The sequence below is a fragment of the Amblyomma maculatum genome, chromosome 6, assembly GCF_055883805.1.
Source record: "Amblyomma maculatum isolate TAMU_Amacu chromosome 6, ASM5588380v1, whole genome shotgun sequence".
NCBI classification, from domain to species: domain Eukaryota; kingdom Metazoa; phylum Arthropoda; class Arachnida; order Ixodida; family Ixodidae; genus Amblyomma; species Amblyomma maculatum.
This window is the reverse complement of record NC_139349.1, coordinates 10303003-10447181: the sequence shown is the minus strand read 5'-3', so window position 1 is coordinate 10447181 and position 144179 is coordinate 10303003. Positions and strand designations below refer to the sequence as shown.

The window sequence follows — 144179 nt, the reverse complement described above, 5'->3', positions numbered from 1 at the left end:
ATGTTACCTTTAGATTGCGTTCAGAGACACCTCTTGATAACAACCACCGTTTAACCCGCTCAGAGGCAACCAGAGTGGAGAAAGAAGTTGCGGGACCCTACCGTTGAGGAGACGGAATTACGCCGTTTGGTCGCCAGATTTTTGTTTTCAATGAATGACGACAAGAAAAACACTACAGCGTTAGATATAGCAAACACTTGATGTATGAAGGAACGTTAAAACAATCTTGATAAGCTCAAAAATAGGCTATAGAATGAGCCAGGGAGCCCTCAGTGCTGCTGATGTAACCAATGTTTATTTTCTACTGTAGCGAATTAACAAAATGAATACGACTGAAGACGGGCTAGATCAAAAGAGGATAAATCTACATAAATAGAATGTACCTGAAACGGAGGGTTAGAGAGTCCTTAAAATTCCTACTCATCCAACGTGTGGCTCCAGCGCATCCAGCGCACGAACCGGCAGTTCTGCTCCTTTCATCCTTACACTGACTGCCAGTTTTTATCCCCATTCTTTTTTTCTTCTCTTTTATATTCAGCATCTTCTTTTTAATTTTTTTTAGTTAGCTTCAGCCAGTTTTCTTGGCTTCTTTTTTTCTCTAGTTTTTGTTTCTCCCCACCGCTCTTCCTTTTAATGTCTCTTTAGGCTTGACATGGCTTCTACTTTATCGCTTATTCTTCTATCCTATTGTGTCTGTTCTCTTGCTCCTGGACATAGCCTTCTTTATACTCTGTGCCTGTCAACGCACCGCGCGAACACTAGAGCGGCGCCGTCGAGTAAAGTTGCGCGGTTCCCTCGCTGAGGGCGCCGCTGACGTAGGGGTCGAGGCACGTCGAGGCGCACGGGTCGCACGGGTACGAATGTCGGCGCGGGGCGGGAGCGCTGTTATTCGCCAGTGGGATAACTGTTCCTAAACATGAGTCGTGCATATTCAGCATATTTACTTATAAGGCCGACATCCACTAAGCATAACAAGTGATCATGATACTTGTTAGGCAATAACACCAACGCTATATGACATTTTATGTCAGGCAGTTTCAAGAAATTGCGCATGGCTCGAAAAACTGCATGACTGCTCCGCTAGCACCAATGGTAACAGAAAAATTACAATGCTAGTCTACACTGCAATAAAACAAAATTTAAGAAGAAAGGCACCAGCATTTATTTACACATTTCACAACAGCAATTGTGCTTCAAAAGTACCATGTAGAAGTGGTGTGATGAATAGCTGCCACAAGTAGGGAAAAAAGTTCACGGGGACTGCTGTCACTGATAGCACTTCAGAAGACAGCTTGATTTACAGATGATTGGAACAACTGCATCGCAGTATGCCATTGAGATCTGTAAGGAGAACAATTTTGGTATCAGCTGTTACTTTCAATGATTCAGCGCGTCGTACAAACGTTTTTTTTTTTTTAGCTAGAAAAACAAGGAAAGAGAAATATACGCGTTGCATCTTTTTGTTTCGATCACTCCAAAATAATCGTCACAATAGGCAAAGCTCGTGTTTTTATTTTTTCACAGAATTGCGTAGTTAGCGAAACAAAAAATACTGCGCTGGAGCAGATGTAACATACCACACAGACGAGCTAACCAGGGAGGAAGTTCGCATCGCAGTCCAGAAAATACACATGCACATTTAATATTATTATTACCTTACTGACGCGTAATAACACTCACTTCTGGTGTTGTCATTATTTCTCACATGCCTTAATGCGGTTGAGTGCGAGAAGGGAACCTAATATAGGCTTTGCAAGATTTGGTTTAACTCACTTTAAAGTAGTCATCTTCACAATAGGTAAATCTTGTGTTCTTATTTTATCACAAATTTTCGTAATTAGCGTATACTGCAGAAAAAAAAAAAGCTTCGCAGGAGCACACTAACACACTACGCAGACGAGCTAGGCAGGGAAGCAATTAGCATTGCAGTTCAGAAAGCACAGGTGCGCATCTAACATTACTATTGCAGCATTGACGCTTAAAAAACACATTGGTGCTGTCACTATTTTTTACAAGCCTCAAATCAGCTGAATACTACGCAGCGATCGCCGGAAGGACAAAGCAAAACTGGCACTTACCAGTTGGTGCAATGCTGTATTCCTGCAACACCCGAAGACAGAGAAAAGTAGAAGCATGACCTTGCACACAGCAGAACAGTCCACGAAACAGCGAGACAGCGGCAGCACGTGGCTATCCGGACCGCTTTGCAACACGGCGCACCCGGAACACTCACGGCGCACCCGACACTCGCCTGGCGAAGGTGACCCTACGTCGTTGTCGCCATCTCTCGCCAGCCAGCGGCGTAACTTGTCAACGGAGGAGGAGCGGCGGCGACGGCCGCGGAGCGCGGAGTTGACAGGCACAGAGTGTATAAATGAGGCTATGTCCTGGATTGCCATGACCTCTCGTTATCTCTCTTTTTTCTCGGTTGGCTTGGCTCTCAGTTAGGCTAACCAGGCTAAGCTGGGTCTTTTTCTTTCTTCTCTCTTTTTCTGTTGCGTCGGCTGTACGATTTCTGCAGCTACACCTGTTTTAAATATGTGGATACTTCATGCAGGCTCTTATGAAAAACCTTCGCCAAAGAACGAGAAAGAAGTGCTGCTCTGAATACTCCTTCATGGTGATATCATCACAATATTACACACCCCAGCTATCCTAGGTGGTATAAAACCTGCGCTGCTTTTCTTTCTCCCGCAAGGCGACAAGTGGCCTGTGTGCAAGGCTTAACAGCTGTGGACAAGGGAAAAAACCTAGGGACACGAGCCGCCGGCGAAACGAAGTCAGAGGGGGGTTAGATGGAGATGGTATGAAAGCGTTTCTGCTGCCAGAGAGCTATTTACCAATCGATGTGGATAGAGAAAGAGGGGGAGGGGAGAGAGCTCGCTTGACTGCATGTGCCGTAACACAGACGTAAAGCCGCGATGCCGTTGGGAGCCCCGAAGAGACGCGACGCATGAGTTGGTAAAGAATTTGCCATCCAGACAGCATTTGTTGCCGCTGCTGTCGGGAACGGTGACGAGATCGGAGGAAAAGTCAATTCTCAGCGAAGGGAAACAGAAGAGGATAGATATGAAGGGAGGAGGACTATGGAGCAGACTCTGATCGGCTTGTAAAGAAGCGAACAGGGAGTGATGACGCACTTATTGGACCAGCCCTGGGTTTGCTACGTTTGTAAAAGTATCACTTGGGAGTGCTTACTTCGAGTCTTCCTGCCTAGCTGCGAGCTCGAAGAGATCGGAGCGGGTGCTTGCCAGAACATCTCGGAGCGTACCCAGAAGTAAGGTTTCGCTTCGGCGCGGCCCGTTTCACCGATGCATGACGTTCTTGTGAGGATGTTGGAAGCGCCTGAATTACAGTCCAATAACTTTTAGCGAATGTTTCGTGAGCAAGAGGCGATATGCTTAGTAAAACTTTATAAACTTCGCTGTTGTTAAGGTAGTGCCGTACTTATTGGCTTCCACGCCATTTGCTGAAGATTGCTGCTCCCAAGAGGGGCTTCGCTTTTTCCGACTCTATTCTAAGAGGACTTCATAACCAAGCTCCAGTGCTTTTTATGTGCTTTCTGACGAGGGCAGTAAATGATATTACAGTCGGCTTGGTAATCTTAATACAGTCAGCTTGCTTCATTTTTGTTGAGTGTGTGCACCAGTCAGTTTTATCTTCTTTTCTTTATTTATTTCAGAAGTCATAATGGTAGCGAAAAACATGCTGATTAGCACTAATATGAAAGGAGAAGAAGAAGGGAGAAGTATGACGGTTTTATTGCTTTCCTAGCGCTTTACCATAATTTTTGCGCTTTCTTAGCGCTTTACCATAGTTTGTTCGGCCTTCCTCACAAGCATGCTTCTTCCAGGTGTTATTTGAGTGGTGGATCGGCAGGGCACTTATTGGTCGGCAGTTAGTACAATGTCACAATTCCACATGCCGCTGTCGATTTTTTCGGAACTGCCAACCTGTGGAAGCACTTTGGAGATGGGAATGAAACTCACCAGGACCTTAGATACCGAGTCAGGCCATGTACTTGTAGGTAAATCAGGCTTGTTTATACGGGTTATGTAAAGCAGGGTTATATATATATATATATATATATATATATATATATATATATATATATATATATATATATGTGGGGTTGTTTTTCTCATAATATTGCAGGTTACGACCGTGCAGTAATCAGTATATACGGCCCCAGGGGCCGGCTGAATACTAAAGTGATAACATATTGAATTTGAAATTAGCCTTACAACGCTAATTGTACAATAAATTAATAGTGCTATTCTTAGGCACTGATTTTTGGCTTGAGCGGCGTTGCCAGAAATAGGGTAGCTCAGGGGGCCTCCCTGTCACACCTCACACTATGCAAGGGGAGGCGCAAGATTCTGCTCTGCGTTCCAGAACCCGTCAGGGTCATCCAGAACACAGACATCTCGGACAGCGTGGCAAATGTCAGTATTTGGGTCCTCATAGATCCATTGAAGCTACCGCGTCAGAAACTTAAAGGGCGAATATTAAGTCTGCGCGGGACAGGGAGTGTGCCCTGAGTGACTACATTATTGCAATTGCCATAGGCCACCTGTGGTACAAGAATTTGCTCGCCTTAGCACGTTACAGGTGTGTACCGACAGGGCCGCTTTATCATAGTGGCACTGGCTTACCTTGGACCGAGTACTCTGCCCTGTCTGCCGCTGACCGACAACATTGTTCGGAACATAGACGTCTCGGAAAGAGTGAAAAATGGCAGCGTTGGCATCCTGAGGGACCTCTTATCGCTACCACGTTCTACACCTAAATCGACTCTTAAGTGTTTGCAAGAGAAGGAGGGCACCCTGGGTGGCCACCGTATTGAAAGTTCCTGCTCGGCCTCCGGCAACGTTCCATAGCCGTACGAAACATCAATGCCTCTGAAAATTTGCTGAACGGCAGCATGGCGATCTCGACGGCCCGTTAACGTCATGGACTGCCAGTACTAGTGTGGCACTAGACGTCGCGCAGAAATTCCCGCGTCGGCGCTGTCAGCTTGTAAATGGCAGCTGACATGGCCGATCGCTGTTCTTCTATGGTTTGTGCGACTTAAAGAGAACACATTATATCAAAGCTTTGAGGAGCTGGAAATCGGGGTTGCTTATTTAAGGTGGCAAGGCGGAATAATAGTCACCCTTCTTGTGCTCTTGGATCCTGAGTCAGGCACGATACTCCTAGGTCAACCAGGCACGTTCGTACGGCTTGTTTAAAGCAAGACTTTATATGTCGGTTGGCAGCCTGCGACCTATAGAATATGGTACCTTATAGTAACCTAACACTATCGCGTCATACCTCTTAATTCTGAGTTTAAGTGTCCCCTGTAATTTTTCTCGAGGCCATCCTATACGACGTCCCTGATAGCCTATGTTGGTTGGAAAGTCAGCCTTTGAAAACAAGTCGAATGAAACTAAACATAGAAGCAACCGCGCTGGTACAACGGAGTGGTTAGGGCGCTCGACTACTCTTCCCAAGGATGCGGGATCGAAACGCAACCGCGCCGGCAACTTTTCGATGGAGGCGAAACGCTCTGCGCCCGTGTGCCGTGCGATGCCAGCGCACGTTAAAGAATCCCAGGTGGTGAAATGTCCGGACCCTTCCAGTACAGTGTAGGTCATAGCCTGAGCCGCTCTGGGACGTTGACCCCACAAACCACATCAGCCAAACTTTGATGGAAAATGAAGCTCCTTAAACCCTAGAACAAAATATACATATGTTGCGATGGACAGCCCACTGCAGACTACTGAAACAGAAAATTATAGCTCTGCAGCCCTTAAGTGCGTGGATTCGTTCATTTTTTGCTCTGACTACAGGCGGGAAATGGCTACGGACAAACGCACTGATAGTACACATGTATTGTCTCAGTGGGTTGAAATATATTGCCTCGTTGGGGATCGTAGTAAAAGAACTATTCATTCCATTTCCAGCGTGTTCAGAAGTGCAGCAGTCCCCTACGAGTCCGACAAGAATGGAAGAAATCAGATCGAAACTGTAAAATATGCGGAGTCGATAACACAGTCTGATGCGGTCGTTAAGCTTTGTCAGATTTCTTTTATGTTTGAAGTTGGAAGTTTGCAGAAGTTTTCTTCTGCTTCCAAAGCTTCCAATGCCACAAACAATGATTTGAGAATAACAATATTCAGTAAACGTAGCCTTAGCACCGGTCGTAGAGACCAAAACAAACTTTAGAAGTGGGAGGGCTCCCGAGAACACATTTCAGCAATCATAAGCATTGATTTATATTTTCATTGCATTAGTACTCATATCAGGACTTCTAGCAGTGTCCCTGATGTGTATGAGTCTTTACGCTGGTGACCACGAAAGTCGACGCTGCCGTAGGACGGAACGCGCATGCAGTGATAAATCAAGATCGCAATCTATTTCCGTTTGTACTACTAAGAAAGGATGGTAAAACACAGACGAAAAAAACAGTACGAAAAAAAGGGGTCCCAAGATACACCGGGATAAAAAACATTTCAGTCTGATTGTTATAGCTGTGTAGTAGCAGCAGTATTGCAAAGCTAAACACGGGCTATGCCAAGCTTACCGGCCGCATGTGAGCTTCAAAACTTTCACCGACCTTGACCAACATGTAAAACATGTATGGTTGTTAACTTCTAGCAAAAAAAAAAAACGGTGCATGAAGGTACCACAATTGCATGTTTCAGAATTTTCATAGTAAATATCCGCTTAAAAATTTACCACTGGCTCTTTCATTCATTCTGAAAGTTTCAGTTATAGCCCATAAATTTTGCCGACATTTTCTAGTGCGTATGTATTAGCAGAGTTTGAGTAACATTCATTATCAAGCGTGTCGACTAAAGTTCCCGATGCAATATTTGGGAGGATTAAGGCCTAACAAAGGACCCGCTCAAGGACCATATCATAAACAATATTTTACCGCGTACAAAATTGAGACGATTCTCAAATATAGCTGACGCCAGTAATATTCGAGCTCAGACTCTGGCACACCCAATAAGAAAGCCGCTACATCGGGAATAAATTGGCATGAAAAAAAAAAGGCAAAAGCACGCAAACAAACGCTAGAAGCGCATCTAGGAAGTTGTTGTGCTGACTCGTCGAGTCACCCGAAATCACGCGAGCTGGAAAGGCTCTGCATATTGGTTCCACGCGAACGCCGGATTGCTTTGTCAATCGATCGCAAACACGCGCCTAGCTTCCAATGTAACACAACAACCAAATAACAAATACGTCACATCGAGGAGAAGACAGGGAGGACTAAAGAAGGCAAAAGGAGTGCAAACATGCACACATGTTTGCTTTTCATACGACATGCTGTCCCGTCACAGGCCGTTTTTCTGTGGCCAAGAAAGACACACGTCAATATGGAGACCCAATGTGTATGCTGCGGTATTTTGAGCGCTTATCGTGTCATGTGGACGAAGTGTACGATTGCAAGCCCGAAAAACTGTTTTGCTTTCTCAGAGTTTGTCACCCCTCAAAAAGTATAAATAATTCGGCTTGCAGTGACAGCGCCCAAGTTCAGGGTCTCGTAAGCAAAACCTTCCCCTAAGCTTTGTCCCCTCTCCACTGTAGAGAAAGCAAGTGCCGGTTTGGGCGCAGTGCTTGTTGTGTTAAATTATGTCGCTTTCCATCCTGTCCGTCTTCTCCAGTGAGCGCTTGCTTTGTGAAGTACGTTGAGATCAGTGGAATGCGAATAGAAGGGACCTTATTTAAAAGCAGCGCTTTCCATAAGAGTCTTCAACTAATTCTTTTTAATTGTTGCAAAGAGATCATGCGGTTGAGAATCCAATCAAAATTTACCGGTTACTTGTAGCGAAATAGCAATAGCCATGGGCGTAAATTTCTTCGAGGTAAATTTTATCATTGTATTGTATAGCAATACAACAATTGTATAACAAGGCGATTTCAGTCGTAAGCAGATATATGTCAAATTGTACATTGTGGCACGTTATCTAGATTTATATATACTGCTGTGCGGGCTCAGTTGAAATTTTGGCGGAGGGTACACTGTATATTTCATTGTCGCTGCTCTACATCCCCAAACAGTAAAATAATTAAAAAAGGCAATGCAGAAATTAAAGTGTTCTTTGCACCTCCCTACAATAATTTGTTTTTCATTGTACGTTCTACCAGCACAAGAACTCTAGTAATACTTAAGCCTGGTAACAAAGAATGTCCACCTACTAAAACCGTACCGATCGAGGGAGCAGAGCGGGAGCAATGTTGCTAAACTCAAGTCCGTAAGGCAGTACTATATCAGTGTTCAGATGACTAGCCGAGCTTCCGTAAACCATTAATACAGAACACAATGTTTTCTTGGGATCATGACTCGAACGATAATATATACCAGCCTTACGGTTGTGATGAAATCCAAGAGAGGAGGTAATTAATAGTGATGCCAAGTTCGGCTTTTTACCACACTGTGGTTTCACGGTGGTGAGTGAACTTGATGCAAAAAAAAAAAAAATATAGAGAGAGAGCAGGGAAACAACAAGTACTCACAAGACCTCTGTTCTTATCGGAGCAGGAAGAGTTCAGAGTGGTCAACAATGCAATTGCTGTGGTAGAACCAAATCGAAGTTTGTTGTCTGCTAACTAATGCAGCCCGGTGAAGTCGCAGCACGAACTTTTTTTTCCATATTTTTGGAGGGAAAGCAATAAGGTGTGCGTTATTGTTTATTCAAAAAGCTTCAAACGACCAAGAATTGTTAGGGCAACTACATATGGCAAACAATAGTTATCATATAACATGTTTAAGAATATCGGCATAAATTAGCCTGAGCTACTAGTGATTATGGGTATGAGATTTCAGCTTTCATTAACAAACCTCTCACACGATATGACATTGCCATCGACAAATTCGTACATTGGTTTTATTTAAGGCGTCTACCCAGGTCCACGCGGCAAAAAAAAAAAAAAAAATATGAGATTGGGAACAGAGATGTAAGCCGTGATACAGCAAGCTACAAAGAAAACAAAAACTCCTTCAGCAAAGGAGACTTACCCGAATACTCAATTTCACAACATGCTTCACAATGCTTAGTGGGATTTTGGAAGATGCAGCGTGCGATGAGACCAATCTGTCCTGCTCACATCCAGGCCCGTCAGCGAATGTGCACATTAAATATTCCGCAGGTGTCGAGGAATATAAATTAGCATACCGCATTAAGAGCTGAGCCGCTTACTCCCCTGATCAAGAACAAAAACATATCGCCCGTTTTTTTCTACAGAAAACTTGACTTTTAAAAATAAAGGACCTTCGCACAGCTTAATTACCGCGCTTGACAAGGCAGCGCAGTGAAAACACGCTCGACCTTATCCATAAATTTAAGCTGAAACTAGACTGCTAAAACGTCGTTCCTCATATTCAGTAAAAATAGAGAGTCTGAAATAAATAAAAAGTGTCCCTTCTTGTTGGCAGATTATCATGGCGTACTACAGCCCCCTCGACTTGCATAATGAGTACGAGACAAGAAGATAGCAACACCTAACTTCTTTGACTTGCAAATGTCCTCTGCGGCACGTGTCTTAACATCTCCTCTGTTCCTTTCAAAGTTCTCTATATTGCTAATTTACATAATTTCCTCGACCACAAGTGTACCGACATTTCACCACTGTTACGCCGGATAGACGAAACGTCTCAGGAAGTGACATGAAACACTCATTTTCTTCAGCGTGAACATCACTTCAGAGTGACAATGAAGAGTAAAATTAAAATTTCTAGCGAAGTTCTTATAAGTCAAAAAAGAGCTAAAACAGAACTGCATGTATACACGACACAATCTTCCTCGTAAGTAAAAGCTCCATGATCCGTAAAGGATACCCCAATGTGAAAAATGCACATTGGGTTACCTGTGTGACCCGGTTAAGGAAGTTTCGAAACTGTGCGCGCATTTTTATCATGCAAAAGAAGACGCGAAAAGACAGCCCAAATGTGTGAAGGCGAAAAAATCCTGTCCTCGTGGAGCCACAGGCGGCCAGTTTTGTTTTATCACAGTCGAATGCCTTTATAGCGATGCGCTTGGGACCTGTAAAATCCTTCGTTATACACATCATTTCATTGCAAAAGTCGCGGACCGTTTAGCGCTCAATAGAGCTATAGCGACTACTCTTGCGCCATTCATCAAATATTTAGAAAACTCTGCCTTAAGCGCACTTTTCTTTTTATTTTTTTTTGCGTCGGTCTGCGGTTAACATGACTACTGCGGAATTTGAAATTTCCGGAGCGCTCTTTGCACTCCGTAACTCACTGGTGGCTGCGGAGGGCAATAACAGCGCCGCTACACACGCTCGTTGTAGAGGAGCGAATCAGCCATCCGGGGTGCCAAAATTCCTTCGTTGTATAGGCGAATTCGTTGTACTGGTCTTCGTTGTAGAGGCATGCACAAAACATATTAAAGAAAGACATGCCGCCGGAATCTACAATATCATTCGTTATACAGGTCATTTCACTGTAGATGCGTTCGTGGTAAAGGCGGTCGACTGTATATGCTTTTGTTTCTGCACTGCGCAAATTGAAGCTATGCGTTTTGCATGCCGACGTGGTGCTGTTCATGTGCCAGTTTGCAAGGGCGGTGCAGCCGGGAGAGTCCAAGCTCTTCGCGGAATACGTTCATGCCTTCTCAAGCTGTGTCGAATTTAAATATTTAATATGACTTTTATATATCATTGGGTAATGTGTTTATTATGCAGGTTAAACCTGAATGCAGTCGTTTGAAGTTGTCCTACAGTACCACGGACAGGCAGTATTATTTTCCAGGTCTTGTTGCTTGGTGAGAAGAGGAAAGCGTGTAAAAAAGCAGGTTGTATACTCTAAAAGGACATGGGGACCCATAAGATATTCCGCAAATATTAATTTTGGGTAATAAATAAGTCATAAAGCAAACAAAAACGTAAATCCTCCAGGATCTCAACATGAGATCTTCAGAGTTCTATACTGCTCTCTTAACCAGTGCGCCTGTCGAAAGCTGGAACAGTTTGCATTATTATAACTTATGGACGGTAAGTGCTTTATTTTAGAAAGTTTTCTCAATTTCGATTGGAATTGTCATTGGCGTTAACGATTGCCCTAAGCGCTCTGAATCGTTTCGTTAATTATTGGATAGTGACAAAGATGTCCGGCTTCTTTAGTAAGCGTACGATGTTGCTGAAACATTTTTTGAAAATTTTAATTTATAAATTGCTGTTTTGTCGTCGTCTTCATATGCACACAATTCTTGCTACGCACAAAGCTATCTGGCGGATCATTCTGCGGCATAACGCGTACTTCACCTTCACATGTGCCCTGCGCTGGGATGCTGACAATTTAGGAATATGTCACCTAAGGTGTAAGCACCCAATGAGCGGTCGAAAGAAGGGCAGCTGCGTTGCTTCATATTAAGAAATACAACAAAAAAGGAAACGGAGGAACTTTCGCAATACAGGCACTGTGCTCTATTTTTTTCTCTTCCGCCACAATGAATGCTTAACATCTAGCTAATTTTAAAAATTCCCGTGCATAGTAGCCTTTACTCGTAAGTCGGGACGGGGGCGCAGCGATATCTGCAGCTTCACTCATATATAGCTTTGCTTCCTGCAGACACTGCCACCTCGTCGGCTCTTGGACATTATTGATAGCCTACTAATTGAGCCGCCTCATCTTTAAAAAGCGAGGGCGGTGGTCACTGAGTGCAGACCGACGTTTGCCGTGAGGAGTTTTGTAATCGAGCACGGGAACAGGATTTATGGCAAGTGCAAACGAAGTGATGGATCCGGCCAGCGCCGCGCACCAGTAATTGCAGAGTCCGCGTTTACGCTATAATTTCTGTCATTTTCCCCTACTTCGTCCCGGAGGACAATTTGGTTTCAATCACAGTGATAGTGGGAGAAGCTGCAATTTGAAATCGAAATATAGCAGCAATACTAAAAAGAAAGCCTAAAATTACTGCGTCGCCCATAATCGAGAATAGATGGGTATGAAATAGCTACGAGCATAGCACGTGGTCGACGGGGGCGAGCAGTCTTCTGCTGTGGCATAAAACTCGCAAGGTTATCGCTTTCGTCAAGATGCTCTCTACCTCTTCTTTCACGAGGCTCCGTTGTTCGCCTTAAGCAGCAGTGACGGTGACGACATTGAAGTCTATCACGATTCAGAAGTGTACGCAGTCACTACGCTTGGCTGACAAAAATGTAAGAGAATCAGTGCATATGAGAGCTCATCGAGTTTCATTCAACAATCTGCTAACGAGGAAAATCCTTGGGCGGACTCCGCAACGCAGTAACGGTTTTAATTCCAATGGCCCGATTGCTCTTTGAACGGCTGCCGCATCGACCGCCGACGTCGGGGGGTGTTCTACACGTGAATTTGTAGCCCCGTCGCACCATCATTGGGAACGGAGGGGAAGCCGTAGAGAGCGGAGAACTCGTCTCTTTAAATCTCGTTCTTTGCCAGGACGCAGACATTCGGTGCAAGTTCACCTCCATCGAAACGCAGCCACCGGCGATCGCGACCGCCGGCTGCTCGGCTGCTGTGACTTGACGGCGCAACGAGCCTTGGTCGAGGAACCTCAGGCCTTGACCGACTTCAATAGGCTCCTTTAAGAGGGAGCCCACCTAATAATTGTAAGAGGCGGCCTCTTAAGAACCGATCCCGTACCCTCCCATCATGCCTGTATATATAAAAAAAAGAAATGTGTTTTATCATCATCGTTGCAGGCGAAACGAAGAGGAGTCCGTGTACTGTGAGATGTCAGTGCACGTTAAAGATCCTCAGGTGGTCGTAATTACTCCGTGGTCTTCCACTGCGGCTCCTCTTTCTCTCTTTCCACTTTCATTTCAACTTTCCTCCCTCCCTCTACGGCACGGCTCAAGTGTGCACAGAACAAGTGTTACAGATACTGGGCCTTTCGTTTCCTGTGAACCAATTAATATTATATTATGATGACGAAGAATCGTTGGCCGGATATTCATTAAGGGTGTTCGCTCGGCGTCATCTCAAGGTCGCCAACAACGAAAGCCAAAAGCCTTTCATAGCCTGAGTCGCTTTGGGACGTTAAACCCCACAAACCAAACCAATCATGCTTAAACATTTGCCCTATATAAAACATGAGTTGAATATAAACGGCCACGCGTCCATCGACGTAGTTAACTTTGCAATGCCTATAGCTGGTATGCACTGGCGCCAACATGGCACCCAACCACGCCACCGGCGTCATTTGTAGCGAAATCTACACTATAGGGAGAAGACGCGAATTTCGTCATGCCTATCATAGACCACAACTACGCATGCTCGGTAGTCATGGCAACCAGCTGCGCCATTCCACAGGTGTTCCGCCGCTGCGTCGACTCGTGCCGCGACGTGCTGCGTTATGCAGCCACGCTTTTCATGCGCGAGCTATTCACCGGTCCCTTCCGCTGCCCCGAGTGTCTTTTTCCCCGTCTGACTCCGTATGAAAACGTGACTAACTGCGCAGCTGAACATATAAACCTGAGCGTGTGCGCTTGCCAGTCAGATGCGTCATAGATGAAGCGGACGGCGAGCGCGCTTACAGTGCGTGGCATCTTCGGAGAAGCTGCTTACGACGACCCGGAAATCATTGGTTGGCGTGAAGACAGTGTACAAATGCAACATGACACGCATGCGAGACGCCGGAAGAGTAGGAAGAAAGTCTCGCCAACAAAGCACAGCGACTTACAAAGCGAAGGTCGGCAGCATGCCAAGCAACGAGAAATAGCTTGAAGAACCGGGGAGAAGCCAGAAGCTACACTCCCAACCCTCCTAATTTCTTAATTGCTCAAGCAAATAGAGACCGAGAGCCATCCCTTGAATAAAAAAAAAGGCTTTATTGATTGATTAATTTACTGCGCGCATGCATTGTATAGCTGTGTAGGTCAGTTTCGTGTGGGCATGACTTTGTCGGCGCTGTAAAAGAGAAAGTAACTGGTATATCGGAAAAAGGATGGTACCATAGGATAGAGCGCCAAGGAAAGGTGAGGAAGGGACAAAATGGTTGATGTGGTTTAGTTAGGCATTTAAGCATATTATTAGATCTAATAACAATATTATCGGTGCACAGAAAGGGAAATGGGCAATGTCTGTCACACCTCGCGCCGTAAAAGAAGGGAGGAAGAGGGGAGTGAAAGCAGAAATAGTGAAAGGGGTGCCGTAGCGGAAGGCTCCGGAGTAATTTCGACCACCTGGGGATCTTTAACGTGCACTCATATCGCAAAGCACACGTACGCCTCTTCGTATGGCCTCAATCGAAAATGAATTGATTAGAGCCTTTACATAAAGAGTGCCTATCTGTCACTCGCGGAAGAGGAACTAGTTGGTTTATCGAAAAAAATTTGCCGGTGATTACGTTACTTTCTAATGCGAAATTTGAGCGCAGCTCATCAACTGTTTCACCTTTTCGATTGATTGAGGCAAAGATTTCGAGCAAGACATATATGTACAATTACAGACAACGTTTTTAATTTTTCACACATATTGTAAGGCTACATAATATAAGACTACTTCTACTTTCGGAAAAAAGGGTAGTGCTATGTATTTAATTAGTACAACAATCCTTTCAAATGTAGTTAGCACTACGCAAGTATTTGACTGACAACATGCAGTGCTCCTGCAGCCTTCATGTCCGAGAAAGTTGAACGTTTCAAAGTGCTGTGAACCATATGTGAAACAGAGCATAGAAATAACCAACTGACTCCCTTGAGTTGTATATGATAAAAATAAAGAAAAATAGCATCGCAAACTGCGAAGTCAGCAGTGATGCACATCATAATAGGGCTGGCTCGTTGCTGCCGAATGTTGCCCGTTCAAAATGCCGGTTAAAGCGAATGCTTCGTTTTCATTGTTCACTTCTGATGATGAATGGCTTTTCGATCCTTATAACTTAACTTTGACGTTTGAAGGGGAAGGTATCTTCACGACCTCGAAGCTACCCTCAGAAAGAAAGCTAAGTGATTCCCTGTATATCGTACTATCCTCACCAATCAAACACCTTATTTGCCACTTCTGTTTTTCTTGTGCGTGGATCCACTTCTATCGACAATGGACCGCCAAAAGCAGAAGGGGACTACGAATAAGTAGGAGGAACAGCTTCCCGGTGAAACGGCGGCTTCTTTCTCGAAAACACTTGATCCTTTTGCGCGCCACAGAATATCTTTCGAGCCTCGCGTAAAGATAAAGTAGAGGTGAATCAGTTGTGCTGAAGCTGTAAAATAATAGTAGTGGGCCCTGAAAACACACACGTAAAAGATGGATCAGAAACCAGAATTCCGACAACAAGGCATTGATAAATGACCGGGTTAAAGCACGGAGACATCCTCTACTGAATCTCGCTGCCTTCCTAGACTTGCGCTCTTTCACAAAGGCAAAGCAAGTAAACAAACGGACAAAAAAATCCCAGCGAAGGTCAGTGCTGAGGAGTTCCATTACGAAATGTGTTTTGTCTCCCTGCGGATTGGAAAGCCATCCAAGTGTGCAGGTCTCGATAGCACGATTCTTCGTTGTGCTAAGAGGCTGGCGCTTCTGTTCCCTCGCGTCAGCCTGAGCTCGAAAACCTCCCTTGGGTGTTCTCTCAGGTAATTTTTTTTTCTCTGCGTTCCTCCACTTGGTTTTATTTTAGTTTTGGCAATTTCCAAACTTCTGAGCGCGTTTTGTTTTCGTTGATAATCTTCAGTTCTTTGTTTTGCCGTGGCCTTTATCGGTTGTCCAAAGCTGAGTAGGAGTGCTCGGCATCAGATAGCCGTCTAACTATGGTGCCTGCTTGCTATCCTTTTCTAGTTACTCTAGCTGCCGTAATTCGGTTCATTATCCCACTGAACGGCAAGACAGGATTTTTTGTTTGCTACTTTCAAAGCCGAATTTGGTCATTTAATTTACTTTCACAACCAGTTATACATTTTAGTTAACGCCGAAGCGTGAAATTACCAGCTACAGTTAAGCAGTAAAGCGGTGTCCCCGAGAGATCCCTACATCAGCTGTGTTAGTGCAGGTTTGGTTAGTAAAGTTCTGCATTACGCTCTACTGTTTAGGTGCATATATATATATATATATATATATATATATATATATATATATATATATATATATATACCCCGCCGGGGTATATATATATATATATATATATATATACCCCGCCGGGGTGGCGCAGTGGTTACGGCGCTCGACTACTGTTCCCAAGGACGCGGGATCGAATCCCGGCCTCGGCGGCCACTTTTCGATGGAGGCGAAAAGCAAGGCGCCCGTGTGCTGTGCGATGTCAGTGCACGTTAAAGAACCCCAGGTGGTCGAAATTTCCGGAGTCCTCCACTACGGCGTCTCTCATAGCCTGAGTTGCTTTGGGACGTTAAACCCCACAAACCAACCAACCAACCATATATATATATATATATATATATATATATATATATATATATATATATATATATATATATATATATATATATAGCATGAAAACATGTATTGACATATATTGAAAATATTGAAATAAACACTGAAGACGTACAGTCGCGTTTGTCGTAATGTTTTACTTTCCTGAGCAAACTGACCCATTGAATCCTCTACTGAATATACCGGGTGTCCCAGCTAAATTAACATAGTTAGCGAATTAAGCATTTTTGAGACAAAAAGATTGGTGGTGGCTTAGCTTGGTTAAGCTTGGATATCAGAAGCGAAAAGCTTCGGCGATGCCATGGCCTAGCTTGTGGTTCCTTGGCGTAGTTGTGGCTTACCTTGGGGTTCACGGTTGCACCTTATAGATATTCCATGGCTAACATCACTGTGAAATATTGATTACAGCAGCACATTACATAGGATTAAACTTTATTCCGATTCCACATTATCATCATCGTTACACTTCAGTATAGACATAAACACAGCCCGGTAAAAGCGTGCGTCACCGGCTAAAAATCAACCGGCGAAGTCGCAGCGGCGGTTGCGGTGGCAGCGGTGGCTCCGATCACCTGAGCCTCTCCTGTGACGTCACGTGGTTTGCGCATGTGCAGCTGTGGCTTTTATTGTGAAAGCATTGCTACGCCAAGTCTAACCGCTCGTCGCTGTGTGCCGTGCCCATGACCGTGGTCCCGTGGCAGGAGCTGCCAACTTGGGTTTCTCGTTTCACATGGAACGGTTATGTCAGGCTCAGCCTACCAGGACCGTTGCATTTACGTTACCCCTATAGGCCACTAAGGCACGTTCATACGTTTTGGTTAAAGCGGGGCTTTATATGTGTTTATAACGAGGGAGCACACGCGAGACTCGGAGTTGACTAGCCTAGTGAAGCTTTTCGCTTCAAAATCGCCTGCAGTACGCAAGGCCGGTAGACGTTGTATGCAACTGGTTTCCCTGACATGCCTTAAATACATTATTTTTTAACCCTTGGTTCAAGTTAGCTGGGACATCCTAGGATAAGCAAGCAGAAAACTAAAAGGAGATGAGGGGCTCGTTAAGGTACACCCATAAACAAGCCACAGTCGGTGCGGCCAAGGAAGTGTAGGAAATTTCTCTAATTTTTTATTTTTGCCTCTGACTTGAGTTAGTACAGTACTCAAGTGAAAGTCAAAGATAATTAAATCTAAAGCAGAAGGACAAACAACACGCCGATAGTGGGAATCGAACACATGACCTCCAACTATCGCGTCCGGTGCTCTTACCAACTGAGCTACATCGACGGCTGTTCAACCTTCCACTTCTTGTGTATTTAGGTTGCCCATTAGTGAACCCCGATTGTTCTCCGGCGCCACCTTCATCCATAGCGGCGGTCGTGGAACGTCCTGTGTACCCCAAGTGTCACGTGGAACGTGATCCACAGGAGAGCGCGGAAGCTGTGCGGGAACCCTATTACGCTATACCCATGTTTTCAAGACTGACAGAACCAAAACCATCGCCAGCTAATAAGCAGAAAAATGGAAGGGGAAATGAGGATCTCGTTATGATATTACCATGAAAGAAGCTAACAGTCGGCGTGGACAAGAATAGCGTGGAAGATTTTTTTACTGCTTTATTTTTGCTTTTGAGCTGAATTATTAGAGTAATGAATTTAGTGTGAAAGATAATTAAATCTAAAGTAAAAGGAAAAACAGCGCGGCCAATGACGGGAACCGAACACACGACGTCCGAATATCGCATCCAGTGCACTTAGCATCTGAGCTACGTGTGCGGCTGTCCAACACCCTCTGTATATGTATAAACCGGGTGTTTATATACACATTAATTGTGTTGCACTCAACTGGAACCCAGGATTTAAAACAGCTAGCAAACTGCAGCCGGTTGTAAGCAACAGCATATTTTTGGCTTTCATGCCGAGTTCCTAGAAGTATTTTTTAATTTCTTTTATTTTGATGCGTGATTACGTCATTCATGCAAAAATATTCGTATTTGTTTTAGGCTCAAATTCATTTCTTACGTTGTAGAGGCTGTTCAATAGAAACCGATTCAGTTTTTTGTACAGTAACGTGCTTGCTTCGCGAGGCTTTTATTCGGCGTTTAAGAAAAGCCTGCGAAATATATAAAAAAGTATGACACTGCGATAATGCGCGGTAGTATTTCAGTGCTCTATATAAACCGCGATCCCAGCGAACGAAGTGTCCACGCGGACTGCGGTGAAGTTACCGGCCGCCGATGCTCCGAGCATACGCTTGACAGTTCGTCAGTTTGTACGGCGGCGTGTCTGTCTATCTCTCCATTCAGCCGCGCAGTCCATTTCTATTACCGAGAATCACAATTGCTGTCTCGCCGAAGTTTCAAGACGCACGACATACACTTGTCGAGTCATATCATATCTCGTGTTGCTAATACGTTTTTCCGCGTTGCAGTCTTTAAGGATTTAACGCAAAAAAATAAAGAGCAAAATAGGAGCATAACCAGCTAGCAATGATTCAAAAAACAAGCGGCGCAGATGTGCTTCGCGGTGCTGGGCAAGTGGAGTGTCACGGTCTCGTCATTGCGCTGATTGCTTCGGCTGTCGATAATCGGAGAGCAAGATTGGCACATTCCGACACGCTAAAAATGCGCCTCGTTAAGACCACAAAAAAGACACTGGCGTAGCTCTGCTTGTCTGACGCATTGGAAAGGGGGATGGGTAGCGGTCGGGCCCCTAGATTATGAAAAGAGCGGTTTCTGAACTCACTCAGCTGAATGTGCGCATGTGCAAGAAGCTTAGCCTCTCCAACAAACGCAGCATTTATTAGGTGTATATTTGCGTTTCTTTCCACTGGTGCCATGAGCCAAGGGAGCTGAGCTGAATTCCGTGCCATCCTCTTCCAAATCATCACAACATAGATGCATCTGAAGCCGGTAAGTTCCCGTCACTTGTTTCACTCGCCACGAACCGGTCATGCACCTTACACGAATAAGAGCGTCCTTTTGTTTTCAAGAAGAGGGCTTTGTCAGGCTTGTTGGTTCATGGTTTATTGCGAAACAGGGAGCAATATATAGCAGAAAGCCAAAGCGCATAAGAAAAATCAATTGCGACACAATCATGGTCCTGATATCATACAGCAACTATCATAGCCGTCCCCGATTGAGATATGTAAGCTCTTGTGGGAATAGAGCAACGGACGGTTCGCTGACACACGTGTCACCAAGTTCGTGAATGGGAAAAGCCTCAGATATGAGGCTTGAGGCCAGATCTTTATATTTGGCGATGATTGGGGTCTGGTTTAAAAACGCCTCAAAGTCCTTGCAAGCGGTGGAATGAATGACTATGTTATTTCCGCATGACTGGTTTTCTATGTCTTTGGCGTGTTCGCATAGCCTATCATTAACGCACCGTCCAGTTTCCCCGATGTAAAATCGGCCGCATGAGAGTGGAATCTTCTAAGCACCACAACAACAGTTCACAAAGAGTGGAATCTTGTAAACACCACAACAACAGTTCACAAATTTCTTTAGGTGTTTCTTTTCACATGCCTTCTTTCTAATTTCTTGATTGACTTTCTTGCACAACCCTCCTAACATATTCCTGGAGGAAAAAAGAAACTTCACGCCGTCTTTGTTGTTTACAAGATTCCACTCTCATGCGGCCGATTTTACATCGAACGCGTTAATGGTTTGGAAGGGATCGTGCTTTTTCATTCCTCTCTTTCGATTAGAGATTATAATGATGAGGCGCATCTCTCATCGGAAGATTTGTAAAACACTAATAAGAAGAAGATGAAGAAGAGAAGATGAGATGAAGACGGGAAGAGATATGAAAGAGAGAAGGAGGGAGAAGTCGGTCAAATGGAGCAGGAAGGTTCGAAAAGAATACGCGCCGATATGCCGATCACACCATACTATTTGCGGCTAGGGTATAAGCGACGAGAACGTTCGAGCGGACTTTGTGAAAAATCTGTTTGGTAGCTAGTTGCTGATAATGTTTTGTTTGGACTCCTTCGTATCACGCGATTGCTTTATGACACCACTGTGATTAACTATCACTATCTTATTAATAATATATCAGTAATTATCTCTCTAATCGGATGGGGCCATATAATTATCATTAAAATGACTTCCATTCCCACTGGGTTACCTTATCGGTCTTAGCTAACTATTTTATCACATTCTCATGGCGGTGTCGTATAATCTCTACATTGCATTGCTATGAGTTATCACATTATAATTTATTATATGCTCTTAAATATCTAGTTACCATTAGTTATCCTTCTCTTTGAGTGTACATGTTACGTGGTAACACATTCTGTCCGCACAATTCGTTCACGCCACCTATGAGCCAAGAAATCGATTCGCATTAAAATAATTTTTACTCCCGCCTTGTGCCGTTAACCTTTAATGGATCTGCACTGCTGCAAGGGAACCCACAGAACCAGCAGATCTACTTACTTATTTTAAATCTCGATATTTTAAGCCTTGCTTTTTGGTGAGCTGAAAGATTTCGAAAAATAGAGCGTTGTTGCCATCTTTGAAAGTAACGGTGGCATCGGCGTGGTGTGCGCGAAATGCCAAAGGCAGTAGGTAAATCGTAATCATTCCAGAGCAGCCTACAATGGCACCTCTTTCTATGTTTTTTTTTCTCTCAGGCCCAACTTCCTTACCTCAGGGTGCGATTCACGTGTCCAGTTAAATGGCAAACAGTTTCCGCGTGTGTCACCTACTGAAAAAACAGTTAAAGAACGCTCACAATGTCCTCTCGTTGTAGTTTCTACGAGCAGCAGCAAGCCACCATAGCGCCAGAGATGCAGCTACCCAGTGGTTTTGAATGTCTACGTTCTTGTGTCATTTTCGTTTTTTTTTATTATTATACGCCCTTTTATCAACTCCAAAATAAAAAAAAAATTATAGAAGGTCTCTTAATAGTGTCCCTTAAGAGGAGAACTGCGAAAGCCTACTCTTTCTCTCCTGTCATTTGTCTCTCGTTGTATCCAGTCGCTGACGCGTCTGACACGTGATGACGTCCCGTTGTCTGATCTGCCGAGCTGCAGGAGGCATTCACCGAGCTGCGCCAACGACTGCAGCCCCCCTCCCCCCCCCCCCCCCCCTTTCCGTTCTTGGACACTGCGATGAGGATACCGCCACGGAAATTTACATCGCCATCAACGTCGGACTAGAAATTCACATCGCCAGCAACGTCGGTCTAGGTGCTGTTCTTGTCCAGCACCAGCAAGGCGAGAAAAGAGTGCTCGCTTATGCCAGCCACACCCTTTCTCGGGCAGAAGCAAACTATTAAACGTCCGAAAAGGAATGTCTCGCCGTCGTTTGGGCAACAGTAAAATATCGACCTTACCTTTACGGCCGTGAATTTAAAGTTGTGACAGACCATCATGCTTTCTTTTGGCTGGCTAGTCTCGAGACCCATCAGGACGTCTTGCACTGTGGAGTCTCCGTATGCTGTAATTCAAACTTCATTGTTTATAAATCTGGACATAAACATGAAGATGCTTACACACTGTCTCGAGCACCCGTGTGGTTGGCCCATGACAGCACGAAGACGCCCGTTTTCTTCGCACCATCAGTTCCTCCGATTTAAAGGCCCGGGCTGATGAAGACCTCAAAACTGTGTTCGATCACCTGGAGGGTCTCAATTCTACAGCACCCCGACTGTTCGCCGAGAAATTGTCATCCTTCTTTACGCGCGACTGAATCGGCTACAAGAGAAGCGGACGAAAATCACTCTCTCAGGCGCCACCTGAAACCACCAGGTGGCATTATTATTAATCTAGTATTTACTTTTTCTTTATTCTCTCCCTCTCTCACACGTAGTCAAAAAGACAGCGATAACATACCGTGGTGCTGAGAACGCATTACGGTTCCTACTCTTCGAGCTCTCTTAATCTCATGCTTTAAGGCCCTACCATTATGCCATTTTTATTAAACGTTACGCTTTGCGGTTTTGGACCTCTCCCATAGGTTCTACATTTGGGGTCAGCGAAATGGTTTCATAGACTAAGTAATGGAGAGAAAGCAAGACTCCTGAAAAATTATTTGTCTCTGATCTCCTGAATACAGCGTGATAAATATGCTACTCTTTCATGGAAGGAATCGTTAATATAAAGCGTGGCCTCGATACCGTGCCATAAAGCAAAGCGAAAACTTCCGCCTGCTCTCCGAAGAAAAGGGGGGATTGGTTGTATGCAAAATACGCGACTGCTGTAGATTGCACTTGTGGACCCAGTAACTGGCGAGCATCATCCATTTTTGTTTTTTGCGCTGGCAGTGATGGATAACCTTTCGTATCACCCAGTAGGGCAGCCTGAGCTTCATATGCGGATGTTTTTGGCTGTGGGAGTAAACACGATCCATTTGGGCGAGGGAAGAAAAAAACAATATCAGTATAAAAGGCGAAGGCTGTCTCGGAGAGTATCATCAGATTCTAGTCGGGTGCGCCACTTCAACAATAAAATGTGATGAGTTAACGAGTCTCCAGAGCCGTCCAACATTTCATTTGTGTTCTCTTCTGTGTTCACTTTGTATTTCACTACGCTACCTTCAGTTAAGGTCGCCTCTCCATCTAACCGCTTTCTGCTGTATCGCCAGTGTCTGCCAACGTTTACCGCGACTGCGTTAAATGCCCCGTTCACCGAAAATGCGGCGTCGACGGCCTTCCGCCGGCGTTGCCAGTGTGAGCGAAAAGTCACAAGCATGGTGCTGGCACTTGACATAGCCGAGTACCGATTGGACATAGGGTTACCTAATATTACGTTTGACAGGAGCTGCCAACTCGGGTCTCTGCTTCCACATGTGAAGGTGATATTAGGATAAACCTGCCACAACCATTGCATTTAGGTTAGGCCGCTCAGGCTCAATCACAAGGCTCGATTAAAGCGGGGCATTTTTATATGTGGGCGGGTTGCATACAGCGGGTTGCATAAGGCAAATTGTTTTCTTTTGAAAATAGGTTGGTGAATGTGGTTGTTGCCTGCACTAAATGACGATATTTCATGTTGGACATTTAAAATCGTTGTACGTTATGAGTTTAATGTATGTTGGAACAAAGAAAACCTTTAATTTGCTGAGCATGCCACACAGGCTTGACAAATTGGCAACGAATAAATCTGTGTGTATGTTCTAGATCGTATGTTTTTCAAAGAGTATGCCAATACATATAACTTGAAAGACAATTTAAATTTGTGACGTGTAACATTTCAATTGTAAACAGTTGTCTATTCTGTGATTTTTGTACGGAACAGAACGGTCTTTATTTCATTGGCATTACATGCAAAGAATTTGCAGTGTCCCATATTGAAAGTCTTGCTCACAAGATTGGCATTATTAACCTCGTCAGCAGGATCTTGCCCCATGAAAAGCAGTGTGGTGTCATCCGCTCAAATTATGAACTTAATGGAAGTATCTATGTTAACTACGTTTTATATAAAGACAGAAGAGTAGCGGCCCTAGTATGCTTCCTTATCACACACCTGCTTTTATGTTTTAACGAGTCCTGAGTCACTGATAAATAGCCGAAAAAAGTTAGTTTACGTTTCGGAAACCATAAGTGCCCCTTAATCACAATCCGCGACCTCAACTAATTGTTTGTGACTATTTATCAGTTACCAAAGACTCGTTCTACCATGCTAAGTCTTGATCAAACGGCGTTCCGTCAAAGCTTCGATTACTGCAGTTATGTTGCTGAAATGTGAAGCGTGATTATTAATGCGTACTCGCTGCTTACGGTGTAAAAGGCACGATTTTAATCATTTATGAAATACTCCTCTAAAATGCTAAAGAACCATTTCTTTAGTCGAGGTAATGGAATTAACTTGGGTAAATGTTTTTGAATGGTTGATAAACACAACAAGAGTGCACAAGTCATGATAAAATATACTCCAGTATTCTCACTTTCTGTAACAAAAATGCATATTTAGAAAACGTTCTCACAAATTCAAACTGCGCGCTTGTGATTATATGGCACTTACTACTAAAGGAAGTCATGCGTGTATGCATTATTTTTTCTAACCCATTTGAAAATACAGGAAGCGTGGATATTGGTTGATCATTGGAGAACACGTATTTGTCCCCACCTTTGTGTATTGCAGTCACTTTAGCCCGCTGCATTTCTTTCAGAAAACGTCTGCCAATGAAGGGAAAGTTAAAAACCAATGTTAACACAGGAGACATTACGTCGATAACTTGTTTGATTGCTTTAATTCGCAATCAATCGACATCACTGTAGCCAGCATTCTTTACGGTTCTAAATACATTTAATGTCTCATGTCTCCTCTTCAGTGGTTGGGAGCTTGGAACTCACTTTCACGCATTTGAGCACTAAGGAAAAGAATATAATCTGGATATGGCTGCTGGTGCCATAAAGAGATATAAAGTAATCATTAAAAGAGGTCGCTAAATTTGTACCTGTAGTAACTGAGTCTTCTAATGTGATGTTATCAATACCTGTCTTCTCACTGCATATACCTCCTAAGAGGAAATTTGATCGTATTCATGCAAGAAGTGTAAGTTTCATTACGTTAATATCAAAAGTTTTATTTAAATTCGCCTTTTTTATACCGTAACCGTAATAATTAATTCACCCTATTTCTTAGAACTTAGCACTCTCCTAGAGTTTGGTCATTTTCATAAACATTAAGTGCAATTTATTTTTAAAGCTATTTCTTCGAGGCAACTCTTGGTAATTCACGATTTCTTTGCTTTACACGGACGCTTTTTCTCCTGTATGGTAGTATTTATCATGCGCAATGCTAATTTTGCTTAGGAATTCCTCATACGCTATTTTGCCGGTGTTGGCATCCCAAACATCTTAACAAATGGTTTGCAGCAGTTCAGCTCGAAATGTCGTCACGATAAAGCTGCTCATGTGTCTTCCAGTTTTTCAGCCCTGTGGTGTGCTGCGTGTCCTTGAAGTGTGCAGAGTGGAGGTAAGAAATATATGCTGGTGGCCACTCACAGGTGCGCAGAATACTCCAGATATCAAATATGGATCGTCAACGTTAGTGATAAACATAATACGCAATGCTGAGTGTATATTTTGAAAGCGCGTTAGACGCGTGATCACATTAGAAAAACCACTGCACTTTATGAAACTGCGCAGTTCATGCCGTTCCGGAGATATTTTGAAAGCATCTATATTAAAATCTTCCTCCCGAACCAATTTACCATGGCTATCTTTAACAAAGCTTAGGTAATCTACAAGAAAGGACAAGAAATTGGGCACAATCCTTATTAAAAGACAATTAAAAGACAATCGTTGAGCCTACAGTCAGTACTTCATAGTCAGACGTAATAACAGTACGATAATCAACAAAATGACCAGGTAAAGCATGTTTTACATTAACATAAAGCCTCCCCTATTTTTAGTCAGGCGATTTATAAAGAAGGTTTTGGGGTTTTGTAGACAGGTGGTTTAAATGCACATGTTTCAATTCTGTACCAGAGCCGCCTCTGGAATTTGCCAAGTCATCATTACCTCTTTCTCCATTCCGTCGGCGCACATCTCAAATCAAGATTACCTCTTGGGCTTCCGCGTGATGCAGAAACAATTTATCGTCGTCTCTGTCTTAATGCTGCCGTTATAAGCTGTCGAAAATACCGTTTCAAGCAAGCATACAATCCGTATTGTGACAGCTGTGGCTTAATTGAGACTGTACCTCATATTCTCCTCAGATGTCCAGCGTACTTCAATGAACGTGCATACTATGAACAATGCATGCAGCTTGTCAATCATGTGCCAGTCACAGTTGACTCTTTATTAGGTCTTTTAGGCTGCTACAGACAGCAGCGCCGTCCACTGATATTTTAATTTGTCTATTTACATGCTATTGGTGCTTTAGACAAGCTCCAAATTAGTCATTCACTTTATCACACCGCTGTACATTCAGAGTACTAGACTTCTGTCTCATCCAAAAAGCTAACCATCCTTTTTAATGGTCACACTCTTTTATAACCCTTCTTCCATATTTAATCCCCAATTCCCCCCCCCTCCCCCCCCCCCTCCGCTGAGTAGCATGTCAAGTATTCACGCCAGCTAAAATATGTGTATTCCATTAAAAGCGCTCTCTTTCTCACTAACTCTCTCTCTCTCTCTCCTTCATGAATAGTATTTTTTTTTTAGTGCTACGAACAGTCCTTCCTGAATAAAAAATCAGTTGCTAGTCAGCGCCCTTGTAGTCTCACTTCTGATTTGCCTGTCCGTGCTATTCGTTGTTAAACCATGTCTCATTTGCTGCACACGTTCCCCTTGTCGGGTTGCTACATTTAACCGTACATGCTTTCGAGAGCTTTTTTGACGCAGATGATCAAAGCAAGGTAAATCAAGCAGAGTATAGGCAACCACTTTTATTTTCAATTTAACGATTTGCCCTCGACTATTGCTCGTTCAACATTTTGGTACATTTGTTAACGTTGCGCGAAACGAAATAGTGTCGACGCTTGGCGTTAGAGCGGTGGGTCTTCAGACCACATGCCTTTCACACATCTTGTTTCGAACAAGTCTGCGCTGTCTCGATTCACGGAGTTCAAAAGTTGCAACTAGCTGTTCACGTGGAAATCCGTTAATAGTAAAGGACTGTAGTGTATCACATTTTATGTTTTTTTTTTTTCAACAGGTTTGACTCTTCGTCACCCACGGAGCTGATTATTTTCATTTCGTTTTGATACGGAAGAGTTAGTAAGCTCATGTTGCCGAAAATTCGGCGCTGTTGGCGTTAGACGTGCAGCGGAAAATGTTGCCAGTGAACCATCTCTCTTGGTTCACTGGCAACACTGAAATTTCAAATAACCCAAACGCTCGCGCGAAACGTGACGTCATGCCTGGAATGAAAGTGATGCTGCAATAAATAAAATCGAGATAGGAAATCGAGATGTGGCAGCCACTTATAAGAAGAAATGGCGGGTATGTTTCCTTGCACTTATGAAGGGAATGTGGTCGCACGTATGTAATTGTGGAGATCGCTCCCCTCTCTAGCCATGCGTAGAAAAAGAGTATATCTTACGTGTAGTGCATCCGGAAAGGCGTCGTCGTATTTCAGTGCTTCCGTCGCTGTCAGAATGAAATATTTGGTATGCAGCGTTTTTATTCTTTCTGTCTCAACCATCATTTCTCACGCTGACTGTCTTTAAACAGTGCTGGTACTTTTCTATACATGTGACGTTGTTCCAAAAAGGTAATCTTACATTTGCGCAATATAGGTTACTACTATCAATGTCACACGTACGCAGCTGTCTACATTGCTCCTGCACAACATGCTTCGAAGCTCATGTATTCTGCAGGTCTAGTCACGCACCTGGCTCGTGACTAGACAGCAGATAGGAGGGCGAAACCGCCGTCACTGCGCCTATTGGATGGTGGCACTCACACCTCATCTCCAAAAGTTGCGGTGTGCGTGTCCGGTACGCAAGTCACGCGTCGGCTCGTCGCGATCACTGACGAGCACGGCATTGGACACAGCACTGGAGACTGCCGATGAAAGTGGCTTTCTTCTACCACTCCTTTCTAGAATTCTGCTGTGCTGCATTCTGGCGTGGCAGATTCAAGAGACAGATGACATATGCCTCCAATTCTTGTCGAACGCTGGAATGAAGGGATATAAGCCCCTTGACTGCGTACTCGCCTGTGAAAACAATCGCAAAAATATGGAACTGCATGACCTTTTGAGGTGTTTCTGGGGAGGATTCTTGTTTCCTCTTCAAATAATAGATCAATAGTCAATGCAAAGGAAAAGTGAAACCAACATGCACGCAGTTGGCATATATCAAAGCAAAGAAAACCTGATTTCATTAAGCGCGTGAAGAAAGGAATGCAGTGATGCAACCTTGTTAGGATAGTTGCGTTTTCATACCACATAACATCGCAATGCCAGGCAGGACAAAAACAACCACGCCGCAACAACACATTAAGAATTTGTATTGAAATCGAATTCTTCCTGATCGCCGGGATTCTCGATCTTATGAGGCAGCAAGGGGCGAATGCATAATCAACTGCCAAGTATTCGGATTATTTCCTGCCAACACGCGGATCAAATGCCCTCAGACTGGGTGCACATTGAGTAGTTATCAAACGTATAGAAGAAAATGGCCTTGGGTGAATGCTCCGGCACGAGGCGAGCGTGCGAGCTTTCTGAATCCGGACCTGCAAGTTGCTTCTTTTCCAATCATTCTCAGTCTAGCTTCCTTACCATAACCTGGCTACATATGTTTTGGACGTGTGGCGTACCGATCTCTGTACCTGGTCCTATTTCTTACCGCAAATAATGCTTGTTTCCTGTATACTATGAAATTATCTCATGAATAAGCTCACGACCGCACATTTATACATGACTTGTGCAGTTTCTTTGGCCATTTTATCGGCTTATTGTTCTTTATCGCTTTTTTTGTAATCCACTGAATTAAGCTGTTTGCCACTGGATGTGTTTGGCTAAACCGAAAGCGCGACATGTGAATAAAAATCAAATAGAGGGCACACGATTTGGAAGGAAAACTGAATGGGCATTGTTATTGGCAACACTGAAGGGATGAACGTTGAGCCAATGAAGAAACATCGTTAAGCTGTCGGTATAAGACAAGTACAATTTACGCAGCAGTTTATAAAACAGGTTTTCAAATGAGAATAGAGAAACACTTGGCTTATTTCTGGTAAGTGGTGGTAATCAAACCTTGCGATCTCAATGTGACGCACTTCGCTTCATACGCTCAGAGTGCCTAATGTTATTTGCTTTACAAGACCATTAATAAAGACGCTCTATTTGTACACAAATTTGTTCAAATATTCTCCTGCTTAAAATAATAAAATTATGGATCACATCGTCACACCACCTTTGGACTGACGTCATCGTGAGTCCGAAGGATGTAGCATCAAATAAGACAACGCGTTCTCCGATTTGCTCAAGTATGCGACTCTGCGCAAAGCGGAGGGATCGGAGAGCATATTTAGCACTTTCAAAGGCTAACATTCTGCTTCAGAAACCGCATGACCAACGCCGACAAGAATGTAGATTTAGTTCCGGCTCTTACGGCATTCTTAATGTATTCTGCGGCCAACGTTACTGCTTCTCGAAAGGAAAAAGGAAACCACAGCTGCGGTTAGGGCAAAAACAACGGAAGCATTTTCGCCTGTGTAGCTGGTTTTTAGAATTATAACCCACTGTTTTGAATACCAACGAAGTGCGCAGTGCTTTGTGGTGACTAGATGCGCGAGGGAGTTTTATGTGGCCATTATCTGTGCTCTTTACTTTTTTCCAAATGTGCACGCTAGACATGCTGCGGAAAGAGTACACTGGCCCTGAGGCAACATAATTGGGCTGTTAATTTTTGAGCGTCCGCCGATTATCTCCCATACACAAAAAAAGAGATTTTGTGCTCTTGCAAATTCGTTAGAGACTGCATGAAAAACTGACTCTCAATGCTGTCTAACGTGCAGTGCCGAAACTACTGCTACAAGATACACTTTCAAGAGCAGCTTCTGCTTCATAACTTCTCACGACGCTAGGTAATAGGTAAAGCACATCCTTAAGTCAAAGGTAAGTTTCCGCAAAGGTCATTGTTGATTAGGAAAAAGGAATTGAGGGGTCGGTTTGCTTCGCCAACCAAAGTAGCATCGTCCGAAGGCTCATTCGAGAGCTAAGTTAAGGCTGGCATATAGGGTCTTCACGGCGCCAGGCGGCACCTTAAGAGGGCAGTGTAATAGCGCTGCGTTTGTATCCATCGGACACTAATGCAGAATAAAACAGACAACTGTATGGAATGCACAGCTCGCTTGAGTGGGGACGACTGATTCAAAAACGTCCTTTCGCTATGTCATCGTGCGTAATGACGTGATTATATAGGGCTTAGAACTGTCAGTAGAAAAGTCGGTTCGAACCCTTATCGGTAACTAGCCTTGCAGAAGCCTACAAATGGGGCATCGAAATAGAACGCACCCCCCTGCACGAAGAACTGTTGAGCCACAAATTACAAACATTGAGGCCCGTCGGCGATGCCTTAATAGCGAATGTAGCGCCAAGGGATGCGAGAGAGCGACAAGGGATGCGAGAGAGGCGAGGAGCGAGACGCGACGGCGATATCCGATCTCTCTTAGTTCTCGTTACGACATGCTAATCCCCCATCCACTTTATGCATAATTAGCACAATTATTTAAGTATTGGGGGTTTGTCTTTGGTTTCAATTTGGCCTGCCGTGAGAGTGAATCGTACAAACGAGGCGAAGGTCTGAGTTGTACCCCAAGCAGTACAGCTCTCAACAAATCGATTTCTACAAAGCCGTTTATTAAAAGGTTGTTTTTCCCGCAAAGAACGCTCAGGTCAGAATGTAATGTTTTAAACAAGCAAGCCAGACAGGGCTTCGAGCCAAATTCTTATTCGTTTAAAAGCATGATGCCGGTCCATTCGCTATACTTCGTGGCGGAAATATGTAGTTGTAACTCAGCTCTTACCCCTTAATTATAAGAAATATTCTCTATATGCCCATATGTTTAGTAGAATTAGTAGAATTGAGAGGGAGGCGATTGACATTTGGCTGTTTTCGCATTATTGACTAGGCGTTGTTGAATTGAATTACCTGAAATGCACACGTGCAAGAAAATAAAAGAAACGGAAGACGGTAATGACATAAACAAAAAAAGATCCTAAAGAATAGTTCCAGGTGGTTACAACAACTGTGGTTTATAACTTGCAAAAACCAATGCACAGAATAAAATCACATGGAATTGCTTAGCGCTGCGTGTATCCTGTCAATGATCTTTAGGAAACACACGTTTCACTGCATATGTCAGCATTCAGCCTCAGCGAATCGATTTTGGTTGGAGAGACGGCAGGATAGTATTAAACTCAAAATCTCTATAATCGTGAAGTAGAAAGGGGTTCTTAGTAGATTTGAGAAACAGATTATGGCAATGTTTTTACAACGCATACTGCATGTGATGCGCTGAGAAAGAATAACACAAGTGTATCGGCATTGCTTTTATATGGGGTTGTATTAGTTATGTTTCCAATGTTGTATGGTATAGTAGAGGTAATTTGTGTACCTTCCTTCCATTGGGCTCGATAATGGTGCTTAATGCCTAGAGAGAGAGCTTCGCGTTCCGCCTGAAGTGAAGCAATGCAGCGCCGCGTCTTCAGGGCTTCTAAATGAAAGCTGAAAATCTTTTTAGGGAATTTCACGAGATGCACGCAGTTGAATATATGAAACTTGTAGTTTATGCGCATGAAATTGTTCTGCGCTGCTATTTAAAGATATCAATTAATCAATTATGCAAATCGCAACAATCTTCAGACTTCTTCTCAAAGCAGAGAAGTAATGCGGAGGAACTTGACCATGACGTCATTAACGGTGTCGTTTCAGATTACAACTGCTTTCGCCCAATTGGTTTCGTGAGCCGCCCTATGGCTCCAAACAACGCCTCGCGGCGTTTACTTTCTTTGGAATTGATGTCCTTCCTCATATACTTTGTAAATGCACCTCCTCGGCCGATGGTGTCATCATGTGTCTACCCCGCACCATGTGCTGCAGAAAAGACTGAACGACGAAATAGTTTTATCGATTACGGCGTCAATTTGAACGCTAGCTCAAAAATACTTCGCCTGATTTACTGCAGCCTTTATAAATTCGACTCATTTAATTCAGTTGAATTTCAAAAATTCACAAACACGTCTAGCAGCACGCTGAAATCAACATCATAGCTGTAGTGCAAAACGGGAGGAAACACACTACAAGACCATTTGGCCTGTACCTAGACTACACGTATCCTGCGCCAGAAAACTCAGAGAATATTCTGTGCCTCGTATTTACTTCAGTGTTTACTCATAGCTAATAAATACTTTCTCTGCGATAATCTTGAAAGAGCATACTCTGTTGGCATAAACATTTCTGAGCTAATTGCCTGTGCAATCGCTTGGCGTCCTATAATCCACACTAGTACCTTTTCCATTGACCAGCGAAATTCCTCGGGACTACGGGGGAACGTAGCCGTTGAGTCGAGGGACGTAGTTTGGCGACGTACGTAGTCGTAGAACGTTGAGTTTTAGTTCGCATTGCTAGTGAGGAGAGTTTGTTTTCTGGTTTCGCGATGGGTTTATTGAGAAGGTCTTCTCTATGTTCAGCTGCCAGAAAGAGATAATATACTGAGCTCCTCTTAACACTTCGAATACCTTCAGCTTTTAAAGCTTGGTGCATGTGCTTCGCCGCTGAAACTACAAGCAGAGGTCACGGAAGAGAGTGTTTACAGGTGGCTTGGCGAGATAGCACTAGAGCCACGCCCATGTGGATGTGAGCGAGCAAGGAGACATCCGCTACGACCGAAACACATGTGTTCGTCCTTCTCCTCTTCGTTCTTCCTTTCTTTGGCCGTGTGCAGTTGCGCTGAGAACTACGAGCTTAAGCTCCTCTGCTCCGTAGGACAACAACTGCATCGAGAAGAAAGTTGCAGCCCGCCAGGCGGACCGACCCCGAGTGCAAATCTGCAGCGCTGTCAGCACTGCGTCCCTCTGCGGGATCTCTTTGAGGTGCGCCGGCACTCATGGCAGGGCCCGCGCCGGAGGGGACTACACTGCCGCAATTCTTGCATGGAGCAGGGATTCAAGAAAGAGAGGCAGCCGCCCCACTCAAACCTCGACAATGATTAAGCTTCAGCTGAGCGACGGGTGTGTTGTTGAGTTTGCAACCCACATGCCAAACCGACGATTTCTCGCCTCCTGTGGGAGTGCGTCTATCTGCAGCGGATCGCGATAAGCGCCTCAACCGGCATGTTAGTAGCCTAAACGACTGGACCAAGCCGCTTTAGGACTCAGCTTAAGCCATGAATATGTTTTTACTCTTGAGGGCATTCTCTCACGCACTAGGTGTACGCCACCGTATGCGAACTATCATTTCCAACTCCTCACTCAACAAATAGGCCACAGATACATTATGAATAATATTAATAAATAAAAATAAATAAACCAATTAAATCTTCATTTTTTCCAGTTTTCAGCTTCGTAAAGTAGAAAGACCACAATTTCGGCCATAGTGGGTTCACTTGAAAGCCAACGAAGTGTTTAGCTTGTTACTCTTTTTTCATTTCTTATTCGCCAATCTCGCTCTTTTCCTCGCCGGCTCAATTGTAAATTACAAAATGCTCTTAAAGCTGAAGCTCCTATTGTGTAATAATAAATTCGCACAACCCTTTCTAAGGATCTCCCAAGCCACAACTTCATTCATTTAAAAATGCGGGCAACTTTTTTTTCGGACATCAGAGTACTTGTGTTCGAAAGACGATGGTGTTGATTTGATGGATGACTGCTCTCACAAAGAAAGCGTGCCCTCGCTTTTCCACCTCTCCTCGAGGAAAGACGTGAGTGGGCAATCGTCTCTCTACCTCGGATTAAATTACGCCTCTTGGAAAAATTCGACTGCATCCTCAGAGTGAAGCACAGGGCGAGCGGCGCTTGATACTTTACCACTGCCTTTTGAAATACGGAAAGAGATCTGAATAAATTATGAGCTTTTGCGGGAACAAACCAACGAGAAAGCAAGCGTTGCAAATGCATGTCATGCGAAATTGGATGGCGCCATTGAGTTCTCGCAACGGACGAAATGGAAGCGAACCGAAAGCTATATAGCGACGAGTTTGGTGCATGCTACTGGCTCCCTGATTCGGGGTCATCCTGGCTTGCCGCATAATAAGCGTGCAGAGAAGCCGGCCATCGAGGCGGCGGCCTCGCTACGTGAGAGCGACGCCCGTCATCCACTTCTCACTTGGTTTTTTCATGGGATCATTTTATGGAATTTTCTTGTGCCTAGAGAAACGCTCTGACCTTCTTGTCGCATGAATCTCTCTCGCTGGATTTATGTGCGCCCCCCGACAGCAGTGACCCATGTCAGCGAGTTGATAAAACTTAGCTTTGACCGCAGGAGTTGGTTAAATGGAACGGAGCCGTTTACCTTGCTAGGCACGTTCTCTTTTGCGAAATAAAATCTCCGAATGACATATTTTCGTGCTTTGGCGTACATTGCTTGAAGCTATAGGTGTAGCGTTCAAGATCGCCCCAGAGTACGTGATTTCGAAGCAAGCGATTACGATGTTCGTTTCTTCACTTATACGGTGACAGGCCGGGGTTATGCTGTCAGCACCAATTGTTTTACATTATGCAGGAAGACAAGAGTGTGATAATTTTCGTGTCAAGAGAAAAAATCACGCATTCGACGGGAGCTTTCATATGGTAAATAACTCAGTTACTCTAAAGCAAACCACTTTAATAAAGTGGTCGTACCGTAAATTACCATGAATCAAAGTAAACGTGAAAATAGTATAAGCTCGCTCACTGACATACGTTACATTAATGAATAAAACATGCTCACAACATTGTAAAAGCCATTCATTGCAATAGCATACACGCGTTCAATTATACCAGTCTAGTTTATTCGCTGTGGTTCTTTGTATGTTTACATTTGACGGCTCATAATTTAAGCCCTTATCTTCAATCTTACACATTCATGTATTTCCGTTTAAGCTCACCCTGGACTATGGGAGAAAATGTTCAAAGTAGGTCTAGCTTTCTTCTTTTGAAATTCGTAAAGGAGAGAAAGAGGCTTGATTTTTATCAGAGTGACCTCTCTCTCGACTTTCAATAGAGTACAGCGCGCGTGTTTAAAATTATCAGCTCTTAGGATCGAGCTAAATATAGACAAAATTTTGGCTAGGCTCGGTTAAAAGGAAACTCCGGAGAGACGAACACAGCGTTAGAGTGTAGATAGTGTGACTGTATTTCGGACATGCACAGATTGTAAAAATTCAGTTTAGCCGTCGGATAGTATAGATCCGCTACATTTAATCGCCCGTGTTTCTGGAGACTTATGTTTTTGTGATCCTTGAAATATCTGGTGGCGTTTTCTAGCTGGTATTCTTTGGGGGAGTAAAATGGACAGGTTATTTTGCTCCTGCTGAACGCCCGCCTTAACGACAAAAACAGTCTCTTCTGTAGTGATGTCGGTAAAGATTTTTTCCCCAGTACGTATACTTTTTCTGTTTCGCAGCAATTGGTGAAAAGGTTTGGGGAATTCCTCAAGAGTCGCTCATTTGTAAAAGAGGGGTAATTACGCGCCAGTGGCCTCTGACGACACAACATTCTCAGAAACTACACAGGTGAAGAAAAAGCCGCCGTCGTCCTAAGTTCGAACTCGCTGGGACCGGAACCATAATCAGCGATGTCCAGCCCAAAGATAACGAAAGAAGTAAATTTATATCTTGTACATAATGACTGCTCTGCCTGCTCTTTTAATAACAGTCCCGGTAGGCGGCCTTGAGTTTGGACGGACTAGTTGCAAAGTGTTCTTTTAGTGATAGAGGTTGCTGGTGACCACACAAATGCGATACTCTCTGGCCTTCCGTTTCGCTAGAATAGTAATGCTACCTCACGTCTTTTTTTTTTTAATTTCTATTTATTCGTTCTAAGAAACTGTGCACAAACCGTTGGTTTGTGTACGAGACTGTGGTCTGGTTTCGGGGAAATGGCTTGTGCACCGCGAGCACGAGCTTTCTCCACGTCCCTAATTTTTGTTTTGTTAAAGGAATCAATGCTCATAAACAGGCTACAATACCTTAAATGCAAATTAGTCATCCAAAAAGTAAAATCAAACCTTTTTTTATCGCGCAGAGTAGAATCATTTACCACTGTGCAAAAAACAAAAAATCCTGAATAACTAGCACTAACTTCGCGCACCGGCGAGCTGTATACCTTCGGAAGATGCAGTGGTTCATGTCTTGCGGGGTGCAGACCGTGGCTGTTTGCAAAATCACTATGAGCACGTAGAGCTTTACGCTTCGCAGCCGCATGGGTAGCGAGTCGAGGCTCTGGTTCGACTTGTCCTGGTACACGAATCCGACGCCGCTCAAGAATATGAACAGGGAGCACGGAAAGTGGATCCGGCGCTGGACCTTCTTTAGCACCACTGCATCAAATCCAAGCAAGGTGACCGCAGCAGTTCATGGATGCTGGCTTTATGAGCTAAGGCGTATGTTAGCGCGATAGAGTTAAAGGAACCCCTCCTGCGGAAGACTGAGCGTCAGCTTTTTGCGAGAAGCATGGGCACGTTGCCAGCAGGTTATAGCTGGCAAGCGACATGGCCATGTATTTATTGGTGAGCGGTTTATCAGACGTAAATAGCTCCTATGAGACTCGAGAGTGAGATGAAAATTGAATCTTTCAAAAACTTTAGATCCCGAGTCAGGCAGCTGCTCCGAGGCTACGCAAGCGCGTCCGCATGACTTGGATGGTTAAAGTGGGGCCCTACAGATATGTCAGGCGCATGTAGCTTCTCCAGTTCGTACCATACAACTCAACGCTAACGAGTCTGTGTGATAAAATTAAGGCAGAGATAGGAGGGTTATTCTTTAAATGAGTAGAAATATGGATGTGTGCGAAATGAGATCTGCAAGGGGGCGCCGCAGACTGGACCCATTGACACTGTGGCGTAATGCCTTAAAGATCGAGTTTGAGTCCTTGAACTTTTTACCGCCGTAGTGAGGAAGGATTAGCGTTGTGAGCGAAAAGTCAAGGGCATGGCTCTTGGACGGGCATGTACTGGTCTTAAGTTTATGGGACATCATGCAGCTGCTTAGGATGACCCATTTAAAAGGCTGTCTGTTCTGGCACTTCAATTCTTGTTGGAGGGTGAGGGTTGTCAAACCCCCGAAACTCGAGTTCCGAGTCAGATATAGAATTCTTAACCACGCTAGGTTGAGCAGAGATTTATACCTGGGTCGGGTGGTCTATTACAAATTATGCTTACTTAAGTTTGTATGTTAGAGTGCGTGCGAGGTAATAAAGGTAACAATCAAGAAATAAGTGATTAAGCAAATGACAAAGTGCATCTATGTGAATGAGGATCTACAAGGGAAGCTACTGACAGATGTCGCTAGGGCAGTTATGACATACCGTTCAAGGCAGAACTCGAGTCCCCTTTGAAGGTTCAAAAGGTTCCCTTGAATATACCCCCTAATTTTTCTTCATAGATCCGTACAAATAGCACCCACTTGCCGTGACCAAGAAGGCACAGATTAATCGGTTAAGGAAATTGGTCTCTCTGAAAATAAGAATTTATTGAGATATGGACGCCTGAAGCATTGCAAAAGAGTATTCTCTCTTCGTCACGAAGGAGGGTCGAGAAGAGTTGAGGTGTTTATTTACAACAGGATCCTGTAGATGCAAGGCAAAACGAGTCAACAAAAGAGGCGTTACACAGTCGTAAGACTTCACGTACTTCAGGACTGACTAGCCACTGAGCTTTACTTGACCAAACAAGCACATATATAGGTAAATTAGGGAAAAGGAAAACACTAGGTGTGGTATCCAATGACGGGTAATTAGATGCAATCACGCCACAAGAAAAAAGTCGGAAAAAGTTGTCACGCCACAAGGTAAACATGGTAAAACACGAGGGTGTAAAAGGCCACTTTTTGCCCTGTGGCGCGACTTTTTGAGATTTCATCCTCGTGACGTGGCTACACATGACTGGCCATCATTGCATACTACACCTTCTTCCAGTATCCGTTCCCTTCAGTTACCAATCTATGTGCCTGTATTGCTCAAATAAAGCTCAGTAGTTAGTCAGTAACGTCTACATGATGTCTTCCGCGCTATGTAGCGTCTCTGTTGTGGCCTGATTTCACGTTACATCATGAACCAACTAGCTCAAAAACAAATCCTTCTCCTGCATATAACCCAGTGTAGCTCGACGTTCGCACCGATAGACTACCTCTCGGGCGACTGGCTGGTACTGAAACCAAACGGGAGAAAAAAGAAGCTATTGAATATTGCCGAATTCTGTGAGGACGTCTTGCCCCAGGTTTGCGCAAAGGCAGTGGTGCAAAACTGCTCAAGGGAGCTGGGCGCTACAAGAAAAGGTTCACTTGCCCCATAGATTCCATTCAAACGCTGTGCAATGCCAGTGACGGCGAAGGGCACCTAGCCGCTCTTTCCTGCGTAGACGGAGCAGTCTTGTATTGAAAGATGGACGGTCCCCTTACCTGCTGGCACTCATGACTTCCGGAGCTGGGCTCCAGAACAGTAGCAGGCGCCTTCAAAGTAATAGTCTTGAAGCGGGGCCTCATCCTTTCGCCACTTCTCTTCTTCTACTTCGATTTTATACCGTAGGTTACTGTTTTGTATTAGATTAGAGTGCATAGCGTGGTTTTGAGACTTTCCACTTTGTTCTCACTAGGGATGATGATTATGCGCCTTAGGTAACACACATATTAATCTCGTAAGCTAATCGAAGTTTTCTCTAGGATAAAAGCCTATCTTATTTAGCCCGAGTCGTCGATCTCATCAGCGGCCGTTCTCTCCTCGCTAAGACTCCAAGCTCTCGGCAGCCTGTACGCCCTCCTTTCTTATGTACCGTCTTTCCCAAAAGTAACCAGGCTACATGGCTTGCTTCTCACTGGCATTATCACATTATGAAGTCAAAAAGAATTTCCAGAACATCACGATGCTTTAAAAAGTGAGGACAGGGGCTAGCCTTTACTTCACTGATATTTACTGCTTCAGCAGTGATATGAATTCTCAACTAGATGATTGAGAAGCAGACTATGCAGCCTGGCTACTTTTGGCAAAGACGGCACGTACTCTGCCACTGACAGGTGCGATGACTGTTTATCTATTTGCTACAATAACAGTCGCTGCTGAGTCTTGATATTTCACCGCCTTTGTTTCATCTGTAACAGAATGCCACTGATGCAGGTTTGATTATTACGTCGGGTTCATTTCTTTCGGTCGGTGGACAGCAGTCACAAATTTAATACCAGGTAACACATTCCTTTGCAGGGCAAAGCTCTGGTTACACTAACAGAATACATATAATTCACGGTGGCGATAGTATAAAACGGTCTACTAAGGTTTCAATAAAATCTAGACGCCAATTGCATGAGGGATAGCTGCACCGCACAAGCAGCTTGCTGCTGTTTATACCCTCTGTATTTATTTAGGACACTCCACATATTTGTTTCTATCAATTTCGCTGGGTTCGCTCCAGCTTTAGGAGTGTGATATGTGTGCGCACGCACTGCACTCTGCCTGAATTGCCAGCACTCATTATGGGTACATACACATCCCCAAGCTGTTAGCTTCATCGTCGAAAGACCTAGCTTTATAGAAAGGATGCAGCTGTACAACTGCATTTTAGCACTGTTAAGCTGAAGTTATCATTTTCTCCACCTCACCTCCTGCATACAGGTGTAGTGTTAAGCGAATTAATGCAAATGCCTAAAAAGACCTGGCAAGACCTGCACACCGTGTTGATCGCATGAAGACGTAAAGATGACACTGTGAAGTATGTGTTACTCACCGTAAGAAAACTGTCTTGGTGCGTGTATAATTGTCATTTATGCACTGGAATTTTAAAAGAGAAAAGACACTGGGTACAGTAAAGCATCTTCTATTTATCGTGCTGTAGTGTAATATAGCGCAGCGGGATTACGTGTTCCTACGTCAGTTTTGCTTGCCAGGTGATTTAAATTCGTTTTATGGCATGAAGGCTTATCGTAGAACAAGGACCGTAGGTCTTAATTTATTATCGAAGAAAATTCCTTGGACAGCTCTACTTACTAACAGTATCGATTGCTTAACTCTTAAGATAGACAATAGGATTGCAATAATTGTTTTGTTGGTTTGTACATGTTTTATTAGTCTACAAATCAGAAAAGAAAGTTGAAAGTGATTTCCAAAGGGTTTCAAAAAATATAGAACGTTGATCATTTTGTTGACCCGTCAAGATAGCACGAAGCTGGCAAGCTGGCGTCAACTTTGCTGCATTTGAATCCGGACACACCTTTGCATATCTTTATGGTAAAGAGCACAACGACCCTGGCGTGTTGTGCTGACTGCGACTTGGAGTGGTGCTCACTAATCGCTGTTGGCTAGTGACTCACATTGTCTAGCCTACAGACATGTGTCAGTAGGGCCGTTGAAATCTGACCGCCGTCGAAATTTGTAGGCCGCGCAAAGGGGGTCTTCTAACAAAACTAGGGCTCATCGGTTGCAGATTTTATCTCAGAGCATATCTCACCGACACGCGGAAAGGCTTCAACGACATCAGTTTTTCTCCCAATGCCGCACAGTGAAGTTTGTATATCAGTCAGTAATTTCCCATTTAAACTTCAATTTTATATCCAAAAAGTGGAAGGTACCATCTATAGGATTTGGCCAGAGTCTTGTGGAGGTGAATCAGCGTGTCAAAAAGGTTGATGCCTCCTATGTGCTAATTATATGCCTTCACTACTACTGGGCAGTGTCTCCTGCTCACTACTGTAGCTTTGGACTACTCCAATTGGCTAAACACCATGGTCATTGCTGAGAAACGTCACACATCTGTTGTGCGATTTCACAGCTACTATTCGGTGTAATGAGCAAAAGTGTACTGACACACGTTTCTTCACTAACAGTTCCTTGTCACTTTTGAGAACTTTGCCTTTCATGCTCTGTTCCCGCAAACTCTGCTGACGCAGTGAATTTGTAGCCTGCTCCTCACTTGCTGTATTTCATAGCGAAAATGTTGCAAAAATTGACAGTAGCTAAACTATGATATACAAAACGAAATCAGTAGTAGACGTGAATAAAACCGAATAATTTCTATGTTGTTCTTGTCGCACCTTCTCTGCCGTCTTGTGTGGTCGCTTTGCAAATCTCTCTTCTCGCTCTTCGGGAGTTTCCATTGATTGTTTAGCTCTCTCAGCTTCGTTTTGTAGCGAGAGCTACACTGGGCTACTAGTCGAGCATTTCGCGTTGGCCGGGAGAGGCCAGTTGTGGCAATGAGCCTGTTACTATGACAACCGCAGGCAAGTAGCAGGTGCGGCGTTCGGAACCGCGTGTCGCAAGCGCAGCATTGAGTTTAGAAGGTGGAGATGAAGTAGGCGGCTGTATCACAACGTTTGATATGTATGCAGAGAAGGAGAATCCACCTGATGCTAAACGGCGGAATATAGACAAGAGAAGATTAACTCTTCCGATACTGATATTGTTATCTCACTTGGCCACACAATGGGGAACTACTGTAAATCTTGTATACCAGAGAGATTCTACCTACTCAAAATACTGTATACACAAATTTGAGACCTCTGCATGCTACTTCACAGAGCAAAATGCAAAATGAATAAAGGATGTGTATACCCAATGTCTCTCATTACTAAACAGTGACCACATAAAGCTCAGCAAGGGAAACGTACGTCTGGCTATGTATATTCTGGCATAGTCGAGCTAAGTCACTGCCAAATTGTTTCTTACGTGCCACTTCTCGACGAGCGATGTAGGCAGGATGAGTAGATTCGGCTTTCAGGCGAGCGTAACTAGCACTCGCACTAAACTTTTGCCTGATCCATGGAAAATCACTATAGATGCTGCCATTCTCAGCCTGTATTTTTTTAATCAATATTAATTGCCTCAGGGCATCAGTAGACTTTTTCCCAAGCGAGCGGCGGCTCCAAGGATTTTATCCCCGCTGCGGCGCAGCAGCTGAAGAGCACCGCGCATACACAGTGAGGCGCATAGCTAAGTGATGACGTCACTCATGGCGCTCCGCGAAGGAGGAGGAAGAGGATGAAATAACTTTTATTGTTCGACAAAAGTGGCACCTCCATCAACCCACCTCGGCACTAGGCCGGGGAAGCAGAGGCACCGCTTTGGACGCTGTCCGGGAGATCTTGTATATGGGCGGCCTCAATAGCCAGTCCGACAAGCGGAGCTGGAGCTCATGCAGGGTCCGAACTATGCAGCAGCGTCTCCCAGTATTCTTCAGAATTGATATTCAGCGCACTCTCAGAAGAATTTGGGCAATCCCAGATTATATCTGCAAGTCTTGTTGCTCTGCCATTACTGGGCCTCGGGCATCTCTCAAGCTATCGTAGCTTTTCGCCCGGGGCCCATTTCCTGTATATTACCGGAAATATTTTTTCAATTCAATTCATTATGGTCAAGGGACCCTCTCAAATTGCAGTGTTTACGCTCGGCTAATCTTACATCCGGGAACATATGGTTCAGCAAGATCAGGTGTCGGTACGTGTATGTTTTTATCTATCTCTAAGCGGAGATCGGCGATATGTACCGGTACGAATGAAGTTTGCTAGCAGAAGTAGCGAAGCAGCAGCAGGAGAAGACAGTAACGCCCGCTTCGTGCACCACACGTGCGAAGAAGTAGGCGACGAGCAGGCTGTGCTCCTATAGTCAAGCGGCTGAAGGTCGATTGAGGGTCAAACTGCGGCGTACGCGAGACACGCCACTACTAGACCAGTGAAGCTTTCGCTTCCAAACAAAACTTTCGTGCGAGTCTCTTCAATGGTATTGGAGAGCGTTACCACGACGTTTACACCCAGCAGCAGTTCATCCGTGCGGTCCTCCGGGACTCTATGAAACGTGCTTAATCTTTGATATATAATCTGCTTATTCAACTTGACTGACAAAACAGCTTAAAACCCCGCTTATCTGGGTTGTTCGCAACATACTGCTGCCGGTTTCTGGCAAAGGTTAACTTCTAAGCGATCATGACTTCGTATGAGATTTGCTTGTTATTTCCCTACATTTTAAAGAAGTGCTCTGTATGTTTTTTTCTGCCAAGAATGATGGTGCCTCTGATGGTCCAGTTACCATAAAGAATATAGCAGATATCTGCGAAACAAAGATAGCGCCTGAGCGCTTGGAATCTTCACCAGCCGTCTTCAAGAAACGAAAATTTGTTTACTCCCGTGTGCACAACAATGCCGAAGCAGCACCCAATTTCTGCAGTTTTTGTATCGAGTCTCCTTTCTTTCTGTTCAGCGGAATACAGATTGGTTTAATAAGTTATGTGCGCAACAAGCTCATCCGCAAAGAGAGACTTGAAACATGCATACGGAGTGCACACATTCTTCGGTGCGACATGAACTTTTTCTGGAACCTTTGGGTTGGTAGTATCTTTCTACCATGTTCTTCCCTTCTCACGGACGCTTTCTCTGCTAACCTGTGTCTCGTCTGGTTCATCGCGTAATGAAGGAAGGCTTTCTTTGAAGGAAGGTTGGAGCGGGTAAGAGTGGCGCCTTCGCTGTGAGCGCACTACAACTTTGAGCGCTCTCAGATACAGGTAGGTGTTCATGAGAATTGTCATTAATGAAGTCTAGCTCCGAGTGACTAGGACGAAGTAGGACAAAAGCGACGCCGATATCCCTCCGTTTCTCCATAAAAAAGGCAGTCTCCATGGCTACACAAAACCAGCACGTTGCGTGTCAGTAAATAAGAACAAAGATATTAAATTACTTAAAGCAACATTTCGGTGAGAAGTACTCAAGTTTCCAATGAACACAAGCGCTCGAACTTCTGCCGAAATTCTACTAAAAGAACCGATTAATACTGAATTGCAGTCCTTAAATGCAAGTCGCTTCAGGCTTTTGGTGTCACGTGCAAACCTATTAGGCATATACGGACGAACAGCCGAATGTAATTGATCGACTAATTTTGTACGTCATTCTGGCAACCCAACAATTTGGTAGGCTGTATTTATCCTGTGAGTATGTATACAAACAAAAATGTCGAAATCGTTACCTGGTACAATTAACTTGCCCCCTTTTGAAGCAGGAAGTTAACGCGGCGCACGATGAAAACCAGTGGCCTCATTTCGACGCACATCACGGTCACTCTGCGCAAATCTATTACAAACCAATGCGACTTGAGCCTACTTCCTAAAAACTATATTTAAATGAACAAGTTTGACATTTCGGCGGCTCGCGTTTTATGGTTGCCTATATCGGGTCAACAATGTTCTTTATCAGCCAGTTGAAGGGTTAACAAATTTATTTATTTATTAGTACCTCACAGGCCCCGAAGAGCATTGGGTGAGGGGGGCAAATCGGTACAAGAATATCGTACAAGAACGCGGTACAAGTCAAATACAAGAAAGGAACACGAAATTTATACAAAACCGAGTTAAAATAACATCAGACACGAGACACGAAAAACAACGTTAAGAACAAATGAAACTGTTGTACATTTCGAACATCACTATGGCAATAGATGTATACATAGATGTTTTTTAAACTCACCAGGATCAATGAAAGAGATTATGTTGTCAGGAAGATCATTCCAGAGTTTTATTGCTCTAGGTAATGCAGAGGAATTAAACGACAGGGTCTTCCCATATATCCGGTTGAAGCTGAGTTGATTGTGTAAGCGTTGTGAAGAGCGGAAAGGTGATGCCAGAGGTAACAACGAAGGACGGGTGTGAACATATTTATGGAATAAACACAGAAGTGAAATGGAGCGACGAATTTCAAGTATCTGTATGTCATTAAGGTTTTTAAGCTGGGATACACTTGCGAGGGGACTATAATTGCTAAAAATGTACCGGGCAGCTCTGCTTTGAATGGACTCGAGCATATCTATGAGATATTTCTGATGGGGAGACCATATAGGTGAGATAAATTCCAGCTGTGGGCGAACAAATGTAAAATATGCAAGTTTTCGAACGGAGCTAGGTGAGTTTCGAAGGTCCCGGCGTATGAAACCCAATGTCCTCGACGCTTTATTGCAGACTGCAGAAATATGAGAAGACCATGAAAGATTTGGTGTGAACTGAATTCCAAGGTATTTGTACGACGTAACCCTTGATAGAGAGGTATTATTTATAGAGTATATGAAGTTAGAAACAACATGCTTGTGGCTAAAAGTCATTGATTTACATTTATTAGGGTTAAGAATCATTTGCCAGTTTTGACACAATCAACAATAGTGTCAAGGTCATTTTGAAGGGTCAGGTGATCAGTCTCAGAAGCGATCTTACGGTAAACAACACAGTCGTCTGCGAAAAGGCGTAAACGGGAGGAAATGTTAGTGGGAAGGTCGTTAATGTAGATTAGAAAAAGTAAGGGTCCAAGTACGCTTCCCTGTGGTACGCCTGAGGTTACGTCACATAGGGATGAGGAAGAGCCGTTGACAACTGTGAATTGCTGACGTAATGAGAGAAAGTTTCGAAGCCAAGATAATGTGAGGGAATCAAGGGAAAGGGTAGATAATTTTGTAAAAAGCCGGCCATGTGCAACTCTGTCAAATGCCTTTGAGAAATCTAAAAAAATGCAATCTGTTTGCTGGTTATCATCCATGTTGAAATGCAGGTCAGTAGTAAATTCAAATATCTGGGTATCACATGAGTAGCCTTTCCTAAAACCATGCTGATTTGAAAAGAAGAAGTCATTTCGTTCCAGATGGTTGTAAATGTGAGAAGCGATAATATGCCCAAGTAATTACAGCATATGCATGTTAACGAAATAGGCCGATAGTTATCAGGAGAGGTTTTGTTACCCGTTTTGAAGACAGGGATGACTTTGGCTTTTTTCCAGTCAGTGGGCAGTTCTCCGGAGGATAGTGACTGCTGAAATATATGACACAAAATCTGGCTGGAAATTGAAATGGTGTTTTTAAGTATCTTCGAGTTAATGTTGTCCACTCCGGCAGATGATGATAACTTTAGATTTTTAATTAGTGATGCGATGAAATGAGAAGTTCATCAACTATACTATACAGAGGAATGTAATGTAGGCAGCATTTGTTATTTGTTTTAAAATATGCATTGTTCAAACATGTCTCATTATTAGAGACTAGCTGTTGGAGTAGCGACGAACTTGGGCTAGGTTTTCAAGTCCTATAAAGGAAATGAAAAAGAGAACAACACAGGATATACCAAAGCTCTTTATCATAGTGAATGCTAGCATCTTCTTATGGAAGGCAAATTAAACAGACCCACGTTCGCATCGATTGCCCTTCACTGACGCAGAAGTGCGATGAAAGAGTTTCTCAAAGCCGAGGTCATGAGCAAGATCATGAAGCTGCATTGTCTTGCAGTCACTGTTATCAACATCCATTGTAAAACACGCGCAGGGTCTCGAAAGCTATTTGTTGAAGCGACAACACGCGCATCGATGATGCCTCTATGAGGACGCGAACAAAAATCGTTCTATTTGCAGAAACGGAGATGTTTAGTCATAGAGTACTGCACACGTTTTTCAGTGGTAGGTGGAAGACCCGATGCAAGCTCGGTTCCAGCTCACTTCGTTTTAAACCAGTTGCGAACATTCAAGCGCACAAAGAGCGCCCCGGTCGCAGGCTGTGTCACGGGCACTCCTTGTCGGCGTCCTCCGTTTTGGGTGGGTGATTACAAATACTTGCAGCTGAAGTTGTCGTAACGGCGTTGCACATGAAGTCAAAGTCGCCGAAACATTGCTCGGCGTATATTCATAAAACAAGGCATGCGGGAAATTATTCGCACAAGCTATAAATTTAAAAAGAACGAAAAAGAAATAATATTAGGGATATGAAGTGAACGGGGACAGTTTCTAGAAGTCCAGATCGGTGTTCCGACGCTTTCCTGAGTACCTGTACTCTCTTCCAATGTCACCCTGCGTGAAGGTAAGGCACAAAGTTAGGCAACACGAAGCTGCAACCTCGCTTCTCCGCGATTCCAACCTATGTCACCAGCTAGTGTCAACTACACATTCCTCGAACGCTCGCTGTAAGCCGCTATTACGAACCAGTAGTATATAGCCGCTAGAAAGAAAAAAAAGCAAAAAAGCAGCCGTGCGTGAAGCGGCTAAACCGTGAAACAGAGTAAACATTGATAGCAGTTGACACAGCTGGAGCTGCCCTTGAATCTAAAGGGTGGGAGCAGTGACTACATTGATGTCAGTAAAGAGCCAGAGGGCATTTAGTCATTTATTTTGCTGCGTTTACTGACTACCGAAGCCAGAAGGACAATTTCTCTTATATAATTATTTTGAAACAGAGGCTTTGGGGCTCAACTGTCCAGTAGCCCTAAGGCATAGTAAAGAAAAAGCACGATTTATCCGTCTCATCACCGAGCGCCTTTTCTGCTGGTATTCAGTTGTGTAATAATGGCGGTGACCGTGCCGTCTACCTAACTATAACCGGCGCTAGCTAGCGGCTGGCTTCTGGGGCTTTACGGAACTGATGTGGTACAAGTAGGGTATTTGACGTTTTACGTTGAAGTAAGCTACATTGAACCCTTACTCAATTTTTCTTCGTTTCCCGCAGTGCCTCATCTTTGCTCGATGGAACAGTGTTTCAACGCCGAGCTCTTCATGAAACTTATCAGGCTGGATTATTTCTCACATATTAACAAACATGGACCTAAATATACCAAGATGAACGAGGACGCTATCATCCACCAGATGCTTCTCTATTCATTAGCAAATGTCTAACTTGTGCATAATACACCTGAGGGACACATCGAACGAACGGAAACGAACGTCACCATGAACAAGATAGCGCCCGGCTGCCCTTGCAGCTCCTCAGTTTCGTAGTATGCCACTGCTGAAAGATTGAGCCTAAATGAAAATGTACAAACAAGTGAGGTTAAATGGATTCATTCAGTAGCCTAGGGTCTCCTTTGCAATTCGCTTAGCAGACAGGCTCTGTTCTTGTTTGAAATTTTTATTTACTCGCACTAGACAAGGCCTCCCTTTGAGCAAGTGGAATGAATTGGTCTAAGCCCCAGTGTTAGCAGGCCTGACCCTTGTCTTCTATCTTTATTAGCCAAATTTTCTTTTTGCTCCAAATAATTTACTTTTCTAAATGGAATAATGATGTTTAAGTAAATAATTTTCCTTTCTAAATGTTATATTGATGTATAAGTAACCTTGTACACATAATGTTTCTGAAAACAATTAAAAAGTATATCTATTAAGTGTAACACCGTGGCCCTTTTGACTATTCCCGATATTATTCTCATAAAGCCGAAAACTACGCCGGCCTTTCTGTTGAGATATAACCTTAATCACATTGCATTAGTAAAATCCTCAGCATAACTTAACTAAATAGACTTCCTTGCAGGTACCAGTGCGCCCAAGATAGAGGGATTTAGCTCAATTTTTAAGAGTGCAGTGCTATCCGGATAATCAATGCTGTGTCATGGTGAGTGCGAAAAGTGTGTACCTTGTCATATGCACATGATTTTAAAGAGCTATATTCATTTTAGAGAACGAGAACATTAATTTGAAGAGGACAAGCTGCTATCGTTTTCCTTTTTTTTTTTTTTTTGTGCAGCGTCTGGCCGGACGGGGACAAAGCACGGAAGAACAAGTAGCACACACAAACGCTAAACTGCAACTTTATTTTGGTCATCCCTTAGCCACATCATTACGCACAAAAGCGCCCACAAGGGAACAAAAATCTAAGACGAGAAAATAAAGGTCTTTAAGGACTGAAAATAATATTGATTCTTTCATGCACTATTTTCCACTGGCTGTTAATATAAGGACTTACGTCATGTTGCTTCCATTTCATGTTGCTTTTTCTATTAATAGTAGGTTAGGCTTACTGATTTATCGATATGCAAACATATTGAGGTTTGTTTCACTAGACGCCTTGCTTTATATGCGCCGGCGTTTTTCGACACGGGTTTAAATTTTTTTCCCTCGTAGGCGTTTTTTCTGCATGTATATGCGATGTGTTGGCACACTACCAAAATAAAGTTGTATTTCAGAGCTTGAGTTTACTTCTTGTTCCTAGGTGCTTCGCCCTCGTCCAGCTACGCAATGCGATAAATGAAAGAACATTATTGCAACACGTGGTTGTACCCACACATTCTTCACTGAATATCTTGCCGCCAAAATGCTGTCCAGCATGAATTCCAGGCCTCTCTGTTCGGCTCTGCCACAAGCTTAGTGATCCGACCGTTATAGCCCCTAATCTTGGGATTGCTAAAACATTCCGTAAGAGCTCATTTCAGTGTTATAACGACCAAAATCCATTTAGGACATTTCTTAAATTGACAAATGAGCATGAGACAAGCACGCGTACATTTGTTTTAGCGTGCCACATGCGGTGGGGCCTTCCGCATTTTGTGGACCGTGAACGTCATCGATTACTGCTGCACACACGTTATGCCATTTAACCTGGCAGCGTGCTGCCCGGCAGACGCCATCCGGTCTTCACGTGCAGGCATGTACTTCGATATGTACAGGCTGTTCTATCAGAAGAAAATTGGTATGCTATCACCAAAAATGAATCTCCGTAATGTGTCAAAAGCAATCCACAACGACAGGAGCATTACAAAACACTCTGCAGAATGTGTTCAGCTGCCTTTTTCTCTGCTCAAACTGCTAGTGTTAATGCAACGAACCAGAAGTGAGCTTTCATAAAAGCTTCAGTAACGACCACAGAAGACCGAGGACGTTTATGATGGGAGACGAGTCTATAGCCATTTCAAATTGTCTCATCAATTCGAACTCCCTTAATCAAGTTTTGTTCAATTAAACTGGTATTTTAACTTTGTGAATTTAAAACAACCCCTTTAAGCAGCCCCCTCCCCCCTCTCCCTCCACCGCATCTATTAAAGCATAGCTCTATACATACTGATATCGCCAATCACATGCACTGCTGCGTATCGCTTTGGTACTGTCGATAGCACACACAGGCTGCAGTTGCAAGACCGTTGGTACGCGCGCAGGCAGGGAGCGTGAACCTTTCGATTTTTTCCACGCGGGGCGTCTCGGCAAATGGCCGTGGCGTTATCACTCACCCTGCGACTAGCCTCCATTTCTGCCAGTCGCTCTTCCTCGGTAGGCACCCGGCGAAGCCAGTCAAACTCCAGGGGCAGCTTGTATTGTTTGTTCGCGACGATTGCAATAACCGGCCGCGGACGTGTGGAAAAGTCACCCTAAAAGATGCAGCAGAACAAAATCCATCACATGATTCGTGCGGAATGAATACTTTATTTTTTGTAAAGACAAATGTTCATGTAATGGAAATCGTCCGCGCATTGAAGACCTAAATAGGACGAAATGTAGCGCAGATTTATTCTGAAGCAAGTTTATGGAAGTGTCGCCGATTGAGCTCAAATATTGCATACCAGCGCCATGTTCTGTACTCGCACACGAAAGAAAACTACAGCGTCGACCGTGGTTAGTGGGAACAACATATTGATACTCATCTAGCGCCAGACGTAATCAAGCGCCAGCATAAAGTGCAATAGGGTGTAGGCACTGCCTGTAACAGTGGAGTACATACGTGATTCTCTCGCGTCTAGTGCTGGTAGAGCAGCAGAAACGCGTGCTGAAACGTATCCTCTTACTGGAATGCACACTGTAAATAAAATGACAGTTTTTCCCCGGATTTATGTCCTTGCGTACCACGAGCATTATGTTGAATGAACTTAAAGATTCGGGTGAACGTTTAACCCAGTTACATTACAGCATCTTCTTCCAGCAAATCTGTAATGCATTTATGCACTTAGTCATGCTCGCTGCTGACACTACCCGCTTAAAGGCGAACAAAATGCATTTGAGTGTGTTGCCTTCTGGCTCCCACCTGCACAGGTTAAACCTTCAGACTGCGTTAGTCCTGATGAATTACTAATAGGTTTTTATGTATTTTCGAAGGCCCGCATTTAGTTTTTACTCGTTTCCATCACATGACGGAACAGAAACATGGTGCTAGAGACGGAGAAAAAAGCCACGAGCCAGTGCAGAGTCGAAAGGATGGCTGTAGCGCAGGAATTATTACTAAACAAGAATGTCAACTCCGTGTAGCTAGCTCTATTAGTCAACAAATAAAATTTAAAAAAAAATGAATAAACGTAACAAAACACAAGACCAAGTTATTGATGCGTGTCAGTGGTAATTCATGACTGGCTCCTACTGCTTTTGAGCACTGGCGACGAGTTGTTCACCATGTACGTGCTTGCAGGATCATTCAGCTTTTCAAGGTCCGCTCGTCAGTTGCCTTACGAATTCTTTTGTCTATAAAATAATATGCAGGAGTAAATGATATCAGTCGTGTAAAGTTTAGTGCTAAAGAAGCTTTCCTACGAGGGATACACAAACTCCTGCACGAAGTGTCACAATGGCAGGAAATTGACGCTGAAACACTAGTATTTTAGGAATAGGTACTCAGAATACCGGAGGCTCACACATGTTTTATTGCGAAAGCAATACTACTCTAGGTTTCAAGCCTTCAGCGTAGCGTGGCGGTAGCCACGTCTTACCCACGTGACGCTGTGACGTTACACCCCACGTGACACAAAAGCGAGAGATGGGCAAGCGGTTGGCGTGGTGCGGGCGGAACCGCGGCTTCGACCGCGGCTCCGACCGCGCCTAAGTTGGCAGGAGCGGCCAACTTGGGTCTCGTTTCACATGCGACGGTTATGTCAGAATCAGCCTGCTAGGACCCTGGCATTCATGTTACCCCTATAGGCCACTAAGGCAGGTTCATACGGCTTGGTTAAAGCGGGGCTTTATATGTGGGTTGAGAAAGCAGAAAAAGAGAAGAAGAACGCTCAGTCACCCGCACCTAATGCGTTCGCTTATTATTTGGTTCAGCAGTGTTGAACTCTTGTAATGTTTTTCAGACATGCACGTGTTGATAGACATGAAACAAGAATATTTACGGCTCACATAGCCTGCTAGTCCAAGTATGAGGAAGAACGTTGCACCAGTTCACTGTTTTGAGAAATATCTACTATGTCCCGTGAGAACTCGAAAGAACGCAATCACAATTTGTGGAGTTCTGTAGACATAACGTACAATGGGCTGTAACAAAAGCGAATGAAAAATTTGTATTCGTAGTGTACACAATTTTCTCAGGGGGCGATGACAGAGAGCAAATATCGTCGCATTTGGACGAACAGCTGTTGCGGTTGGTTTTGCCATCTTCTGTAGAAGTCCATAAGCTACACACTCAGTGTGGATTAATTTTTTATATGATATATAGGTTTCAAGTAAACATTATATGCGAATTGAAGTGCGAAAGAAAACTTTTAGCAAAAGTAGCAAACTCGAGCATCAATCAGTACCGTGACAAAATTGCTCAAATATGTTAGATAAAAGCAACAGTCAATCTCAAGGTACAAATATATATATATATTAAATCAAAAGGATTCTATGCTCGGCTGCCTGTGCCTATGCAGTGAATGTAGAGCCGAAACGCCGTCAGCTTACTCTGGAGCAAAATATAGTTCCTTCATAAATTTCGTTCATCTCGGTTTCGATCGTATAGCATTAAGGCATTATAAACGTTATCAATAGATCAAGATTATACCAAACAAGAATGTCAACTCAGTGTAGCTTGCTATGTTAGTCAGCACATAATATAAAAAAAAAAAAGGTTAGACGTAACAAAATACAAGCCCCAGTTATTGACGAGTGTGAGAGGCATTCCATGACTGGCGCCTACTGCGTATGTCCACTCGCAACGGGTTTTCAATCATGTTAACGTCAACGAAGGAGTAATCGATTAGTATTATGCTCAGCGATGTAGCATTTCTCATGTAGAAAGACCCGTCGCTGAGGCTTAGTGGTTGTGGCACTCGACTGCTGATCCCATGGACATGGCTTTGATCCCGGACGCATTTCGATGGAAGCGGAAAGCAGGGTGCTTGATTAGAGTGCGATATAATACGCTGACCACAAGTTGATGGTTGCGTCGCTTGTTGGGAAGCGCGCGAAGCGTAGGCAGGCAGCGTCTGCAACGTGTTCGCGATGGTTTTTGTATGTGTTCGAAATAGCGCATGTTTTCACAACATACAGTACGGTTCATTGTTAAAAGCAACGTGCTGTGGCGTGTCCTGGCGAGAACCTGCGGCCCCATGTGCATGCGCGGAAAGAGCAAGCGATGCTACTTATTTATTTATTTGATCATACCGCAGACCCAGTGAAGAGTCCTGGCAGGAGGAGCAACAATTACAAAAGAAAACACAAAAGCATAAAGTGCAAAAACATGAACATAAAATTTACACAAGTACAAGCAAGATGTAGAAAAACAGCAAATCAATGCACGGCCTGTTCTAAAGAATCAAGTCCTGAAGTGATGATAATGACAGGTTATTCCATTCGGTTATGGTGCGCGGGAAAAAAGAAAATTTGAAGAAGTTAGTTTTGGCAAAGTAAGGTGTTAGTGATTCGGTGTGCATATTTCTTTTTGTCCTAGACGATGCCGGTTTAAGATACAAATCAGAAGCCATTGATAATTTATTATTTTTAGTAGGAAGAGGAGCTTTAGCCTTTGTATTCTGCGCCGATATTCAAGGGACTGTATGTTATGTTTAAGCATCAGGATAGATGGTGAGTAAGTGCTGCGATATCTAGAAAATATAAACCGAACAGCCTTGCGTTGAATTCTTTCGAGAACATTAATGTTAGTTTTTGTGTGTGGATACCAAACAGTGCACGCGTACTCAAGTTGAGGTCTAATCATGGTGTTATATGCTAGCTGCCTGACGTCGGAAGGAGCTTGTTTTAACTTACGTCTAAGAAAACAAATGTTACGGAAGGAAGACGAGCATACAGTGTCAATATGTTTGTTCTAGCTAAGATTATTCGTTAGTGTTATACCGAGGTATCTGTAATCTTTCACTTCTGAAAGGTTCCGGGTGGGAAGACTATGAAAAAGAATGGCGTTTTTTTTTTTTGTTCGTAATCCGCATAAATACTGTCTTGTCAGCATTTTTTTCCATTCCCCATTTATTACACCATTCGCTAATACTATATAAGTTATAATTAAGTAAAATCTGGTCGCCTCGAACATTTATTCCACTATACAGAACACAATCATCGGCAAACAATCTAATTTGAACAGGGAGAATAATGACGTCGGTAACATCATTAATATAGATAAGAAAGAGTAGTGGCCCAAGGAGACTGCCCTGCGGGACACCGGAGGTTACTGGAAGTTGGCTGGAACAGTGACCATCGATAGTGACATATTGAAATCGGTCGAACAAATAAGCTGAAACCCTACGCACGCGCCTTGAGATAGCACTTGCCACACACTGTCGCGGCACCGCTTCGGAAAGCGCGACAGACATACGTTCGCATGTTCTTTTTAACGGTGCACCGTACTATATATCATGTGGACTATTGATTAGCCGCAAAGTTACGTACGCATAGACCATCAATTGTTTGAAAGAGCGCATTTTTTTTTCATATCTGGCTGCTCAAAAACTAATAAAACAGCGCCAATACAGAATTGCAACCAAAACAGTGATTAATGCAAGACATATGTGAACAACTCGGCCTAGTAATACCGAAAGGAAAACTCCGCTCTCGTAGCCTTGGCTCAACACCCACAAAAATATGTCCCACATAACGCGCTGCTTTCGTTATCTGTTCATCTGAGGGCGTTCAGATCATAAGCATATTTTATGAAAAGCTGCAAAGCACCGGATACAAAGCGGGACGCAGCATGTCTTGCATGCCAAGTTTGTCCGTTCATCCTTCTGATTAATAAAGCATCAGCGACGCCATTTTCTACACGAGTTACGCTACGGGTGGTGGTCAGTTCCTAGATAGCTCAACATTTTCGTTCTTCGTGTGCACGCCTAACGTTTCGAGGCTTGAATGTGCACCATTCATTAGCGGGGCAGCAATCGAAACGACATTCGTCACTCGTGTGGTGCAGTGCATCGATTCACATGGACGCCTAGTAGGTAAGTACCAGGGAAAAAAGAAGCTCATTTAGTGGGCTCCATGTCAAAAATGGTAGACGAAAGAATTTGATCAGGCACGTTTTAGAAAACGCAGAGCTGACAGGGATTAGGCAAACCCTCGCACGTACCAGACTTAGTGCTAATTCAAACTGCTCTTGATCCTTCTCCCACCATAGGATAATTTAAGAACAATGCTGCTTTGATGCATGAACCGACAAGATCTTAAAACTGGTTCAAAATGTACCTTGTCCTCATCTGCAGCACTTAAAAGACCACACAAAAAGGCGGGTAATTAAAACTCTTCTCGAAAGAAATGTTAACTATACTGGTTTATGGATTTGTCTTGAGCTCCGTCTTCGTGTTCTGACTCACTGGGGTGTGGGGTGGTTGAAGGCATGGTCGGTAGGTGTGCTGCCTACGGATTGCCAATTTTAAATGATGTTGCGAAGGTCTCTGTTCTTTTTTTTTAGTTCTGTTGTATTCCTTTCGCTTTATCAAGCTGTCGTTCTCTGCAGAATGTTTTACAAGTCGGGTTTGCACATGGAGAATCCCGTTAATGAACGAGTAATCGATTAGGGTTATGCTCGGCGATGTAGCATTTCTCATGTCGAGCGACCCGCCGCTGAGGCTCGAGTGATTGTGGCGCTCGACTGCCGATCCAGTGGACGTGGCTTCGATCCCAGACGAATTTCGATGGAAGCGGAAAGCAGGGTGCTTGATTAGAGCGCGATGTTATCGCGCGTTGGAAAACTCCGAAGGAATAAAATTTCTCCACCCTTCCAGTATGGCTTCCCTCATATGATGTGTCACTTTGTTACGGAAAGAAAGAGCACTGAACAAGAGTTGAGGGGTAGCCTCAGTTAGCAAGCCGAGCCAACGTTTCGACAAGGGGACTATACTTCGAGAAGTCACCTTGTCGAAACATTGCCTCGGCTCGCCTTGCGAACTTAGGCTCCTCTGAACCCCTGTTCAATTCTTTTTCATAGTATGTAGACATCTTTTTCTCGTCCTACCTTTTGTGATGGTAAACTCGATACAAAAAAAAAAAGGCGAAATCTTGTAGAATGACCTTTTTACGTTCAGATAGATACGAGCATTATTATTACAGCGAGGACCGAGGAGCCGCGAGCTTTTGGGCTAGCGTTTCGGCGAATAGATGGTGCGTAAACATTGCTTCAGTATCTAATTGCCTCTTTTGTATATAAGTAATTTATTATCATTACTCCAATATATACTTTAGGTAATATATAATATTTTGTACTTTATTATTTTGTTGACAATAAAAACTTGAAATCGCAGCATGGCAATGACAGCCTGCCGTAGTTAAACATAGAAACCAAGCAAATCATTCTAGCAATTGTGCGGAGGCAAGAACAGTAGGACCAGATGAGGACGTTAACACTTACGGGAAATATGAACCTCTTTACGAAGCGCGGAATGTAGTAGGGCGCCGCGTACACGTCGCCCGTGTTATAGTCGACAAGGGTGCCCTGGATAAGGAGGATGTCCTCGATGTCCGGGCTCACCAAGAAGTCGTGCGCGCTTGCCAGGTCGGGCAGCAGGAAGGAGCTCAGGCGTAACTTTATCTTTTCCATGGGCCAAGTCTTGAGACAATAAGTGAGTAGGAGAGGGGAGAGCATGAGAAGGGAGAGGAAAGGGAGGACATCACGTCTCAGTATATAGCTATATGCTTTACCTTAGTCGCCACGGTGGCTCAGCCTCTAGCGTAGGATTACCTTGTCGCGGTGGCGCAGTGGTTAGGACATTTAACCGCTGTACTCAAGAATGCCGCATCGAATCCCTGCCCGGTGACTGATTTTTGATGGAGGCGAAACGTAAGATGCCAATGTGCTGTGCCATGTCAGTAAATGTTTAGTAGCCCCAGGCGGCAAAATTTCCAGAGCCCTCAACTTCAGAACTTCTCATATAGTTCGAGTCGCTTTGGGCGTTAAACCCCATAAACCAAGCTAAACCAAATCAAGTGTAGAATCGAATCCTGGGTCCATATTCCAAGTTTGCGTCGTTATTGAATGCGTCGCTATCTCCCCGACCTCGAATCATCTGGTTGGTGGAAACGCCTGAAACGGGAGTGGTGGTGACATCCGCAATAACGACGCAAACTCGGAATACGGACCCTGATTGCGGCTGCCTCCTTTTTACGGCAAGAAGGCCGGAATATTAATCCCGAGTCCTCCACTGCAGAGTACACGTGAGGCTTTGTTACGTTAAATACCTCACATTGCTGTCAGTACCGTACAGCAGCACATAATAAGAAAACCAATACCAAGAAATAACGCATGGTATACCATAATACAAATCCAATATTACCATTGTATGCATCACACCAGCTATACACTCGTACTACGGACACTTGCCGTGTAATGACACCAACCAAGAGCATTCGAAACGTACGGGCATATAAGGCTTGATATCTCAGCGCGATCGTCTAATGAACGTGCGTTTACTCTATGCAGTGTTGACCAAAAACTAAAACATGAAAACATTTCCCCTTCTGACCTTCGGAACAGACACTCGGCTCTTGCATCTTCCAAACAACATGCTCGTACTAAAGGACATGATTCTGAGCAGGAAATAACTGCTATTTATTCTTGATAGCCATGTAATAAGAACAGCTGTGTTTAAAAGCCTTCCAGTAATTGCTTTCCAAGAGTCGCGTATAGTAATCAACCGAGCTAATTCGGTCTAGAGCTAAATACATCATAGAACAAAACGTTTTTTTTTTTCTTAACGATCGACTTACCTGGTACTTGGGTTCAGATTGTAAAATTAGGACGCCGAAAATGTTGGCAATGTAGTACCATATCTGGTATAGGAAGCTCGGTGGCCTGGTGAATATATGTATCGCCTCCACCACGCGGCTCCGAGGGATTACGTATGCCTGCAAAAGAGGGCAGAGCCCCACATGACTGGTTACTGCTTTAAATCGAATACCTAGACCGTACCTACTCGGTATATCCGAGATATATTCAACTTGATGTGCTGTGCAGGCGGCTACGGGGAAGTCTGAGTGCAATGGCGCTTCTCTTCTCAGATTACTAACAAAATGAGTCGCAAAAAAACGCACTACGGCTATGATTAAATTTTGACCAGCCTCTTTCAGAACACTACTTTAGGTGAGCAAACCTTTCCCATCGAATACATGTACGATATGCCGAATAAATAGTCATAAAACTGAACGCATTCAAAGTGCGAACCATAGTTAGATGTTGTCTTGAGTAGGCTTCTTTATTCTTTCATATTGATACTATATAAAAGTGTGACTGAATCTGCAGGAACGAATTATCAGTTAATTTGTGAATAAAGATGCAAAGCGTATAATAAGGGAGAGTTGTTCTTACAGCACTAATCATGGCGCTCTGCTGCCTGATAATGGCATTAAACGGGAAGAAGCTTGAGTAGACGAACTTGCTGACGCCGGCCGTCGCACTGCTTCAAAGAAGTGGTTGGTTGTGCAATCGCATCGCTTCAAGCAGAGATGGAAGGTTCACTTTGGCAATAATTTAAAAAAATATGTCGGTATTCTACCTTACAGGAACTTCCTAATCATACTGGCTCTTTCAAAGGGTACTATAGAAGAGAAACGCGCTGCTCTGTTGTCATTTTTCTCGAGTAAACCGGGATACTCGGCGCAAGTATATTGTTATGGTGAAATAAGAAAGGGGTGCTTATTTAAAGTGGCGTGGAAGCACGACAAGCTAAGGCCTACTAGCTCCAAAACACCAACGCCCCTTCCTTCTCTTCTGCCACCCAAAACATCGTCGTGAATAGCGTGACATTTCCCCCCTACTAAGCCAAAGCCCTCTGAGGGGTGCTTATTTAAAGTGGCGTGGAAGCACGACAAGCTAAGGCCTACTAGCTCCAAAACACCAACGCCCCTTCCTTCTCTTCTGCCACCCAAAACATCGTCGTGAATAGCGTGACATTTCCCCCCTACTAAGCCAAAGCCCTCTGGGCGTGTTCATGAGTCGTGCGAGGCTGACACAGCTTCAAACGGACAATGTGACAAAGTTTCGTTTTGGCAGACCGACGACCCTATGTGATCAAGCGGGCTATTTAATGTTAAATCACTGATCCGTTTGACCACCACATATGGGCCGTCATAGCAACCCTAGAGTTTTGATGTAGGCCGCGGCGCCGAATTGGACACCACAGATAGAATATTTTCTCTTTAGAGTATGGGACACGCCGGTGACTGTCATCATATTGCACTTTGGAGCGTTCCTGCGAAGCACCAGACCGTAAGCGGGCGATTCCTCGAGCTTCTTCGGCAGAGGGTCTCAGCCAGGCAGGGATCTTCACGGCTTGAGAAGGGCAGGATTATATGCGGGGAGTGGCGGGGTGGTCTGGCATACAGCAGGAAGAATGGGCTGTACCAAGTCGTCTCATGCGTGGCGGTAATAAACGCATATGTAATGAAGGGTAGTATTGGTGCCCCAGCTCTTGTGCCTTGCTTCCCTGTACATACATGGCTATCATGTTCATAAGTGTCGGGAAGTTACGGCGCCTAAGCGCACGAGTTCTTCAATAACACCAACGGTGAATTGACGGCCCCGATCAGTTATGACAATTCCTGACAGCACCTGTTGTAAGATTACTGAGTGCAGCAGGAAAAGCCACACTTCATGTGCCTTAGCAGATGGAATATCGGCGGTTTCACAGTAACGTGTTAAGTAGTCCGCGCAGACTATAATCCAGTGATTTCCATCCAAAGACTTCGGAAACGGACCTACGAGGCCAATGCCTACTTGATCGAACGGAGGTGTCGGGGTCTTTTACAGAGTGTAGCAAGCCAGATGGAGTTGTGGCGGGACGTTTGTGGTGTGACGTATATTGTTTGCAATTCGCAACGTATTGTTCAATCCAGTAAAATCTTTCTAATGATCTCCGATGTCCATAAATCGCATCATCATGCATGACACGCAATAAGTCAGTGCAAAGCGTCTTGGGAACTACGAGTAGGTTTCGCTGGTCGACAGGGGAGTAACGTTTTCTATAGGAGGCCGTCACGCCCAGAAAAACGGCTCGTAGCTCCGCTGGCTTGGGCGGCGGCAAACAGGCGCTGCAGACCCTTGTTCTTTATTGTTCCATTCTGAAAACTTTCGGGTCCAGGAACGCCGGCTCAAGGACCGATATATAATTGTCGAAATCGTCGTTTTCAGATCCGGTCGTGGCCACTGGCATCGTGCAAAGACTATCTGCATCTGCGTGACGCCTCCCGCCTTTGTAAACAACGACAAAGTCGTATTCCTGTAACAGGAGGGACCAGCGTGCGAGGCGACCACATGGGTCTCAAAGATTCTGCAGTCAACAGAGTGAATGATAGTCAGTTACGATAGTTAATGACTGTCCGTATAAATATGAACGGAAACGCCGCACAGCGAAAACGACAGCCAGGTATTCCTGTTCGGTGACTGTGTAATTTCGATCTGGCTTGTTGAGAGTACGACTTGCGTACGCAATAACATGCTATCGTTGGTCGTGACGCTGGACAAAGACTCCACCAAGGCCGATTCCACTAGCGTCGGTATGAACTTCTGTTAATGCAGCAGAATCGAAGTGACGTAGAATGGGTTTTGATATTAAAAGAAACTTCAGGTGACGGAATGAAGCGCCGAACTCTGCTGCCCAGTCAAAAGCTGCGTTTTTGTTGTGAAGGCACGTCAACGTGTAGTCATGTATAAAGCGTCTAAAATGAACACAACCCTAGAAAACTGTGCAGCTCCTTCACTGTCTGTGGGGGTCTAAAGGACTCAACAGCGGAGGTTTTCTGGGTATCCGTCATAACTTCATCATTGACAATATGTCCTAGAACCAGCGCTTGGCGCTCTCCAAAGCGACACTTTTTCGTGTACAGAATTGAAGCGACGTTGTGCAGACAGTTCAAGACACAGACTAGACAGTAATTGGGCTCTTGGAAGAATTTCCTGAATATGACAACATTGTCCAGATAGTAAAGGCAAATGTTTTATTTTAAGCCTGCAGAGCTGTGTCCATAAATCGTTCAAATGTGGCACCCGCATTGCACAGCCCGAATGGCATAACATATAACTCAAAAAGACCATCTGGCATGACAAGGCCGTTTTCTTCCTTATCCGCAGGGTGCATTGGAATTTGCCAGTAGCCATATCTGAGGCCGAGACAAGAGAAATAGGACGCACAAGAGAAGCAGTCAATGGCGTTATCTATGTGTGGAAGAGGATAGACGTCCTTTTTCGTAAAAAAAGTTAGACGTTGCCAACCGACATAAAATTGCCACGAACCGTCTTTCTTGCGTACGAGAATGACAGGAGCTGCCCAAGGGCTAGATGAAGCCTGCATCACATTCTTCCGTAGCATGTCCTGCAATTGCTCATGAATAGCTGCGCGATATGGCTTTTGACGGATGGGACTAGCCGAGCCAGTGTCGATGGTATCATGAGTCCGAGATACAGGGCGAGAGGTTGGCCCATTTGTTTGAGAAAAGTCAAACAGGCGAGATGAGTAGAATATCCCCAAGAGTACGGCGTTGAGGTGAGCTGAGATCGGCGCTGATCATGTGGAAGAGCGAAGATTCATCAGCGGCTGGAGGTACGGGGGCACTAGTATAGCATCTGTGACCAAAACAACGACTTTAGGGGCATCGTCGCTACATAATGCAAGCTTTAATCTAGTTGGCAAAACTGCAGGCTCGAATGAGTGGGCGTCCATAACGAGGTTCTGCCGTGGTGCACGGAGATCATACGATGAGAAATAATAGCATTTTTTCTGGAGGCATGCTGATTGAAGTGGGTGCACCACTGCCTGAAATGTAAAGTGGTCAATAAGTGGAGCGGACATTGGGACAAACATGGCAGACAGGGGTGGAACTACTGTCTTCGGTAATACTGAAAACAGTTTCAACGTTACGGCAGCTTTAAAAAAGACTCGGCGGGTGAGTGCCATCAAAACGAACCTCTTCACTTTGGCAGTCCATTGTAGCGCCACAATACTGCGAAGTCCATTCCTAAATTTCTGTCATGCGTAGAGTGGGGTAGGACGACGAATTCAGCCTGAAAAATTGCACCGCCCACAGACGCACACTACACACACCCAGAGGCCGCAACGCCTCTCCACTTACACCTCAAAACGTTGAAGTACCATCGTATTCAAACATCAATTTACCTCCCAACAAGTGCCAAAACTGATTATTCATTACAGACACAGTCGCAATCGCGATCGCATCCACCGAAGCTAATCTACTATAGCACCAATGAATACACGAATTTTCTTTTTGAGCATTGCAGTTGAATATTGGCGCACAGCACATTTCCAGCCGCCTCATCCCCATTGGTCGCGCTGGTTAGTTTTCCTGACGAGGGGACACTGAGCGCCGCCGTGGTGCTGAAGAACGGCGCGCACGGTAAGCGGGTGGAGGAGTAACAGTTCGGTCATATGCTGGGGAATGCTCGCAGAGATTCTTGTCTAGCATGTTCCGATAATACCCACGAGTAGCAATTGATTGCTGTTAAATGGGGCCGTATTGCCGATTGTTGGGGGCTGTTGGAGGCGCCGGAATTTATAGAGTAGCAGCAGCCTACTGCAGCAGTACCTGGCGACGTGACCTTCGGCGCCGCAGCGGTAGCATATAAGCGCGGGAGCTAGAAAATGCTACTATTGATAAGAGCCAGGAACAGCAGGGTGCGTCGTAATTGTGCCTGAATGTTGGTACTTCTGAGGAATCCTGGTAGGTGAGATTGAAGATCAAGAGTAATTTGGGGCGAAGTCATACCTTTGGGCGCCGAGAACGGAGCCGCCAAAACGCAGTTTTAACTCTGTGGCGAACCGTTTCCAAGTCGTCACGTTGTCTCGTTAATATTGGTTAGCATGAATACAGGGTCCGACCGGTTGTACCAACTCTTTCATAATGAATTAACCATTTCTCGATGTCCTCACCATCTTCTCCTTGTTCTTGGTGCATGATAGCCTTAGTCGCTTATGCGCCAAATACCCCAACACACAACAACAACCTCCTCTCCGGCAAACGGCCTTGGTTCCCGGTAAGGCTGAGACTGAACAGCGCTGGCGGGGGCAGGCTTATCGCCAGCCTGTATTCCAGCATCGCGGAGTGCATGGTTGGAGTGGGTTGCGTGCTCCATGATGGTCGGAAGCGGTGGCAGTCAAGCAAGGCTGTGACTACGGAGAAACTCCAGTTCCTCTTGCAGCGCCGTTGGTAGTAAGAAAAAAGGTGTAGAACGGAGTACCTCCAACAAATTTTTATGGTGCATATAAAAAAGGGATGTTTATTTACAGTGCTGTAGTAGCGAGACTATCTCCAAAATGCCAACACCTCTTCCACCTCTTCTGCCGCTCAATACTTCATCGGCGTCAGTAGCGTGACAATATTGTACAAATTATAAAGATGCTACGTATAGCTGCGAGGTTCTCAAGACTAAACTCATTTCCAGGAATCTCTCTACATGGGCAAGTTATCTGAGATATTCGTGCGCACATATTTCGTAAACAAATTGCTGCATCTAGCGTAATCGGGAGCAGATGTAAGATGAATTGGGAACGGGATAGCACGTTGTCGGCAGGGGCAATCAGGTTTCTGCTCTGGCGTGTAACTCGCAAAATGATCACTTTCCAAAAGATGCTCCCTACTTCTCCTTTCATAAGTTGCCATTTCTCAGCTTTTGTAGATGTGACGGGAACGACATTGAAACTAAGAACGATGCCAAATGCGTACGCGGCCAAGACGCGAAGACGCGAAGCAGGCCTGACAAGAATGTATACGTGAATCAAAGCGTTCGACTGCTAGCCAATTCTGTAAACATTTGACCGCCAAAAACGAATACACCATGAGCTGACGCCGCGCCGCAATGACAGTGTGTGGAACCGCGGCGCCATTATTGTGGACGGCGCAGGAGTAATTGCTTTGCGCAGCTCCCCGCTCACCCCGGAGCACCGAAGAAGTCATCTCGCTAAATCTCTTCGGTGCCTGGAGGAATGCGTTACAGCACCCGAATGAAGAGAAACCAATGCTCGGTTTTGGCTTGACATCACCAACAACGCGAGCTAAAAGCATTTCATACTGAAATTGTTGGCCGCAGCGGCTGCTCACATTAACCGCAGTCTCGGTGGTAGCGCGCGTGGCGCTGGGCTCGTCGGTGACCAGGCCGAGAGTGCCCAGGGTGATGGGAGCGCCGAGGTAGTCCTCAAAGTATTCGTCGCTGAAGAAGAACAGCGCCGACGACGAGTTTGGCAGCGCGCCGTCTTCGCGGTACTCCACCTCGCCCTCGACCTGGAGTTTTATGAAGAGAGTGCTTAGCCTGAATAGCTAATGTGCAGCCGCATGCACGGTTAATCAGGCTATTCCTCCTTAATAATAATTCGGTACGGAATGAGAATGCAGCGAATGCATGCATTCGATGCAAATAAAGGCGGCTAGGGGAATGTGATCACTAATCTCTCTTTTTGCTTTTGAAGTTTTGTCTCAATGCAATTAATTGATTTTCGAAGCCACTTTCGAATTTAACCGTGAAAAAAAAAAATGGGAGCGGACGTATAGCAATTTCAAATAAACGATCCAGAACAAACTTCTTGAGTTTTTTGTTGTCGCCCTTTGTTAACTTAGTCCCACTTTGACATAGGAAGTATACTGTTCTCGCTATCCAGAAAATTGTTAGAGAGCTGCAAAATGGGTTAACTTAAAATATTGCTCAAACTTAAGGCCGTGAACAACTTATAAGCTGTTCAAATGGGCAAATAAATATTTGTACCATAGCACGCCCCAGGTGTCTGAAATCTGATAAAACTTGGAAACAAAACACCGTACTGCTCACCTTGACGATGCCTGAATATGTAATTAGGATCGGGCTTTCGCTGCCTTTTTCGACGATGACCTCGCCTGCTTGGAATGCGACTGGTCGGAGCTGCATCTATAAGAGCAGAAGAAAGTTAGAATTTATGAGGATCAAATTCTTGAAGCCGCACTCATGCCTCGAGCGACGCAATCGGGGAGGATCCGTTTCAATTTGAGCCGTCCGAGATTGAGCGTGCGTTAACATCGCACACATGCGGCTGTTTCTGTGTAACCGCAGAGGCGCGAATGGCATAACTTAACCATTTTGCAGGACCAATATTTCTAAGACAAACAACGTTTCACGCAAAAAGAGCGATAACGCCCCCGTCTAAAACCCTTCTACTAATTTTCTTCCACCAGGCAAAACAACAGGAGGTTGTGTTTGGGCCTCAAGTGCTTCGGAATTATGAAGGGTGGTTATGATTTTTAATTTATGACTGTTACTTTGGTATGACTTTTGGCTCGAAGCGTACAATGCAGCACACAAAGCGGGAGGAAGGGAATGAGCCTGAAGTATTGCTTAAACTCCACCGCAAATGTAGAACGCCTCTTCCTGAGTACGAGGTGTGAATAGCTCCTTGGTCTAAGCGCACAGTGTCGCACACGTACGGCGAGGAACTGCCGCACGCTGTCGGAGCCGATCCAAGGGATGACCCGGAGTACGGCGATGGGCTTGTAGCTGGCCGGCAGTCCGTTGGGCGCGCAAATGACTCCCATCATCTTATCCTTGAGCATCTGGTAGAGTTCGCGATGCTGCTCCTCGGTGAAGAAACCGTCGCGCTGCATCTCGGCCACGTGCGCAGCCACGTCGTTGAGGATGGTCTGCGCCGCTTGGCGGCTCTTGAAGGCCACCGCGATGCCCGGGAACCGCGACTGGATCTCCACCAAGTTGCGCAGCACGATGAGCCGGTTGTTGGTGGCCCGGCCGCGCACGTCCAACGCCAGCTCGCAGGGCTTGACCGTGTTCCACACGTTCTGCTGTACCTCTTCCTCGCCCGTGATGATGGCCAGCGAGGTCTCGTATGCCGCGTAGATCACCTTGTCCAGATATCGGTGCAGAATATCTAGCAGCCAGTCCTGCACCAGCTGTTATCCCCGGGAGCCAAAAATAGAGTTTGTGCTAAGAGGATCTGCTCAACGGTGTCGGAACTGAGCTGCAATTTAATTAAGCTGCAACGTGGAGCTAAAAAAACGTTTGCTTATGGTTTAGGACATTTACCATTTCAAAACTACCTAAGCTATAAGGAACGCCTAAAAGCAAGTCTCCTTATAATTTCGGGCAACTGGGGTTCTTTTTTGCGTACTGGAATCACACAGTACACGGGTATTTTGCTATTCCATGCGTTTCGACTCCATCCAATCGCAAATAATCGCTTTGTGAGACATAGCTTCCGCCATCTAGTTGGTCTTCAGTATCTCGCCCGTTTAAACGGCCGAGATTCTGAAGAGCAACTAGAGTGTTTCATGTCACAGACATGCCCCGTACTCGCCTTCCGCCCTATGTTCGCTCAGAACATCGTCATAAGTTTTCATTTGCACGCGTCCCACATTCCTGAAAGTAAATCGTGATTCTTAAGATTTTCTTAGGTAGTTATTATAGCCCGCAAACTAGTTTATTCAGATCATCGCAAGAATTCAACTGTGTGGGCGAATTCCAGAGTGACTTGATTCAGAAAAGTTTTTCTTGCGCAATAAGTACACGCACGTGTCCAGCCTAATAAATGTTTTCGAAACTAATTTAGGTATCGATAGTGTATGAGCTCACTATTCGTTATATATCCGGTGATACTGTGGGACAAAGAAAAAAGTAACCCTTCATGCTGCTAATGCTTCAGAGTGAACCTCATATGAAGTCGCGTGATCAGAAACTGTGGTAAGGATGTGAGTAAAAAATATATTGCTTAATTTGTTACCAAAATTGTGGCACAAGTGTTTTGTGGGGCATTAACGGTGGTCTCATATGATTTCGCTTCCCACTTCGCATCAATCTGCTAGTCATGTTGGAGATTATTTTTTTAAGTACTCGAGCCGAAGAAATGTGTAGCTCCAACCGTGTGCCGTTAATTGCAAGCTTTAAAGGCGAGAGAGATGTCTACCAAAGGTAGGACAAATAATGCGGCTTCTCGCTTTTAAAAAAAATATCTATGCCAGTCCCTGAATGCTAAATCACTCAGCAAATTACGCCAAACCAAGAGAGCCCTAGCGCAAGAGGGTCCTTGTGCACGTATAAAGTGGAGTTAAAATTTGGATATTTCCGGTGTGGTAGTCGTAAACTACTCAGATGTTTACCGATAGCAGATTAAACAGCAAGACCCGTTGTATTTTTCTCAAAACGCGGCCTCATACGCAGTTTTTTCATGGGCAATGCCATGTTAGAAACAGCAGCATCACATCTGGCTCTTACCGGCCTTAGCCGCCTTTAGATGAGCAGCATCAGTCTCTACCTGCGTTCTAATACTTTGCAAGTTTCTTTGCTAGTTGTGATTGTGCACTAATCTGGTATGGGTCTCACTGCTGTGCCATTTATCGCACAATGTAGTCGCTGCACTGAAGAGAATTTTCGAGCGTCAGGTGCCCCGTTGGGCAAGCGACGTTTATTGAGTGCAAACGAACAACGCGGTGCGAAAACAAGCAGAGTTCAAAGATAAGTGAAATTCTTAATAGGATGTCGACATGATGGCACTTTGGAAAGGACCTATCTGCACTGCGCTCGGTCTCAGCAAAGTGCGCACGTTTCTCTATTTCTGCTTTCCGTTACGCACACGCAACGGGAATGACGTATGACTTCTGCTGACAGTGCAGTTGCTGTAATTTCTTGCTGTAGACAAATATTATCGAAGCCTAAACATTATGGAGTACGCTTCAGGTCAAGTTTCCTCAAGCGTTCCATAGAGAAAACACAAAGGTTTTGAAGCGCTACACGAGAGCGCGTTTGCGGAATCTGGTAGAAGAGCGCAGGTGTTAACCAACTCCTAATATTTTCTATTAAAGACGGGAGGGGAGTTTTATAACCAAAGCATCCTCCACAATGTGGTGGCCGTCACACGGCTCGAATTTTTCATATCCACATTTATGATAACTGTGCTTCATCGAAACAGACGTGGGCCAAAAATTTTCCCTGTACATTTGTAATCGAAGCATGCAAGATACTTTTCCTAGGAAGATGAAATATTCATGGAGCACGATACACTTAACTTCAATGCGGGACTTCGGCGCACTGCTTGAATAGAGCGACCAAACCTGCGGAGATAGTAATGCCTCGACACCTAACGTAAATTACTAATCGTTTTCTTCTCATTCTTGAGGAAGGACCTGGAGCCAGTGCATATTAATAAGATGTGCTTCATTAAGGTGAAAATGCAGTGCAAGAAAGCAATTTTTTCTGAACAGTGCTACACAGTGCGAGCTTTCTCCTCGTCCGCCATAAAATCCAGAGGAGAGATAAGGTCTCCAGTCTTCACCACAGACGATTTCTTTCTTGGTCATAAAATTGTGTATTAGTGCGAAACGATGATATGATCGTCGATGCGGAGCGGCGGTCTTGCGCTAACGGCAACTCTGCATTCAAATCAATACCTATCAGTGTTGAAGAACCAACAATCATTCTCCAGATTTTGATTCTTGTCGCTTCATTCTTGGGGGAAAAAAAAAGTACACACTCATATCTTTGTCAAGGGTTTACTGACCGGCAGATATGTTTTCAAGGTGCAAATACTGCCGATAAATTTTAATCACACTGCGCGGCGTCGATTATTTCGCAAACGTTCACTGCCGGCAGCGTAATGTAAAGAGCATCTCGTTTGATAGATCATTTTGTGTAATTTCAACAGCGTTGTGCATGGAACCTATAAATGCGCATAAACTTCGGGATGCAAGAGTGTGTAATGCTTGATCTTATTAATGTACCTCGATGTATTTCACGGCGTGTACGAGCCGCACTGATACGGCCAGGATGAAGATGACCGTGGGGATGGTCTGGTGCTGGTACTGGGCCGGGATGAAGAAGTAGATGGCGAACTGTACCACGAAGACGAAGATGCACGTCGCTACGAGCACCAGGTCCAGCTTGTTGTAGTTGTCGAGGCGCACGAACCGGTGACCGTAGGCCGTTATCATGGTGGTGATCTCGGCGGCGAAGAGGATGATGTAGGTGCCCTCGAGGATGAGGATGGCATCCGAGCGCAGCTTAGGTGGCAGCGGCGTGTTGAACAGCATTCCCAGGAGGCACGTAAGAAAAGTAAGCGCCGTGCTGGTGATGACGAGCTCGTAGTACTTGTGTTCGAACATCTCGATGATGCGTTCCTGAAGGTTGCGCTCCAGCTGGCTCTGGAAGGACTCTGTTTCGTCCATCAGGTCCTCACCGAAGCTCGACACCGACAGGCGCTCCTTCTGCGAAACACCCGACGAGAGGCTCAGCTCTTTAGCTGTTTGCGCGGAGCTAAATGAAGCTTTGGTAATGGAACTGCTAGTAAAGGCACAGACTGCAGTGAAAAAAGTTCCAAGGTTCTCACCATCCATTTGATCCACTCTGGAATGTCGATGAGCGATTCAATGGTGTCCGCGCCCATATACCTGCGCAGATTAGTAGCATTATTGAAATGACTTGCCCTGATCTGATATACAAGGTCAGAAGACGAACGCCATTAAAGGCTTCGTTCAGGCTGTAAATACAGGCAGCAGGCGGAAAAGGTTCCTTTATTTTTATGCTGATGCGTGTTTGCCTTTATCCTGTATGTTACAGTTCCTAAACCCTTTCCTTAAATGATCACCTCGAGCTTTTTTGATCACATGCAATACACAAAACATATAAAAAGCACACTCACACTTTCTTGTCGAACGGGTACTGCAGCGCGGCCAGGAGCGTCATCATGGTGCTCTTCTGGATCATCCCTTCCCGGTACTGGCGCGAGTAGCTCACCTGCGTTAAACAAGAGCACGTAGAGCTCGACCCTTTGACCAGAAGCTATGCGGACAAAAGCTGCACTCACCTGCTCCATTCTCAGCACGTTTTCAACCGCAAAGGTCTCCGCCCTGGCCTGTGCTTCCTGCGGGCTCAGCCTGCTTCTCCTGGAAATCCGGAACTGTGAAATAAAACGGTTGCAACGATTTACCCAGCATGCCTAAGTAAAATAAGCAGAACGTTGGAGTTACTTCGGTTTCCCATAGGCCACACGTTATCTTCGTTAGATGCATATGCAACTTTTCGGTATATTTAAAGTGCGTTGATCCTTCCTCATACAAAAATGGTCCATATGACTCAATGGAAAGGTTTATGCTCCGCTATGTCTTCCAAAAAGTGAATACATATAGATAGCTATAGAAAATTATGTACCATTTGTCTATATCTTCTGCGCAATAAGAAATCTCTTTTTTCATTCTTTTTCATTCCTCTTATATTGAAGTGAAGTTTATTTATTCAACAATGAGAGGGAACATTGGGAGAAAAAAAAGCTCCCAAGAGCTTTACAGCCTCTCGAGCCCGGAAACTGGACGGCAGCACTCAACCAAATATAAAACAACAAATACACCACTAAAGTAACACAGTAATATACAAAACGTGGGAACATAATTTTTCGTACTTATCCTAGATTAAATTTGAAGGAAGTCACAAATTTCATTGCATTGTAGTAAAACAAAACAGCGTCAAAATAATAACCGAAAATTTGAATGACTATATGCTATATATATTACATGGTGAAAGTAGACTCGTCAGGCTGAAACAACTATACACTTTGGATGTCTAACCTACAGTGACGACCATGTGCATATAGTTATGAACCCAAATAATGACAAATTTAACTGTCTTGTAGAGGAAATGTTCATGTTAGCATCTGTAATAACATAGAAAAGGGAGGGAAGACTGCACCATAACATTTGTATACCACAGTTGGTTCTAAGTGTACTAATGAGAAATTGATGTGTGTGACGTAAAGGGTACGTGCTTTCATGATTTGCAAGTTTCGCAATGTTGAAGAGATTAATAAGGTTAGTTTTTTTTTAATTTTATGCTTGTAACGAAGCGCCAGGCGTAAATTATACAGATGGAACACCTTTGCAGTGTTAGCAACATCAAAGAGCTCGGAAGTGGGATAGTCCCAACGCAGATTTTAAATTATTCTAATGGGTTTCCTTTGCAAAAGGTAAAACTTTTGAAGATTAGTTTCAGCAGCATTTCTCCACACTAAGTGGCAGTAATATAATTTTTACATAATGATTTATGTCCCAATTATATTACTGCCGCTTAGTGGCAATAATATATTTGGGATATAATTCCTCTAATTCAGCAATTACTCTGATTTCACATACTCTTCATCGCCTGTCAATCAGTCAGCAATCACTAGAACCACAAAATATTTTTTTTTTTGTATCATTGTATGCAATGATACAATTTTTTTTGCGGAGCCCTTGATTAAATATTTCCGGCACGTGGTACGGCCTCTACTACTACTACGTCGGCGGCTTTTCGAGCGAACGAGCTGTATAAGTTATCATTAAATATCAACACAAATGACGCAGTGTTTCATTGTGATCATTGAGTTCCGAAGTGCACATCGCGTCCACTATTTATCGTAGATGAGAGAGTACACATTGTCAACGAACTTTTCCAGATTATTCAATTTCGATTTACGAAAAAGAAAAGTCAAGCGAGCAGATGTTTCTCAATCCGCACCGACGAAAGTACTCTGGGACGCGCCGCAAATTCAGCGCAAGAGCTCTGCACGTGCTCGGAAGGGAGCGGGAGTGCGGCAGTGCAAGGAGAACGCGCGGCTGGCGCGGCCCCCATATTCCCAGTTTCTATTTTTCGGCCATAGATGGCGGTTCCAGTGCCACCGCGCGGTGCTTTGTAGCCTATAGAGATGTGTATGTAAAGCTACAGACTGCAAGCCATATAAACGTTTTTTGTTGGCTATAGAACATTGTATATTTGAAAAGCTATAGACCAGCAGTCATGCACCTTTCTTTAGCAGGCTATATTAGGTCGAGATTGCATACATATAAAGGTACATATATCGTCGGTTCGAATCTCTCGTGATACTTAGCCTCCAACTTAACTAAGTGTTGTCTGCTATATGTAACGAGAAATCGCATGACACCACCCGGAGCAATTCCCGACGACCGGTCGCCTCACAATTTCGATATTAATTTCGGTAAGGCATACACGAATAGATACACGAAATACCCATTTGAAGGTCCGTATATCATCGGTTCGAATTTCTCTCGCGCGCTGCCTCGAGGTTGACTAGCAAGCAGTCATGCACCTTTCTTTAGCAGGCTATATTAGGTCGAGATTGCATACATATAAAGGTACATATATCGTCGGTTCGAATCTCTCGTGATACTTAGCCTCCAACTTAACTAAGTGTTGTCTGCTATATGTAACGAGAAATCGCATGACACCACCCGGAGCAATTCCCGACGACCGGTCGCCTCACAATTTCGATATTAATTTCGGTAAGGCATACACGAATAGATACACAAAATACCCATTTGAAGGTCCGTATATCATCGGTTCGAATTTCTCTCGCGCGCTGCCTCGAGGTTGACTAGCAGATATACGCTATATAGTATCGTAAATCGTATGACCTTAAGCGCAGTGCAGTACGACAAACAGATTGGGTCGCAGTCTTGGTACAATTGTTATGACCACTGGCGACACATGGATGTACGCCTGCGCTGAGTACTTCCGACCTATGAGGATTTTAATCGTGGTGACTACTGGCCGATTTTCGGCTTAGGCATCGAGTTGAAAAGAAACGTCCAATTAGGTATTACTTGGGTGTACAGATTCATAAGCTATATGACCGTCTTAAAAAGCCTATAGCTGACCATAGCAAATGCTAAAAATTGCAGTACATAGCCAATTTTAAATTATTTTTATAGCATGGGGTATAGCAAGAGCTAAAGGCTGCGTAGGAACAGCTATAGCTTTTTGGCGAAAATATTTATAGCCGACCATACAAAAGATATTCTATAGCTTACCATAAACGTTTATGCTTGACCATAAAAAATGCTAAAAGCTGCACTACATAGACAACCGTAAGTCTACTGAACCGGCGGAAAACTTGTACAGAACAGACTATAGCAAAACCTAACGACTGCCATAGGAACGACTGTAGATATTTGGGTCAAGTTTCTATAGCTAATCATACAAAGGATTTTTGATAGCTGACCATAAGAAATTTTTGTATGGGGCAGCTCAACTCCTACAAAAAGGTGCTCTGATCTTCCGCTTATGTAGCTTTGTTTACACGAATCACTTGGTCTGACTTTATCTGGCCAAAGCTGAGCACTGGGAAAGAACTCTCGTCGGCCACTCGGCGTACCCATGGTCTCGTCGCGGAAGCGAACGGGTTCTCGATGCACGTGTGGCGCACGACCCACTTCCAGTCGACCGGCCGGAAGTATGAGTCAGCCTCCTGAATCCGGCAGGACCCCATCACCTGGTCACGTAGATACGCCACGGCGCTGGACATCGTACGTTGCTCGATTTCGGACACCTCCAGGATTCCTGGCATTCACAAGAGTGCCACATCAGGAAAACTGCTTGAAGCATTAGCATTCACGTAGAGTAATAGGCGGCTGTCCTTCTAATATTTCCATCCCAAATGACAATCGAAACTAGACGTGACAGAATCCCGAAGTAAAAGAGCGCAACCAAAAACAACGGACTAGTGAAAAAAAACACATCACAAGATATCGCTTGAGGTGTGTTTCTTCACTTGCAGATTGCCTTAGTAATGCGCTGTTTTTTTTTTTTTGTACATCATGAAACAGTACCGGCTAGCACAATTTCCACCCTTGACAGAATTCCGCTTACCAAAAATCTTGAAGATGAACTCTAGGAAAGCAACGTTTAGGAGCTGGCCTAGAAGGATGTCGCAGACAATGTGGAGGAATGTCTGAAAAACAAAAAAATTGAGCTTAGCTTTGCAGCACAGCGCATCAGCTGGCGTGAGCTGACTGATATTTGCCGTTCAAAGTTGTGGATCGGCGGAAAGCTGTGGCCGGGCAGCCTCGTCTTTTCCCAAATTTATGCAAGAAATGAAAACGACTATTTGCAGTCTTTATTCCGCCATTTTTCTCAACAACGACGGAACGCTCTCAGAAAAACGCTGAAGTCCGTTCAAATGCTAACCACAATGTAAGTATAAACAAGTTTGATAGGGGCACTATGCCGGGGGACGATACCAGAATGTTTGTGTGCGTGCGTGCGCGTGTGCATGTGCATGTGCATGTGCAAGTGCGTACGTGTGTGTGTGTGTGTGTACGCGCGTGTGTGTGCGCGTGCGCGCGTGCGTGCGTGCGTGCGTGCGCGTGTGCGTGTGCGTGTGCGTGTGCGTGTGCGAGTGCGAGTGCGAGTGCGAGTGCGTGTGTGTGTGTGTGTGTGTGTGTGTGTGTGTGTGTGTGTGTGTGTGTGTGTGTGTGTGTGTGTGTGTGTGTGTGTGTGTGTGTGTGTGTGTGTGTGTGTGTGTGTGTGTGTGTGTGTGTGTGTGTGTGTGTGTGTGTGTGTGTGTGTGTGTGTGTGTGTGTGTGTGTGTGTGTGTGTGTGTGTGTGTGTGTGTGTGTGTGTGTGTGTGTGTGTGTGTGTGTGTGTGTGTGTGTGTGTGTGTGTGTGTGTGTGTGTGTGTGTGTGTGTGTGTGTGTGTGTGTGTGTGTGTGTGTGTGTGTGTGTGTGTGTGTGTGTGTGTGTGTGTGTGTCGGGGTGGGGAAAGCAGCGTGAATACCAAAGCACACCTCTTCCTACCCCTTGTGCTCGCGCTCTTCCGACCCGAAGCGGTTGAAAAATGTCCCGCTAGCAACACTGTTTAAGTCAGTGAGGGGATTGTTTTGATACGTTTCATCATCATCATCATCATCATCATCAGCCTGATTATACCCACTGCAGGGCGAAGGCCTCTCCCATATTTCTCCAGTTAACCCGGTTCTGTGCTAGCTGCATCCACTTGACCCCTGCGAACTTCTTAATCTCATCCGCCCACCTAACTTTCTGCCGCCCCCTGCTACGCTTTCCTTCCCTTGGAATCCAGTTTGTTACCCTCAGCGACCATCGGTTATCCTCTCTTCGCACTACATGTCCTGCCCATGTCCATTTCTTCTTCTTAATTTCCACTAGAATGTCGGTAACTTGAGTTATTTCTCTGACCCACTCTGCACGCTTTCTATCTCTTAATGTTACCCCTACCATTTTTCGTTCCATAGCCCTCTGGGTTGTCCTCAACTTAAGTAGAACTCTCTTGGTTAGCCTCCACGTTTCAGCCCCATAGGTGAGTACAGGCAAGATGCAACTGTTGTATACTTTCCTCTTGAGCGATACCGGTAAGCTGCTAGTCATAATCTGCGAGTGCTTGCCAAATGCGCACCATCCCAATCTTATTCTTCTTGTTATTTCCTTTTCATGGCCCGGATCTGCGGTTACTACCTGTCCTAAGTAGACATATTCGCCTACTACTTCCAGTATTTCGCTACCTAATGTAAACTGCTGTTCCTTCCCGAGGCTGTTGAACATTACCTTAGTCTTCTGCATATTTATTTTCAAGCCTACCTGTCTACTTTTTCTGTCTAGGTCATCAATCATTATTTGCAGTTCATCCCCCGAGTTGCTTAGCAAGGCAATGTCATCAGCAAATCGCAGATTACTGAGGTATTCTCCATCTACCCTTATCCCTAACTGCTCCCATTCCAAGTCTCTGAATACTTCCTCTAAACAAGCTGTGAATAGTACTGGGGAGATTGTGTCTCCTTGCCTAACACCTTTCTTTATGGGAATTTTGTTGCTTTCTTTATGCAGAACTATGGTTGCTGTGCAGCCACTATATATATCTTCCAGCACTTTCACGTACGGCTCGTCTACCCCCTGATTTCGCAATGCCTGCATCACCGCCGAGGTTTCCACTGAGTCAAATGCTTTTTCGTAATCAATGAATGCTATGTATAAGGGCTGGTTATATTCTGAGCATTTTTCTATCACCTGGTTGATGGTATGGATATGATCGATAGTAGAGTACCGTTTCCGAAACCCTGCTTGATCCTTTGATTGATTGCAGTCTAAGGTTGTCCTGATTCTATTAGCGATTACCTTAGTAAATACCTTATACGTAACAGACAGTAAGCTGATTGGTCTGTAATTTTTAAGGTCCTTAGAGTCCCCTTTCTTGTGAATGAGGATAATGTTTGCATTCTTCCATGGTTCCGGTACCGTCGATGACATCAGGCACTGCGTATACAGGGTAGCCAGTTTCTCTAGCACGATATCCCCCCCGTCCTTTAGCAAATCTGTAGTTATCTGATCCTCTCCAGCTGATTTCCCCCTTTTCATAGTTTCTAATGCTTTCTTGACCTCGTCTTTCGTCACTGGTGGAACGTCTGACTGTTTTTCCCTACCGCCAATCTCATTACGGTCCTGACTACTTTGGCTGCTATAGAGATCTGTATAGAACTCCTCGGCTACTTTGACTATCTTGTCCATATTAGTGATGACGTTGCCCGCCTTGTCCCTTATCGCATACATCTGGTTTTTGCCTATGCCCAATTTCTTCTTTACCGCTTTAAGGCTTCCCCCGTTCTTTACAGCATGCTCAATTTTGTCCATGTTATACTTCCTTATATCGGCCACCTTGCGCTTATTGATTAGCTTTGATATCTCGGCCAATTCGATCTGGTCTGTTGGATTGGAAGCTTTCATACTCTGGCGTTTCTTAATCAAATCTTTCGTCTCCTTAGACAGCTTACCGGTATCCTCTCTAACTATCCTACCGCCTACTTCTACCGCGCACTCAGTAATGATATCTCTGAAATTATTGTTCCTTGCCTCTAGGGTAATGTCGCCATCCTCAGTTAGAGCTGAATACCTATTCTGTAGCGAGATCCTGAACTCTTCTGCCCTCCCCCTCACCGCTAATTCGTTGATGGGTTTCTTTCTTACTAATCTGTTGCGTTCCTTCTTCAGATTTAGGCTAATTCGGGACCTCACCATCCTGTGGTCACTGCATCGCACTTTCCCTATTACCTCTACATCCTGCACAATGGCGGGGGTTGAACACATTATGAAGTCGATTTCATTTTTAGTCTCTCCGTTAGGACTTTTCCATGTCCATTTCCGGTTCTACGTTTGCTATGGCTTGATTTCTTGCCTCACTGTGTCTCAGGAGTTCCCCTTAAAATTTAAGAGACGCAGCTTCACGATGCAGAAACAGAAAAAAATGCCGAAGTTAAAAATGTAACTGACATAGGTGAGCTGGTTTACTAACTAGGGGCTGGTTTCATTTCAGTTCAGTCGTTTAGTCGTGTCCCACTCTTTGTGACCCTATGGAGCATGACATGCCACGCTTCCCGGTTTTTCATTACCTTCCTAACATCCCATAAATTCATCCGCAGTGCCTCGAGGATGCCATCTAACCATCGCGTTCGCTGCCTACCCCTTCTCCGGTAACCCTCAACCTTTCCCAACATCAAAGCTTTCTCCAGCGACTCCTCTCTTCTCATCAGAGGGGCTGGTTTACTAACTAGATAAACAATCCTACAATCTTACAATCCTGCCCGTGTGCAAACCTGTATAACTCAACATGTGTCATAGTGGCAGCTTTCAGTATATATACGTGATCGGTGGCTGCAATTCTTCTCCATTAAACGCACGCCAGAGGGGCGGCGCGAACGCTACGTCGGAACCGCAGCTCTTGTGTTGAGATAGCGGTAAATTAAAGGTGTGAGATATACTTGTGAGGAACGCACATCCAGACCCGGCAACCGCGATATACGTACCAGATGTGCGAGGAAGGATATTCTCCGTTGAACGTCTCACGGACGTCGCTGACGCCTGCTGTCCTACTCGTCAGGTTCAAGTGTCGGGCGACCGATTTTAATTGATTGATTATGGTTCCGGAGCAGTATATAGGAAAGCGGGCATGGAGTGTACCTGGTGCTCTAGAAACAATCCCTTATCGTATACGACTCCTGGTTGTTAATGTGCCTGAAATGAACACTGAGATGGACTCTGAATGTCGTTAAGCGAAAATTGATTGCTGTATCTCCTTGCTTAATTTGCCAGTATCTCAACATATAAAAATTAAACACCTTCCTTAGACTCGATTTAAACTCCTGATGTAGGCGGTTACTAAGAAGTAGTAGTTGTTATTGTTTTCAAGTGATCGACGGCATAATGTAGACAGTGGTAGTGAGGCGCACGCATTTTACTTGTGAAATCGGGTGCGCGAAGTCTGTTTTGCCTTTTGTGCTTATAAAAGTTCACTTCTTGACGGTAGCGTGCATACACTCTTTAGCGAACATTTGTCTTCGTATTCAGAATAGTTTCCACACTTTCCGCAGCGCATACGAAAAATGTAAACATAGCCTCTGGTGCCTGTAATTAAATATTTATAGGACAGTATTAGCCATTAGCATTCAGTCAAGCGTATCAATATGGTTACACAACGCTAAAGTGAGCAGCTCTAGTAGAATAATTTCATTTCATATTACGATCTTAATCTTCTCAAGGTGTTGTTCATATATGGTCTGATTGCAATTCAAGGACAGCACTGCAGATTGATTAAGCGCACTATAGTTATTGAGAAGAGTATTTGGTAATTGGTTACGCTGGTGGTCATTGGCACCTGCCACTGCCTTATTACAGCCGTGCGATCTGCTTTTATTGAGCAGCGACTTAGTTTGCGCTAAACACAACTGCGGATGCATACAAGGGAGCTTATCATTCCGGTTCTTAGTAATTCAGCATCGTACTTGTTACTAAATAAAGGCCATTTAACTTGACTATTGCTTCATGCAATGGGGCTTCATACAAACGGCTAAAACCAAAGTAATTACTCAGTTGCTGGATGGAATTCACCCCTCTAATGACCTAAAACGAACACTTATAAAGCTTAGTGTTCTGGGCCAAACGAATCAACTGACAACTCTGTGCCTGGTTTGACAAACAAACCAGCCAGCGAGTTTGTTGTGAGTACTTCGGGAGAAATAGCTCACTTTTCATCGCCAGCACTTAATACATCAAGGGTAAAAATGGGGGGGGGGGGGGGTGCCCTGCTATACATATTTTATTGCCAATAGCCAAGGAGAGAAGGTGGGCCAGAGAATTGGCTTTGCATCATTGAAACATTGCGTAAAACGCACATAAAGGCGCAATATTTAAGTTCACCAAGCAGCGAAGTTTTTCTCAAGGTACGTTAACTGTTAGACTCATTAACCAAGAGAAGCGCAACAAACGGCGTACGCATAGGTTAGTCGACGGCCTGCATTAGCGTCATCAAAGCTGTCGGCGGTAGTTCACCGAGAAAGGCAACGTCCGCTACATATGCTTCGTATTTTCTTAATGTAATCATTCTTTCGACGTCATCAGAATATTATTTCGTATCATAAGACCGTATAGCCCCGAGCAAGCTCATATTGTCATAGACTGTCCGTAATCCTCCAGCGTATGGGTCGCTCCTAGTCGGAAAGAGGCATGCTTACATTGCCCACGTACTCCACGTTTATGGTAGACTGGTGGTGGTACAGGAAGGTGACGACAGTGATGTTAAGCGGGCCCTTCAAACCCATCCAGACTGTGACCACTGCCTGCCGCCATGACACCGGGTAGCCGAACTGCTCGATGATAGGAAACAGCGCCACCACCGAGAAGAGTCGCGCCATGGTTCGCACGCCGTATGCTACCGCCACCTACGCAAGAGCGTCGTCGCCGTCACACCCAAAGTGCTGGATTTTTAAAGTGCTTTAAGAGACGTCGGGAACACCAGGAGAGCAACGGTAAGAGGTGGACATGCAGGGAAAAAGGTAATATTTAGCCTAGAATGCCCGGGAATTGGTTTGCTAACAGCGGAATGAGCATCAGTTGCTTAACGCCTTCAAAACTCAAGACACCCTATCAAAACATGGTGCAATTCTAGGTCGATTATTTATTATGGTCGAGTTTTTCGTGTCATTGCCCCAAACTTCACCTAAAGGGTTCATTTGCGCAATACAAAACGTCAATGGTGGTCTTCCTGATATAAAGAGTGTGTACTGAGCTTGATTTTGGGGGAAGATAATTAAAACCGTGGGGAAGATAATTAAAAATAAATAAGTCCTGTCTCCACCGGGGATCGAGCCACCATCCCTTGCATTCCCAGTGGAGCGCTTTTACTAACTGCGCCGCGCCTGGGTACGGAAAACTCACATCCTAATTCTCCTTGTCTACAGTGAAGATGATAGTAGCGATGACAATGACGCTGCAGTTAGTCATCACGAAAATTATGACATTACCAGTGATAATGACAGCTCATTTAGTTAATAGTGATAATAAAAGTAAACGTAATACACCGTGTGCACCAGCAATGCTTAAGCTTTCGCATTTCTGCAGTGTAGATTCCACAGTGCCCTCAGAATTTTTAACACAATCCCGTGTTATTTATGCCGTGTTATACCGAGAGCTTACTAGGCTCATTCGCCCACGTTACTTACTGGCACCCTCTGCTATGCCTGCGTTTTCCTGGAACCATGTACCTTACAGCTAAAGACTCAAGATTACCTTGATGCCTCGGTTCTTCTTGGTGTCATATGAGGCGCCATTTAGTTACGTGCTTTACTTAAATCTTTCCTTCCTCTTTGACTTCTGTATTTTTAGCATTGCGCTGATAAGTTTCCAGTCCGTTCCTCTCTGCTGTGCTTTCAATATATAAGTTCGACATATTTGTTAGCCTCCATCTTCACTCCCATTATTGTGTACCCAAACGAAGCTATGCTATCTAGAGTTAGACACGTTTAAATGTGTCGGAGTGATACAGTGACTGCAATGGACATCGCTATTTTTGTTCATATTGAACCCTGTTCCATTTTCTGGTATACCTTGCGTTCGCAGCGGGATTTCTAATTTCATCAGGTCCTCTAACCTACGTGTACCTTCGTGCAATTGATTTCTGCACTGGACACCGATCGCCCCGTACATACTAGAGAGGACTAGGATGGCCTGTGCCCCTCTCTGAATGTAGTGATGTGGTATGGCAAAATATCGGGCATATGTATACGCCTTCCTTTTCATATGTGCTGGCAAAACCAGTCATTATTAGTGTAGCATGATATGACAGAGTATGCGATGAGAAATAAATTCTCCTCCCTAGGATTGAAACTGGGTGTCTACCAGCGCAGGAGCCTCGAGAGTGCGTACTTGTGAAAGGATGCTCCAGCGGGCGAAGATAAAGAGCAGCTCTCCCGCGTACAGGGAGGACATGAAGAGCGCCAGGAAGCCCGACACATCGTAGATGGCAGACCAGTACTTGTGTAGCAGGCCCTCGAGCTCGGTGCAGGCGACCAGCCGGTGAGAAGTGGTGACCAGTGTAAATGCAACCACGCCGTCGACGCCCGACGTGCCCACCCCTTCGAGCAGGCAGAAGGTGGCGTACGTGAAGGAAATATGCAGGAAGGTGTTACTGCTCTGGCTCTGGGGCGCAAGGCGCAGTGACCAGATGGCCAGCATGCCCATCACTGCGCCACCAACGGCGCCCAACACATGCGACACCAGCAGCTGGTGTAGCACGGCGGCCACGCCCTGGCGCTCCTGCAGAGGGTGAGCATATATCAGCACCGGCTGCCACGCAGTATTACAAAAACATGTAATACACATTTTACGGATGTGAAAAAAACCACATTAATATTGCTTTTTCATGGACCGCAATAAAAAATGCAGATACGTTCTGGTAAGGTATGCACATCTTAGGAAATGAGGAAAAAAAGATGCAATCAAAGGCGCAAGCATGTGTAATCAAACTACCTCTTATCTCAGGCAAGCGTTGCCTTGAAAGTAGAGAAAGCGATACTACCAAAATACGTGGAAGAAATATTTTGGAACATCAAGAGAAGCATGCGATTAAATCACATTTATTCTGCATATAAAAACACACACACAGAGAGAGATCAGTATATACGATGCGGATGTCGAGAAAAGTTGTCGCTATTTCTTCTTGAAGACGATCGAGGCAAGCTTAAGCATCTTGAGACGACCTTTCAGTGAGTCAGGTGAACTCCAGAAAAATGCACAACGCACCGCACTTTGCCCATGATCCTGTCGCCCTGTCAGTGAGTGCCACGTGCCACTCATGGACTGGGTGGGACATGCAGACGAGGACGAAGTGCGGTAATGTGTGCAGCCGTCTTGACAAACGACCGCAAATTCTCATTTGTGGATTGGTAATGTGCTTATCGCCCCCCCCCCCCTCCCTCTGTACCCTGTACTTGTTACAATATAAATAACTTTTCATCATTATCACTGACGGGCTTAGTGCAGTGAAAAACGATCGAAGTACGGTTATCGGTCCTCTCTACTGCTTTGTCTATCTTAGAATGCAACACAGACTCATAGCCGCAAGGGATGGATGTAAGATCGCGTTAAGTTCACACTCAATCTTTTGCCTCCTACCCTCCTCGAGCTACATGTATTTGCTGCTACGGGGAAAGTTTTAAATTTTGCATATTTGTTGTTGCCTTAAGGCTACCAACTGAGTGTTCGCAAGAAGTAAAGTTTTTTTATAAACTACCGACAGTTATGCGTGGTACGACACGATAATGATGAAAAGAATTGGAGGTCAGAATTGTAAGTCGCGAAAGAGATGTACTGTTAGGGACAAAAATTTGCGGGACGAGAGTTCGTTGAAAAATATTTATTTCTGTGTCACTGAGGAAACAGCGAATGAAATGTGCTGAATCACAAAAGGACGTGCTTGTCCCATTTAGAGAAAAATAATACAAAAAAAAATTAGCGAGGCAACGAAGCAAATAATGCTTTTCCACAAATCCTCGTCCCGCAGTCCCTGATTTTGCATGTAACATACGCGGGCCTCGACGTTGTCCAGGACAGACCAGACGAAGAGGTTGTTGACTATAGTCTCTGCCTGGAGCATGGTTGTCAAAATGGGGTAACGCCCTTCCTCGAGCAGCTGGTCGGCGATGGGCAGCCGTTCGCAGGAGCACAGCAGGATTCCGAAGAGCAGGCAGTCGTTGAGGCCCTTCGTGCCCAGGAAGCTGTACGCGTACAGTGCGGACACCACCGTGCTGATGGCTAGCGTGCCCACCGAGAACACGATGATCTCGCGGTGACACCTGCGAATGCCACGCAACCTGTATGACCGCCCGCTAGCGAGCATTGTTGTATTGAAAAAAAACATCGTCTTTCTTAAGGGGCAAGTTAGGAGGTTTTAGGATTCAAGAAATTAACGAGTCGAACGTGTGAGAAATGCTAGTAAATTATGACACGTTTTGATGTACGTTTTAAAAGGGACGGGCGCAATTGTGAAATAAAGCAAATTTGGCATGCAGCCTTCTTCATAACCCACAGACAATTAAAACTTCCAAGGATGGCGTCACGTATGGTGGCTGTACATTTCTAACGCATAAACTTTCGCCCTGATGGTAAACACCAGCGGCACAAACTTCAGCGGCATACTGCAACTGCATACTGTTGTTTGACGACAAGAGGAATTTCAGAGAAGGGCGTAAATATAATCAGTTCATTAACCAAGTCAAACAATCACATCGCCATCCATTTTCTGCACAGGACTGCTGTGCATTGAGGAGCAGCCTAAGGACTTGCGATACGCCATAAATACTTGATACGCCATACACTTAAATGGCAGCGAGAATACACGTGGTACGTTTGACGTACAACATTGTTAAATTTTACTGAATGTGTGTCAACAAATGTTTAGAAAAAAAAAAACGTGTTGCAGCTTCTCTAGGAGATCTGTCTATGCCGATGCTAAGCGCAAGAATAAACAAAACAATTTGGCCCCACAATACTCTTCTCTGGGTGGCAGAGGTACGGTTAATGTCCTCGCCCAGACAACCGAAATTGCAGTCTAGAAACTGTTATGATCGCTCCCTGAAACTACCTGTGAAAGGGAATGGCATACTCGTGACTGAATTAGGCAGTGAAGGAGAACGGTTCACCACCCGGGACGGTTTTCATGTCTCGAAAGCTGCATACATAGACAGAAGCTCTCCTAACATGTAACAAATCTATATTCGACCAGTGGACCAATTGTCTTTAATTACTAGAGGCACACTGCATTAGGGGGGAATATATAGCCTTTCCGCCTCTCACATAATTCGAGCCTAAAGGCAGCAAGTGCTTATCGCCTCCAAGGCCATTCTGGATTCGGCTGCAAAGCGGCAGTTCACGCTCGAGTACACGACACTGTAGTGAATAGCTGGCAACTGAACTGCTATTGCCTGCTAAGGAATGGACACTCGAATGCTCCTCTTATTATGTTCTAGAAATGGTATATTATGCCTCCGTCTGTAGTGAAAGCTCTTTCACCGTATAGTTAGCTTCAGGCCTTGAATAATCTCCACGATTTTTATGGAAGTTCTCACTAGGCGATGAATATGTCAGTAAAGTTTTTGCATTTAGGATGGTTTAGAAATTTTTCTCCGATTTAGATTACCTATCATAGCTGTGTGCCCCGCCGCGGTGGTGCAGTGGTTAAGATGCCCGACTATTGTGCCCGAGTACCCGGGTTTGATACCGATCGCCGGTGGTTGCGTTTCGATTGAGGCGAAATGAAGAGGCTTCCGTGTCCTATGCGATGTCAGCGCACGTTAAAGATCCCCAGGTGGTCAAAATTACTCCCCTCTTTCTCTCTTTCCACTTTAACTCCCACCTTCCTCCCTTCCCTTACGGCGTGGGTCAGATGTCCACAGAAACAACTGTGGCAGATACTGCGCCTTTCCCTTCCTGTGAACGAAATATTATTATTATTATTATTATTAATCTCTCGCACATGTTAGGACTTGGTCCGAAAAACAGTTCGGTGTGCCATATGGTGCCAATTTGTTTGACACCACGCAGAAGGTTGTATCTGAAATGGCTGGACCACAATTTTGGCACCAATGGTGACACACACACACACACACACACACACACACACACACACACACACACACACACACACACACACACACACACACACACACACACACACACACACACACACACACACACACACACACACACACACACACACCCGGCAGCTTTTCGGTGGAGGCGAAAAGCAAGGCGTCCGTGTGCTGTGCGATGTCAGTGCACGTTAAAGAACCCCAGGTGGTCGAAATTTCCGGAGTCCTCCACTACGGCGTCTCTCATAGCCTGAGTTGCTATGGGACGTTAAACCCCACAAACCAAACCAAACCAAACCAAACCAAACCAAACCAAACCAAACCAAACACACACACACACACACACACACACACACACACACACACACACACACACACACACACACACACACACACACACACACACACACACACACACACACACACACACACACACACACACACACACACACACACACACACACACACACACACACACACACACACACACACACACACACACACATTCTCAGGTGAGATATAAGGCCGGTCCATATTATATTAGGTAACGCAAAGGTAAGGGGGGCCCCGTGACTTTGGGGCGTCATAACCTCACGTATGGGCGACCGCCGCTGTTGGGCTCGTACCAAGCTACTTTCGTTCAGTAGTCGAGTGCACTTAACATGAACTGAGACACAGCAGCGGGTCTGTGCTGGCGCTTTAGTTCGTTTTTTGAGCGCTTAATATTTTTATGGGTGACTGACAACTCCAAGCTTCGAAGACAATTTCGGTGTCTCGTAAAAGCTAAATACACTATCTTGTTGCATAGTACCAACATGGGAAGAGGCGTAGGTGCAAGGTTCAAGACGCTTGTCTTCAATGTTTCCCGCGGTGTTTTGACGAAATGAAACCATTTCATACGGAGCATTTCTTGGCGCAGTACCGGCCTATATAGTTGCTGGGCCTTTGGCAGAGACGGAGCAACAACCTTTGGGCGTAGAATAAGTTATAAAGCACCGAAGCTTTTGTTTACACCGGGCATAATAGAAAGCTTCATAATAGCATTCACTACCTGCAGTTCTCTTACGTACGGACTAATTTCAGTGCTAGAGACATTTTTTATCCGCCACCATGTAAATGAAATCCCTACAGAAGGAATTTAAAATATGGCTGGGGTTTAATAGTTCATAAAATGGTCAGGGAAAGCGAGGGCGTTGGTTTGCTTCGTTTTACTTTGATTAGGCGTAGCTTTAGACTTTGGAAGATAATCTTGATACGGATATTACACTGACGATGTCATCGGCGAATCGCAGGTTACTTAAATATTCCCCGTCAACCCTAATTCCTAACTGCTGACATTCCTTGGCTCTGAAACGTTCTCTAAACAAACTGTAAATAACACTGCGGAGGGCGTAAATAACTAAATACCACATCACCAAATTGTAACAAACTGTGAATAACCCTGGGGAGAGTGTGTCGTTTTGATTAACACATTTCTTAATTGCAATTTTATTACATGCTTTCTGAAGAACTATGGTTGCTGTGCAGCCGCTATAGATGTCTTCCAGTGCTTTCACATATGGCTCAATGGCTCACCTACAATGGCTCACCTACATCCTGATTTCACAATGCCTGCATGATTTCTGAGATTTCATCAAATTTCTTTTCGTAGTCAATGAATGCTATATATGGGGACTCGATTTAATCCGAGTACTACCCTGCGGGGGTGGTGCAGGGGTTACGGCGCTCGACTACTGTTCCCAAGGACGCGGGATCGAATCCAGGCCTCGGCGGCCGCTTTTCGATGGAGGCGAAAAGTAAGGCACCCGTGTGCTGTGCGATGTCAGTGCACGTTAAAGAACCCCAAGTGGTCGAGATTTCCGGAGTTCTCACTACGGCGTCTGTCATAGTCTGAGTTGTTTTGGGACGTTAAACCCCACAAACAAACAAAACAATCTGAGTACTTTTCTTTCGACTGGCTGATAGTATGGATGTTATCGATGGCAGAGTACCGCCCGTTTCCAGAAACCAGCCTGATCCTTTGATTGATTGAAGTGTAAGGTTGTTCTGATCTTATTAGAGATTACCTCAATTGTTAATGACCTTGTATGTAAAGGATAGCAAGCTGACTGGTCTGTAATTTGTCTGTTATAACCGCTAGTTAATGCTCGCGGGCCGGAAAATGCGGGAAGCACGCGTCAAAAAGCATTTACTTCGTCCAAGGCGCTGAAAACCGAACCACCTGTTCACCGGCGCAGCTTGTGCTCAACCTTTGTGTCTCAACGGGCATGTGTGGTCTGAGAACCGCAGTATAGTACGACGGTTCAAATTCTAACGCAGCATAAGAAATGTTGGGCTGCTGTTAATAGATTGCTGGGTGGCGTGTTCAAAATGAGGCCATCGGTAACTATGAAACATGCAGCGTCCTTCGTGATCTAGAATTTCTTTAGAATAATTGCCTAATGTTTTATTCTCATACAAAGTGCGCAGCAATCGCCCTTCCCGGGAGCAAGCTATGGTCCCTGAGCACCTAGTTTTAAGCACCAGTGAGCGTATAGCACATGTTTGGAGGAGAAAAACGGCATGAATGGGACAAGAAAGCCAGGAAACCACAAGGAATGTCCTTGTCCCATTAGTGCCGCTTTTCTGCTTTACACATGGCTATATGAACCAACTAGCCCTAATTAAAGTAAGCGTATACCTTCGAAAGATGAAGTGGTTGATGCCTTGCGTGGCGTAGACCGTGGCCGCCGGCACGAACACCATGAGCACGTGGAACTTGATGTTTCGAAGCCACATAGACAGCGAGTCGAGGCTCTGGTTCGACTTGTCCTGGTACGCGAATCCTACGCCCGCGATGAACATGAACAGGGTGTACGGAAAGTGGATCCGGCGCTGGACTTTCTTTAGCACCACTGCACCAAATTCAAAAAAGGCATTAGGAACCATTCAACACAGAAACTGGTTTTAGGCGCCATATGCTGGTTTCTTCATTAAGTAGTGATAACTAGCTCCTACCTGCTGTGATCAGGACGGCGCAGATGATTAGGTAGTCCAGTAGCGTGCGTTTGGCGTCTCTGAAAATATTTGTTTCTCACGTTACAGTTATTTGGCAGGGAGTGAGAGAGCGCTATTGTTCTCAACCATAGCAGAGGGATGGGAAACCTCGTGATTTTTAACTCACAACAGATTGCTGCCGACAACCACCTCGAACTTGACCTCCTCAACGATGGTGTATCTCGGCGGCGGCCGAGGGCTACTGGAAACACAAAGGAGAAAAACAAAAACATCTGAAGACGGTAAAACGCCAAGATAGGGCCTTAAACCAGCTGCGCCGATCTCGAGGAGGCAGAGGGAGCTTCACTCGTCCTACTAATTGCATCCAACTGCTAGGAGACACCAAAATCGCCCGAGGCCAACAAATCGCTCTGTGCGCACGCGCAAGCAGGCCGGAACCAAAAGTCGAGCTAGTTACTTACCTGGCGCTGGCCATGGCTTTCTGAGGGCCGGTTAGAGCAATCGGCTTTGGGAGCACCTTGAAGAACGCAATCGAACACTGGCGGTCGCGAGAGATCGTGAAGCATGCGCTCGCGCTAGCACGAGATATTCTTCTTCTTTGATTTTCTGCTCGCGCCGCCGATTGCCCGCGTTTGAGGTGGCGAAGATGACTGTGCCTCTTTCACTGCTGTGCAGACATAAACCCTGGAAGTCAAGAGTTTTCAAAATGCTTCCTCGTAGTAGATTAAAGACCTTAAATAGTGTATTTTCAAACAGTGAGCGATGCAGGGCATCAACATCTTGGGCAATCTGAATGCGCTTCGAGCACGGATTTTCCGTCCAGAGCGCCTCAGGATGCAATCGAATATAGGAACAACCCGGGGAAATTGTAGTATATGTGCCTGGGAGCATCTTTTTTTTTTTTTTTTTTTTTTTTTTTTTGCTGGGAGAATAGTGAAAAGAAAATCTATGTGGTGGATTTTAACAGCAATATTCTCTTAAATTGTCTCCAAATTCAAATTGAAATACAACACTCCCTACGTAATAAAGAGAAAATTACCTGCATAGTGAAATATTTAGAAATAAACCGTTAAAAATACGACAAACTTGGGATGATGGTCGTACTGTATCAAAATCAGACCACTAGCCGGTCGCTCGAGTCTACTTTATGCAATCGATTAGCGCTCCAACTTTGAAAGCGTATGACAGCAGTTCAAATTCGAAAATAGTAAAGACGTTAGTAAAGATGTTCAAAGCTGCTAATTGTGTTCTTAATCATTCTAACTCAGATCATATGTTATGGTAAGCTGTATTGCGCTATATTGCGTTTACATTTCGGAAATACTTCTTTCGATACCCTTAAAAAAAGCACCCCTTTCCTCCTCTCCAGTTCGTTGTCATATGTGTCAAAAAACGCCAGAAATGCTTCCGAAAAGGCACGTTGTTATTTTTTTATGGTTGTCCTTACATTAGTACGAATTTGTGTATTTCCTACTGCCCACATCCCACTTTTTTCTGAAATACGCATCAGCGACTCTTGTTCAGGTATCGAACTCGAAGATGGGAACCTAAAAATAATAAATAACAGCAGAATTAAACGTTTCGCCCTATTCTCGTGCTCTAACTCTTTGTCTGCGCCAAGAGTCACGTGACGGCTCGTTTTTATTTCAACTATTTTTTTTCCAACGATGCTTACGGCCTCAGGTATCAAAAGGAATATGCAAAAAGAAAAAAAAAAGGCAATAAATGAAAGAAAAAGAATGGCCGATCTAATATGATGATGATGATGATGATGATGATGATAATGTTAGCTAGTCCCTTTGTATCGGGTGGACACCAGGTTGGTGTCTCAGCCAAAGAAAAAGATAGAAAAAGTTAAAGAAAACACACACACACAATTGTCGAAAGACACAACAGCTAAGAAGTTAATAAAGTCCTACAAGGAGCATCTTCTGGCGCTTCGTAGTGTCGCCAATAATTTCTTCTAAAGCGATATGCCTTTTTGCCACAAATGGGCTAATATGGTGCGAAGATTTCACCTTTCGCCCGCTGACGACGATAAATTTCCCAGAAAGCTGCACATGATATTTGTTTTTTTTTTTTTTTTTTTTTTTTTTTTTGCAATGCTAATAAGCGTTGCGACCCGCAATTTCACTGCTGGACTCGCACGCATGCACGTGCGGTACCATATGGCAACGAAATACTTGTTTGGTTTCGTTAATTGGATGTGATTTCACAAAGAACCTCAGGGTATAGGTAGAATAACTCTAGGTATAGGCATCCTGCAATGCGATATGGCGGCTAAATAATGAAGCTTGAAGGCACTCGCACGCGCGCTAGCCTCTCTCTGCTACCGTTTCATGGCGTTGCTTTTCGGCTCGTATAGGGTCGTCTTTTGTACCAGAAAGTTGTTTCCCACTTTACAAGTGCTAGTGGTACATCATTTGTATAGTTAGTGGCCCGAGGGTGTAATCGAAACTGCGTAATCACTCATTACCAAAATTCAGAAGATGAATGGTGGGCGCAGATACTGCTGCATGAACTGCTGCTCAGTTGCGAACTGGTGCCAAGTGTGAAACTGTATAATTCTCCTTTGAATCCTTTGGAAAAGGCACGAAGGCCAAAACTTCCGAGATCACTGCTGAATTTGCAGTGGAAAAATGCGAAAGCCTGAGCATTGCTACTGCACACTGTACATTGCGCGCCCCTTGTCGAACATAACCAGCGATCCGTTGAACTCATCAAAATGAACTAGCGTTCTATAATTGGTCTACCGGAAAGGAAAGGCGCAGTATCTGTCACTGGCGGAATCTCGCTGACAAATCTCACGGACAAATCCCGAAGACGCGAGATTTTCACCATTAGCCTAGAAAGGTTTTCGCCTTAAAATGGTATGATCCCATTGCGATGAGTCTGGAAAGTGAACTACTGATAAGCAAATAAAAATTTGTGCGACTAAATCAAGAATCTAAGGACGAGGTTCTATGTTTTTGTTAGCGTCAATAAGATAACAAATTTTGTTTTTTTTGTGGCACGGGTAGTTTGCACAAGGCGGTCGTTAAGAATTGACAGTTCGCTTTTTCGTCAATATTTCATGCTTTGTCGATCGATAAAACTATTGATAGAACCGCGGGCATCATCTTCCCAAAACAAGCAGAAAGCAACCTAACTCTTAGCTGTAGTTTGTAACGCCCTCTGGTATGTCTCATGGCGTAATAAACTTCTATTTCACAGTTACGGGCGAACTACAACTAGCCGAGTTCGTTGCAAAGTGCAAGAAACAGTACATGTTTGTCAGGAGCCCTGTTTTGGCCGTCATTTGGTTTGTGTCAATTTCTCATGCGTGTTCCCCCTAACAAAGGGCGGCGCGAAACAACACTGATGTGCCGTATGTGGCTCGGTGTTGCATTCACCAAAAAATACGCTTATGTGATGAGAATGGCGGATAGCCCTAACTGTGAAAGATGCGGCTGCGAAGAGACCACACAGCATCTCCTTTGCGAGTGCCCTGCTTTTTCAAGCGAAAGATATGCGCTGCGTTCGGCTCTGGACTATCTTGACAGCCGTCCTTTCACAGAGGAGAAAATCCTCGGCCCATGGCCACAGAAGGCGTCTAACGGCAAAGCCTTCAAAGCACTTATGTGACACAAACTTGATTGAGAAACTGTGACTGTGCTCCTCGCCGCCTTACGTTTCCTATCATTCTCTTCTATCTTTCTCCTTTAAACTCCTCATTCCCCTTCTCCAGTGCAGGGTAGCAAACCGGAAGCTTTCCTGGTTAACCTCTCTGCCTTCTCTCTCTCTCTCTCTCTCTCTCTCTCTCTCTCTCTCTCTCTCTCTCTCTCTCTCTCTCTCTCTCATGCTCGTTGCATTTGTGCGGGGTAGACGGCGGCGCATTTGGTTTGCAGCTGTCTGGCCTGTTTACCGTAGGCTGTCTTCTTAGCACTCTTCCTTCCTGTAAATTTTCTCAAATTGTTGTATCTGCACACGTTCTGCTGTTCACCCGTAAAAATGAATTGTCGCTGCACCAAATCAGGGGACAAAATATTGCGTATGAAATGGGTGATGTCCATTCACGCAGTGGCTCAGTGTTTAGGTCGCTCGGCTACTGAGAGCCGGGTTCAATAGCGGCCGCGGCAGGCGTGTTTTGATGGAAGTGAAACGCAAGTCGACCATGGGTTGTGCGATAACCTTTGGTGGACAAAATTGCCAGGCGCCTAGTACTAAGGCGGTCATAGTCTGGCACGCTCTGGGACGCTAGACCCCATAAACCACAACAACTCCGTGACCTTGCATTTATTATGCACACAGTTTCCGATGGGAAGAGGAAATGAAAGCGGAGCCGCAAGGGAGAAAAAGAATGGGGCTTAGCGCAGGAGCCGTGTTCCGAGAAAAAATAAAGGCTGAGAAAAAATATCCTGTGGAAACTTCCCCTTCATCGGAATAGAGTGCGAAATTCCGGTCAGACAGCTTGGTGTCACAAGCTCAGCTGTGCTAATTTCCCTTCGACCACATAGATACAAAGCAAGCTTGACCGCTCTGTGTGCAGACAACCACTCCTGTGGGCCTGCGACCGGCAAAAGCCAGCAGGAAGGGAGACAGCAGACGAGCTGGGTTTCGAGAGCTGTGTGGCCATTGGCCCAAGCGTGCTTCAGTCGGGACGTGCGACCTCACCGATCGATATGTCGCTGGCAGGGAAACTGCACTCCAGGCTGCGCTCGCCGTGACCACACGTGTACGACGCAGGCAAAGGCGCCGTACCTTTAGAGTCTCCTGTGGCACCACTGGCATTAATATCGTAAACTGTCACTACCTGTTTTTTTTTTCTTCTCTTACTAGCGAAAAAGGAAAGCCCACAATAGCATGTACAGGGTCTTGAATATTTGTGGGCTGGGATTTAAAAAATTCCTATGCAATATCTACTACCCCATTCGAGCTGAAATAACGTTCACAAAGTATAAAAATATCGTCTACGTTATCTGATAAGTGATTCAACATCGTTACATTGCCTAGATTTTGCGAAATCGAGAAAAAACTGCTCTCGGTGGCGGGTCCAATTTTCGCAGAAGAGAGTCGAAACGCCGCTTTGGCATGGTGCGTCATCTGTCGAGCAGTGAGGCAAGCTCCATTCATTCATTCATTCATAAACCTTTATTCATGAGGATGACCTGAGGCCTAGAGGCAAGATCCATCACGGCCGTTGGCGCGCTTGCCTCCCTGCCCGACAGATGACGCACCATGTCAAAATAGCTTTTCGACTCTCTTCTGCGAAAATTGTGCACGCCACCGAAAGCAGTTTTTCCTCGATTTCGGGAAATATAGGCAAGTAACGATGTTGAATCACTTATCAGATAACGTAGACGATATTTTGATACTTTGTGAACGTTATTTCAGCTCGAACGGGGTAGTAGATTTTGCATAGGAATGTTTTAAATCCCAGCTCCCAAATATTCAAGTCCCTGTAGGAACTCATTGAGAGAGTTGTTTATCACTTTTTTTTAGGAATCATTACTTTATATATTCCCACAATATACCATTTAGCAGGGCTCTCGGCTGAAGTTCTAATGCCTACACTGGTGCACGTTAACGGTGGAGTGATATCGCGTAACTATTACAGGTCGACTATTTTATACAGAGCGATCTTGCCATTATTAAAGGTTCGTATGCGAGCACCCGCTTTAGGTTCCTATGGTTCCTAAGACTACAGAAGATTGCTCTTTAGAAACAAGGTGCCGGAGAGGGGAAGGCAAAATAAAAAAGTGACCAATTTCCCTTTTCCACGGCTGGACGCTTCAGGAGGCATCTATAGCCCCGCAACGTAAAATTTTCACATTTGTTCGCTTGGTCGAAGCTTCTTAAAAGTCATTGTACCCCTCCCGGTGAAATCAGTTTCAAAGGACCTCTGAGCTTAATAATCTTGCGGTATCCACAGGAAAACAACAATCGAAAGCATCGACTCGCTGTCACTGAGAGCGCGAACACCCAAGCGGAACTGCCCGCTCCTTACGGGGAGGGCGAGCAGCTCAGGGCTTCTGGCCGAAACGTCGTTACTATATTTGTCAGTTCTGGCCTGAATACAGTGCTTAATCAAAACACATTAGACGATGCGCTAAAATTCTCACCAACGTATATCGTAATAGCTCAGTACTTTGTTATGCAAAATATCACGGTCGTTTGTTCCTTTGCTGATCTCACCATGCAATAATTGGCACCCTTTAACCGGATGTTCGGAAGTCGCCCATATATATATTTATAGTGGTGCCGCTTTGTGGTTATATTTAAAAGCTCTGGGCGTGGTAAAGAGTGCACAAATGAAATAAAACGAAGTAAGAAGCTAATATCTACAGGCAATAAGTTCGACTGTGCTGAACAAGCTGTCGCCGTTCTCTCTTCGTGTGTCTTTCTAGAGCTGCTTCCCGCTACTTAGAACCGAGGCAGGATCTTAGTGTAGCTGATCTCAATGAACCCAGTAAGAGGTAGCATGTGCGTAGGAAGATATAAGGACTAGTGCATCCAAAACTATCATGATTATTAGGATGGTGCAAACTTGATGCACAGAATTGGAGCTTTGACTTACGTGGTGAGGAAAACTGGATCAGAACTCAGCTACCTATAAAAAAATATATATATATATATTTTGGAACATTTCATCAAAAGCTTACACTGCGAGATATATTGTTCCAAGTAGTTCTTCAAAATTTACAAACAGCTGTGTGGTTTTCTTTGCACTTCCTCCTGCATAAAGAGGTTTTTCGTTTTTTTCACTTCTTGTGGCTCTGCAACATATGTTTGAACTTTACTGACTTCTATTTTGAGTTAATAATCTGCTGGACGCACACAGAGCAGGTGATACAGTCTAACTTGTGTTTATTGCCAAACGGCCCGGGTAGATATTTCTCAGGGGAGTATATTCGTGATTGAGCATGCGCTCTTCGAGCCAAAGTTTTACAACTGCACGGGAAAGATTTCGGTTTACATCACGTCACCTATAATAGGTAGCGTGCTGTGGAGGCTGCCATGACTGCAGCAGTACCGCAAAACACAGGCTATCGAAGAAACCAAAGATTTTCAAGGCGGTTTGCATAGTTAATTTTAGCGCTACCACACTTTGCTTGTAAAAACATTTGGCACTCGTCATTAAAGTGGGTCACGCTTTGCATAGCGAATTTTCGCCTTTAAGTGGATCGCGTCGAGAGCACACAAGCATGGTTTGTTATTAGAAAAAAGGTCGCATCTAATAGTTTTGAATGTGGCTTAACGTTCACTGCAATCTAAGCACATGACAGCCGCGCCTTTAAATAGGTGGTCGGGAATTGAGATGGCGCGTAGAGGCGCTACAGGCTGCCTACGGGTCATTTTATGCAGAAAAAACGAAGTGGCAGGTCAAAAAGAGCATTAAATTTATGTTTAAAAATAGAGACGGAGATTATATAATATCACGAAAGTTATATCCTTAATTTGAAGTGCAGCACTGACCTCCTTTCAACTTTTGCAAGGCTAACTTAAGATCCTCGCCGAAAAACTATATATGATATCTGACCAGTGCACTGAAACTCCACTTGCAAAGCAGAGAAGCGACCGCAATTTAGCGACTGCAAGATATTGTAACTAAGTCATAGACTGTTCTTCAAGTTTTTGCTTCCTATTCGCCTTTTATTTAATAGAGCGAAAAGGAAGCTGTTGGTAACGTCGGGACTTTCCCAGTCGAAAAAAAATACAGAACTTTGTCAAAAACACGACAAAATATCCTGTAGTTCTGTCGTAACAATCAAACATTTCTGTAATTTTGTAGTGCTTTCCCGTAGTTCTGTAGTTTTTCTGTAGATATTTCTGTTGTCTGTAGTTCTGTGGCACTTTTCTGTTGTAACTACAGAAATTTCTGATGTTGCTACAGAACGTTCTGTCGTCACAACAGGTTTCCCGTCAAAACCCGCACAGAAATTCTGTCGTAACATCAGAAAGTTTTCTGTAGTTTTTTTCGACTGGGTTGCCTTCGGAAAACAGGCATTTCACAGCCATGCTGGGAAATAGGGCGCTCTTTCAACAGCGTTTTCTTTAGTCAATTTGCAGAGAAGACGTTTCAGGCGGTGAAAGACGAGGCTTATTTTCAGATTGTTTCACACGAAGAGGGCTGAGTGCTGCGCTCATTAAAATGACTTTACTTTATAATCAAGGCACTAGTTCCAAATAGTCAGTCGCCGAGAAGACCTGAACGTCGGTTGGGCTGGCCTCACGGCGGATTCTTGGGATGAGTTTTCACTGTGAGCAAAGAACGTGAACGTAGTCGAACCTTAGAATAATATTTACAAAACTTCATTCTGCTCCACCATAGTCCCCGAGGTGTTCTTGATTGGTTCCACGCTATTCTACGTTCCCTTAGAGCGATTGCAAAGCTAGGTGATGTTGTTATGAGGCTATATCAGTCACAAAAAAGGACATATGAAAACCTTAAAACCTACTACAAATACCGTATTTGTATACGCAGATAACGTGAGTGGAGAGTTTGGGGCCTCTGATAATGAAAGAAAAAACATTACGAATAAATAAAACGTGAGCTTGCTCAAGCCAGCTACACACGTCTTGTAATAAATGTACAAGCACGTAAATATGGAGAATGAACAGACACATCTATGTTATATGAGAGGCAACATTTTATAAATGTGCACGACATCATAGAGCGCAGGAAAACACGCAACGCATTTACGCAGGCAGGCGTGCATGCAGAAAACGGCCATGACCAGAGCTGGCTTCTTCTATAGCAGCTCAAAGGTCCGGTGAAATTCGCTACAACTATATTGAACTCTCAGAGAAAAAAACGCGCTATAATCGTGTAGCCCTGTATATAAAGCATTCTGAACCATATGATAAGGGGGAAAGAAATGCCATATCTTGTTCTCGGGCATTTTCTATTGCCCGCATCTTATAATTTTCGACTAGCTATGCGCATGCAAATTAAATATATTGCTATGGTTGACACGGCTGGTTTTTATAATTATTCACACTTGGCGACATTTGTGACCTTGCTGCTCAGCTATTGCTTTATGAGCAGGGAATTACCCGAGAAGAAAACAGATTTCTGTTCTGGTTTTGTATCTGTACAGTACTCGGAAACCTTTCTAGTATTGTTGAGTATGCGTCATGCTTTCCACCTTTGATAGGAGAGTGCAGTTTTCGAAATCGAAGAAGGAGCGCGCAAGACCAACCTACGCTCGCGCGCATCGTACGCTCTCCCGCCCTTCAGCTTTAAATCACGATGTCAAAATCAAATCTGGGAAGTATTCAAAGGTCTTTCAACGCGTTGGTCTAGCTGTTCATGTATTAGGATTGATTTTCGTTTTGCGAAATTTTGTCGCAACGTTGGTGTTATTGTTTTTTTATTTTATTTTTCGTTTCACAAAATGGTGGGAAGTATAGGGGAGTGTTATTTGCGACGTTGTCTCACGTAATGTATAGCTGTAGCAGGCGTGAGCAGCGGAGCGCTGAGTTTCAATCGATTTCCCTGGGTACTGGTTGCATGGCAAAATGACAAATAAGATCGGCTTGGTGGAGCGCTCCTGTGTACTGTAAGCGGATCTTCATGAAATCAGTGAAAAGGGCACCCCTCCCAATGCCAGCGGCTCTGTAGTCGCTAGGGACGTAAGCATCGGGTTACAAATAAAGCAAAGGTCTAGGTAAACCACAGGTGTCGATGCCGTTTTTTTAGTTTCAGAACTTATAAGCCGTAGAAGGGAAGTGCATTTCTTTTTGAGAAAATCATTAATTGTACCAAGCGGTTCTTCCCTTTACTTGGGCTGTTGAAAATTTTGCCGCTTCACCTAATGGACAATTAGGAATTGAATTTCTGACATAAAGTAAATGCCGTATAAAATTATTGCAGAATATCATGGTGAACTTTAGAAGAATAGACTGCTATGCTAGTTGGTACATATATGACTAGCAGATGCAAGGCACAATGATGAACACGACGCCACAAAGTATCCATTCTATGTATCATCCCGTCCAATTTGGCGTCTTGTATCAATGTATTATGAGGAAGTATGCTCTAAAACGTAAGTCTTGAGAGCAATAGAAAAATTACAACAAATAGTGAACGGATTGCAACCGTATATGTAACACCGTCGTTCGACGACATAATATATCGATATCTCCTCATGCTTATCTAAATAATACATTGAAAAATAGCGTGAATGTTTTATGCCATATGAGAAACAAATAAGGAGCGCTTACAAAGCACGTAGACACTTTATCACCTACGCATAGTGCGCCATCTAGCAGGTTGACACGACATGAGGGAGTCTCCTGTGTTAACATGTAAAGCGTGAGTCAACGAGCAGGACAAGACAGGCTCTCCGTATCGCAGGCGCAGGACTGTGACCCTGGTATACATGCGCTGCTGTACTTTATTCTTCCCTGTACGCTGTTTTTGAAGTCTTCCCTTTGATTTCACCTTCCGAGGAACAGTGCTCGCTATCTGCAGGATAGCCTACCGAAAATCTCCGTCCCCCGATAGAGTAATCTGAATAATGCATTAAATGGCGAAGTGGGGAAGTGGCATGCATTTTCTCGTTGCAGTTCCTTGCCCCCGAAAGAGTCTTCTTTTGTTTCTGAACAGCTCGTTTCCCTCCGAGGCTTCTACCAGGGGCTTTACTGCGTGAACGCGGCTAGTGACAAAAATATACAGATCACGGGAGTTGGAGGCCAGTGAGTTCATCTAATGAAGCGATATTCAGATTCGTGCTTATCGAAGCGCCCTGTTGTGCAAACATGGTTCTGCCGCCGAAACAGCTCCCGAGAAGGAATATTTGTTAGTCCGAGAGAGAAACTCAATTTGGCTGTGTACTGTGTTTGCATTTCAGATTCGCCGAATTTGGTTGAACCTGCGCATTACTGTCGCTTGTTTTATTCGTGGCATAGCTTCTCTCTAGGTACTGTGTACCTTTCTTATCGATGGTTTCTTTCGTAGCACCTTACTGAATTGGTGGCCGACCTGCAGCGCTGTGTGGACATTTTTTTCTTCGGCCTTTGTGAACAGCAGTACGAATGCTAAAAGGCTTCCTCGTCGGTCATTTTGTGTAATGTCTGATGAAATACCGGCGTTTCAAATTCCTTCAAGATGAGAAAAATTATCCTCCTCCCCGCTCTAAAGGTTAGCTTTCTACAGAAGCTACACGTCAGCCCTACTGCACGGGTGGAATAAAACCCTTGTAGTTTTACTTCTTTCAAATTCAGCGGATACATCATTACCATTGAGCCCGAATATCGCCACTAGGGCTTTATTATATCAATTTTGAAGGCATACATGAGATTTTAATGCGGAATATATTCGCATGAGCTCATTTGAGACTTTGTAGCACTAAAGATAGCATAAGAGAAATAGATGCAACTTATTAGCAGTCAGTATAACATAATGACATTGAATATAGACATCGCTATAATAGGAACCTCCTGCCCCTACTGGCTGGTGAAACTAAAATTGCCCCATTCAAAAGGTAAGTAGATGAAAACTTTATTGATAAACCTTAAAAGGATATTGAATTCTACTATGATTGCTCTGTCCCTTGTTCCGGATAGTGGCTCACAGTCCATGACGTGGGGTGACCTTTCCAGCCAACTCTACGCCGCCTTTGTGAGGCCGGTTTGGAGCTGGAGACCGTGATCTCCCAACCCTCTATGTCCGAGAGGTTCCAGTCAGATGGGAGTTGCAATTCTCGGCAGAGACAAAAAATGTGGTCGAAGTTGGCTCTCGGAGGCTCACAAAGAGAGCATTCGGGTTATTAATAGCCTGAGTGGATAAGGACTAACAATACCGGTGAAGGGAATGTGCGAGCATGGAGTTGTTTCTAGGCAATTTGTTGTTGCTCTGTGAGTGGGATGTGTTGGGGGGGGATAGACGAGTCTTTTCTGGGTGTGGTGGAGCCAAAACGAAAGAATAGGCTAGAGTACCAAAAATATTCCACTGCAAATCATTCACATCATTAAACTGCATGAGCGGTTTACTCATTGAATCCGACCGATAATAATAATAATAATAATAATAATAATAATAATAATAATAATAATAATAATAATAATAATAATAATAATAATAATAATAATAATAATAATAATAATAATAATAATAATAATAATAATAATAATAATAATAATAATAATAGGTGGTTCGCAGGAAGGGAAAGGCGCAGTATCTGTCACACTTACTCTGTGGACACCTGAACCGCGCCAAAGAATTGTTTCCACACAACCTTAACTGGCCTGAATGCATGAGCATATCTGTGGCCAACACTTTAAGAACAATCAGGCTCATTCAACGTTACTTTTACTTCGCACTTTCCTGCAAGAACACACCCATCAGGCGTACGTTAAAATCAAACTCCAATATTAAATATGGAGCGCATTCACGAGAATGGCTTCGTTCACTTACTTCGAAGCGTCAAGATTGATGCGCCTCGCCGCATCAGCTCAGAACAGTATATGTAGATTAGCATTTGCACCGTTAAATCGTCCGTTATTCTGCACTTAATAAGCCCACGAAGAGTGATATCGGGGTTGGCGCATTCTTTAATTTGCATTGCAATTGCCCCCGCCGCGGTGGTGCAGAGGTTAAGATAGAGGCCCGACTAATGTGCCGTATTGCCCAGGCTCGATCCATACCGCCTGCAGCTGCGTTTCGATGGAGGCGAAACGAAGAGGCGTTTGCGTGCTGTGTGATGCCAGGGCACATTAAAGATCCTCAGGTGGTCGAAATTATTCCGGAGCCCATCACTTCGGCTCTTCATTCTCTCCGCTTTCATTCCTGTCCAAAAGTGCGACAGATAATGCGCCTTTCCTTTCTTGTAAACCAATTATATTATATTGCACACTTGGCTCCTATTTCTAGCATTACCCGCACGAACATCATATCAGCTTTTGAGTTCTCCTAGAGTGCACCGTATAACTAGTTTCACGAATGCATGCATTTAATAACTCATCTTTCCTGTCAGAAGTTTTAAATTCAACTTCGCTACTATATTAACAGTTCATGACGGCAACAACTCTAGTTTTACGCAGTTGAAGTCAGTTCATTTTCATAACTGAAAAATAATGAAAAATATCTCTGAATTTTTGTTCGTAATTACTAACGAATCTTGTTTATATGACACAATGTTTCATGTGCCTGCTATGTAGCTATTTGTACTGTTTAAATATCGTTATGAATACTGTGAAAACCATGCGTACATAAATCGCATAGGTGTTCCTTTTGTTCTGCATTGTCCTGTCATTAGAAACGATTTAATCACAGTGCAGAAACTATACATGACTCCATGTTTTGTTTTTGTTTTTTCATCGTACGATAATATGACCCCAATGGCGATGATATGCCTACCGGACAACGGGAATTCAATCACCCAGCACGAGCTACTGGCGCTCTCTGGAATGACCGGCGCTGTTTGTCAGCGAAAGCCTTCAGGTTCTCATTCCTTAGAGTGCTAATAAATCTGTATTACATAACCACCAGTATACACTAAAGCCTCAGCTCTATCTTTTCTAACTCTTAACCAAGGGCACTTCGAAAATCAAATACGATGGTGGTGATGATTATGCCTAGCTACTGACAGTCGCTGTATTTCCTAATATACAAATCAGCCTATTGAGCAATGTGACTAAATTTTGTCTTGTCTGGGACGCAGGACATTATGCTGCAAATCCAACACCAGATCATCGAAGCGCGCATGCTACAAACCCACAAGTTATCCTGGGCCTGGACTTAGCAAAGGCCTTAGATAACGTCAAACACAAAGCAATACTGAAAACCTACAAGATCTCCGTGTAGGGGAAAAATCTTACAACTACGTAATCTCTCAAAGCGAGAAGCAATCAACCAAATTCGAAAACAGAAGTCGTACAAATGTACGCTGGGCAACAGAAGAACACCCCAGGGCTCAGACCTTTCATTTCTGCTCTTCAATGTTATACTGATTAAGCTCCCATCAAAACTAAACCACAGCCTGTACGCGGACATCACACTCTGGACCACGGAAGCTATTATTGGACAAACTGAAAGCACCCTTCAGGCAGCTGTGAAAACGGTTGCAGAATACGTAACCCCTAGAGGCCTGAAATGTTCTCCCGAAATGTCCAAGATGCCCATGTATCAGCCACAACGCAGCAGGTTGGACAAAGAACCGAGAATAGAACTAAACGCAAACGGAGTACCCCTCCCCAGAGTTGACAAGATTAGGATACTAGGTATATAGCTGCAGGAAAATGGTCGTCACGGAGAAGCTAAGAAACTAGAAGTCTGAGCTCAGCAAACGATGCGTCTAATTAGACGCATCGCTAATAGAAAGTAGGCATGAGAGAAGCAATTCTCCTCAGACTAGTATAGGCATCGGCATAAGTAGGATCACCTACGCAGTCCCGCGCTTACACCTTGCCAACTGCGAGAAGGCTGAGGTTGAAGTAATCATCAGGAGAAGTACAAAAACAGCCTTGGTGTCGCCATAAGTACGTCTACGAACAGTCTAATGAAGCTGGGGGTGTACAGTTTGCTGGCAGAGGTGATCTCCCAATTCGACAGACTGATATATAACCGGACAGGAATATGCATACTGCTAAGATTAGGCAGTTGATACGAAAGCCAAGGGGACCAAAAGGCTGATGTCCTGATGGAAGTCAGGAAGCGACTACAACTGCCACCGCTGCCACGAAGCGTGCATCCAGGGCATTACCAGGAAAGAAGGAAGAAAAAGGTGGAAACGCTGCAGAACCTATGTCATAGTCTATGTCGACGCCGCCGAGTATGAGAACATGCATGTTATGGTTGCGGCAGTGACAGATGATGAACAAAACCTAAAAATAAGCGGCTCGGTCAGAACGAGCTTACCTCATATGGCTGAATAGCACACACTTTACCCCGAGAAAGATCATAAGTCATCCATCTGTGTTCGGGCGTTCTTTCCTCCTGCTCCCTTTTCCTCCTGTTGAGTTTATAATGTAGCAGAATGCGTGACAAGGCTTTTCGAAAATGATTTGTTTGGTCTTCATTGCTGTTTTTACTCAAGTGTTATAAGCTGAAACATCGCCAACTTTTTTTCGAGGGGGGCTTTTTATTTATAATGCAAACAAAACAAATCAAAGTGTGGCATACACCTATGCTGAAGAGTTAGATACAAACCCCAGCTACATAACTATTAAAACGCAAAACAAAGCACCAAAATCTGCCCATATATTTCCACAGTCAACCTTTACACCACAGGGACAAATGGTATTGTTGCCGAGTTCGCGCCGTAGTCAACTGAATGCGAAAACTCTAAGTTACTGACTACATCATCCTCTCACCCATTTCTCGTTTTACTTTGTATCATTGGGAAGGAAAGGATCTCGCTTAGCAAGAATAGAGCGAGGAGCAGCTGTTATTAATGGGTAGCTGGCAGCGTTACTCTGAGTACCGCATGCGGCTGGAAACATGGTGCATGGAAACTTTCCTGATAATTCTTGTGCGTAAGTTCAAGAAACCACTCATCACTGCTCCTCTTCTTTATTAGGGCGCTAGTTCTTGGCAGCCCCTCGTATGCGTCACATATTTGAGGAGGCGTTTCACAGCATGGATGTGGTATTCCGAAGTTCAGTACAGTATTAGCGATTGTGCAAGCCACCTAAGTCGTCTTCAACATGTGTTCTATAAATAAAAGACAGTCTCATCGCAGTTGTTGCCTATGTTATTGATTTACAGTTAATGATAAGTGTATGTATTGTGCCATGTACTTGAAGTCTGTGATGTCATTTTACACGTTATAGCGTGTTTTACAACTTCCAGTGGAATGAAGAGCAATCAATTTGAGTTTTATGGGATCTTATATGTTATAAATATCACGGCATGCTTTCACGAAGTTCTCTTCCCGACTACACTCGGCACCTCATGCTATGTATAGTGGTGACAAAGCCGAAGACAACAGAGGAATAGACTGGCGTGGCACTGAAAAGAACACTTTACTGTGCTGACGTGCGACCGCAAGAGAGGTAAGCAACTCGGCATTCGGCGTTCAGCAACGCTCACTTTAAAGCAGGTAAGGAAATATCACACTAAACCAGCCAAAGGAATATGAAACAGTCGGGAACAACAACGCAGTAATTGCGCTTGGTTGCAGTAATTTGGCAAAACTGTCGGCTCATCTTGCGCCACAAAGAAAGGAATAAACAAGACGCACTCTATCTGAACAAATAGCTCGAACCGTTCTGCGCCCTACAAAGAAGATCTGAGACCACCTCCACATGGTTGATTTTGGCAACAAGTAATAATTACAATGGTTCATTACTCGCAACATTAAAATAACCCAAAGCTTCCAAAAAAATTTTCAGAAGTGTAAACATAAACAGGACGTTTTTCACTGGATGGCCATCAGCTCGAAAAAAAAAAAAAGCGGGTTTAAGTGCGTAGCCTGCACGCGGCGCTACTGAAATGCGGTCGCTCCGTTGAGGATGAATTCATAGTCCAGTTGTCCTACGCGGTGAAAAACGTTGTGTGTGCCGAGGTGTCAGCCTAACAGGTTTCCATGCAGTCCGCGACGGCGAATCGGTGTCAGAACAGACTCGGTCTCCTGGTTCTGAGCCTCGAATGATGCAGCATCGTGCGTCAGTGCGTTGCTGGTATTTAATGCGCCGCCGGCGATTTGTCGAGCTTCTTGTCCGAGCTTAAGTTTGGCGGCGACGTCGAAGTTCTCCTCTGTGACATGCGACAGCGTTGCGCCAAGTGTGGTGAGCTCCACGCTTTACACATTGCGAATAGTGTTGAATTGGATGTCTCCTGAACGGCAATGCTATGGGCGAATATCCCTTGTGATGTCTCATGTCTTGTTTTCTACGTCAACGTAAGTACATGGCAGCCATGTTCGCGATAGTTTTGTTCATACGCTATGTAAGTCTGTTTGTCTGTGCATTTGTCGTGTGGCTTGTCTGGCTGTATCTCATTATGGCAGGCGTCAAAGGATGCATGCAACGAAAAACTTCCCGACTTCTACTGCGGGGCTGCTGGTAGAGCTGTTGCTTCGGCGAAACAGCTAGGTCACGTAGTCGGTTGACACGATAATCGACTTGCTCCTCGTTGATGAAGTTGGGAATTGGCTTAGGAGATCAGTTCAAATTTGCTGAGAGGGTATAGTCGGTGGTGGAATGGAATTCAGTAGCCCAGCTTGTCTGGTCGGGGGCGTATAACTTCGTTAATATTCTCAGCACATTTTACGTAATATCTTTAAGCTTAACATAAGTGTCCCGCGAGTAATGTTTCATTTTTCATTCTCGATTCCGAACTAATATGAAAACGATTATATTAGGTTCGACGTATAAATAATTCCGTTGCAGTTATTTCCTTGAAGGCAAAAGACAAACGAGCCCTTGATACTTTTAACTCCCACCCTCTCATTTTTCAAGGAGAAACTTAATCTGTGCTACATGGGGATCTTCTAATGACATTGGAGTCAAATGACATTCAAGATTTCGAACGACATTCGGACTCAATGGGCTCCCGTAGTGCTATACGGCAGTTTCCATTTGAGAGCTTCACCATTTTCTCGCGGTATTGCAATGGCGCTGCTGCGTCAAGTTTCGGATTCAAGATAACGAGGGAAATTGTTTAAAGGGAGACAACGCAGTGAACTACATTACATCAGTTATAGCCGAGTCATTTAAGAGCGACGATAGGGTAATCTCCGCAAATCAGGAAGCAACACAAAGTAGCAGAATACAAAGCAGCTTAGGACTGACCAATCTAAACTGGAAAAAGGCAGAAAAAAATATTCCTAAAAACGCATCTACAGGAATAGATAGAATTCCGATCAAGCTGATTAATGAACTTGGTCCAAAAAGTAAGGAAACGTTGTTAAAAGCTTCGGAAACAGTCATAACGAATAAGCAAATTCCGGACAGCTGGCGGCAGAGTAAAATGAATTTGATATATAAAGGGAAAGGAGAAAGGATGCACATAAAATCCTACAGGCCGATTACCATAACATCTGTTATGTACAGGTTGGCCATGCAGGCGGTGAAATTAGAGGTGCAAGCATGGGTAGAAAGTAACAAGATACTCGGAGAACTTCAGAACGGCTTTAGAAATGTTAGGCGCTTAGAAGATAGCCTGTTCGTGCTTACCCAATGCATCGAAATATATAGAGGGGAAAATAGACCTTTGTATTTGGCCTTCCTGGACATAAACGGAGCGTACGACAACGTAAACAGGGAACTCCTGTGGAACATATTAAAAGAAGAAGGTATCGGTTATGAGATAATAGAGTTCCTACAGGAAATATACCGAGATAACAAAGTAGAAATTACATAGTAAGGGATAAGAAGTACGGAAGATGTCAAAATATGCAAAGGATTAAGACAAGGCTGTCCTCTATCACCGCTGCTGTTCATGTTTTATATGATACACCTGGAACGGAGGAACAAGAAAGTAACCTAGGTTTTAACCTGTCATATAGATTAGGTGAAAAGGCGGTAGAGCAGCGCCTCCCCGGTTTGATGTATGCAGACGATATTGAGCTGCTATCTGAGATTCTGGAAGAATTGCAAACTCTAGTTAAATATTGCGGAGACGAAGGGGACGCTCTAGGCTTCAGTTTTAGTGTAGTTAAGTCGGGTGTGATGATTTTCAACGGCTCAACTGATGAGGGTCTTAAAATACAAGGCCATGAAATACACAGAGTAGCAGAATACAAATATCTGGGAGTATGGGTAAACGAAGGATTGGCAAACATTAGAAAGCATGAGCAATCACGTAAGGCCAAAGGGCGACGAAATGCCGGGATAATGAAGCATAGGGCCTTTTGGGGATAGAACACAGGTATGAGGTTTTGAGGGGTGTTTGGAAAGGAATTATGGTGCCCGGACCCACTTTCGGAAATGCGGTTTTGTGCCTAAAATCGGAGGTACAGTCAACATTAGAAATACCTCAGACAGCCATTGGACGATTAGCACTAGGTGCCCACGGCAAAACCACAAATGAGGCGGTAGAGGGAGATATGGGCTGGGCATCTTTCGAAGTACGGGAAGCTCAGAGTAAAATATTATATAAGGAACGCCTGAGGAAATTGGACAGTAACAGATGGGCAGCTAAACTATTTAGATATCTATACTTAAAACGCGTTGACTCACAATGGAGGAAAAGAACTAGGAAACTATCTAGTAAGTATGCCAGTCACAAAGACGGAGAAATAAAGAGCGCTAAGTAACAGGTGAAAAATACAGAAGGTAAAAATGGGATAAATTCGATGGAAAAGAAACAGAGTGTGGAATTATACTGAAAGTGGAAAAGGCAGATCAGGAAGGAAGCTTTCTTTGATAACTCAAGAGGCAGTGCCCTACTTTTGAAGCTAGATCAGGGTGCCTTAGAACACGAAGCTACAAAAAGAAATTTAACAATGGAGATGACGCATGTGCTGTATGTGGTAACTCCAGCGAAACAATTGACCACATTGTACTCGAATGTAGTGGTATCCGTCCGGAAGTTGATGCAGGCGCAGTCACTATTCCTAAAGCTTTGGGGTTTAGAGATACCAGTGGCCGGGTGAATAAACCGGAGGTGGAAGCTAGCAAAATCAACTGGAAGATTGGTGGCTTAAAAGCAGAGAAGTGACATGATGTTATAATGTAGAAACAAAAATTTAATAAATAGAATGATGATATAGTTAACAAATATAAAACAATAATTAAGATATAGGGAGAAAAATGAGCATGATATCTACTGCTACCACCCCGTTTCAAAGGGGACGCGCCTATATTCCATCCATCCATCCATCGCTTCTCTGGGTTCGCTCGTTTTCAATTTGTAAAAAGTACAATGGTGCAATACAATGACAGTGGTTCCCACGATCACGCTAGACCGACAGCAACACCAGCACGTCCAACAGCCGCGTATTATTGTACTGCGACATGTTTTTCAGGCCATAGACACTGGGACGGCAGCCCTTCATGTCCTCGACAGATCGCGGCGGCTTCACGAACACTTTATGTTGATGAAGTGACGGCGTGACGTCCGCGCTTTTAACTGCGCTATACATATTGAATATAAGTAAAACGAGTGGCCATATTCCACACTTGAACACTCAAGCGGCGATACACGCATGAGAAATGATTGCATTTCGACAGCAGCCCCTTCCCCATAGCCTATGATCGAGTACGCATTGCTCGCACTTTCGGCGATGTTCCAGAGCCAGTCTACAAACTTTAGTGAATGCAAATGGCCATCGAGTGCAGTTTTGACAAAAGTGATCTGAAATAGAGTATTGCTTACACGGCAGGACGCGCATACAATGAACGGGAAGCATCGATGTGACCCTGACTGCCGATCAGGCAGCCAGCAAAAGTCGTAAACGCCACTTGCAGATCACAAATTAAGCCGTTTCAGTGAGTTTCACTGCACATACATATGGCTAAAGCAGGAAGAATCAGCGAAAGCGCGCCGGTCGTACGCGACGCCACCAACCCGACCGTAAACTGTTTTCGAGGTAGGCGATCGCATCAGCGCTTCATACAGATTGTCGTACTGTGTAAATGAGAAATGGTGCGAATGGTTCGAAAGAAAAGAAATTATTTTATAAAGCTCAACCTGGGCTTCATGTCAGGTAAACGAGGACTGGGTTTCTGTATACATCGATGTAAATAAGCGTAAAGGGGCTCAATCGTCTTCGCCGGCGTATTCGTGTTAAAATTTCGTGCTCACGCGGTAAATGCCAATATTTGTAATATTATCTTCAAGCACTCATTTAGCAAGTACACGAACTATTCGATTAACAAGCAGCAGAAGAAATCGAGCATCAGATATTGAAATCAACCATCACAGAACCGAAGTGGTCTCGATACCTCGTCGCGGCCTGGCTGTGGGCGGAGCAAAGCGATGGCGACCTGCTATTAGTCGGCGCTTGTTCTGTTCGCGTTTCGAAAGCATTCCAAAATCTCGAATGTCTTCGCGTAGCTCATTCGACTGGAATTACATTTCATTCGAATGCTTTCGAAAAACGTCGTGTAGCAGCGCAGGTTTGGTATTCGAGTTGAATTACAGGGGAATTGCAGGGGTTCTAGTGCTCTTTACTTATCTTATTCAACCAGTGAGAAACCGAAGCCTTAGTATTCATCGAAAATAAATGCATTTCTCCAATTCTATCCATAATGACTTTCCTGGTGGCGGGATACACTTTCAGCAAGGCTGCGCACTCAATGCGGCTGAACAATTTTTACGCCTGGTAGCTTACAACGCGCGCTAATGAACGGCAATGTCTAAGTTTCATTTCTTCATCGGGACGTACCACCTTTCTCATCGTGATACAAGAGTAGGGTCGATACTGCTGGTGTGTGAAACTGGAGGATACGATATTTAGTTCTGCTTGTTCTATAAAAGGCATCATTGCCACTCTGCCATACGAGATCATAATTTTGTGTTCATAACGTTTGGCTATCTTCTACATGTAGTTAGGCTGTACGCAAACAAATAATTTGCACTAAAACGAGACAATGTGCGTTGTCGATTCCACAACGTTAGTGACTGCTTGCGGTGATGTAAGCGTGTTACCTCAGAATTCGGAGGTCACTAGAATTGAACGGCGACCTGTGACACGTCTCGCAGAACGTTGCCGTCAGGTTTTATATACATATTTTTTTGCGGGGGCTAAATAGCATGCTTTGAGCTGCAAAATTAGGACGTTTGAATGATCTACCCGCCTGCCTTTCTGGCTCTGCTCACCGCTACTTGACAAAAGAAAATTTCCGCCTTCTTTTTTTTTTTTTTTTTTTTTTGCTGAGCATTATCACTCTTTTGTAGATGGCAATCAACGAGCATTTTAGTCTTCACTAGAAGCGAAATCTAGACCACAAAGGAGGATAGACAAAGCAATAAAATATTAGAATCATTGAACCGTCACCGATAGCTATGCATTTTTAACATTTTTCTCCTCGTGTTATTATCGCTGACGTTAATTTTATTGTTTCTTTTAATGTTTACAGATTTGCATTTGAAAACTAAAGAGGATGATTCGGGGCCGTCTCTGTAGGTCGGTTCTGTGGAAAGGTAAAAGTTATGCACATAGGAAAGAAAAATGAATGGGTGAATATTCACCTAAATTAATAATCACTTTTTTTTAATAGTTGGTGTCAACCCTCTGAGCCTCGTAATCGTATTAGAGGCTGCATATATTTTAACCATATTGTTTCATATATAATTTCCAGTATCCAAGCCCTGATTTTGTTATATTCGTCCAGGTATGCATGAAATGAATGACACGAGAACCGGACACCAATACTCAGTGGATGTAAAATGCGAAAGCGACTCCCCTGATGACTGATATTCAAAGAGAACAAGATATTGAAAAATTGTCGTGTTGTGCAATGTAGAGCAGTTTCAATGTAGTTGTTTTACTTTTTTAAATGACTAATTGTCTTGCTTGGGCCGCAAAAGCCGGCGTGCTCTCTTATCTATTTTTCATCATACATTGTCTCCCTCGCTCCTGCCTTGACCAGCTACTAAGGGAAAAAATATGCTTAGCTAGATTAGTGGACAGTTGTGGGAATGCAAAATCAAGCAATGACAAAATCGGAGCAATCATAGGAAATTTCGACCTAAAATCCTCTCAAGAGCTTTTAACACGAAATGCGGTAATGGAATCGAAGACAGGGACAAAAGCAACCAATATGAAAAGGAAGGCATTCATAAACAACCCTAATTTAATGTTACGGACATCAACAAGTTTTCTGAGTACTAGAGGAGGAAATACTTGGGAGAAAAGGAATGTATAGCAGAAGAGGAATGCTTAAGGAGGATTTTCTGAAGAGAAGAATAACAAGGAAAATGCTTCTTCTATACTGTTTTGCGAGCTACCAAAGGAAATGCCTAAGTGCGGCCAAGCTGCCCGGTGAACTCGGAGCTCTTTGGTCTGTATTTCTCTCCGCGAGGACGTAAGACTGTGAGTTGAAGGCACACAGATATTTCAAGCTTGATCTCTCTATCCGGAGGTTAAAAGCCCCAGGGGAAACCCGACCGGCCAGGCCCACCAGAAAGGGAGATAGCAGGGAAGCGGCCATAGGCGCAGGTGTGCCTTACTTGGTACGTGACCGTGGCACTGGCGATCGATAAGTCGCGGTAAGGGGAACAGATCGCTTGGCTGCGCGCGCCGGACTGAACGCATGCAATGCGTTTGAAGTCCCTACCCCTCCACGATCGAGTTCTTTGTAAATAAAAATGCAAAGTGCTCCACTGGTCTTTTGGAAAACAAAAGAAACTGACTTATTCATTGAACTTAATATGCACGTAAAACTGCTTTCTTACACCCTCCGCAGGCAAACGAGTATTTGCTTTATAATCCAGTGTTAAAGAAAAGCCTATTGACGACGACACGACAATCTCTGAAAAAAGTATTGGCAGCTACACTATCACTCTAAAAAGCTACCATAATTATTGATCACGCTTAACTGGCGACTCGACGGATGTTGAAACTGACGAGGAGTAACAGAACGAAAGCCAAGCTGGTAATGTATGGGAGGTTCTGGGCAGAAATGAGTGAGAGTGTGAACGAAGGAGAGTGAATGGCTTTCTTTGGTTTTGGTACTGTAAGATCCTCGCGGCTACAGATGGGAGGTTGCAGTACAGCTTGCCACACGCCGACTGAAAGAGCAGGAAAGAACAATTTGTTTTTACGCCAGCACAACCGCTACTGAAATCGATTGTGGTGTCAGCAATAACATTTCTTATAGAACATGCATTGGACGACGGAATATATTGAAATCTTCCCCTGCGCTGTTTTCCGAGCAGCGTTCTTCACCATCCAAAGGAATATTGATGCTGATTTGTGCGTCCATATTCTGTTTTGAGACATAACATCTGCGTTTCCCCCCCGCTATTTGCCTTCCTTTTGGAACGATAAGCTGAACGCTTCATGTTTTCTTGCACTGAAAGTTTCGCATGTGACCCGTGATCGATCAAGAAAGCAGTTCAAAGCAATAGAAAAGAAAGCAACATGGAAGCAAAGAAAATATCCTGAGCAATGTTATATCAATATATTGTAAGAACAATTTGCGCATAGAACGAAATACACACAGGAAAAATAAACACGAAGTAGGCAGAATGAGCACACTCTTTTTGCGCTATTTCTGCCTACCTTGTGTTTACTTTTTCCGTGTGTGTCTTTTTGTGCTCAACTTGGTCCTACAATGGTATGCACCAACTCGCCCAACAAGAAGTTCTAATCAATCTACGTGAGGTATTCTACCAAGTAACTCAATGGACGATGTTTTATCGCTTATTATGACTTTTCCATATATTAAGACGCACACCTTTTTTGACTCATGCGCTGCGGAAATGTTCCCAGAAAATGTCCGCATGAATTGACACTAAAGAACAAAATTTATCTCCACCGGGTATCGAACCACCTCCCTCCGAACTCCAACGGACCACGCTAGCCCCTGCAGACTTCTACGGTTTAATTTCGATCCCCTGGGGATATTTAACGTGCACTGGCATCGAACAACACATAGGCGCCTCTTCGTTTCACCTCCATCGAAACGCTTCCGCCGGCGGTCGGTGTCTAAACCTGGTACTCAAGTACACTAATCGGGGATCTTGACCACTGCACCACCGAGGCGAGACTCGGTAAATGCCTCGTTTATAGTTAATGGCACATAATTGGACATGCTTATGATGTCTTTTCAAATCTCTATAGCAAACAAGCAGGTGGATGCTAAATGCGAAACGATATAGAATAATATCACCCTCTCTACTCTACAAAGAACGGTTCAGTCATAAATTTGAAATGAAATCACGTAGAATCTGTTGCCCTTCCCTGGTACCCAATTCTGCGGGTACCACCCATGAAAAACGTAAAGCTTTCGCATTTAAAAAGTAGCAATGTTTACAACATTCGTCAGCAGTGCGAAATAAAGCCTTTTATCGACACACTATGCTACCTTTGCAAGGAATCTTTGGCGACGCTATTTTCTAGTTACGGCATACTACACCACTTTTTCAAGTCATCTTGAGCACGTCATCAAGATTTAGTTACGGCATACCACGGCACTGTGCAAGCAATAATAGTCATATGACTTATTTGTTGGCAAATTGAATTTGCAGGAAAAACGCAGTACATCTCACATATCTCAAAGTGGGAATAATAGAAGGAAGATCTGGCATAATGGAAGACAGTGGAATAATTTTGACCACATGGGGATCTCTAACGGTAAGCCCAAGCAGCTTTTATAAAATGTGCTTTGGAAGCTCTCGGCATCGTAGTTGTAGTTGTTGGCACCGCGTGTCGGAAATAATCGGGGGCTGCGTGAAAAAAAAAACCCTATCATGGTAATTTGTGGTCCTAGTGATGATTGCTTGGTGTGACAGGTGATGATGAGTTAATTGAACCAGTGTATTTTATTGATTACTTAATAAGGGGTTCAAAGGTGTCAAAATGCTCAGAATGAAAAGGCAATGCTTGACACCAAATAAAAAAATTAGTGTGTAATTTATGAATAAATTAGTTGAACAATTAAAAAGTGTTTCAAAGGTGTCAGATTACTAAGAATGAAAAGCCAATGCTTGCTGATGGTAATTAAGAAAACGATGAGTGTATAATTGATAAATTAATGAATTCAAATAAATAAAATGAAAAATTGAAAATGGGGCTCAAATGTGCCAAAATGCTCAGACTGAAAAGGCAACACTCGATATTGCTAATTAAAAAACTTGGAGCATTAATTTTTCAGGTACACAATTCAAAAAAAGAAAAATTGAAAAGGGTTTCAAAGGTGTCAGGTCTTCCACGATTCCTTACCTTACTCGTTGACATCGGACATGCTTCACTGCACAACTAAATTCCTTTGCGCTTGCGCAGTAGAACGGCTGCGGTGATGCCGAGTTTTTACTGGCGGCTTCTTCCATTCTAGACTTTGTAAGCGGGTTCCGGAAATTACACAACTTCGCTGGATTGTTCCCGTTGCAATGTGCATAAAATTCTAACTTAATGGACATACCCGCGTATGTCTTAAAATGAATAATTACACTTTTTTTTTCCCCAAATTTCATCACCATATTTTTATTAGACGTCCCTTGGCATCGAGTAACACGCTGTTCAGAACGCACTCGCAATGCCAGGATGGTTACTGTGAACTTCTCTCTCCTTTCAAAAACATCCCGCTCTTTCCCAACAAGTTGCAAACCGCGGGGAAAAAAAAATGAAACCGAAAGTGCGACGCCCACGAAATAGTTGAGGAGTTCTCCGCGATACGGTGGTAGAGACCCGAGCACTGCATGCTTAATTCAAGGGCGGCTGCTTGGAATGCAGGCTTCGTACGCGCCCGACAGTACGACTGGAATTAACGCGTCTCGCTTGCGTATAACGGTGCGAATAGGAAAGAGCAAGCAGGGGTGATTATTAATGAGCAGCTGGGAACGCTATCTTCCCACTCGCGAGTAGAACGGTAGAATGGGGAGTGGGGAGTGCAAGCTCTGCTGGATGCTCGGACGCGAGCCTTTCGATTAGCATTCGTCACTGCCCGGCTCTCATTAGACCATCTATACTTCAAGGTATCACACACGCGGACCACATATTACAGGGGGCACTTTGTGCGTATCTTTGGTATTTCTAATTTTGGTGACCTGAGTGCTATTGTAAAAGCGCTCTAAACCACTTGCATGTACAAATAAGCTCGTTATATAATATACCTTAATGGATGAAAGCTGGCACATATTAGAAACAATGCTTCGGTTGCTGTGTTCGTGAAAAAATTTCAGTGAAATGAAGAAAGGACTTCAAATCTGATTATACCCCACATATTTGACATGCGGGCCTGTATCACAACTTATTTTCCCGATATAAACGCTGTACAAGCTACGCTCTGCTCAGTGCTGCGTTATAATTATGGGTCCTCAATGTCCTCAATCACGTGCGCTTCTCATGACAGTGGGTTTGTCCGTATTTAAAGAAACCTAACTGTAGAAGGTCAGTACTGTCTACGTCCCTTCATTTTTTTTTTTTTACATTACGATGTACCAAAATATTCATGGTCACAATAAATATTGACCGAACGTCAACGACAACTACTACAAATGCATCTAAAACTCACAATTCACGAAGCATGCTAAATTCTGTTTTTTTTTTCAATTGGTTCACAGCAAGGGAAAGGCGCAGTATCTGTCACACTCGTTTCTCTGGACACCTGAACCGCGCCGTAAGGAAGGGAGGAGGTTTGGAGAGAAAGTGGAAAGAGAGAAAGAGTAGTCGGTATTGGAGGACTACGGAGTAATTTCGACCACCTGGGTATACCGTGCGCTGACACTGCACAACACACGGACGCCTCTTTGTTTCACCTCCATCGAAACACAGCCGCCGCGGTCGGGATCGAACCCGGGTACTTCGGCACAGTAGTCAGCGCAAGGATATGTACTACATGTGGAGTAGTGAGGACAACAGTAGCACAAAAAAAAAACGAAATAAGCGCGATATTTTTTGTTCATCATTTCCCATCAGTAGCCCCACTTCGTAAACTTCCCTCCAGTTCTCGCAGAAAATTTCTTGAGACTACGGTTTACATCTTGTAACGGAATCTTAATATAGTACTTGAATAGCTTTCCATTCCATCGGAAATACCACAGGGTATTAACTTTACTCATGCTGTAATCACTTAGAGTGAGCGTTTCGAGTAAGTTGATGATTAGGAGAGGTTCACACGAATGAAAGCATTCCTTGGGGCACTGCCAGATTGGACTCTTAAACGACTAGTAGATATTTTGTGTTCGCTTGTGAACCGTGAAGTGTCATCTTGAAGATATCTGGCAGTGTGTTGGTGAATAGTTGGATTTGTATAACTAAACTGATTGATATCGATTGACAGTTATCTATCAAAGTGTTGACTGATAACCGGACTGATGTGCGCACGTCAAATATCATTGGCTTTCGAACAAAAGACACGAGAGGTGTTTGTCATTGACAAAAATATCAAAATATCTGACCGTTAAAGGTTAGGCAGCAATCACGTCTGCTTAGAGGCAGTAATGAGAAAGTATTGAGAGCTCTGGCACGCCGCCTGTGAACTGGCCGGACATTATGCTAGCGAACCATGCCGCACACGGTCAGATGACATATGAATGAGGCGGTTAAATGAAGGATCGGCGCAGATGGAACTTGATGAAGACGACGATGTTCACTGCCCAACGCGAGAGTTCCTATGCTAGGTACGATTTCAACTTTTCTTTTCCTTTTTATTTTTTCCAAATTCTAGTTAAAGATCCATATTTATCTGAATACTCCAGTCATTGAACATAATTATTTACAAACTATAATGCACCCTGGCCAATGTGCCATTTTGTCTCAGGACATCATCATCATCATCGTCTGTTGCAGTGCGAACCCGTGGCTATGTTCCGTTATTTAAGGGCACAAAACCAACAACTTGAACTTGAACTAGACGACGATGTTTACTGCATAGTGCAAGAGTGAGCTGCAGTTTTACGCGAGGCTTGATCGTCTGCGCCGATAGTATAGTGCTCTTATGCCTGAGTCCAGGAACGTTATCTATTCGTCCTGGCACAGGTTCGAAACGGACAAGCGGCTGCATTTCTTCCTCATTGGAATTTCACTAGGACACGCTCTGTCTGAAATTCCTTTACATAAAGTCTTTACACGCCACTCACGATCCAAGGAACGCTTTGGCATTAAATGTGATGACAATTATAACATGGGAATGCGTATGAGTGGTATGCACTGGCGTAATTACGTCTACTTCCTCTATTTTCATCGTCGATATCACCTTCAAAAACTGCTGTGACTTCTCTTCTTGGGCACATCTGATTCTGCCTTAGCCAGCCGATGGGGATTGAAGATGATAGAAAAAGGTTCCCACTCGCAGCTTCATTCATATAGACGGCCGAATCAAAGAACAAAACATTTGGTGCTGAACTCCACAGCTTCCTGCTGAGCCGCTTAGAATGCCGTAACTTATCTGGGCGCTCTTGCGCGAAAAGAGCTAAGAGAGTTTGATAATTTTCGTTGCCGTTCCCTGGTCCTTCTGTGCATTTTTCTTTTCCTTTCAAAACAGACTTGCGGAGTTCGCGCTTCTTTCTTCTATATTTGTTTACCTTAGAACGTGAGAGCAGTAGTAGAGAAAGCGTGCAGGCACTTTATTTCATGTTCGCTGTTGACACTGCTTTGCTAAGAAATGTTTGCGCTATTTCCAGGAACATTTTCCCTGAGCGCTAGCGCTCTACAACAGCTTTAGAAATAATGACAGAAGAGTAAGTTGATGCGCGTTCCTTACAGGAGAGAAGAAAATCGTTGAGAAAAGCAGGTTAGTGTTCAATAAACCATACGTTTTTTGCTTTCCCACATAGATGAAAAAAATTACCTGAGGGTTAAACACCTTTACATTCACTTCGTTCTTACTTGTAACGTAACTTGTAATGTGAGGCGCCTGAATGCATCCGTTACTAACGCTGATGTATGTGAAATCGTACAGCGCCAGCTTTCTTTGCGGAGCTCTTTACACGTGGTTCTAGGCTTAGTCTATGACAGGCCCGACTAAATGTTGTGGATAATATAGTTTCTTAAGATTGCCTAGAAGAAAAGCTGGCGCTACGTTATATGCAAGTTTATTAAACAGTATTTGATCCTATGCGGGGATGCCGGGAATGATAATACTCGTGAATTTTTGTTTGTGTCGGACATGGAAAGTGCGACTATGAGTGCAATGATGAAATATATAATAAAATATTTCAGAAAGATGACTTTTTGATCACGTACGTCTTAAAGACAAATTGCCTGGGTATAAATTGCAATAAACGAGTATAAAAGAGTATAAAAAAATTGAAAGTCAACATTTTGAGTATCACGAGAAGACTTATCAAAAAGATATTTTTAAATGTTTTGTTATCACTTAAATTTCAGTGTTTAGATTTTTTTTTGTTTTTTCTAAAAACTGAAACGTTCTTGTGGCGGGTACTACTATTGCGGGTTCACGCCCTATCCCCTACGATCATCATCATCATCAGCCTGACTATACCAACTGCAGGGCGAAGGCCTCTTTCATATTTCTCCATTTATCCCGGTTCTGTGCTAGCTGCATCCACTTGACCCCTGCGAACTTCTTAACTTCATCCGCCCACCCAACTTTCTGCCGCCCCCTGCTACGCTTTCCTTCCCTTGGAATCTAGTTTGTTACCCTAAGCGACCATCGGTTATCCTCTCTTCGCACATGTCCTGTCCATGCCTATTTCTTCTTCTTGATTTCCACTAGAATGTCAGTAACTTAAGCTATTTTTTTTACCCATTCTGCACGCTTCCTATCTCTTCATGTTACCCCTACCATCACGCCCTATATTTTACGCCAAATAAATGTTTCTTTTTTAATACAGCCAAGTGATATAGACAAATACAGACGAGGGCACGAAAGACATCCCGTGTGTCCTGTCCTGCCTACGTATACATACTTTTAGCTGCTTTGAACAACCATGAGCAAACAGCCAACTAGCCCTCGATTCTACCTAATAAAGATTCAATTGTTGTTCAATGGGCCCTTTCTAACAATGCAACAGATCTGTATTGTTCTTCTTTTGCATTTATCTTTTTGCATTTTGTATTTTTTCTTTGCGTTTAACGCTGTGAAAGCTCTGTAATATATTTCTCATTTCGTGCTTGTGCTTGTGTTGCGCAACGTAGACGTGGAAATGCGTTAAAATCATGTGCATAGTGTTTGGTGTTCTCCATTCATGTAATTGGCCTCTTTATTGTCTTTTCTAGTTACTGCTTTGCATAGCCTTAGGACGTTTGATAAATCTATTGTGTTTAATTTTTTTGACGCAGACGGAGCGAGCTTCAGTACGACGCGTCAAAATAATTACGCCGGACTTTAGCAACTATAGTGAAAGGCGAAATCCTGAGGTCTCCTGTCTAGCGTTCCTGTCATCTGCGATCCCACACTTGAACGCGCGCCAAGGAACGCCACGCGACAGGAGCAATGGCTTACCGTCTACACGCAAACTTCTCAGAGAGTTTGTGACAGATACTGTGCCTTTCCCTCAGAAGTCTCGTCTAGTGTTCCTGCCATCTGCAATGAACGCGCGCCACGGAACGCCACGCGACAGGTGCGATGGTGTATCGTCCAAACGCACACTTTTCAGAGAAAGTGCGACAGATACTGTGCCTTTCCTCCAGAAGACTCTTGTCTAGCGTTCCTGCCATCTGCAATCCCACACATGAACGCGCGCCAAGGAACGCCACGCGACAGGAGAGCTGACGTACCATCCAAACGCACACTTGTCGGAGAAAATGTGACAGATATAGGGCCTTTCCTCCAGAAATCTCATCTTCCCTAACGCTCCTGCCATCTTCAATCCCACACTTTTAACTCGCTCCAAGGAACGCAACGCGACAGCCGTTCCAAATTTCGGTGACAGGCTAGGGGGCTGGGACAGGTAGGTCACCGCCCCTTGCGGCGGAGGCTAGCCTGTCACCGAATTTTTATCTGTTGTAGGCCGTCATTGTACCCGCCACCGCTGCGGTGGTGGACGACGGCTGTTGCTGCGGCGCGCGTCTTTCTTTCCCTATTTCTTTATTTTCTTGTCTATTTTCTCTTCTGTCTGCACGAGGCAGCGGAGGTGGTTCAGCTACAGAGCCAGTAGCAGGCCCGTGCATTTTCTTTTCCTTCTTCCTACAGCCACAACAACAACAGGCTAGCCCCCGCCGCAAGCGGCGTTGACCTACCAGTCCCAGCCCCGTAGGGCCAGGAACAGCCACCTTTCACAGAGCGCGCGTTCAAGTGCGGCATTGTAAATGGCAGGTACGCATCCCACCTTGGCCAATCAGAACGCATCCCGCCTCGATCAACCAGAACGCCTCAAAAGCGGGACACACTTTGCCCACGACAGCATGAGCCATTAAATGCTATCACCTTAATAAAAAGCAGGCACACTCAGACCATCAGATCACCACCTTGTTTCCTTTGTCCTTCGTCGTATTTCCACAAGTTCAGTCAGTATGTAAGCTACAATCCTCTGGCTCGGTAATTTGTCCCCATGCGTTTGTAACAAACACCTGCTAAGGGTATCGGGCAAAGTTTGGCAGTGTAAATGACAAATAAGATACAGCATACAACATAGATGATTGTGTTAATTCTCACAGGCAGAAGGGAAGAGCAAACCGGTTATAATGCCAACCTCGTACATGACTAGTCTCAAAAACAGCGACGTCGCCGCCTACTTACATTAGACAGAGAAACGCTGGAAGATCGTCTAATCGAAGTTCAAATATCAGCAGCGCACCAATTCTCACCGCTGCGGTCAAAGACGGTGCGGCCCAGAATAATATCCCTATGGCCATGACTGTACATATTGAGAACGTTTACCTTCCTATTCCGTAACTAAGCCAAAGCTAATATCAGTGCCTGACTACAAGCTCCAAATGCGTAAATGAAATCATTTCAGTGCTATTTTTTTTCTGATGAAGGTTAAAAGAAAAACACTAGCGCTGCGGCCATTTCAGACTTTATCATCTAACATCAATTTTTGAAGACAAACAGACCGGTGGCCAGCCGCGGTAGCTAAGTGGTTAGGGCACTACACTTGGTTCAACCCCGGTCAGCAGCAGTTGCGTTTCAATAATATCCAAGCACAAAACGCTCGCGTACTGTGATATGTCAGTGCACGTCAAGAAATCCTAGGTGGTAGAAACCACTCGCAAGCCCTTCACTACAGCATCTCTCATATCTCACAATACTTTTCGACGTTAAGCTCCACGCAATGAGGTCATCCTCGCAGGCGAGAGACCTTCCCAGCAGAGCTGCGCTCTCCCGGAAGAGGAGAATGTTGGCCGCTGGAAATAATACAACGCACGCTAGTCAATGATAGCGTTGGATTTTTATTTCTTCCATGCGTGCTACCATTTTTCACCCAGTCCCATCATGAGGTCGATGCGGCTGTGTGAGAAGGGTGGGATACTACAATGTTTTCCTGAACTTACTTTGCAGACGGTGTTCACTTCCTCTGGCCCAAGACCTTATCAATTTATGTTCATAACGATTAATTATGTTCTGCCAGTGCGGCAGACACAATCCCTTTCGAAGAGAAGTGCGATCATGCCTGCCTGGTAGACTCTACAAAGTTCGAACTGCCTGCTGTTTTGTAAGCGCTTTATCTGAAAATTGGCAGGCATTAACAATAGAACGGAAGGACGCCATTATGAACTTAAAGCGGCGGTCGCCAAGTTTTTTATTTATCTTTTTTTTTTCGGGCGGCTGGGTAGCGCATGACCTCCTTGAAGGAGAGGTTTATTCCGATATGAACTTTGTAAAAGAACACGATCAGCACGTGTTGCTCTTCCTAATTTTTAGCGCCCCAAATACTTGGGAGGAGCCTCATCATATAATTTATGCTTGTGTCCTCCAACGGTCTCTCTTTTCAGCTCTGGTAATTTTTGACGTCCAGGAAAAAATAGGGATGATAAAAGACTTTCGGCGCGAGAGTGTATATTTTGGCGATACTGCATGAAATGCAGCCTCGCGAACGGCTGCCTTTACCCAAAATTTATGTATGTATGCTAGCCAGAAGTGTGTATGGACTCCTGCGTATGTTCTTTTTAACAGCGCTGTTGACCACTTCATTCCGGGTTAGATGAAAGCAGCACTGTGGTGAGTTGCTGCCGTAGATAGACTGGTGCAGAAAGGCTTCTGAGCCTCGCATAAGCAAGCATTATCAACTACGGCTTATATGTATGTCAACACATATATGCGCATATATATGTACAAAACCTTTCAAGTAAGCTACGCTTAGAATCTATAAGCAGCTTTAAGGTTTACATGCAGTTGTTATAACTTAATCGCGAGTGGAAAGAATTATGCGTGCCAGGCAATTAAACAAGTTACAGTTTAGAAACTGGCACCACCATTGACGTAGAAAAACAGCACTGTTGTCGTGAATATAGATGCATCTTAAAACTAATTTAAACGCAATATTTTATGCCACATGTTCAAGATGGCTCCATACTGAAGCATCCTTTCAACTGGCCAAGTCAGTATCCTCGGCACTGTGCAGTGATGCCCGAAACAAAATGAAGTTATTCAAAACTCCAACTTTCCGCTTTCTACCGTGACTATAGAGAGTTCGCCATTATTCTGGTCGTTTTACACATAGACGTAATTTCACGCTGAAGACGCGTCACCAGCTGAGCGTCAAGAAATAATAGGCCTGCCTTTCTCCTTGCCCTCGGATGGCATTAGAGACCAGCAGTGTGTGTGGCTGTACCGTCATGCGTATGCCGTTTGCGAAAATCCTCTGAAAATATTATTGGTGACATAACGGGTAGAAGATGCGTGCAATAACATTTTCTCTTTTTCTTGCAAGCACCTCTTTTATTCTGCTGAGAACAAAATGCGTGGTGTTATTGCTGTTCTTGTGTCTTCGTCATTTGGTTCGTTCGCTAAAATGTTTTGAAGAACTTAAGTTCATCACATGGTGCCTGAGAGTGAGTAAATGTTCGTCATTTACACATTTACTTCGTAATAATTGTTTTGTCCGTATTTGTACCATGCCGTGCTTCTTTCGCATCCAGAAATATCGCGTCGGAGATTTGCTTCCGGATAATCAAAAGAGCTCACCTCGAGTAACGGGCTCGACTAATGGGCTGGGCTTGCGGAGTGCGGCGGTTGCTAAAATGCTACTGTCGGCTGCGCCAGTAAAGGTCAGGTTCTATGTGTTGAGTTCTTCAGCACCTCTCAAAGTACTTGTCGATTTAGCAGGCGACATGAAGTTCACACATAGAGTGAGACAAAGGATGACGAACTTGACGTAAAAGAAGAAACTTAACTTTATGTAACAAGAATACGATTTACAAAAAAAGTTATTTACAAAACACATATACTACAAGAGAGGCTGACTGAAAACTAAGCGGAGCTCCACCAGCTGGCACGGTAACTGCAACATGAACTCATAGCGGTCTTTACGACTTCTTCTAAGCCGGGGCCTGCCGCTACCGCTATTGTAGCTTCGTCGAGGACCAGAACCGCAGATGGCCGTGCGGCGCGCTGTAATTAACCGGCGCCGAATCTTCGAGATGCGGAGGAGGGCGCAAACAGCGAAGCGCTGCCAAAGCTATGCTCTCCTAATCTGGCTTGCTAGAGAGGTCCGGAAATTTCTGGAAGCCATGGTCAGCACGCGTGGACTTCTCAATGACGCGAAGTGAGGAGGGCCATGTCCGCGCGGTTGGATGGACGCGTGAGTAAGCGTGCCTTTTCGCCAATGTCGACGGGGGCGAGCAGGCGCAGTGCGGTGGCCGGGATTGCGCAATCGGCCGCGCTTCATTCGGGAAGCCGCTAGGGTCTTTCCATCTGTGCCGCTTTCTCGGGCGGCCGTGCCAATATATTAAAAAAAAAATGGACCACCGTGGCCTTACAGGCACCCTGTGCTAATCTCGCGATCAAATTCATAGCTTGCATTGGTGTGTATATGCACAGTCACAGCTTTCGAAATAGGTCACAGCCATCTTTAGTGCTCAAGTAATGCATGTCGATGAATTTCTAGAATGGATCGTTTCTTTCTTTTTGCATATTTTATTTATTGAGTATAGATTTTAGGCCAAATCGAATTCTGGACATTGAATCATTATTTAAGCTGCGATTGTCAGAGGTTGCCTTTTCAGATTTTAAAAGCAATCCAGCACTATTCATATTCAAATATACAAAACATGAGCCACATTACGAATTTAGGAAAACTATTTTTATCAAGAACAACTGCCGGACGAATTATGGTAGACAATTATTCAGTTGGCAAATTCCTAACCTCCAGAACCTCTATCCTGACCTGATTGATATCATGAAAACCTGTTCCTCTCTGCCTGCCTTCCGGAAACAGGCAAAGATTTTCTTCTTTAGTCATTTTCTTCAGTGAATGCCACGTGAATAAGTTTAAACCAGCTGGTGTGTGTAAGCAATGCAATGTTCGCATATTATACACTGTTTGGAAGATCAAGTTCTTCTGGAATGTCTTTCTTTTCGCTCTGTCAAATTAACGTATCTGTTTGTATTATTTTTTTGAAACAAATGTGTTTTTTTTTTTGTCAAGCAAACCTATCTGTGGGTATTGTTTGTTTTGTAACAAAGGTGTTTTTTTTTTCCTATGTATATATTGCAACATGAAATCGTTTGCTGTGTTCTTGCTATGCTCCAAACTTGCTGTGTTCTTGCTGTGTTCCAAACTCTGTCTGCATGAATGCAGGGTGTCTAGGGCCCAGTCAGGTGACCACGCGTGTCACCTTTAGCCCTCTTCACCCAGACAGTTTTGTCTAAATCAAAATAAACTCACACTTAAACTCAAACTCAAGATATCAACTCCTCATAGTGTTTTTATTCTTTTTTTATCATATCCAAAACTTTCACAAATATAGCCCACGTTGATGAACTCAACGGTGCTATTGCTAAGAGAGCAGTTGTTTTCATATTGTTCCATCTATTTGTTGTTGTTTTCTCGAAACACTGTGTAGAAAATACATTGCGCATTCATTTTCGCTGTGCCTTTGCAAACCAACTTTCCATGTTTTAAATACCCCATCAGGTTTTCTTCGTCTTTTGTTGCTCATTAGCATTGATGGCACTCAAATTCATTGAAGTATTTTCCACGCTGAAATTAATCATGACAGCGCAAAACGCCATTTAGTCGTACTTCAGCAAGTCAAACGTTACTTTGAAATTTACGTACAAAAGTCATAAATCTGACGGGGAAGAAACATCTATAATCCACGCAGCGGGATTTCGACATTTCCCAACAGCAGAACGAGCAAAGTACGAAACTGTGATGGCAGCGATTTCTCTTTTTGTCGGAGCTTCTGCAACAAAACTGAACAGAGGTTGTTTGTGTACCTTTGGTAATCCATGCCTCTTGATCCGAAACAGTCTTCGAACAGGGCGAATTTATTTCTTCTATTCCATGACATGCGACGGAGGAAGTGGCCAGGTGAGAAAAAGCAGAGTAACAAACACAAAATTGTTTTCAAGCGCGAATTCTTTACCCTGTAAAATATAGAGAGAATAACTTTAGATAGCCATAAGAGGAGAAAATCACACTCCAAGAAAGAAAGGTTACTTTGTGATGATATTATTTGTGCACACCGGTTTCTGACTGCTTCTACCACAAGTAGTTTCCCTGTGTGCTTATAGTGGACATCTGTGAAAGACACGTCATAAACCAGATAGGTCAGTTGGTGAAAAACGAAATGAACTGCGATGCCCCAAGAGTCATGGTTATCCTAATGAGCAAGAACACCAAATGCTAAAATTTGCCTTCTCAGCAGGCTATTGCAAAGTACAGCCGATTCTGGAGTGAAACTGGAATATATAAATTAGGGAAGTCTGAAATGCATCAACCAATGCTGAGCGCCAAGTCAGTGGTAGTGCTGTGAGGTCATTGAAGAACCTCAAATAATCACATATATAGCAGGTGTAACCTCGCTTTCGCTGGACAGGTGATTGACGGCGGGTTGAGTAAAGAGACGAGATGGCGTGGTCAAGTTTGAAAAACGTGCAAATGCGGGCAGGTCCTTTTGAATGAGTATCAAGCACATCAGACCCTTGCACCCTCAGTTTGAAACCTCGCCGCCTCGTAAAACAACGAGTCTACCTCTGGAAGGTGGTATTGGAGGGCGCACATCCTTGACCACAAGGCTATGGTTGTCCCATTGAGCACGCAACCTTCGCCTGAAAGAACTGTTGACTGCTAGAGGAGATCCCATGTGGGGTAGGCCATCTAAAATCAATTTCCATCAGACAATAAATTATCTAAAAAGGAGCAACAATACCTGTCATTGATTTACAGAGGCGAGAATAAGATCAGGCATTATGCTATTGAAAACTTACGCTCTAGCTTATTGCCACATAATTAGATTGATCATATGTGGTTCTGCTTGTATGTTTTGTCTCCATCGAAATACAACAGCCGTGGGCTAAAGTTTGCTAAAGTTTGAAGCCTTTCAAATATTGTCTATGATATCTATAAATCATGTTAGGGACCTAAAATACAAATATCATTATGGAGTTGGCGAAGTGTCTTGCATTATTCATTTTCAAACTGAGGGTGCAAGGGTCCAGTGGCTCTTCCTTGAATAAATTTGATATAAAAAATAGCGTCATAAACAGCAAATTTGAATTTGTACTCTCTAAAGTATTTTCGTGAACTGCTATATTTTTGCAGATCGCAACCGCGTACTTTAGTAATCAAATACCGATCCCGTAAAATTGTTTCGTCCGAAAAATTGAGGCCAGTTTACAGTTTTTTTTTTACCTCAGCTACTAAGAATAGCCGTACTAAGTACTAGGGGATCTCCATCGGTAATTTTACTCGAACAGTAAGTTTTGTACCGTCACATAATCAAAACGTTACTCGATGGACTCGAAAAAGAAAGGAGTTTGTGCATCCACCAGAAAGCTGTACTAACGAGAATGACGCCATTGTTCGTCTGCTTCTTTATCTTGCTTAATAAGCAGTGGCTGACTTGTTAGTTCATCAAAAAGGGGTCTACAGAGCAGTACAGTAACACGCTCAGAAAAGGCAGGCGAAGCCACAAAGGCACATGTACTTTCGTCTGTCTTTCTTGGGCGTACTACTACTGCACTGTATTTCTCTCTGTAGCCATTGATCATTGAGCGTTGCAGTATCATGCCGCGTTTTGAAGAACTGCCCATAACTTGGATGTAATAATCCCTGGTAAATGACTGCGGCCACGCACGCACCGATTATCAAGCTCCCTGTTCTAGCGAAATGGGGGCAGCGCAAAAAGAAGAGATTAAATCTATTATTCGCCTCGTTAGTCTAATTTGGTTGCAGTATTCCTTTCTCTTATAACCTTCTACAACTTTTTTTCTTTAGGCTTGCAGCAATTTGTTGACTTCAGCTTGCCCGAACATATCGCCGAGTCTAATGGACCACCAGAGGTGATCATAGTTCATAAATGTGAATTCGGTGCTTAATTTTGCATTTTTTATTTATGCATTCTTTTATTCGCCAATTTATCATAAAATGATGAGCTTTCAAGACAGCTGAGTATCTCACATATTGATATTTGTCACAAGAAAGCGGCACGCCAATAAGTTAATGAACTATTACTTGAAATCGCTGCCTTTCACTATAGGTATTGCTTTCATTCTTCAATAACATTGATTGCATCGATGTGCATAATTAAATGATAAAAAATACCGTCGAGGAAGATTGAGTATAATAATGATCGTGTTGCACGTTAAGTGTTGTAAAAGAAAAAAAAATACAATTTTCAAGCTATTCTAGCTAAATGATCATAAAATGATATCTTCTCATTATAAGCAACCACCTTTTCCGCTAACACTAACCGTAACTCTAAAATACAGGACTCCTGCCCGCATCTGGGTTGAGACATCCTTCCGCGATGAAGTTTCTCTCGTGCTTTCAGTCTAGCATACTGTTGCTAGTCAAAGGAATAGACGTAGACAACGCATCGACCCTTGCAAGCACACTATTACAATGCTCCAGGGAAATGGTCTCATTAGCTGTCAGTAAACGTTTGTTACATTTTTGTCGTTTCCACAAAATATATTCGGTGAGGGCGACGTATTATAACCAGGCATAACTAGGTACAACCATTGGGTGAACGAGTCGTATATTGTGAACTCGACTGCATAAACAGTGAAAGAAATGGAAACTTACAGCAAATCAATATTTCGAGTACAGGCACGGCGCTGCAATTGACCATGTAGCTAAGAAAAACATCCGCGGCAGTCAATCTCGGTGCATATTGCTTCATAAATAAAGTTATAAGGCTTTGCTGTTCAACAAGAAATACAAAGCTTCGGAGCAGTATTTCCGTTTGCTCTTTCTATTGTCCATGCATGAATAAAAACATACTGCTAGCGTTGATTGCGGCTCCTTGAAAAGAACGCAAAGTTCCCATTCTGATAACAGTATATTTCTTAATTATCAAGATACAGATGAGCGACAAGGTTAATAAACATGCACTTGCCTACATGAGAATTTATGTACACTGCTCATAACAATGGCGAGGTTGAAAATAGTTGTCGAAATAGAGAAAACCACTTAAGAAATAAAAATCGTCTACGTGAACTGTCACTTCCCGGCATTTCATCGCAAATCTACGGAGGACAAATGAACCTTAATAGCTGCACATATTGATCCCCTTGTCCTAGTTAATAGAATAGAGCGCGTGACCTTTGTGGAAAACGATATTTGTTCATGGGTTATTACCCTCTCTCTGAGTCCAGGCTACTAATCAGCAGCAGGCGGCGGGTGGGGCTTTTCCATACGTCAAAACACACGAGTGTTTGATCAAGCACTGGATGAGTGCCAGGATAAAAATGCCACACCCCTTGCCCTGCGATGTTGCCCTCATCAAGACGATGTCAGGCCCGTTTTCTAGCCATGTACAATATTTAGGTGCCGCCGCAATCAAATAAAGTGGACCAAAATGGGTGATTCGCAATTAGACCAACCAAACCAGTGAAACGTCATGTTCATTAAAAAAATACAAAACTTTCTAAAAATTGAATCGCGTTTACGCAGCAATACCAGAAAGTAGAACAATGATGCAACTAGGTATTATTTTCGAACGTTCATTATCCCAGAAAACACTCTGTAAGTGCACAGTTAAATTGAGGCGTGATCATACGAGCTTCTTTGATTAAGCTGCGACGGCAAGGGCTTTTGCACTTTGCTTCGCATTGGCTTCCTTCTTACATTTGGATTTAATTTAGGCATCGCTCTTTTTTCTGCCCCTCGTTGTGGTGAAATGGTTACTACGCCCGACTACTGCGCCCAAGGATGCGGGATTGAATCCTGGCCGTGGCAGCTGCTGTTCGGTGGAGGCGAAAAGCAAGGCGCCTGTGTGCTGTACGTTGCCAGTACATGTTAAAGAACTCCAGGTGGTTGTAATTTCTGTAGCCCTCCTCTACGGCGTCCCTCACATATCCTCAGTCACTTTGGGACGTTAACCCCTATAAACCAAATAAAACTTGTGCTCCTGGGGGCTTCTGGTAGGCTGATTGAGTGGTGGCCTCCTAGAGGTTGAAGATGAATAGATTGTGGAATTGCGTAGGAGGGACGGTTGGTGGACTGCTCTCATGGCTTTCTTGTCAATCGAGGCTTCTAGGAGGAAGTGGCGCTGAGGTGAAGCTTTCACTCTGGTGGGCGAAGGTTCCTGGAAGCATAGCGGTGCGTGTTGGCTCATGAGCGTCGGAGTTCTCTTATGGGTCTCTGTTTGGTGGGGATGAATTCATTGGTGCTGAGTCGTCTGGCGAATGAACGAAGATGTGTGGTGAGTGGTGGACGCTTTGCATGGGTTTCTGCGTGATAATAAATTATTATTTCTAATTTTTTATTCAATAGTTACAGCGCATTGCCCGAAAGGGTTACAGCAGAGGGGTTGCAGATTGGCAAAAACACGTCTTTCAGCCCGGTTCTATAGTTGCGCAGTTTTAAACAATATCCATTCGCAAACAAGGTCCTTCCTGGCAAGGTATTCTAGAATTTTACAGGAATCGTCGCGTTGTTTAGAAAAGTAAGTGTTAATCAATCTCGTTTACCTAATTATTATTTAACATAAATAAAAATAATCCCGAACTTTCTCTCGAAATATTGGGTAAAAGAAATTTACTGTCTTTCTGCGACAGGCAAGATTTGCCCACTGAATGTATCAATAATGATTGCTTGAAGGTTCCATATAGCAGATATATTATATTATGATAGTTTTTTCAAAAGAAGCAGTTTTGTTGAGGCTAGTCGGTAAACATCGTAGACATTGAGAATACATGTAAAATGCGCAAGTATTTAAACGTGAAGGTTCCACAGAACTGAAACGGGACATACGAAAAAAGCTAAATTACGTTTTGCAGCGTGTCCTGCCAGCGGATACGCATGCGTACAACCTGGGAGCATATGAGACACGAGGATCATCATTGTCCCACCTTTGGTGTTGGCGTCGTCAGCAGCCTTTTCTGCATATTGGTTCTCCGTTCTACTTTTGATGCACCTGTACATTTCCTGTAAAACAACTCATTATTTATGTGATACTGAACTTGAACGTAATCTTTTTTTGTTCTGTAAAACAACGTAGGCACATATTTGCATATGACAATATATATTTTATTTTGCACACCAAGAATCGAAAGCGTTAAGTTAGTTTTGAGTTCAACGGCATCACTGTCTAAGTTAATCTTTTCATAAAAAATGCAATTGTCGTTATGGGTGAACAGATTTTCACTGGAATAAATATCGAGGGAGACCTTATTTATGTAAGCAACAAGCGAAAAGGGAGGAAGGTAAGAAAAGCAAAGAAAAGACCGAAACAAATGGCTTCGAACTACCGCGTTTGGCGTTCAAAAAGACAGGACTAATACACTGCGCCACATAAGCATCGAGAAGTAAACCGTTTAATTCCCCTCTCTTTTGTTTTCATAACAGTGCTCCAGCTTGCATGCCGATAGTTGTCGCTGCTCAACCGGAAGTTGTTGCAATCACCCTCTAATTGATGTTTACAAAATTTCTCCCATTGGCTTCTAGACGGCGTTGCAAAAACGAAACCAAAGCCGAGCATGATGGAAACCGCCAGCACACCATTTGAAAAGGGACGCTCTTATAGCCAATCCAATCCATCCACCCTCCCACTGTGCAAAGTGTACCGTTTACAGACCGATTGCATGCTCCTGGCTCACGCTGTTGACGAAGAAGCCAGGTTTTCTAGGTCGTTAAAAGCTGAGCTAAAATTTTGTGTTACCGTGTGGTTCTATTTCGTTCAGCCATAAATGTTCGCCAAATTGGCAAAAAAAAAAATTACGTGACCTTAAAGTAAACGATCCATAGGTAACACCTGCCTGCGCTTAACGCGCTAGCCTCGCAGGAAGAGGCCTAATTACCGTCGAGTTCAGGTGCTCCTTCAAGCTCGAATTACCCTAACTGGAGTTTTAATATTTTAGCCCTTTCTACTTGACCTCGTTATGGTGCTCATTGGAGACAAAACGAGCGCACAGCAGCTGCACAAAGCAATGTGCCAAGAAAAGTAGAGACTATGCTATCGCTCACATTGTGCGAGAACAGGGACTGAAAAAAGAAATGCAGAATTCAAAAACACTGTACAATGTTTTTGAATAACCTATGCGTGCAATAAACGCAAAAGCTTCAACTTTGGGTCGCTGACCGTTAGCGGGGCTTCTCCTGCTCAGTCGTATTATTTCACCATATCTTTGTGGCTTCTTTTTTATGTGCGCTTTCAATGTTCCTAGATGTTGAAAAATTCGCTACTTTACTTTCTCTCGCAATAATTATTGGCGCGGACCAAAAACAACAAAACGTTATTTCTGCTTTCAACTGTTTTTTTTTTTCATACCCTAAGCATGTTGTTAATACTTTGGAGAGTGACAATAACTCATAAATGACACATGAGAAGGATCGCAAATCGCGCAGGCACTCTCGCAATAACCAGAAAACAACAATGAAAAAAAAAAAAAAAGAAAGATCTGACACTTATTTATGCCCATTATCTCGTTGACGAAATTGGTCCAGTTTTCGTCTCTATGGACGTACACGTTGTCTTCACTGTCATCTAAATACATTTTAGGCGGTTAAAATATACAAGCATGTCATTAGTGGCATTTCGTTCTGCATTATTGTGCAATAAGTTATTTACCTTCTTCTGAAAGATTGTGCAAGCGTTTATTTTGAGGTCTGTCGTGCTAGAGTAGCCAAAGAAACGGCTACATATTATTTCTATTGAATTCAGGAGTTATTATTGGCGCGAATGACGGTTAAGAGGAGATATGGCACTCTAAAAGGGGCGGGAAGGAAGAAATGCCATGAATTGATTAGCGCCAACTAGCTCTGCTCTTTGTGCTGCAGCTGTTTTCAACAAGCAGCGAAGTAACCAAAAAAGGGGCCTACCATAAAGAGAATAGTAGTAGGGGTCTTCAAAGTTTTGCGGCTGGCACCATCTTTCTAGAATCAGTGTAAATGTATAAAGACATTTGCCCTGCAAGGACAGCTGTTACCCGCATTGAAAAACTGTTGGATATAGCAAAAATGAACTCCGAAGAGACACCTAAGGCTGTTTCCGTGTCAGAATGCTAATGAAATATAATACAGTATATTGTGTAACCTTTAAAGTGCAAAGTGATGTTACGTTGCATACTGAGCGTGGTTCACGACTCATGACAATCACTGTGAGTCATGACTGTGCGTGCGGTTTGCACAAATTATGCACATTGCAGTATGTTACTTTGTAAAGTGGTCAGTGATTATACGACTAAAAAATCAGTGTCCTATCTTGTTCCCTATCAAATACCACGGGACATGCATGCTCGTTAAGAGGACTGTGCTGCATGATGTGCAAGTCGGCAGCAACGACATTAATATAAATCTGATTTTGTTTGGTTTGTGGGGTTTAACGTCCCAAAGCGACTCAGGCTATGAGAGACGCCGTAAAGGAGGACTCCGGAAGTTTCGACTACCTGGGGTTCTTTAACGTGCACTGACATCACACACCACACGGGCGCCTTGCTTTTCGCTCCGGCGAAAAGCGGCCGCCGAGGCCGAGATTCGATCCCGCATGCTTGGGAACAGTAGTCGAGGGCGTAACCACTGCGCCACCCCGGCGGAGATAAGAATAAATATCCGCTGTAACTAAGCCATGCGCAAGTGTCTGGATCGCCTACGATAAGCGTTCAGGCTCGGGATCCAAGGGACCCATTGGGTTCAATTCTCATCTCGAATGTGCTGTACAAGGTGGTAGCTCGTGGAAATTCGACCATGCCACGTGGTCTCGTGGCTTCACGCAGATCCCTGACCAGTCAGCGGCCTCCCATGCCCCCTGCAAACTGCAAGAGTCATGCGCATGATTGTTGTGACATGAACAACGCCGCAATCGGAAGCTTTTCTGCTGATGACGCATTATAAAGGAAGGCGGTAAAGTTGCGAACCTCTCTTGGAGACAACGGGATATTAAACAGGGCTCAGCCCAATTTGCTGGGGCCGCCTGCCGGCAGCCCTCGATCCTAGCTTCCTCATATTCGTAAAAGAGGGCACTAGCGTCGGTGACACCGTGAGCGCCGAGGCGGCGGTGGTGAGACCACGCTCTCACTCAACGTTGGCGGTTTTCAGTGATCGGGCGTGCTCCTCGCGGGCGCGTAAATTGATGCATTTCCACACTCCGCTCGAAGTGGTAACTCATACAGAGCAGCGGCGAAAGGAATAAACACCTGCGCCCGTGTCAATGGAGGAAAAGTGCCGGACATGGAGTTGCGTGTCGGAAGCATTGCATGCACCACGAGTGACCAACGGGGACGACGACAACGCCGCTGGATGGCCGTATTCTTCCTATTGGTTGCTGCACTGTCAGGTGGGGCAACCGCGGCACATTCGTTGGTGCGGTCACGCGCGGTCGTTAGAGGAGGGTCACGCCCCTGGTTGGAGATACAGTGCGGGTGGTGCGCGACAGTGCGTGCAGCGTTGTGCAACTCTTATAGCAAGGGGTTGTGCGCTAGTTCTGTGAACGCTAGACGATCCACCCGTTGGGTAGCGAACTCGGAAACGGCGCGTGGGCTGTCACCCTCAGGGTGGCTTTATGTGCTCCATAAATCAAACGATGGAAAGTTGCAAAGGTTTATTTTTCTTTCACCATTATAGGAATAGCATAAGAGATGTTTGCTTTAGCTTTTTTAAACCTCCATCCTAATGTTGCTCGGAATGCGTGCCGAGAATTTTGTCTTATGTCGACCTCCCCATTGCCTAATAATGTGACATTTAATGATGCCTCTTGTGGTCCAATGACAAATAAGCTTTAATGCATTTAGCCCCTTTTGAAGAGACTGTTTGCGGCAATTCAGCGATTAACAAAGAATTTCTAGCAGGGTGTGCCTGGCATTGCAGCCACGGACACAATTGGAAATGGCGTTGTTCAAGAACTACGGGAGTTTCTATTCACCTAGCGATGCATATACTTTCCTGGTCTTTCATCATGTAATTATTTTAGCTTTCTGTTCGTTTCAAAACAGGGAAGTGTTTTTTATCATTGCAACAAAGATGACTTTTGCTGTTATCATTGAATTCGCATTTTAGTGGCACTTAAATCGAGTTTTTACGCAACTGCAAATTCTTATTTCACGCTGTAACCGGCTAAATGAAGGTTAAAAAACAAGAAACCCAGTTTTTTCGTCTGTTAAAGTTAGCTTTCTCTTTAAATAATTAGTTGTAATTGGTGGCTTAAAAGCAGAAAAGTGACGCAATGTTATTAATGTAAAAATAAAAATTCAATAAATAGAATGATGGTATAGTTAACCAATATAAATCAAAAATTAAGATATAGGGGGGAACATGAGCATGATAGCAAGTGCTACCACCCCGTTTCAAATGGGACGCTCCTATATTCCATCCATCCATCAATAGTATATATCACAGAATAAAGCCACAAATTAAGAGAAGCAAATTGACGTATACCCTAGTTTTTAAGCAGTCTTCGCAATTCATTGCCAGAATAACACGTGCCATACCATTGATTCTCACCATCTCTGATAATGCTATTCAGCTGTAACATTGGGGTAACTCAAACACGCTCATAATAAAAAGAATGCGAACGATCTTAGGTGAAGAACGCTGTATAGAAGGCTATTTATGATATCGGAGCCGCAAGCATTTCTCCCTCCATCGAAGCGGAATTTCGTACCGTACCTCAGCACTACAGCATACCACTACCACGAACAATCAATGCTACCATGTATCTCATCCAACTACCGAAATACTTACGTAAGGGATAAAAACGACGAGCGGATATTATCTTAATCTGCAAGACACTAAGACAACCTACATAATTGCCAATACAGTCAGTAATGTGTTCGCGGAAGCTTTTTCGGAAGCTTTAACTCCGCACTAATCCAAGCCGATTGCAAGCTGTTTGTTTACAGGGAAGTACCGACAAAAATGTACCCAATATATAGAAGAAATGAATAGCCTATTTTCAGTGACGTATTCTGATTATTCATGAGATGCGGAGTGCAATAATTCACACTTTTGCTTGCGCGCATTCATTTCTTGCGCATAGTGGGTAAACGCCAGTGCTATATTTATGGGACAGAAACATGCGAGCCAAATGATGGGTTTTGAAATAAATTAGCAGCAGCAGAGCTTGGTGAAGAAACAAAAGGAGAGGGGTATGCATAACATACAGATAGCAAAAACCCCATATTAGTAATAAAAATGAAGTAATGGTATAATAGCGGGAATCAAAAACAAAACATTGACGTGGGCGGAGCGTAACAGCACGAACAAATAAAAGACGACATTAAGTGCAATAACAGAGTGAACCTAAAAAAAAAGTAAAAGAAAACAGAGCAAGGTGAAGGAGTCGATGGTTATCAAACGCCAAGTGAAAATATGAGTATTTGCTGGGGCAGGATGCTGGAGGGTGCCGTTGCGGGACGAGAATAATGCGGGTGATAAGGATGGTTGTAACAAAGGTAGTGAATATAACAATGCGCAGGCGTGCTGGGTGTGGTGGTCACCGAGGTCCGCCTGCTGTCGGACAGCAACAAGACGCAGTACGTGCTGCAGGGGGAAGGGGCCACTCTGCTCTGTTTCTTCACGCTGTCGTCCGACGAGGACCTGCGCCGTGTGCTGTGGTTCAAGGACGGCGCCGAGGTGTACGTTTGGCGCAAGGGACGTCGGCCGCTGGCTCGAAACCTGTTCGACAAGCGCGTCGATCTGAGCAACCGATCTCCTTCCTCCATCTCCATACTCAGTGCCCACATGGCCATGCAGGGAAACTACACGTGCAGGGTGGAGACCGACGCTGGGGCCTCCGAAAACGACTTCTTCCTGGTGGTCATCGTCGGTGGGTGAATGCTCTTCGCTCCGTAACTCAGTGTTCGCCTCGGATTACGCGAAAACATTGTGAAAGGAAACGCCAGGACTGTGCACTGAAAAGGAACAAACTTTTCTACTGCCACGAAGCATATTTTTGAGCTTTGGACGTTCGGAGCAGCAATTTAGTGATGGCAAACTGCGTTCTGGGAATGAGAGGAACATACCAAGAAGCACTATGGAAAGAAAGAAGGGGGGGGGGGGGGGGGGGGGGGGGGGGGCATACGGATTGACAATTGTGATTTCCTACTATCCTCTCCGAGAGAGTACTTTCAGTGATGGCTAATCAGTTATTCCACCTTGTCCGATGCACTCCCGTTGATCTGCCACATATTCGGCACAGGTTTGATGGGCGCGTTTTCATAATGACTGCGTGCACAAGAGACAGGCAATAAAGGAGAATTGAGGCCATGAATCGATTGTGTGCCCTCTTGCCTTCGTTCTGTGCGCTACTCTTGTTTTTAGATATATTAAACATCGAACGGCACGTCCACATTACCGTAATGATCTCTTCAGTCTATTGTTGCGGCAGAAATCTCCGAAATGCTTTACGTTTGCATATATTCCTTGTGCAGTGGAGAGTTCATGGGATCTAAAATTTATGGGGTACACTTAAGCTCCACCTTTAAGGGTATGATGACGCGATAGTGTAGGACTACATATAAAGTCCCGCTTTAACCAAGCCGTATCAACGTGCCTGCATGGCCTAGATGAAACGTGAATGCATAGGTCCTGGCCAGCTTATTCTGACACCACCTTCATATGAGAAGAGTGGACATAGTTGGCAGCTTCTGCCAAAGGTAACGTCAGGCAACCTTATGTCCAATCAGTGCGCGTCATGCCAGCTGCCAGCTACTGCTTTCAGTGCCATGCTCGTGATTGTTCGCTCACAAAGACAGCGTGCAAAAAGGCACCTAGTTACACCCAGCTGACACGCTACTGAAATCTCATATCTGAACAGATACTACACAAAACGAAAAGTCACAACTGAAGACGAATGAATCCACATAAAAATCATCCTTGAAAACAGTAAAGGCAAGAGTGCCGCCTCCTGTGTTCAGCAGGGCTCCCCATAAATATCAGGTGTCATTAAATGGTGCCGTGTCTGTTTTGTTTGCAACCTCCGCTCGCTCTCCGGCCTGCCTGATTATGTTCAAGATGACGCCAATTGTGGTGATCGATATATACCGATCGATCAGCCAGCTATGGCGTGCATCAGAACAGAAAACCGGTTCTTTTAGACGCAATTCCTACACTAATCCCAACACTCGCAGCTCAACCATTCCAGTTTTATGTTGATCAAGGTGCACTAACAGTGTCCTCGCTTCGTGATTTACACACGCTCCTATGTAGAGGCTTTACACAAGCTTTCTCTGTATCACCTCCGCTCTCCCTGCTCACGTGACTTTACGCACGAAATATTCAACTCTTCACTGTCGACATTATCTGCGAAACTGAATGCCCTAGTGAGCTGCTATCTAGGCGGTGGGCGCGTGCTACAGCCGCGCTTGAGCAGTGCCGTCGCTCCAGTCCATCCTACTCTATGGAAGAGCTCCTATACAGCTTTTTAGTCGGGAAATAAACGTGATCGAGATAACACGGGTATATTGATAACAAAGGTAGCTATAGAGACCACACTTTATGTTTTAAAGCATAGGTTAACATATCGATTGTAGCAGTGGTTTAAAGGTACTTGTGGTGAGCGTGTCAAAAAGGCAAACAGTTTTCAGCATCTGTATTATATTTATAAAATGGTGTCGACTGCATTATTTGCGCATTAAATTCCGGTGCCGTTTGCTTCTTTCACTATCTACATTAAGCCAGTGTAACGCCGGTGACAATACAACATGCAGCGATATCATTTTACAAATGCGCAATCCATAAAAGTCAACTGAACGAGCTTTCAAATTCATAGTTGTGACGTTAGAAATTTGTAGCCCTATGCTTGCAGATTAAAAAATCAAAGTGAGGGCTCACACGGACTGCTGAAGTTCCTCCATTTAATAAACAGAATTGGTCTTAAAATGAAAAACAAACAATCATTCGGTAATTTTAGTTAATGTTCCTTTGATCAATAACGTCTATAATGTACGGGACGTCCGCTTTGCTACGCAACACATCTGCACATACCGCAGCTAGGTATCTCGCATGAATTCAAAAATAAAGAAATCTTTGCACATCCAAAAAAAATGAGCCGGTATTTATATCCTTGATATATTATTGGAAATGATACTATTCCATCGAAAGCTCAGAATTCATGCAGGCATTGCGTAACCAGTGTGTTTAAGGGAAGTATCGAATTATTCTCGAAAATGTCCATATCTTTGCACAGCGACAGGAGTGCCTTCAGGGGAAACTGCACAGTGTCAGAGATCAGATTCAGGTAATGATATACCTTAATCGAAATACAGAGGAAATGGAAAAGTTGTATAATGGGAATATGAAAAAATAGTTCCTCAAGGTAACCGTGGGTTCCTACAGACGGGAAATGTAGCAGGGGACATAAGAGAGCTAGGTTGGCACCTGATATTTGAAAATATCCATGCAACCGTGTCACAGCTGGCACATAAGAGGGTTAAGTGAAGATAATAGGTGATGATTATAAGGGCGATCGGAAAGCCAGGGAAAACCTGAAAGCCCTGTGATGTTCACTTTGTACCACCAAAAACACTTCAGTGGTTGAAAGTGGATGTGTTATATAGATGCACGCGAGCGCAGGTGGACGAACACATGCGTTAATCGAAGAGAAATGATAGGATACCGCCGTAAAAATCTGGCGGAGGCCGACACAAAACGCCTGCTAGAGAAATTCATGACCTTGCATCGAACATGTTACACTGACCTCCGATAAGGGGTCCAGATGACTACTCCATATAGTTATCATTGTAATTAAAATAAAGAACCGTCTTTTTCTGAATATTTTCTGACAAGAAACCACGGATCGGTTTGCCGGAAAAGTTCACTTTATGATCTTAAGAATCTTATGGCCAGTAGACGGAAGTTTATGACGTTCTTACCAAAATAAAGGCGTTGCATCCGTTTTGTAGGACCGCTGTAGCATACAAGCTCTGACATTTGCGCTATAGAATATGTTTCACAACTGGGATAATAAGCACAGAGTGGAACAAAGCCAAATGATAAACATACATGAACATGGGCCGTTATTTATATTGCGTATATTTATTTCTTCCTGTAATTGCTACGCTAGCCAGTCTGTTCTTTTTTTTTTTTCCTTCGAATACTTTTCAGTGTTCGTCCAAGCACCCTCCCGTAGGTTTCGGCACATATTTCTAAAATGCTGGCAAGCATAAGGTCGGAGCAATGCAACACATTTAAAGCGCGTATTAGTACCATATTATATTTCATATTCGAGGTCCTTATGCGTTGTTTTGAAAAAGCATGTGCCTTAAGACTGAGTCTTGAAAGTTGCCCTTCTCGGTTCTTGCTATGCAGACACGTGCAAGGGAGCAAGCTGGACGACCTTCTCTGACCGTGTGTTCTGCACAGAGGCCGTGGAACTGGACTGCAGAGGCATGTTCCCCAAGCCTTCTTCCGCGTGCGGCGTATACAATGGTCAAACCGGCGTGTACCTGAACACGGTGCCCTTCGACAGTGTCCGGGCAGGGGCCAACTCCACGTATGATGTGCGGCTCCACCGCGTGTTCCAAGTGCGAGATTGGATGTCATACAGAAACCTGACCTTCCGCTGCCACGTCATTGTCCTGGGCACCGACTGGCGATCCGGCATTTCCCACAAGCTGTTCGGAGGTTTGTGGTCTCCTCTGGCAACGGAAGTGGTTCGCTTTAATTACAAAAACAGAGCATGACGCAGTCCAGATGTTGCGTCAGTTCACATCGTTGCCACACAATGTAATCTACTTCTTGGAGAGCTGTGTTTTAAGGCAAATAGCATTACTGCTCTGGCCAGGGAAAAACGGCTTGGTTTATTGTTGGCGTTGTCGAGAAACGCTGGCATTCATACAAGTGGCGTCGGTGTATGACATCATGAAATGAACTTCATGTGGCGACAGATTTCCCGTTTTTCTAGTCTAAATTAGAATGTAGCCGGCCCTTGTGCAGTGTCCAGTGAGGTCAAACCATTTCGCTTCCCGTTTAGTGTGCATCCGCTAGGTCATGATATGGACCTGTTAATTGCAGGGATTCGAACCGACGACATGTGTAACTCCGGTTGTATGGTTTAATTACTTTAACACGCCATGTGACCTTGAGCAGTGGGTGCCGTCAGAAGAGGACTTAGAATTCCTTACTCTTACAAAGAGGGAAAGCTGGTGCTGCCATCAATGGCAGTTTGCAAGGATATTCATGAAGACCACTTCAGCCACCGTATGAGCACTCAAAGAATCACGGCCCGATCCGTTACCTGTTGAAGAACTCCGTTTGGCCGAGAAATAATGCAGTAATAAACTTTATTCTATAATGAAATTCTGATCCAATATGCTTGTTGTAAACTGAAAAAAATAAGCAGAAAAGCAGGTAAATTTTAAGCTTGTACAAAGTAAGAGATAACTTTCTCTCTTAGTGGACAAGTGTCGCACACCGGGAAAAACAAATATTTCGTAGCAAATATTGTTGTTGGTGAAACATTGATTTCTTTAATGACGTTTCAGAAAACAGGAACAATTCATTGACCTCGTCTGCTTTTTCGTTTCCGTTACTGTGGTTTTGGCGCGTTACGTTCATGAGAAGCACGCATGAGCGCGCACACGAAGAACAGTTTTTGAAATGGGACATCTCCATAATGCTATTCTCTGTTCCCGAAGAAATCCGACTCTCCCGCACCAGCTTGCGCTCCGACCAATGATGCTCGGAGTGCCCATGGTGGCTGAAATGCGGCGCTGTCAGGTTTTCCTCTAAGTAAGAGTACGCAACGCTATGGAGGAGGAGGAGGAGGAGGAGGAGGAGAAGGAGGAGGAGGAGGAGGAGGAGGAGGAGGACTCGGGAGTGCCCTGTCGTATGAGCAGAAAGGGCATAAAAAGCATCTCTATACCGGTCACTTAGTGGCGGGTGCTACAAGAGGAAGCGTAGGGAGAGGCCGTCGTGGCAGCGTGCCTCACGATGCAGCTTTCAGCTCCAAACACTTAGGCAGTCCTAACTGCCTGTGCTGAATTTTATCTGCATTGACAAGCCCTTTTTAATGCTGAGTGCTAAGTTTCAGATCACATAAAACGTAATAAGGTTTAGTACCGTGCGCGAGCCCGGATTTATGGCGAAAGTGCTTTTGCTTAGGAATAAGATGAAGGTAATCTTTTTACCCCCCCCCCCCCTCCCCCACCCCGTGTCAATCCCTGGGGTTATGGTGGAAGCATGCACGTATGTAATGTATACACGCCTATGTAATAGAAAAATAATGAGTCCCTACAGAAGCGCTTTGACAATGTTTGGTCTGCAATCATAAAATTAGTAGCAGAGTCATCGAAACTTACTAATTTTCTTTTGCTCGTAAAGTAACTGATGTAATCAAAAATACAAAGTTATAAAACAATCTAATAACAAATTAATACATTTATTTGTTTATTTTTCAAAGCAGAGCAGGAGACGGGGAAAAAATGGAGAAGCTTGACAGATGCAATTGCTCTTTCCCAGTTTTGCAATAAATCTTGGCCGTCATGCAATTTACGCTATTTTCTTGCACATAATACGAAAAAAAAAAAGGATAGTCGTTTAAATGGCAAATTTTATAACATCCCTATAAGAAAAACCGCAAAGGTCTAAGAGGAAAAAGCTAATTTCAAAATTTTGTGCAAGATTACCACAAGAGCTTGCATGACAATTGTTTATAAAATAGAGATGTTATGTCTCATTTAAACAAATGAAATCTTAGATGTAAAACGTCAGTATTAATAAAGAACACCGCACAATTTCCTTATTCAACTGAGTAAGCCAAATGGCCGAGTGCAGGAAAGAAATTTCCTAATCTACTGTGTTCCAGGTATTGGTACCAACCATATCTATATAATTTAGGCTTGTGAATGTATCGATTCTTCAGAAGTTTTATGCCCGTGTGGTGTTTTTTTTTCTTAATTTCGCTGGTAGCATCAGCTTTCTTTAAGTCAGCCTTTCGATTACAATAAGATCGCGTTCCTGCAAATGTAGAAGTTAGCTTAACGAAGCAAAACTATACTACTCGCGACAAGGAATTACGCTAGCTCTGCATAGCACTACAAGTTGCTTGTAAAAATTGGGTTAGTGGCAATGTACAGCTGAAGCTTTCTTTCGGCGCACAGACGCTGGATGCTCACCAGAGCCTCCGGAGATCGTCAACGGCTACTACAACGTGAGCGGCGAAGAGACCTGCTGGCGCACACCGGCCGATGGATCTGTGGCACGCTACCACTGCTTCGAAGGTTACGAACTGCGAGGACCACATGAACTGGTGTGCCGCAGCGGTTCCTGGGTGGCGCCGCCGCCGTTACTGATCTCTTCTGGAAAGAGGCCCGCTATCACAGCGACGAGAACCTTCAAATCCATTATCTGCGGTAATCACACTTGCTAAATGATATTTGCTAACGTGAACCAACTGACAGATCAAGGAATAAGAAAGAAATTTCAGAGCTAGACAAAATTATACGAATTTTTCAGTACTTTGGAAGCGTGTAAAGCATGTCTACGTTCGAGAAGTGAGGCCAGTTTGTGTTTATATTTGTTGTCATTGAAAAATGAGCGAACGTGTTAAACTGATCTTGTTTATAATGAGCTTCTTGGTTACATCTCCCTTTATTTCAGAAATAAACAGCCAAGAGAAATTAAAATGGAATCATTTGCTGATTGTCACTATGACAGCATTCTCTGCCCTTCAGTGTCTCTTCTTGGCATCGAACTCTGCGTAGAAGCCACTAGACGGAAGCAACCTTCACGATTCGCAGATGGTAGTTTTAAGTACTTTTAAGGTGAGAAACAGACTTCACTAGCCAGTTTTTGTCGTCACACTCCACCGTAAAGAGAAAGCTTCGAAATATGATTGAAAAGCGTCGATGTTGCGGATTTTCAAAACACATTTACCAATTTTGCTAATACTTACATTGTGATAAATATTAGGGGTACTGGAAAATGTCGAATATAAATGCTGATCTAAACGTGGCGCACAATATTAAGAAAAACGCCCTTGTATTTTTGCTAATGAGGGCATTCTTGCTACTAAATTTGAGATAATTCTTATAACCTTTACCACAAAAGCCCGTTGCGTTGCGATCTCATGTGATCATGTGGAAGTAAATTGGAACAAAAGTATTTACATATACGCCTTCGAAATCACTTGCTGTCTCCTTTTCAGAGGACCAATTCAGCTGTCATGACACAGTGTTTTCATTTAGGTGAGCCAAAGGTTCGAATAAGGATCCTACTGCCTTTCACCAAAGTTGCTTGAATCAAGCACACTGTGACGAGAGCGCCACAGCAGGTGCTCTAAAAGGAGCTTGCCGATTTGTTAAGGTATGTATGTATTATGTCGCAGAGCAATTTCATGTCCAGAAAATTGTTCTTTGTGACTTGTAATAATAGCACAGCTTTTTATTCTTTCTTGTTGCGAAATATAAGGTTGTATAGAAGCTTATAGGATTAAACATCACTTGTGCAGAAAAAGTAAAATGCACTGCAACAGTCCCACAGCCCTCAGCTGAAGTTATTTCTAGCTAATCCTGGACGCACGGCTATTTAGTCAGTAAATAAAAAATATTTCTCTCTCACCCATTCCCACCCACTCCATCTCAGAGCTCTCTCATCCCATTCCTAAAAACATAACAGCAGCATTGATGCCATTCGGGAAAAAATAAGCTGAGTATGCAGATTACGTCAATGGTGAAATTATTGCAACATGTAACGTGACTGTGCTGAGCACCTTGTTCTCCATAATATCCGCCATCGGTGTTGCCGGTGTCGGCATGAACGGTCTTAGAATCAAAATATTATAAGATGCCACTGGCAAGTGGTAGAAGGCAGGTGGTATGCCTGAGAACTGATTAGTCGCCCAGTTGTGTATTGTCCCGTAACCATATGACACAGCCAAATTGGCAGGAGCTGTTGACTTTGGTATCTCCGTTCTGATGAGACAGTGATTTCGGACACGAAATTGGGACCCTTGTGCCTCGAGACAGGCACCCCACCTGTAGGCCATGTAGGTGCATTCGTAATGCTTTAGAGCTGTGCAAAAAAGTCTTTGCCGGCTGGTCGTACATTTAAGATTCTAGCTTAAGACCACATGCTAATGAGCACCTGTTATATAATAAGAGCACAGTGTGAAGAACTGATACTTCAGAGAGAAGCAAAGTGCATTTGTGTATACGACCGAAAACCCGCAGGGGCTGCGGCAGACGGCAACGATTAACAAGGTCGCTTGACACCCTTAAGGAAAGAGCTTAATTTCCTCGGAATTGTTTCGGCTCTGACAATATCGATGCAATTTCTGAAACGTTTCTTCTGATTGCTCTATTTTTTTCAGTTTGTTCTTGGTGGTGATGGCTTCAACGTGGTCCACGCATCCACCGTGTGAAGTCCAGCGCACGTTGAATGCAAAATTTTATAGAGTGATCTTATCTTAGTATAGCTTTTGGAAGTTGTTGCGGATGCTTGATGAAAGCGAACCTATATAGAACACGATCGAAACTCCAGAGATGGAGAAAAAAACCTCATATCTCACTAAAAGGCCTGACATATGCAACACATGAACTTCCTCGGTAAGAAAAGTAAATGAGTGTCGTAATTTTAAGCGCCACATGGATTCTTTATTTCTTTATGTAGATGAAGAAGCAATTTCAGTTATTTATACCTTGTTCAGGGTGTGCCTCTTCGTCACTGCCACGAATTAGTCT

At 44.1% G+C, this 144179-nt stretch overlaps 2 protein-coding genes across 2 annotated transcripts; one reads left to right on the top strand and one right to left on the bottom strand.

Annotated features, from left to right (window-relative positions):
• Positions 1 to 46691: 46691 nt before the first annotated feature.
• Positions 46692 to 79187, bottom strand: LOC146185046 (sperm-specific sodium:proton exchanger-like). Its single transcript, XM_084605866.1, has 14 exons — positions 79101 to 79187; positions 73456 to 73537; positions 72962 to 73146; positions 69626 to 69718; positions 69461 to 69555; positions 69149 to 69209; positions 68544 to 69026; positions 65247 to 65723; positions 64618 to 64713; positions 63897 to 64076; positions 57558 to 57695; positions 56203 to 56400; positions 49895 to 50032; positions 46692 to 46754 (listed from the first exon to the last, which is right to left on the bottom strand). Exons 1-14 carry the CDS (start codon positions 79185 to 79187, stop codon positions 46692 to 46694), a joined length of 2376 nt encoding a protein of 791 aa, XP_084461992.1.
• A 19708-nt stretch (positions 79188 to 98895) lies between these two features.
• LOC146185045 (uncharacterized) lies at positions 98896 to 142256 on the top strand. Its single transcript, XM_084605865.1, has 5 exons — positions 98896 to 98977; positions 134975 to 135325; positions 138808 to 139122; positions 141600 to 141851; positions 142099 to 142256. Exons 1-5 carry the CDS (start codon positions 98896 to 98898, stop codon positions 142200 to 142202), a joined length of 1104 nt encoding a protein of 367 aa, XP_084461991.1. The 3' UTR covers positions 142203 to 142256.
• Positions 142257 to 144179: the final 1923 nt, after the last annotated feature.

What these genes read in the sequence shown, in the direction of transcription:
- LOC146185045 (XM_084605865.1), top strand. Translation starts at nt 98,896, where the DNA reads ATGACATTGAATATAGACATCGCTATAATAGGAACCTCCTGCCCCTAC. An exon ending in AAAATTGCCCCATTCAAAAG is followed by an intron (nt 98,978 to 134,974) that starts GTAAGTAGATGA and finishes AACAATGCGCAG; the next exon opens with GCGTGCTGGGTGTGGTGGTC. An exon ending in CTTCAAATCCATTATCTGCG is followed by an intron (nt 141,852 to 142,098) that starts GTAATCACACTT and finishes CCTTTATTTCAG; the next exon opens with AAATAAACAGCCAAGAGAAA.
- LOC146185046 (XM_084605866.1), bottom strand. Translation starts at nt 79,187, where the DNA reads ATGGGTTTGAAGGGCCCGCTTAACATCACTGTCGTCACCTTCCTGTAC. An exon ending in GTTCATCTTCAAGATTTTTG is followed by an intron (nt 73,147 to 73,455) that starts GTAAGCGGAATT and finishes TGTGAATGCCAG; the next exon opens with GAATCCTGGAGGTGTCCGAA. An exon ending in CTTCCGCGACGAGACCATGG is followed by an intron (nt 69,719 to 72,961) that starts GTACGCCGAGTG and finishes TTTATTTCACAG; the next exon opens with TTCCGGATTTCCAGGAGAAG.